Genomic DNA, 127,959 nt, shown 5'->3' with positions numbered 1-127,959 from the left:
GGGAAGCCCCAGCAGCTGCTCTCCCCACGGCAGGATGCCCATGGCAGCAGAGGCAAGTCTCTGACCTTGCCCACTGCAGTGGGACCCAGGACAGTGCTTTGGAGTTGTTCCCACTGAACTCAGGCTGCTGCTACAGCAGCAACATCACTTCACACATTTGATAACAAAGAGTTGGAATGGCACACAGGACTTGCCCCAAGAGCTACAAATAAAAGGCGGGGTGGTTAGAAGAGTTTGCTCCTTTTTAATACAAGCAGGCCTGGATTTAAGCAGGGACACTGGGCTAATCATACGGGGGACTGCTTTATAAGCCTTGTCTCTAGCAATTCCCACCAGTCTGCAAGATTTTGTCAGTAGAAAGGGGTAGATAAGATTTTACAGCACATCCATGAGCAAGTCTGGGCCAGAACTCAAAGCACAAGACAAATACTCCCAAATTTGCCCCTCATGGGGAAAGGAAGCAGAAAAGCAGATGAAACAAGTGCCATTGCAGCTAAATTGCCTGCATTTATCTTCTGGTCCAACCTTTCTGTACAAAATCTCCTCAATTCAAACACACAGCTTAAGATCAAGGAATAAAAGTGTTTCGAGAGCATTTCAAGCCTGATTCCTCTTACTTGCACGGAAAGGTAGATGCTAAATTCCTTAAAAACACAAATGCAGGTCTGTTTGGGACTGCATCCTTCAAAACAAGGAATGGAGGTTTAGAAGCACAGAACTGTTTCCATTGGGAAAGACCTTTAAGCTCACAGAGTTCCCCCAATAACCTGAGCCCGCTAACACTGCCAAGGCCACCACTAAAGCATATCCCAGGACGGGATGCCATTGGCCTTCTTGGCCACCTGGGCACACGCTGGCTCACGTTCAGCCACTGCCAAGCAGCACCCTCAGGTCCTTCTCTGCTGGGCAGCTTTCCAGCCACTCTGCCCCCGGCCTGTAGCCTTCCATGGGGTTGTTGTGTCCCAAGTGCAGGACGGGACACTTCACCTTGTTGAACCTCATACCACTGACCTCAGCCCATGATCCAGCCTGGCCAGATGTCTCTGTAGAGACTGCCTACCCTCCAGCAGATCAACACTCCCACCCAGCTTGGCGTCGTCTGCAAACTGGCTGAGATGCCCTTGATCCTCTCCTCCAGATCATTGATAAAGATATGAAACACGACTGGCCCCAGTGCTGAGCCCTGGGGAACACCACTTGTGACCAGCCACCAACTGCATTTAATTCCATTTCATTCCACCACTCCCTGGGCCCGCCCCTCCGGACAGTCTTCACCCAGGGAAGGAAGAGTGCATGAAGTACTTCAGGCTTTTCCTCAGGCTTTGTTCTATGTTTCCCCCCACATCCAGTAAAAGGCAGAGATTCTCCTCAGCCCTCCTTTTGTTGCTGTTGTATTTACAGCAATAGTTCTACTCTCTTTTGCAAGTTTCTAGGAAGAAATTCTTTCCTGTGAGGCTGCTGAGGCACTGGGAACAAGTTACCCAGAGAAGCTGTGGATGCCCCAAGCCTGGAAGCGTTCAAGGCCAGGTCAGATGGGGCCCTGAGCAACCCGGTATAGTGGAAGGTGTCCCTGCCCACAGCCAGAGCTTTGGAAGTAGAGAATCTTTCAGGTCCTTTCCAATCTAAATCATTCTGTGATTCTACGATTTCCCTGCAGGAGTCAGATTAAACTTGGGCGTTGTTTCCGGTTTCTCTCCCCACTTGCAGGTGGCCATCAAGCGAGTGTCCCGCGATCGCATCCCGGAGTGGGCGCGGCTGGTGAGTGAAAGCCGGCGGGGCGTGGCGGGGGCTAGGGCGAGGCCCGGGAGGGTGGGAGCCGGGACGCTGCGAGGGGAGCGAGCGTGGAGTGAGCGGGGGCCGCGGAGCGTCCCGGGCCGGGCAATGGCGAGCGGCGGTGGGGCCGGGCCGGGGTGCCGAAGGCTCGGTGCAGCATCGGCCCCGCTGACGGCATCGCGGTCCCCCCCGCAGCACAGCGGCGCCCTTGTGCCCCTGGAGCTGGCGCTGCTCTGGATGGTGTCGCGCCCTGGCTTCCGCGGCGTGGTGCGGCTCCTGGACTGGTTCGAGCTGCCCGACGGCTTCGCGCTGGTCATGGAGCGTCCGGAGCGCTGTCAGGACCTCTGGTACTTCCTGGAGGAGCGGGCGTTCCTGACGGAGCCCGTGGCGCGGGGGCTCTTCCGCCAGGTGCTGGAGGCCGTGCGGCACTGCACCAGCCGCGGCGTCCTGCACCGCCACATCAAGGCCGAGAACGTCCTTGTCGACCTGGCCACCGGCGAGGCAAAGCTCATCGACTTCGTGTGCGGCACGGTCCTCCAGGACACCTTCTACACCCGAATGTCAGGTGAGCCCAAAGGCGGGGCCCAGCCGGGCAGCAGAGATTCCCCCCTTTGCTGGCAGAGGGGGAAGAGGGAGGGAGCGAGGGGAAATCCTTCTGCAGCCGGCTGCAGCCAAGTTGCTTTCCGGCGGGGCAGGGGCTGCCTGTTGTGGAACGGGAGCTGGCTGGGAGGGAGCAGCACTCATCAGGGCCTGATGAGCTGCGCCCGTATCCCGTAGGCACGCTGGAGTACAGCCCGCCGGAGTGGATCCTCTTTGGCTGCTACCATGGCCAGCCAGCCACCATCTGGTGGTGCTCTATGAGCTGGTCTGTGGGCACCTTCCTTTCAACACGGATGAGGACATCATCCGGGGCCAGCTCTTCTTCCCGCCCCGGGTGTCTCAAGGTGGGGATGCGCCTTCAGGGCACGGGGGCGGGGAGGGAAGGACGGGGTTGGCAGAGGGCAGGTGGGCAGGCGTCCTGCTCTTGCAGCTAGGGAGGAGGTTGATCTCCTGGGGTTAGCTGGAGGAGGTGGCACGTGTGCCTCTGGGCTGCTCTCGTCCGAAAGGGAGGATCGACGGGAAGGTTGGGGTGCAGCTTCCGAGCGCTCCTAGTGTGGCCTGGGCACCGTGGAATCTGGGAGAGCAGGGGCAGGAGCCTTGTCCCGCTGAGCAGCGGTTTCCGGTTTCTCTCCCCAGAGTGCCAGCACCTCATCCGGTGGTGTTTATCCATGGACCCCGTGCACAGGCCGTCCTTGGAAGACCTGTTTGAGCATTCTTGGCTGCAGGACCGTCACCTGGACCAGGAGACAGCAGAGGTCCATCCCTCTGCACAGGAGGATCCAGGAGCCCAGCAAGCACCAGCTGCACGCACCTCAGAGCGCTCGGGGCAGAGCGTTTCCCTGCGGCTGTGGCACGGAGGAGAGAGCGCAGCCAAGGAGATGCTTCCGCTGGTCCTCAGCGACTTCAGAGGAAGCGGCTCAGTGCTCCCCATCCTATTGGAGAAGTCGTGGCAGTGCGGTGAAGTTGCCACAGACTGGAAAAGGGGAAACATCCCCCTGCAGCTCAATGGCATCGTGATGTCCCCGCAAGCCGAGGCACCGCCGGGGTGTTCTTCTGGAGCACGACCTGGAGCCGGACAAAACCATCCTCGAGCTGGCCGCTGGCGGGGCAAAGCCGGTTGGCTTTGGTTGCGGCCCCTTCCTGGAGGACACGCTCTGCGCCCCGACGAAATCAAGATGAGTCCACAGCCGGCGGAGGGGTGGGGGGATGCTCGTGGTTCCAGGCGTGGCAGGGCTCGGCCGGGCCAGGCGCCGGAGCTTCCCTGCTTGGTGGCGCTGGGGAATATTAATTTTTCCGCCGGCCGCCAAGTTGCTTTTTGGCGGGACAGGGGACGGATGCTGTGCAGGGGGAGCCAGCGCCTGGCCTTGCTGACAGCTTCTGCCACCCAGCCTGGCCCAGGCTGGGGCGGGGGGAGCCAGCCTGGCAAAAGCATCCATCCGTAGGGATGGGGGGCAGCAGAGGGGGGCGGGTTCCGAAGGCGTGCCCCAGCTGGTCTGCTTTGCAGGCCCTTGAGGAAGGGGAGGGCTTACGTGTGGGAAAGGTGGGGTTTTTCCCCAGCCGTGGAGAGCCTTAATGCTTGCATGGAGCGCTCAGACGCTCCCCAGGCCCGCGATACGGTGATAACCTTTGACACTTTTTCTTGCTTCCAGGTCTTGTTTTGAATTGACTTTCATGCAATCGTTCTTTGCTTTTTCCAGGAAGATTGCACCGGGTGCCCGGACCGCATGGGGAAGCACTGGCACCCTCTGTGGAGTGCGTCCGGTGCCGGCGCTACCCCGGGGGGCCGCGGTCTGCGGGGCCATCGCCTTCAAGATGGACGAGGACCTCGTGCGGGATCGGCTCCTCTCCTGGCAGCAGGTCTCCAGAGGTGGGTACCCGGCGTCACAGCAACGGGTGGCAGAAGGGCTTCCGGCAGACGGCAGCAGGCACACGAGCATCCCGCTCTTGCAGCTGCTGAGGAGACTGCTCTGCCGTGTTTCAGTGGAGGAGGTGGAACATGGCCTGCCATGCTGCTCTCCTCTAGAAACGGAGAATTGGCACAGCCAGCAGCCTGGCCCGGGCACAGGCCCTGCGGGGACAGGGGGGACAGGAGCCCTGTCCGACTGACCGCGGCTTTCCGGTTTCTCTCCCCAGGGTGCCAGCACCTCAGGCACGGAAGCAGCACCGCTTGGCCTGCGAATCTGGGAGGGCTGGAGGGCGGCAGGTGTTAATTTGCTGTCAAAAATAAATCTTGTTCTTGTCGTTGTCATCGGAGTTTTTCTTTCATCCTTTTCCAAGCTTTTGGCCCCTTCCTCCAGGGTAATTTTTTGGGTCCTTCCTCAGCCACTTGGTGGCCTTTGGCAGGGGGGGTTAAGCAACGTGAAAATTTCAACAACAGCTCCTGTTGCCAACGGTAGCAGCCCCTTCGAGAAGCCGGAGCTGCCAGCCAGGCCCGCGTGTGCCTTGGAAAGGGGAGCGGTTTGCAGGGACGCAGTGGTCGCCCCGCTGCAAAAGCTGGGAGGAAATCAGAAGCGGCAAAATGCCATTTCGGCTCAACCCCCACCCAGATTCATGATCCTTCCCCCTTCCCAGCAATTGATCAAACCACCCAGGGAAAACAGCTCAATGTCCTCCCAGAGCCCATTTTGACAAGGAAGTTCACAGCTTAGATCAGAACATCCTAAAGGTGCAGCTACTCATAGGGATTTGTATTTTCAAGGATTAACAGTCCTGTATGAGCTGGGTTCAGACCAGAGCAATCCAGGTCATTTTCTCTCTTCAATGAACTTTTCCTTTTACAGAAGGATGAGAAATGTGAGTACAAGCAGGCCTCCAAGTAAAAAACTAAATTAAAAGTAAGTGACTACTATCCCCTGTCCTGGAAAAGCACTGCTTCTCCCTACCTCCCCTCTTTTCCTACCATACCTACTCTTCACCTGACTCTCTATTTTCAAATATGGTATCTCTGTTCCCATGATAACCCAATTCTAATTGCTTTAGCCTTCTTAATATTAGAATAATGAAAAATCCTAAATTACATACAAGCCAAAAAAGACCCAAACATTTTACACCCCTTTGGATTACTAGAGGCCGTTGCAAGTGGAATCACACTGTTCAGTACCGAGCCTATTTGGAAGGTGAATCCAAGCTAGAGTAATAGAGCAGGCATCAGCATCCCAATCTGCTGTGCAGACCTGTCTCATTCGTTAAGGATATGTGCCTGAACATAAAAGAATCAGCATGGTAAGGTGAACAGAGAGGTGTAACATGCAAAGTGAATCTCCTCCCCAGCCTTACTTCTAGGAGCAGTCATTACAAATTTTGAGCAACCACTGAATCATGGCTTGAACAAGAATAGGAATTAACACCCTCACTATCATTCCACTCATCTCCAAATCTGCAAATCCCACCACCCACAAGCCACTGAAGCCATAATCAAATACTTCCCTAGTACAAGCAGCTGCCTTGGTATTTGTGGTCTTTTGAAGCAGAACTAATGTGACATCAGAAAATTAAACCACCCAACATCCTGCCCCTACTGACAACAGCAATTGCAGTGTAACTAGTCCCAGTCCCTTTCCATTTCCGATTCACAGAATTACTTAATTCCTAATCATTGCTATCAACAATAATTAAATTTACTGCCACCCATCACCATTATCTTCCTAAATCACTCTACTCAAAATTATTAATCACCATAATCCTTGCCTCAGCACCCATAGGAGACTGAATTGGACTAAATCAAATATAGATTTGAAAAACCTTAAGCATTCTCGCTTAGGTTGAATAGCCTAATAATTATTATGGCTATATTAGCCAAACGCGCCCTGCTAACTTTCTACTTATACTTCCTTATAACTGCCACAGTAGTCCTCACTCTCAACTCAAACGAAGTTCAGAAACTACTGATGATAATGGCCTAAAGAACAAAAACACCCACATGGTCAATAAAATCTCAGGATCAGTCTTAGGCTTCCTAGCAGGACTTCCCTGCTACCAAGCGTCCTGTCTAAATGATTTACTATTGTGTCTTGGGGTGACTTTATGATGTGTATCCCATATCGCTGCACTATGCCCAGAAATTAATTTTTGTGCCTTTTTATGCCTTTAAACTGAGCCTGAGAGGGGGAAGGAAAAACTGAGCAAAACTTTTTCAAAGCAGTTTGCAGCTTGTTCAAGGTCACACAGAGATAGCGACTTTTTTTCCAGCTGTGGCAGGGGAGGGAGGAGGCACCCGGCTTGCGGCTGCCCGGTCAGCTTTTGGCCAGTTGTTCAGTTTCTTTTTCTCCAGAGAGAGACTGAGAGCTGAACATTTTTTCCTTCCCTGGAATTTCAGATTTTCTCCCTTTTCTACTGGACTGCTTCAATTATCAGAGCACATCGGGAGGACTTTCCACCAAGCACAGAGGGCCTGGCCCTGGGCCAAGTCCCAGCTCGGAGGAGACCAAAGGGAGGACTCTTAACACTTTGCCAGGTTTTTTCTCCACAGCGAGAGATTTTTATTAGCATTATTTTCCTTTTCCTGTGTGTTTGTTAAATAAATAGCTTTAATCTCTTTCACTTTCCTTTGAGGAAAATTTAATTTTTCCCAAACCTGGTGGGGGAAAGGTGGTTGTGCCTTCTCTCAGGGGATATATTTCTAAATTTGGCCAAACCAGTACATATTGAAAAACTTACTAAACACAAAATAACCACAACAGATGCAGTCATTGTCATACTCTCACTACTAGGATTCTTCTGGTACCTTCTCCTCACATACTATCCACCAAATACACTTCCACCACGCAAAAGAAAAGCCCTAACCATAGTCCTGTGCCTATCACTAACCAAAACCCTGCCCAACAAAAATCATAAACCTAAATGATCTATGCCTAGAAACCTAACAAACAATTACCCCTAGCAATTGAAACTGCAACCCAGTCAATAGAGTTAAGCCTAAACATGACTCTAGCATTAACTGTATCTCTATCCCTAAAAATATTTAACCCCTCACCTTAAATTTAAGCCCAACACTTGCCCTAACCCTAAATCTAACCAAAATGACCGTAAATCTGATATTAATGTTATCACCTAATGCTAACCCTATGAGAGAAACCCTAACCCTAAACTCAAAGCTAACTCTAAATTTATCCCTCATGACTGTAACCCTAACCTTAAACTCAAGCCTAACCATAATACAAACCCTTCACCTAAAACCCTAACACTGACCATAACCCTAACTCTCTCTTTAACACTATTTGCTATACCTAAACCTAAACCTAATGAGTCTTAAGCAAAACCACACACAAAGAGACTACAAAGGGAAGGAGAGGATTTACAGAAAGTGCCTCACCAGTATCCTTGGGCCCATGGTCCCTGATGTTTGCAGTATCCTGGGACTAAGGACTGCAGAGCCTACTGGGTCTCATCAGCGTGGGGTTGGACATCTGCTGGGTGTTTTGGTGCCTGGGATTATGTAAAAAAGTGCTTTGAGCAGGGATCCCTGAAGGATGACTTTGGTGGCTGGTTAAAATCTTGCCAATCCTTCTTTTGAGTTTCTTCAGGCAGAAGAACACGCTGTTGATTATGTCTTTTGATCCTGGGTTCCTGACCTGCAGGGCAAAACCCACTAATAAGTGAGCAACAGGCTCTCAGCTAGAAATTACCTTGTGGTGTAGATTGTTTGCTCTAAATGGTAAGGCACTAGTAATCTTCTTGTTGGGAATGCCTCCAGTGGATAGAGGGAAATGTTAATGCATTCCAGTTGTTATTAAACTTGTCCTTTTCAAAGCTGGTAGTGTGGGAAGATGGGTAAGTTTGGTGTGTGCCTCAAGGGGATTTGATTTTCAGTGATAACAGGAAATTAATTAAATTCTATGATGTTAATTGTTATATAAGACTGTGTCTTACTCCTTCTTTCACTTATGTTCCTGACACGGCAACCTAGTTTAGTGCAAAAATTCATCCTTCCTCCGGTCACCACGTCTCCAAAGGGTGGCATTTGGAGAGGAAATCTTCCATTCAGAGACTAGGGTCTCACCACAGGCTGCTTCTGGAATCACTGTGCTGCTTTTCAATCCCAAATTGATGGAATTTGGTTTTCCCTTCCTCCTGGAGCAATCCACAACTTTCTGAATTAATTCTTTATACCTTCTTGATGAACTATCAGTTTTATAGTTTTAGCAGAGGAGTTGGCAATTTGGTGCAGTCAATGCGCATTTCCATCTCTTTCCCAAGGACTGAGGTGAGGCTGACTGGCCTCTTGTTTCCTGGATTGTCCTTCTTGACAATGGATACATTATCTGCCTTTTTCCAGTCACTGGGAGCATCCTCTTGATTGACATGATCCTTTAAGAATGATGAGAAGTGGCCTTGTGGCACCTGCCAGAACTTTCTTTGCTCTCAGATACACCCCATATGGTACAGAGTCACAGAATGGGTATTGTTGGAAGGGACCACAGTGGGTCACCTGGTCCAACCTCCCTGCTCAAGGAGGGTTGTCCCAGAGCACACGGTACAGGAATGACAACGGAAGAAGCCCTTCTTCTTATCCTTGACTCCTTGGCCAGTGTCAGGTAGGTAGTTTGATTGGGACAGTTCAAACTGTCCTGTCAAACCCTAACACAGGTGTCCTACGAGCTCAGGGAGGACAGAAACCTCCCACAGAGCAGAAGAGCAAGGTTTGATCCTGACTTTCGGTACCAACACTCCATGGGAGCAGAGACTCACAATCCTTCTGACTCTTTGGGTTCCAGGAGACAGTGAATAAAGAACTGCAGGCATGAGTCTCCACATAAGCAGCTTGGGCATCTAGGATGTCCCCAACAACCTGGGAAATCCAGGTTGCTCCTGCAAGGACTGGTCCCACTGGGGAAGAAGACCAGGGTGTCCAAGCACCCCCATCACATCTCTCCCCCAAGTGGCCCTGAGGAGAGGGCCCAGAGAGCTGTCACAGGGAGCCCATTGCCACATATGAGGAGCAGGGTTGGGATTTCCACTATGACAGACTCTGCAGGACTAGGAGCTATGGGCTGCAGGAAAGTGGAAAAATCAGTCCTCTCTTGTGCTCTGTCCTGGAAGTTGTTCCCTGTCCAGCAACCCATAAGAACCCCACATCCCTCCCAGATGGCCTAAGAGCCCTGAATCTCCACAACAATCCCACAAACATCCAAATCACCCCTCAAACCCTGATAGCAGTCCTCCATATGCCTTTTGCTGGACACCAGACATTACCACTTCCATCAACATGCAGGCATCCTGTCTTGCACCTGGTCCCACAAACACAAGCCCCACCACTCCATATGGCCTGGTCCCCCACCCTCTTTCCCATCCCTCCCCATACCTCTCACTGTTCCTTGAACTGCCCAGGAAGGAAAAGCCACTTTCCAGGGCAGATTGTGTGGTCTGGGTGAGGATTCCAAACCCACACTAATTTCACAAATAACTTCTGGGATAAGCACATCCAGGTCACATCCTCCTCACTTGAGGAGATCCTGCTCTCCCCTCCACTCCCATGTTCCCTGCAGACAACAAGAAGGCTTGTGCTAGAAGAAAACAGTTTATTTTTTTAAACAGAACTTTTTTTCAACCCTTGTTCCTCAGGGTTTTCCTTTTTTGCAAAGATACAGTATTATCTGAACAACTTCTGCATATATATATATATATATATAAAATATATGTGTGTGCATGTATTTATAAACTTAAACAATCCTGCAAACCTGTGTCACTCATAGCAGCCCTTCCTGCTTCATACCAGAGAAGAAAACTCCAACAAAGGGCAAAAATGCAGCCCCTCTCAACCAGAGGAACTGAACCACATCCAGCTGTGGCTGGAGAGAATCCTACCAGCTCCAGCTGGGAGGCTTTAACTTGAGTGTAAATGCATCTCTTTACAGCATTTCTGGACACTGGACACTGCTAGACAGTGCCATGCTGGGACACGTGTCACCCTCCCCTGTGCCCAGCCCTTGGGGAGAGCACACCAAGGACAAGGAGCAGCTCTTTAACAGGCAGCAACCCTCACTCTGCAGGTGGGCTGTGACTTTCTAACTCAATGAAATACCTATGGGCAGAACTGGAGACATGGGAAAAAGGCAAGGAGACATCGTTCTGACAGAGGTGGCCACAGTAACACAGACCAGCTGCCCAGAGCAATGTTCCTGCATATTCAAGAGTCATTGAGCAAGAAACCTCCCAGAGGAAATGCTTTGTTCTGAGAGGTCCTCCTGCCTTTGAGGAAAAACATTAACACAAACTGGTTGAGACAAAGCAGAGGCAAAGGTCCAGGCTGGCAGGCTGGGTGACAGAACACTTCTAGTCATAGCTATCATCATCATCAAAGTAAGAATCACAATCAGACTCATTATCAATCATAAAGTTGTCTTCATCAAGGTCATCATCGTCATCATAGTCTTCCTGCCACTGTGGATCATACTCCTCATCTTCAACCTCTTTGCCACCTTCATCTGTGTTGGGGGAGTCACACAGGATGGTATATTTTTGCCTGTTGAGAAGGAGAGCATAAGAGCAGAGCCTCTGCTGTGAGCATCAGCTGCCACCCAGCCCCACAACACCCTACTGTCACTGTCTCAGCATCCCCACCCAAAGAAACTCAGGAGAGTCCAGGGAGAGCAACTTCCATAACTGAGTCTGCCAGTGATGGAGCTTTCTTGATCACAGCTGCATACAAGCAGAGGTTTTGCTGGTTTCCCTACACCCCTATGTCACTTAAATTGCTACCACAAACCACAAAACAGGATGCAAGTAATCGGTGTCTGTCATTCACTCTTTTGATGTCAATGAGCAAAGGAGCAAACTCTGCTCACCTGCTTTTTGTCTGTACTCACTCAGCTTCCCCTGTACCCTGCTAAGCAAACTCACCCTGTACATGCAAGGGCTGAAGCAGGCACATTTGCGAGTTTCAACCTTCTCTGAACAGCATCTCCTGAAGTCTGGAGCCCAACATGGAAATCCTATTAGCAGGAAAGAACAGCCAAATGAGAGAAAAACAATATGTGATTTGGAGTGTATTTTGCCCTGCAAACCCTTACCCTGCACACACGCAATCCTGAGTCCATCCCCATAGCTGATCAAGCCCGTTAGTTTGCCCACAATCAAATTAGACCAGAGCAAGACAAGCCACAGACAGGCATGTGGCCTTCACCTGTGTGGAGTGCCAGAGAATTGCAAAGAGACGCTCCTTGATCTGCCGCACCAACTCCAAACCCGCACGGAAGTGCTCTGCTTTCAGGAGCCGAAGAGAAGTGGCCAAGTCCTGGTACTGCAGCAGGGTTTCCTCTGCAATTCAAGGCCAACAAAGTCATGCTGCATCCCACACTCTCGAGCAGAGACCAAGCCCTTGGCTCTGATTAGGAAGCCAGCCATAGCTACTTAGATCTCCTGTGCACATACATCCCTCTTTCAGAACAGAACATGTTGCTCTTTACTGCATCAAACTCCACTGGCAGCCAAACTGCTCCAGTGGACTTCCTCAGAAATGACATCAAGAAGGCAAAAAAGGACCGGGAGAAGTGGGAGGCCAGCTGGGTGATGGTATATATGCTACTGCCCCACTACAGAGCTGCTGCTCTTTGAATACAGCTGGAAATGCTAGTCACTGCTTCAAAGATGCTGTAGGACTTACCCAGAAGGATCTGCAGAGCGTTAGTGAGCAGCTCTAGGCTCTCAGTCTGCTGTTCCACAATATCCATGCTCTCAGTGTCCTGGTTATAGTAGCTGTACACACAGGAGTAGGCCAGCACCTGGAAAAGTACAGATCTTGTTCTTAAGCACCCTCCTTCTGCTTCAGAGTGGGCAAGAAGGGAGCAGCACCAAACCCTCCCAGACGTCATTATTGTCAGTGGCCTCTGGTCTGTGGCCATAGCCCAGTGACCCATTATGCCAAGTGACAGCAGTGCCAGGCTAACTAGAGCCACTGGCAGGACTGGAAATTAATGTGCAATTATTTTATACTGAAGTCTAAAATAACTGATTGTTCCCACCTGCAAACCATCACAAGAACACAGACTGTAAATGCATGACAAGTGTGACTGACCAGCAGGCAAAGGACCAGCACACAGGACCTAGGCAATGCTGGGCAGCCCAGGCTGAACAAAAGCAGCAGTGAGCTGAGAGGATGGAGCCCAAAGGGAAGCAGGCATGGTGCTATACAGCACCAAGAGCCCACAACAAAGACATTTCAACAAGTGGAAAACTCCAGTTATGAATGAATGACCCCTAAAGCCATGTAGGCACCCAGCAGGAAATGAGATCACTGTTTCCATTCAAAGAAATGGGCCAGAAAATTCAGGAGCAGCAGCAGCAACAAGCAACAGTGATATGTACCCCAGAAAACACATGGGCTACTACACTGAGAAGACAAAATAGGGTCAGGCACCCTTGTCCCACATGCCTCTCTCAAAATCAAGCCTACCTGCAAAACCAAGGTGTACAGGTAAAGTCAGTACTGCAAAGAAAATTCCCACCTCCTGCAAAGACAATTCCCACCTCCTGCCTATGTTTCAGGACAGAGCAGGCATTGCAGGCCGAAGGTGTCACAGGTTTACTGCACATACCCAGTGGCTGCACTACAAACCCTTTCTAATGTGGCTACCAGGACATGCAGCAGGTAACTCCATGCTTCCAAAATATCCATGGTTCATGAAACGAAGTTAAGAAAAGAAAATCGTAACATGAGCATCATGAGGAACTTCTTAACTGTAACACAGCATCAGGAGAGCTTTCAAAAGGTAAGTACCTTCACTGGGGCATTTCTAATAGGAATGGACCAAACCCAGTGAATGAAAACCCGAAATATAGACTTTGTGTTGATTCCATAGTGTCAACTTGAGCTAAGCTCCAAATCCTATGACCTGACTGTAAGGAATACTGCAAACAGCTCAACTCAGACTGAAAGCAGGGAAGGGCAGACATAAGCTCTTCCCCTGTCCTGATGCTATCCCTCCCCTCAAGCTTTCTGTCTCCCCTTGTTTCGGGAAGAGTAAGGTTGGTGTCTTCTCACTTTAAGAAAGACATGAAACACACCAACAGAATGAAGTCTAAACCTCAGCAAGACTATTATACAGCCTTACCTTCCGTGCCTGTTCTAGCACTTTGCAGGCATCAAAAACAAAGGTCAAGTTCCTAATTTTTGGCATCTCTCTGATGGAAGAAATGCTGTTCCTCAGACTTACAGCAAATTCCTGCAATAGCCAAAGGAGAAGAAACAAAAAGTTCGTGTCAGTGTCAAGCTCCACAGGACTGAAAAAACAGCAACTTCCACACAAATAATTGCTAAGCATTCTGAAGTGCCATCCCAGGAGATGCAGGCAGCAGCCGACCATTTAATGCATCCAACTATGACTTCTCTACTGTGCCATCACTTCAAAAGTTTACAGCATCTCAGCTCTGAGCAGAGCTCAGCCTTCAGTCACCATTGCTTCCAACTGCTGCATCACTCTGAGCCCCTGAACACCACAGGTCAGGTGCTTGGTTTCCACAACAGACTTGATAGAAGAAAGCAGACACGGACTACTCCTTAATGTCAGAGCCAGGGGAAAATGATCAGGCATGCCCACCTGGATGTGAAGCCTGCTTCTCAGTAGAGAAGATACTGACACAACAGAAACTGCTCTGCTCACCTGGGCTGAGGCAGCATCTGCAAAGGAAGGAGGAGGCCTTACCCTTGCGTGGTGATGGAAGGTGCACCTCTCGTTGTAATCCTGGAAACGCTTCTCCTGCCAAGCTGCTTTACTCACCTGAAAGGAAAGGTATAGGAACCTGCAGCATTTTCCCTTAAGTACCAGGGCTATCTGGAAGTGCCAGTATTACTGGCAAATGCACAAAGTCCAGAGTAAAGGGCCCAAGTGGAGCTCCTTACCATCTCTGAGAGGCTGTAGGGACCTCTGAACACAAGCATGAACCAAGGAGATAGAGCAAACCACTCACCATAGCAGAACAGTTGTAATAATCCTTGTGATTTGGCCTCCAAGGCTTGAGGCAGCGCCAGCAGAAGCCATGATTACACTTTGCACATGTCATGCTGCAGAAGGACAACGGGAATAACTCAGTCCTAACAGCCACTTGCAGACAGTTCCTTCCAGGGCTGCCCTACACCACAGCCAGGGATGTGCCACCCAGTCACAAACACAGTAGTGAACAAAAACGTATACTCACTGCAGGCATCCCTCGTTTTTCTCTATCTGAGCCTGGCAGTTTGGGCAGTGCTTTGAAATGAGCTTAGCCAGATGTTTGCTTTGGGCTTCACTTGTCATTCCCTCATAGTATCCATCATCATCTACCCACCGAGACATGTGGCTGCAGCTGGCAGGATAATGGGCCTGAAAGAGGGAGAGAGACAGGCAGTCAGCCACACAAAAGCACAAGGGTGTGTGCCAAACCTAAGACAGTACAGCCTGTGACCCAGCTCAGCCTCACCTCTGGGAAGCTGCAGTTGAAGCAGGATATCCAGGAGCACTTGGAACAGGCTGCTCCATAACCAAGTCCATCCTTAAGGAGGATCTGATCACAGCCCTGAGGGTTGGTGCACCAAGTCAGGTTGGAGCAACACTCAACATAGCGTCTGAGGAGGGCTTTTTCATACTGTAATGAGAAGCCAGGAAGGAGATTTAAGCCAGAGAAGCTGCATGGTTAGGCCTTACAAACAGGGTCTGGTGCACAGGGCTATGCATCTCATCAAACAACTGCTCACAACAAAACAGCACACAGTTAGTTTACCCTTTCATTCCCTTCATGTAAATTTTTCTATCCTCCCCACATCAAATCTGGAAGCTGTTCAATTTCACAAATTGCTGAGGTTGCAAGGCATTTCTGGAAATAAAAACTGGTCCAACCTCTCCAGCTTAAAGCAGGACTGCTCAGGACCATGTCCAGTTGGGTTTTGAATATACCCAAGCACAGAGACTACAAACCTCTCTGCCCAAACTGGCCCCATATCTCATTGCCTTTACTATTGAAAAAAAAAAAAAAACAATGCCAACAACCAGTTTTCTTATGTTTAAATAGAATTCCAGGATTTGATCTTCATACAATAATCTAGTTATTTTGAGCTCAGGGTTGGACCAGAGACCTCCACAGATTATTGCAACCCAAAATATTCTATGACTGTATGCGTGACTCTGCATGAGACATTAACACTCATGCAGAGTCACACCATACCACTTACTGATCAAAAGGAAAACATAACATTTCAGTGAGAGTATCAGGGCAACTTGTTAAAATTAGCTGTTATTTATGTCCACCTGCAATACTTATTTCCTTTTATAAAACAGTCACAGCAAGAGGCTATTAAATCCTGCTTTCAGACAGGTGTGACTATGGGAATTGCAAAGGCAGTAAGGACTAATTGTACAGATATATGCACTAATTCTCCAAACACTTCCTATAAAAAACAGGACAAAAAATACACCTGTCAAACAACAGAGCAGTGAAAAAGAGACTGTTCTGCCCAGCAATTAACAAAGAGTCTGTCATGTGACATCTACAGCTCTGCCATTGGGTGGGGAGGGCACTCAGCCCTACGAACTGAAAGAACAGAAAAAAAGCAGTTTCTGCTTTAGAACAAGCAGCTACTGCTGTCCCCTGATGACCCAGGACTAAGGTAAGCAGAGCTCAGAAAGCTTGGTTTAGAGATGTCTGCAGACTCACACAGACTTGGAGTGAAGATTACGTCTGATGTGGTTAATTCCTGCCATCCCCACAAAAACCTGAACTGCTCAAAGCCAGAGACTGATGGAAGAGAAAGGACATAGGGTCACTGATGCAGCAGTAAAATGAAATTGCTCATGTTTTCATTTGGCCTAGATTTTAATATTATTATTATTATTATTATTATTAAATTGCTTCCAGCACATCACTAGAGAATACTTGTCATGAGCTGCTACCATGGCTCTCATCTAGTCCTGTACTAATGATGTCCCTGAAATGTTTGCTGGAGATGTACTTAGAGGAAATATCACTTTGCTCTTTGTTGATGTTATACTTTCCTGAAGAGCTGGTATTGACCATAATCAGAGAACACAGACGAAATCTGGTTGGCCTCCACTATCATGCTGCCAGTCTTAGTAACAGGAAGGGAAAAAGCAGCAACAAAATTATCTGATAGTGCTGACCAAAATGAAAGAGAGCTTGGACACCCAGCAAGCACCCCCCCTGCTTCACCTTGGCTATGATCTCCTCGGAGGACACGATGGAGTAGATGAAGGCTGTGGTGGGCTGAGCACGGCACTCGGATATGGGACAGGTGCAATTGACAACCATGTTCTGCTCAATGCGAGTCATGAGATACTCCCTCCAACAGGGCTGTCAGGACACAAGAGGAGAGATCAGACCTAAAGAGGGCCGTGGGACCCTGGAAGCCCTTCCCACCCAGCAGAGGGTGCACAAAACCCCACAAATCATGGGTAAGTATCCAAAAGCACAAAAGTGGGAACAGACAAATCAGGGGGTGAAGGATCACAACAAAAAAGTGAGCTGAGAAAAGAGAATGTATAAGCTCTAAAATTCCCCTGATAACACCTTCAGATAAAGAACAGCTGTTCCAAGTAGACAGCAACAATTCCCTGCCAAGTAGCAGGAACCAAAGACCCCAGGACCTTCACCTTGCAGCAGTAGTGCATGCAGCAAAGGGTTGGTGGCTTCTCAGTGGGACACAGCTGGTTCACACAGACTGGGCAGTGGGTTCCAGGGCTTGGGGGAGGCTGGACATCCTGCACTTGCAGCCCTGAGGAGATGAGCAGGGCCTCACGGTTCTCCACATAGCACTGGATCAGGAAATCCACATTCCACCTACAGTGCATGAGGAGGTGCTGAGCAACATCATCCGGTATGCTCAGAGTATCCTGGACTTGCTGTACTGTCTGGTTCATGAGCAGCTTGGCCTCCTCTGGACTGAGCGTGTGCCCCATTGGCACCTGCAGCATTGCCATGAGATATTCTTCCGCCCTGTCTGTGCCAGGATTCAGCCTAACATGGAGAAATGTGTTGTGTTCACACAGGGTGGAGATGCATACCCCTCCACACCTGGTGACATGCACCCCTACCAATGCAGGCTGTCTCTGTTGTCCTCCTCCAGAGATGTCTGTGCTGGCCTGCACTGGAAAGTCATCTGTGCTTGGCCACCAAGAGGTGCTGTGGATTCAGCAGAGATGTATTCCAAGACATGAGGCCTCCCCTCCTGGCGCCGGAGATAGCCCTGGTTCAACAGGTGCAGGATGCAGGACAGCACGTCCACGCTGTGGCAGCAGAAGCTCAGGAACTGCACCCCCGGCCCCAGCTCGCCCTTCTGGCAGGCATCGATCACCTACGGCAGCAAGGGAGCCCCACTGCAGTGGCTGCAGCCCCCACGCAGCCCCTGGGCCCCCTCTGCTCCACCCCGTACCCTGAACACCAGGTTGTCGATGTGCAGCTGCTTCTCCACCTTGAGGATGCGGGTGATGAGGCAGCACAGGACGTTCCTCTTCCTCTCCAGGGCGCTCACCTCAGCCCTCTCTGTCCGCAGGTACCTCTGCTGGGGCAGCAGCCTCAGCTGGCGGCCGGAGGCCTGGGCCAAGGCTGCCTGGTTCAGCCGCAGGGCACCTGGAGCCAGCACCCAAGCCAGGCTCAGCCAAGCCTCGGGCTGGGCCCTGAAGGAGCCCCGGGACACACGTGTGGCTGTGGGACCCAAGCTGGGCCTCCTGCTGCTGCCTGCACCGCTGGCCACCCCAGCCCTGTCCCCCACGTGTGGCCCCAAGCCCCAGCCACGCACACAGCCCCTGGCCCCGCCCCAAGCCCACACACAGACCCGAGACCCAACCACCCACGCTGACCCACATGGGCCCCGTGCATGGCCCCGAGCCCCACCCCACGCATCACCCCCAGCCCCACACCGGCCTCAGGCCCCGGCCTGGCACACAGACCCGTGCCCCCGGCAGCAACACACGGACCCAGCCCCCTCGCTGGCCCTACGAACTCCTGCACCCCTAAGCCCAGCACCCCCTCGGGGTTCAGACCAGCCCCTCCCCCGGGTGCCCCAGCCCCGCACTCACCCCCCGGAGCGCAGCTCCCCTCCAGGACGCCCTGGCCGTGGGTCAGCGGGGTCAGCGCGTGGTGCACCAGGTCAGCAGGGAGCCCCGTAGCCTGCAGCAGGGCCTCCACAGCCACCTCCTGCAGCACGGGGTGGGAGGGCAATGGCCAAGAGCCACTGGCCACAGGCCTGGCCTAACCATGGGGTCCTGTGCCCCCAACACTGCTGGAGACCCCAGCAGAAGGGAAGGGAGGACACGGCCCTGCCATGCTCCGGCCTCCACTGCCTCCCTCGCCCCACGGTGGCCCCAGCTCCTACCTGGGCGCTGTTGAAGCACAGCAGGATGTACATCTGCAGCGTGGACACGTGCAGAACGCAGTCTCCAAACTGCAGCTCGGCGTGGCCCAGCCACGTCCACTGCAGCCGACGGGGCTTTGTGCACTCCCAGCCCAGCTGGCTCTGGCCTGCCAGGGACAGTGTCAGCGCCAGGGACCAGCCCTGCCAGCCACTCAGCCCACCCCAGCACGCCACCACTCGTGGCTGAGCTGCCCTGGAGGGTCTGGGCACTCTCCTGGCCGCAGCACTCACTCTGCCGGCAGAAGTCAGCAAACTCAGCCAGGGGGAGCTCAGCACCGCCGGGAAAAACCTCCCAGGGTTCTCCATGTAGCAGAGCGGGGACACAGGCCAGCAGCGCGGGGACAGGGCCAGCACCTTCACCTCCGGCACATCTGCCACCGAGGCCGTTCCCAGCACCTGGGCACGGGGGCACAAGGGCGGCTCGGGTCAGGATCCAGGATTCTCTGGCAGCCTCCGGCCTCCCCACGCCACCATCCCTCTCACCTCGTCCAGGCCTGTGTCCAGCTCCAGCAGCCGCTTATCCTGCTCCTGCAGCTGGAAGAGGCAGAATTGCCGCTGGAGCTCCTCCGACTCGGCCAAGTTGCTCAGCATGTCTTGGGGAAAGCGGCTGGGGAAGCACAGCCCGATCTGCTCCACGATGCCTCCTTCCAGCCACGACGGCCCTTGCGTCAGGAGCCGGTCCCCCAGGTAGTGCCTGCCACGGCCACCAGCTTCTGTCAGGGCTGGGCCCGAGCCCTGTGGCCATCAGCCGCCCGCCAGGAGACAGCCACAGCTCCAAGCCCGGCCTCACCCCACAGCACACGGGCCTGGCAGCACGCTCGGCTCCCCTCCCTGTCCCCAGCAGGGAATGTGCCTCCGCACACCGGCAGCACCCACGGGCCCTCCACGCTCCATGACCCCGTAAAAGCAAAGCGGGAGCGCCACTGCCGCGCCAGGCCGGGCTCCCCCAGCACACCAGGCCACGCTGCACCAGGCCCCTGGTTCCGGGGAGACACGGCAGCCTCACCTGTAGAAGTGCTCAAAGGTGTGGGCAAGCTCCAGGCCGCTGAAGACGACAAAGGGCTCCAGGAACTGCTGCAGCCGCTCCAGAGGCCCCGTGCTGCCCGCGGCCCTGCGCAGCTCCTGGATCTGCACGTCAAGGTAGCGGGCAAACTGCTCGCTCACCTGCGAGGGACAGGGCTGGCTGCAGACAGGGCTCACCAGGTGCCCACAGGGCCGGGCTGGGGCAATGTCCCTGAGGGGAGCAGCTGGGACACTCTGGCGCTCCCGGGCAGGGCCCCAGGGTGCCCAGGCACCAGCCCAGGGCAGGACTGTGCCGAGGCCGGGCCCATGCTGGGACGAGCACCACGCACCTGAGCTGGCCACCATCCAGGGTGCCAGGGCAGGGCTCTGTGGCTCGGGGGAACAGGACACCACCCACCCCGAGCTCGCCCCAGCGCCACGGGTCAGGGCAGCTCCCCAGCTGTGCCCAGGGCCAAGGCAGCGGGGCCGCGCTCCCTCAACTCACGTGCAGGGCAGTCAGGAAGGAGAGCTGCAGCAAAGCCCCTGCAAAGCCCTGGCCCAGGGCCAGCACGAAGGCGGCCTGCTGCCCAAAGAGCTCCTCCGTGGCCCCGCGCAGGCGCTGGTACAGCCGGCAGTAGCGCTCCGCAAGGTCCGGCGCCTGCCCCGCCGCCTCCAGGAACCGCTGCACCTGTGGGAGCAGCGCCAGGGCTGAGCCCGCAGCAGGACGTGCCCCTCGCACTGTCCCCAGCCCTGCCCTGCCCTGCCAACACCAACTGCCTGGGTCCCAGCCAGGGCCAGCTCGGGGCTCTGGTGCTGCTGTGGGGCTGCCAAGGCGGGAGCGCGGCTCCGAGGCTGGGCAGGGGCTGTGGGGGCACAAGGGAGGCACAGCAGCAGCCCAGCAGGACAGAAAGCCCAACGCTGGACCTGTCTCCTGGCCCGCAGCATCAGCCTGGGCACAGGGCCTGGCTGACACCCGAGCCACGCCAGGGCGGCAAGCGCAGCACGGCTGTCCCCACATCGCTCCAGGCTCTGGAGGCCAGCTACAGCCCTGTGCCCTCCCCACGCTCCCAGGGCACTTCCAGACCCCACTCCCTGCTCCAACCACCCAGGGCAGGTCCCACGCCCCCCCAGTCAGCCCTCCAAGCTCTACCTGCTGCTGCACCACGCCACGCCAGCACTGCGAGATTCCCCACAGACCTCTCGGCTTCTCCACCACTGCCTTTGCAGTCCTGGCCAGCACCTCCTTGTTCTTCCCCTCCTTCCCACCTGCCAAGGGTCAACCTCAGGCTCAGCGTGGCTCCGTGGGCAGGCCCCGCACACTGACCGGCCACGGCAGGGCTGAGGGAACGCTGGGGAGGCGCGGCCACTGCTGGGGCGTGACCGCAAGCCTTCCCTGGCTCAGGAGCCTCCTGTGCCACAGGACGCTGCCCAGAGGAGCCTCACAGCCACAGCCTGGCGCTCCGGAGCACCGCCTGCCCAGCTCCGCGGAGGGCAGCCCCTGGCTCACCAGCTGCTCTGCTCTCCTCTGGCTCGGCGCCGCCGGGGTCCACGTGCACCAGGAGCTGGGTCAGGCGCCGCACGCAGGAGCCAAAGGTAGCCCTGCGCCCCGTGGCACGGCGGGGCAGCTCCACGCTCTCCAGGTACTCGCTCAGCAGCCAGCCCAGAGGACTGACACCATCAGGGCCTGTGGGGCCAACCAGACTCAGAGCCAGGCGCCTCTGCCTGGCGCACGGCACGGATGGGTCCCGGAGAGCGCAGGGTACCTGGGCTGGTGATGCTCTGCACCAAGGGGTTCACCAGGGCCTCCCAGAACGTCCTGCCCAGTGCCCGGGCTGCCTCATCGTCAGGAAGGAAGCGGCTGGCAAAGCCCTGCTCGTGCTGCAGCGCCCCGTTCAGTCTGCAACAGCGACCGGGCGGCACACGGTGCCGGGGCTGGAGAACTCCCACGGGAAAGCAGAGCACACTCGTGGCTCCCTGCTCTGCCCCTTGCCAAGGCACGACAGCTCGGTGGCCCCGCTCGCCCCCAGCAGCCAGGGAGGGCCCCTCGCTGTCTCTGGGACCTGCCCCAATGGCCCTCGGGGCCCTCACAGCCGCTGCCAAACGGGGCTGCGCAGTGCCTGTGGCCACGAGATCCTGCTGTGCCCGGCCGACCTCTGCCACATCAGGATGTGCCGGCCCCTGTGGGGGACCAGCATCCCCTCTGGGGGGTTAGCCCAGCTTAAACCCAGGGGACCCCCAAGGCGGCCCTGGCCCTCCAGAACCACTGGTGGCCAGGAAGGAGCAAGGGCCCCTCCCGTCCAGGTGGCACACCCAGCTGCTCCTTTCCTAGCCCCGCTGTCCCCTCACAGGCTGCCTGCCACGTCCCCCGGGGCCCTGGGACACCAGGGACGCGATGGCACAGCCAGGACACAACTCACCTGCCAAAGAGCTGCAGCAGCCGCCCCCGGTCTCGGCAGATCTCCTGGCTCCAGGCATGAGCCCGAGCAGTGCAGGAGAGGAACGTCCGCCGGCACAGCTGCTCCTTGAAGATGGGCCACAAAGTGGGCTTGGGACCCAGCACCTCGATGCCACGCACACGTGTGTCAATGCCACCCTGCGGGAGAGCGGGACCCTCAGCTCCTCGGACGTGGCCCCGACACCCCACGCTGCCCGCTCCCGGGCCCAGCCCCTGCTCCCCTACCTGCTGGCACCGCTTCACCCGGATCTGGATGATGGGCCAGAAGCGGGTCATGTTCTCCAGCAGGATCACTCTGCTGTCCGAGGGCAGGATGGTCACCTGCAGGGAGGCACTGAGCCCTCAGCACGACCGCCAGCCTGCAAGCGGCTCCCGCAGCGCAGCTCCTGCCATTCCCACCTCCCCGAGGGCACCAGGGCCACACCTCCACGGGGCACAGCAAGGACCGGCCCGCCTCTCCCACGGCGACTCACCGCATTGAGCTCCGTCCTGATGGTGGCAGGGCTGTCCCCGCCCAGCACCACGACCCGCGATGGCATGTAGCTGGAGTCCTCGCTGGCCACCAGCATGCTCAGCTCCCTGCAGCACAGCAAACACGGGGCTGTCCCCACCTCCCTGCCCTGGCCCCTGACAGCACCATGCCCTGCCGGCCATGTCCCGCTGCCCCCAGCACGGGGCCACTGTGGCAGGGCTGGCACAGATCCACAAAGCCCTCCCGGCCCAGCCCCACCTGATCACCACCCCACACTGCATGTGCACAGTGATGAAGTGGGAGCCGGTGCTGCCGTTCGACTCCCAGTAGGTCCTGGGGTTCCTGTCCGTGAGTTTGCTGGCCTGGTGCGAGTTGGAAGAGACCTGCACCTTCTCCCAACACTTGTCCTCCTTCACCTCCATGCTGGAGCCTGTGGGCAGAGCACATGCAGCTTCCAGCCACCAAGCCAGCTCCTGGGGCCAGCTCCCACTGCCCGCACTCACCTCGGCACAGGTTGTGCAGGAAGACGTCGAAGAAGGGGATGCTGATGGGCTGGTGGCTCCGGCGGTGCTCCTCAATCTGTCCCAGGACCAGCTGTGGGATGGCAAAAGGCTCTTACCAGGGGCCCCAGGTCCTCCTCCCCTCACCCCACGCAGGGCTGCGGCAGGCAGAGAGCACAAGGCCGTCCCTCAGTGCCGGGGACAGCCTGAGGGCCCCCAGACCCAGAGCCCCAGCACGGCCGTGCCTCCCCAGGCCCACCTGGATGCAGCCCGCCAAGATGCTGCTCGTCAGCTTCTTGTAGAGGCTGGCGAACTTCTCACACTCCGTCACCAGCTCGAGCAGGGCCGGCGCCAGCGACGGGACCGTGCTGTGCTTTTCCAGGGCTTTGCTCAGAGCCTCGTGGGTGCCCACGTGGCACATCACCACCACGCAGTCCTTGCTGGCGCTGCCCAGGCGGTGCAGGAAGCCAACAACCTCCTGCAGCACCTGCTGAGATGCAGCCGTGAGCAGCCGGGGCACCGCTGGCAACTCCCTGGGCCCTCCCAGCAGCCGGAGCTGCAGCTCCATTCCCCTCATCCCAACCCCACCAGCGCTCGCCAGAGCCTGGCCAGGCACGGCCAGACTGGGCATTTGGCCACCAGGACACGGACACGGCCAGGACAGCCGCTCCCACCTCTCCCAGTGCCTCGGACACAAGGCCAGGCTGCCACCAGGACATGGACACGGCCAGGACAGCCGCTCCCAGCTCTCCCAGCACAGCCACCCCTGCCTGCCGGCAGTCCCGGGGCCCCCTCACCTCCCAGCTGCTGCTGTGGGTGCTCAGGCAGGACACACAGGGCTCCACACACTCATGCCAGGGCAGCACATCCTCCTGATAACTGTCCAGGAACTTGTTCAGGATCCTGAGTGACACAGGGGGCCTGCTCAGGCCGGGGCACAGGGACAGCAATGCTCCACGCAGCCCTGCTTCCCTGCCCCACCCGGAAGGCATCTCTCAAGGACTGGCAACCAAGGCTGCCCTGGCACCTTGCGCACCCCACCAGCACCCAGGCACGTCCTCCGCTGCCCCTGCGTGTCCCCGCCCCCGCACACGCTGCTCTGTCCTCACACGGCCCTGCGCCCCAGGACAGCCCAATCAGCACCTGCCTACGTGCTGGGGTGAGCCCGCCGCCAGGGAAGAACACCCCCACCACCACCCACAAACATGCACTGCGTCTTCCCAACACGACCACCAGCACTCACACACCTGCTGTGGGGGTCCCAGAGCCCCCCCAACTCCCCTGCACCCACCTGAGGATGCTCAGGCTCACAGCCTTCTCTGTCCCCAGCAGCTCCAAGCTGCGCAGCAACAGCCTGAAGCAGCTGTGGTCCTGCAGCAGCTGAGCCACCTGGCCAGCGGGAGCAGGGCCTTCGCTGCAGAGCTGCCGCTCCAGGGCCACCACCACCTCCTTGGACAAGACGCCGTCCTCCAGGCCACCCAGGAGCATCTGCACGCCCTTCGGGTCCAACGGGACCTCTCTGCCTGCCGTGACAAGGACACGTGAGCCCAGCCCGGGCGCTCGCTCCAGCGGCAGCAGCCCCTCAGGGCGCTCTGCCCTGCCAGGCCAGGCGGTACCTGCTGCCTGCGGGCCCAGGGGCAGCCGGTGCTCGGCCAGGCGATTGATGGCGCTGAGGGCCAGCACGGCCTGCGGGCAGCCGCCGCTCTGCCCGTCCCTCCAGCAGCTCTGCAGCACCTCCAGGAGACCGCAGCTCGCCAGCTGCTCCGCCAGGCCCCGGTGCCCATCCATCAGCATGTTCACCACCAGCAGGCCGTTCTGCACCCCTGAGGAGCCCCTGCAGGGACACAGCCGTGCCACTCTCCTCCCCCAGCCACACAGCCTCCCCTGCACCCGCAAGCCACCTGCCCGCCCTGCCCGTCCTTCCCCCTGCACATTCCCCCCAACCTCAGCCGCTCTCCACACTCCGCCCCTACCCCGGCACCCTCTGCATGGTGCTCAGGGCAGCAGGGATGGCGCTCAGCAGGCTGGCAGAGCCCTCGCTGGAGGCAGAGCCGATGCTGGCAAAGATCTCCCGCATCATCTGTGCGTCGCCGTGGTTCCAGGGCAAGGGCTTCCCACCGGCACCTCCCGGCTCAGCGTCCGCAGCTCCCACCAGCACCTTCAGGGCCTGCGAGGACAACAGCAGGGCAGCGGCACCTCCAGCACGGCCGGGGCGGCCCTGCCCGCCCCCCGGCACCCCCGGCACTCACCGCCAGGCCGGCCTGCCTGCACCAGGCCGGAGCAGCCGTGCTGCTGCATGCAGGCCAGCACGGCCCGCACGCCGCCCTCCGTGGCAAAGGGCACGCGCCGCTCGTACCGGGCCAGCAGCACGGCCAGCAGCCGCAGCGTCACCGCCACCAGCGCCTTCTCTGCCGCCTCCGTGCTCAGCAGCTCCACGGCCACCCGCACCAGCTTCTCCCTGCGTGCGACACCACACCTCAGCCGGGGCTCCTGCCACTGCCAGCGCCTCGGGCCCTGCCAGCCACCTCCTTCCTGCCCGCGCTGCGGCTGGGACGGCCCCGCCGATGAGCCTGCCTGCGACAAAGGGTCACAAAATCCACCTCTCCTCTTGCGCCTACCCGCCCGCACACTGCCACTGCCACCTCCCGCACTCCCAGCTCAGCACTGGCCCCCACCCTGCCCACAGGGCCCTCCCCAGGCAGCACGAGGGCTGTGCAGCACCCCAGGGCTCACCCAGCGCTCCCGATGGTGCCCAGCCCGCCCTGGGCTGTGCCGACTTGCTGCTCCGACTTGGACTCCTCCTCCAGCATCTTCAGGATGTGCTTGAGCCCAGCTAAGCGCAACCCCACCGCCGAGCTGCGGCTCTGGATCACGTCCACCACGGCTGCAACGCTGGCCAGCGAGCCGCTCTCGCTCACCCCCTCGGAGCTGCCCAGCACTGCCCGGAGGGACGGAGGCGTCAGGGCAGCAGCGACGCTCCAGCAGCTCCCGGGGTGCCACGCGCCCGCAGACCCAGCACCCGCAGGCCCCCCCACTTCAGGCAACCGCTGGCTGCACGGCCCCCCATGCCCTGCCCAGAGCCTTCCCCCGTGGAGGCAGCAGTGCCGCTTCCAGCACCGCGCCTGTGCCCCAGCGCCTAGCAGGACATTACCCTGGCTCTGCTCCTCCGTCACCTCTGGCAAGAACAGCCCTTCCCTCTCAAAGAGCTCGCTGAACAGCTGGGAATCCGACTTCACTGCCACGCTGCGCGCCTGGGGCGGCCCTACGGCTGCAGAAAGCTCTTCCTCCGCCGCCTTGGCCATCGTGCCTTTGGGGCCGGTGCTCCTGCAGCCGTCGCCCTCGGAGCACACTGCGCTGCTCCCTCCACCATCCTGCTCTGCCCCCCTGCCGAGGAAGTGTCTGCCGTAGACACGGGAGCCGCGCAGGTCACGCAGAGAGCTGCCCTGGCACCGCTTCTCCAGGACCTGCAGCACCTTCTGGGCCAGCTCCGCAGGCACCGACAGCTGCATCAGGGCTTCTTCATCCACCTCCGACAGCCACACCGATGGATGGGGACAAGTTAACCTCGGGCTCGCCACAGACCCCGCGCCCCTTGGGGCGGCCACTGCCGGGACGGACAGAAAGGCTGCACCGACAGAGGTGCCCAGGGCCGCTCCCCGCTGCCACCCTCCCCGCCTGTCCCCAGCCCAACTCCCACCAGCCCGCACCTCCCACCCGTGCTCAACACCCAACTGCAACCGGCAGAATGACCCCACGGCCTCGCCTCGCTGCCCAAACCTCGCTGCACAGTCACTCTTCCACTCAGGGGACGCTGTGTGTCCTCTCATCTCCACTCACTGCTCTGCTGGGCCAAGCTCCCCATGCTTTCACCATCCCAGCTCACCCTCCCATTTCTGTCCCTTTCAGGCTGTCCCTGCACAGCTCACACTTGCCATCTCCTCTGGGCCTGCTCCCTTCCCTAATGTTCCCCTTGCTCCTCCCTCCCATTTCCCCGATGCAGCTACTGGCCCCTACCTGCTCTCCCTGGTGCTGCTGGATGAGACAGGTGATCTCTTTCTGCTCCTGTGCCTCCAGCTTCCTCACAAAGAACAGCAGCTCCCACCACTCGGCACGGCTCAGTGCCTCTGCAGCCTTAGGCAGCCGCTGCCCCAGGTAAGGCAGGGAGTACAGCCCCCCCAAGGGCTTGCACAGGAATGGCTGTGGAACTGCAGGAGAGCAGAGGAGGGACAGTGTCAGCTCGGACAATTCCCCCATCCTCTGCTGCACACTCCACATTTCAATTCAATTTCTATGTGGAATATGATGCCAAGAAAGAGTTATACACAGAAGTGAAACAGAGCTCCTGCTTCTCCCAAAATCAGAAAGACCAAGAAAAGGAGAAGTCTAAGTAAGTTTGACACTGCACAGTGACATGAAGTATTTAACTACAAGAGGTAGAAGCCATTAAAGCCATCATTTCAACTGGCAATATGTTCAAAGTGTGCAATTAGCTACTGATCTCATCTACATTCTCTCTTGCAGCAGGTGAATCCAAACCACTCTCCACAAAAGATATCCTAGAAGATCACAACTGTGATAAAAGAGTTACTTTAATCGGTTTCCCTGGCCAGAATCACATCAGATGCTGAACAAGAAAGGGGTATCTGCAGTCTGGATTCTCCCTTTTATTTTCTCCCAGTACAAGGGCAATGTTAAAGGATTCTAGGAGATCCTGCAGATGTCTCATGAAAACAGTGCTTTAATACTTTAACACCTTGTTAAAAGCTTAACAGTATGAAGTTAAACAAATTGTTGCTACATTAATGCTTTTAAAAATCCTCATCACTTACTTAAGGAGATTTGCATGCCCCTAAACAGCTTCATCTCAGAGAAATTCTGTTTTGGCAGCTTGTTCAGTTAATTCAAACACACAGTTCTGACAATTGCAGTTTATATCAAATTTTATGCCTTTTATATCATTACTTTTATTATACATCTTGACAGAAGTCTAGGGTTCAGAAACACTCCATTCAATCACAAGCCATGCAATTACTTAACTAGCTTTACATGGTCACACAAACTAATAGTGCTTTCTAAACCCAGCCTGCTGCTTGGTATGTGCTTGGCCATATAAAGGTCACCGCTCCTATCCCACAGGATAATCAGAAAGAAAGAGATGATACACACACACAGCAGAATCTCACCTGTGTCTAGATTAAAGCTCTTTCTCACATTGTATTCCTCTTCCTGAGCAGCAGGATCTTCCCATTGGTCCCCAAAGCCAATAATCTCCAATATGTGCCAACGCATCCAGTAAATCCGACCCGTTGACTGCCATAAAACCTGCAGGTGAAACAGATCCAGATGATCACATTTGCTCACTTGTTCCATCTTCTTGCTACATTTGCCCTCCCATTTCCCAAATGCCTGGAGACAGCAAGCACTGTTCAAGTAGAAGACCACACAATTTGTGTACAGATTTCAGCACACACATTGTCTAGTTTTGAGGCATACCATCTTTACTAACTTCTTGCCCTGGTGGTTTTTAAAAAACCACCAACTTTGCCTGCAACCACTACAGATCTCCAGTTAATCACACCTGTTCCAAAAGTGCCAAGCTGCAGGTGCCTTGGGAAAAGCAAAGGAAGAACATAACCAACACTACCTCAAGGCAGATGAGCTGTATATAAAGTATTTCAAGGCACTTTTATAACCTTGGTCATGCATCAACCCTCTCAAACAGGTTTTGGGCTCTTGACAAGCATGTTTCAAAAGCAGCAATTGCTTCTTCTGCTTTGTCCAAGTTGCCTCTCAAAAATCAAAAGGATTTTTTTACGGTTTCCCACACCACAGTGTTACATTTAACCTTCTGAGCAGAAGGAAAACCCAGCAACAGCAAGTACAACATGTCAGTAACTTTAAAAAACAGCAGAAAAACGTATGGTTTGCCTGCTTCACTGAGCCCTTTTGGGCTCACACCAGTGCTGCCATGAAGCCATCGTGCTGGACAGCTAAAGAGATGAGATGCTGACAGACTTTGGAATGCATTATATGGAAGGAAGTTGAGTTAAACTACACACAACACAATAGTCTTCAGGGTATCTCCGACCTAAAATAGTTATGTACCAAATGCCATCTCAAAGGATTCATGGAAAGATATGGCTACAGGACCAGACACAACAGTGGAACTCTTTCTTTGGAAAGGCAAGGAAAGCAACAGAAATCAGAGCAACAAAGGAAAGATGAGCAGAGGTAAGAGACAGACTCATGATGGACTGGCCCAATTACCATTCAGATCTGGTTTTGTCAATTGTGTGAGCCTTACAAATAACTTACTGAAAACAAGCCTGGATGGAGCAACTGCAAATTCATTCAACGTAATCAAACAGAAAAACAGACAAGAGAGGGAACCCAAGGGACCAACAGGACAAAGGGAATGGAAGCTAACAGTGCACTTCAGCTCAACATTGAAGCAAAAACCTTTTGAATTTTATGTCACTGGCAACAGGAGAAAAATATGAAAGGATCTTGGTGCTCTTTCCAATTGCCCAGTTCATTAACAGTAAAAGCAAGTACAAGTTTACAAAAAATAGAAATCACAATTTTAGAAAAACACAAATATTAGAAACAAAGAAGCATATGGACAAAGAGAGAATCAGTAGGAAATACATTTCCTTTGCAATTTATCTTTATGGAGTGGGTAATAAAAGAGGTTTATAAACCACTTAAAAATAAGATGCAAAGCAGTTATTCAACTGAGGGGGGATGGGCTGAAATGAAACATCACCTATGCATGGCCCAGAACTAGAAAAACCTTTTAACTGAGGTACATGGAAGACAGGGAGGTGATTCCAGAAAAGCAGGGGCAAGTCTTGCCAGGCCAACCTAGTGGCCATCTACGATGGAGTGACTACATCAGTAGCCAAAGGAAGAGCTATGGCTGTCACCTTTCTGGACTTCTGTAAGGCCTTTGACACCACTGCTCTGCTGGGCCCACAACATCCTTCTCTTCAAACTGGAGAGACACAGATTCGATAGATGGACTATTTAGTTGACAGGGAATTGGCTGAATGGTCATATCCAGAGGTCAACAGCTCAGTGTCCAGCTGGAGATCAGTGACAAGTGGTGTCCCTCAGAGGTCTGTATGGGGACCAATACCATTTGATATCTTCATCAATGACAACAGTGAGATCAACTGCACTCTCAGCAGATTTGCTGACAACACCAAGCTGAGCAGTGTGGTTGACATGTCTGAGGGACGACGGGATGGCATGCAGAGGGACCTGGATGAACTCGGGAAGTGGGAACCTCATGAGGTTCAACAAGGCCAAGTGCAAGGTCCTGCACCTGGGTTGTGGCAAACCCCAGTACCAATCCAGGCTGGAAAACAAAGGGATTGAAAGCAGCCCTATGGAGGACTTAGCAGAACTGGTGGATGAAAAGCTGGACATGACCTGGCAATGGGCACTCAGAGACCAAAGAGCCAACCGTATCCCGGGCTGCATCAGAAGCAGTGGGGCCAGCAGGTGAAGGGAGGTGATTCTGCCCCTCTACCCTGCTCTGGTGAGACCCCACCTGGAGAACTGCATCCATCTCTGAAGACTTCAGTACAAGGCATGGATGGACCTGTTGGAGCAGATCCAAAGGAAGGCCACAAAAACAGTAAGAGGGATGGAACACCTCTCCTATGAGGAAGCGCTGAGAGAGTTGGGGTTGTTCAACCTGGAGAAGAGAAGGCTCCAGGGAAACCTTACAGTGACCTTTCAATACTTCGAAGGGGCTTGTAAGAAAGATGGGAACAGACTTTTCAGTAAAGCCTGTTTTAGAGGCTAAGCAATCTCAGCAGCACAACCCATAGAAAACCAGACTAGCAACCCACCCCTCCAGCTCTGAAAGGTGCGTTTTTGCCTAGGACAGATGTAGACGGTGATACACATTATGGCATGCCTGTCATCCAACTTGCTGCACATAAAGACATCATTAGGAATTCATCAGTCACCCTGGTCACTCCCACTGCCATTCCAGCCAGAACAAGTCTCCCTATGACCTACCTGCACTGTGTGCATGCTATTCGTGCTCTGGAGAAACTCGCCTTCCTCCCCAGCTCTAACATCACCACAGTCCTCCAGCAAGCGCACCCGCATGCCACGCACCAGGTTTGCCTGCAAGTACTCCACATAGTCACTGCTGTCTGCGAAGTCTGATGCGGTCAGGAAGGTGCGGCCTTGCTTTGTGTGGGGACCATGATTTGAAGACAACACAGGCTTTTGGACAGCAGTGCTGGCTGGAGTCTTGTGCTGGAAGATGGAGCGGGCAGGGCGAGGCTGCAGCTCCCGTTGGGCCAGCGGCTCTGCCCTGTGGCTGTGGCTCCAGCCCATCACGTGCACCAGCTCCGAGATGAGGTTTGCCATGGCCATGCTGAACTCAAACTCCTGCTTCACACGGCTCCTCTCCTCAGAGACAGGGCTGGGCACAGCACAGCCCTGCTGCTCCTCTCCCTGCTCCACGCCACCGCTCAGCTTGTCCAGGAGAGAAGTCACACACAGGTAGCGCTTCACCAGGACAAACAGCTGCTTCCCAGGGATCTGCAACAAGCACAGCTGTCACACTCAGCCTGCAGAGCACCTCCAGCCCCCAGCTCCCTCTGAGCCACCAGCTCATTCCCAGGCAGGCTCCCCTGAGAGCTCCGGACCAGCTGGCAGCAGCAGAGACCTCTCAGCCCACCCTCCCCTCCCTGCTCACGGACAGGGTTCTCCAGGTGCCTCTGCACCGCCCCCAGCCTCACCCCAGGCCCAGGTCCTGCCCCGGCTCTCCCAACAGCCAGTCCTGCTCACCTGCCCACCTCCAACTACCCTCTTGTCCCAGACAAGGGCGCCAGCCCTGGCCCCCACTCCCACCCCTCCTGGCCCCTCGTGCCCCGCAGGCCAGGGCTGGTGGCGGGGTCTGTCCCCACCTGCGGGAGGTGAATCCCCTCGAAGGACATGCAGTGCTCTGCAGAGGACGTGATCTCAGCAAACAGCTCCAGCAAGGTGCAGCGACTGTCAAAGTCCATGTGCTGCTCAATGCCATCCTGCCGGCTCAGGGACAGCAGGACATAGGCCCGGCTCCCTGCAACAACAACAAAAACTCTTCAGGCCCCTTAAAGACAACCCTCACCCCACCCTCCCTGCGAGAGGCCAGAGCCACAGGGTAGGAACAGCTTGCCGCTCAGTGTCACCTGATCCATGTTCTGCCCCTTCATCTGGACTGGCAACACTTTGCTCCACAGTGTGTTTTTTCTACCCCTAACGCTGCAAGATTCTCACAAAGCAGCAACCCCAAATAACTGACTCCAGAACAGGGTCCCAGGGAAGAAAAGAAGTCAAGTTTTAACCTGAATCAGCCCTTCATCTGCCCCACTTCAGAGCTGCATGAACTCAGGCACTAGGACAGGGAAAGCCAGATCTCCTGTGGGATACACCACAACCAGCAACCTTCCAGGTGTATCTAAGCCTAATCAGGCACTTCCAAGCCATGGCAGCTCCCCTTAAATGAGGACTAGCCTCTATCCAGGGCCTGAGGAAAGGCTCCCTGCCATGAATAGGCCAGAGACTTTCCAGCTGACAGCATGCAGCAGAGTCACCCCAACACTCTGCCAGTCTCCTTGGCCTAAGTCCTCCAAACAGTTAATCAACATCCCAGCTCAGAAACCTGGCAGGGGAAAGAGTTTCTAACTCCCAGAGCAGTCCAGACAACTGCAACCAAGGAAGCTTGCAAGATCCAGACTGATTCTTCCCCTTCTGCCAGCAAACCCCGAGACATGCTGCTTCCCAGGCATCTCACCCCTCCCAAAGGCCTGGCACCCCTCAGCTGCCCAGCAACACCTCCTCAGAGGCACCGAGCAGGAGCAGCCCCCACCTGCATCATGTGAAGCCAGAGCCCGCAGCATCTGGCCAGCGCTGCGGCGGATCCGCTTCTCCTTGTGGCCCAGCATCGCCATCAGCAGCTCCAGGGCTCCCGTCTCCCTGAAGGCGCCTGCCAGAGAGCCGATGCTGGCGTAGGCGCCCAGCACGTGCACCGTGCTCAGGATGGAGCACTCGGGCGTCCCGGCCTCGGCCACCTGGCGCCCAGCTCGCTGCACCAGGCTCCTGACATCGGCCTTCATCTCCAGCAGCGAGGCTTCGTCCAGCGGCACATCCGCGGCCAACGGCCCGGGCGCCTTCTCCTCTCTCGGCCGCGGCCCTTCCGGCCTCCTCCGGCCCAGCAGCGCCGGGCAGCTGGCACAGACCTCTTCTGCAGACATCCACATGGAGATGTGCTCTGCCTTGCTCTCTGCAGAGGAGGCACTGCTGCCTCCCGCTGCTTTCTCTGCCGAGCTAACGACGCTCCACTGCACCAGGTATTCCGGGCGGCCGTTGTGGCCTCGCCGCTGCCGGAGCAGCTCCTCTGGGTAGGCCTGCAGTTTGGGCCCCAGCTGCACAAGCAGGGTGCCACTGTGCTTCTCATTCACCATGGCAGCAGATGGGTCTGCAGAGATAGAGGGGAAGCACGGTCAAGCTTTTATTTCTGAGCTGCGTGCTGGGGAAAGCGTGATCCAGCACTGACAGTAGAAGTGGTTGAGGCACAGCTTTTGATCCTGAGATCCTACAGCCAGGATAAAGCTCTGAAGGAAAATCCACTTTGCAGAGGCTACCATTCTCCTCCCAAGACAATAAGACAGTTTTTCATATACAAAACCTGTTCCCAGCATAACTTGCACACACAGAAGGAGGTTCTCCTCAAAAAAACCAAATCTAACAAAAAACACCAAGGTGAAATGAGCCCTCTTACAGCAAATAATGACAGGAGTCTGGAGTCCTGTTCTCAACCCTGCCACTGCCCATATCACCCTCACAAGCTGCTGCTTTTGCGCTTCTGTCTTTCCTCTTGCTATTTACCATTTGTAGTTGTTTAGACTGTGAGTTTGCCTAGAGCTCACGGTGCTCTCACTGTGCTTGGGGACCTTCACCTCACCAGGCCCTGAAGAAAATAATGAGCAATTTCTCAAATCTAGTTCATACACATCAAATCAGGTCACTACCTGAAAGTCTCTCAGTATTTCCTCCTTGGCCTCTTCTCAGAATTCTTTGCCTTTACAATGCTTTGTCAATGGGCAGATTCCACAGAATTAAAAGAGTGCTACTCTCTGTTACCTGATTGTTCTGCATCTTGGGACTACAAAGAAGACACAGTGCTTCTCTGCTTTCATCCATGCAAAGAGGAGCATGGAAATAGTTTGCTGTCCAAGACTGAGTGCCAGCAATCAGCAAGCCAGCTGCAGACAAAAACACTGACTGAGTTCACAAAGGATTCCAGATCAGGCTGATAGGAAGGATCTCAGAGGAGCTCAGTCAGGTGGCAGTGGGAAATGCTCCTACCACTTGCACACACTGGCAAGAGAAGCAGTGAAGCAAGATGCTGTTCAGCTGGTGGTAACACGAGTCATTGTCATAAAAGGAGTGAAGATACCACAGAAACAGTTAATCCGTGGTTAACCAAAGACGATCCTAACCATCAAACACTATGACAAGCACATTAAAAATATTTTCCAGGTGCAGAGAGAAGCAGCCTGAACCCCCAAGAAATTCATACCTACCTTCAACTGTGCTGCCTTCCTTGCAATTTGCAGCAAGCCAGATGGGAATCTTGTTGCACTCTCTGTAATAAAAAGACTAAGTTATTCTCCTGCGCTTTGTAACACCACAAGCCAAAGAATTGTTTTCCTTAAATGAGCTTGTACAGTGCACACACACAGAGGATAGCTCGCACCGACGTGCCTCAGTCCCGGCGCCGCGGAACACATGGGCTTTCCTCCGGGCCCTCCCGGACACCCCGGCGAGCCGCGCGCCAGTGCCGGGCCCTTCGCTCACCGCTGTCCCGCTGCCCCGCCGCCCCCGGAGCCACGGCGAGCGGGGAAGGGCTCGGCAGGGCCCAGCCCTGGTGCGCGGGGAGCCAACTCACCCCCGACGCAGAAAGAAAGAAGCGGCCCTTCGGGCGCCGGTCCGACCCTGCCCACGGCCCCGGAGCGGCCCCAGGCGGAGGCGCGGAGCGACCCCGGCGCCACCGGGAAGCACCGGAAGCAGCACGCCGCTTCCGTGTCCGCTACGGCAAGCGGCGAGGGACGCGGGAGTGGCGGGAGCTGCGCGTTCCGCGCCCGCGTTCTGCCGTGTCCCCGCCCGCGTTCTGCCGTGTCCCCGCCGTGTCCCCGCCGTCCCTCAGAATCCCAGGATAGGTCAGGTTGGAAGAGACCACCGTGGGTCATCTGGTCCAACCTCCCTGCTCAAGCAGAGTCATCCCAGAGCACATGGCCCAGGATTGCATCCAGATGGTTCTTGAACATCTCCAGTGAGGGAGGCTCTACAGCCTCTCTGGGCAATCTGTCCCAGTGCTCGGGCACTGCTCAGTGGAGGAACGTCTTCCTCATGGTCAGGTGGAACTTTCTGTGCCTCAGTTCCTGCCCGCTGCCTCTTGTCCCATTGCCCGGCACCGCCGAGCAGAGCCTGGTCCATCCTCTGAGCCCTCCCTGCAGACACTGACACACACGGATGAGGTTCCCTCTCAGTGTCTCTTCTCCAGCCTGAACAGGCCCAGCTCCCTCAGCCTTTCCTCAGAAGGGAGGGGCTCCAGTCCCTTCATCGTTTGCCACCCTCTGCTGGACCCTCTCCAGGAGCTCCTTGTCTCTCTTGTCCTGAGGAGCCCAGAACTGGACACAGCACTCCAGATGTGCCTCACCAGGGCTGGGTAGAGGGGCAGGATCACCTCCCTGACCAGCTGGCAATGCTCTTCCTAATGCAGCCCAGGATACCATTGGGAATGTGCCACAAGGACACTGCTGGCTGCCCCACACGGGTCCCTCAGGACATCTCACGGCTCCCAAAGAGGCTTCAGGCCTGAGCTGGCACCAGAGCGCAGGGGCCTGTCTGCGGCCATGGGTCACAAAGCTGCCGATCCCCCACAGCGGCTGCACACCAGGAACGGTGGTGAGCAGTGGAAAACCATGAAAGGTTGGAATATCTTCTGATTCCCCTGGCTAATATTAGAAACGAGAACAAATGGAGGCTGTGAGCTGAAGAGTGCATCTGCTAGAGCGAGCTGCTTTTTGGTAACGTGGTAATGTTGTGCTGTGTGTTGGTACCATTTCTCTGGTGATTAATTGTCTTCATCAAGGGCTGTAGCAGGATGGGTGGCAGGAAGGCTAAAAGCATGTCATGTCAGCGCTAATATTATTACTGCAAATGCACCATTAATCAAGAATTACAGTGCAGCAATGTCAGGCCCATGGCCCTGGGGTGGTTCCAGCCCTGCACCCACCCTCCATCCACCCAATTGGCTTCAGTGACAGCTGTGCTGGCTCCCAGCAGTTTTGGGGCTCTGAGACTGCCCTGTTCTCAGTGTTGCTGGAGAACCAGTTGAAGCCAGATGCACACAAGTTTGGCCTATTTCCAGTTCCTTTCCAGCTTTGGTGTCACACTGATCTGAAATGCCCACACCATAAAATCTAAATTCTTATCCTTTGCCCATACTTCCTTTCCTTGAGGTGCAGGTTTCTATCAGTCTGATAACATTTACTTATTTTAAATTATAAACAAACATTAAAATCATCAGCTAACTGGATGAGACTTTGCTTTCTTATTTGATCCTGGAGCAACTTGTATGTGCCCAACCTAATTTCTACCCTCAGTACTAATACAACGGATTAGATAATTTCCATGTTTTACAATAGCAATCAGCAGTTAATCCAAACAACATAATTGCAATTAATTATAGGCTGGATGAAACAGTGCAGTGCTGCATCAGTTTGTGGAGACCATCCTCTAAACCTGTGGCACCAATGGTAGACTGTAAATGTTTATATTTCCGAGCTTGATTTCTCCATTAGTACGTGTAAATTTCTGTTGATGCTATTGATGCTCTCTTTCCAGAATCCCATTGCTCTTGGAATCTCTGTGTTCTCAATTAATAGGTCATTTTCCTTCCCCATTCACTACCAAGACTTCTTTTTTGTGACGAGGTTTTCTGTGGTGTTCACGTGGCCTGCTTCTGTCTTTGCTCTGATCGTCGCAACACTGTGCTTGGTAGGTCCATTTATCCTAAAAATAAAGATTGTATCTGTGGTATCTTGCTCCATGGTGACACAGAGCCCCCAGTGCTCAAGTGACATGGGATTGTTTGTGCTGGAAGGGGGTTTGTGGTGCTGAACCACAAGCTACACCTGTGTAGGCATGGGGCTGGTTGTGGTGTAAAAGTGAAGCACCTCACTTCCTAATGAGGAGTCATTTCAGGTGTGTTTTGCTCCTAAGCACTTTCTGTACAATCTTTTCCCTTCCTGAGGTATTTTCTCCAAACTGCACACTTTTATCAGTACTAAGCTTTTATCAGTGCTAGCATCTGCTCCAGGACCTGATGCTATCGAGTGGCCAGCAGTTGCATTTTTTGCTAGCATACTCTGGCCCCAGCAGCCCTTTTGTGATTGTAATGAGCCCCTCTGCCTTCAGTTTTACTCACACCTTTAGACACTTTACTGAGCCTCCATGTGCCCTTGATCTGGCTTCTAGGCCTCTGCCTGACTTTAAGTAATGTCTCTCCAGATATTTTGAATATCACCGTATCTTCTCACAGCAATTTTCTGCACAGAATTTAACTGTCTCCCTATTGTTCCTCCCTACTGACACCCATGAATTAGAACAATTCTTTTTCAAAATTCCCCGTTCCTCCTCATTCCTGGTTTTCACTTCTCTTCTGACACCCTGCCCTGCTCTCACCAGGGACATCGTTCCAGAGCTTTCAGGAAGGACAGCCCTCACAGCCCTGCTGTCAGGCACTGGCCCTCTCTGGCCCACACATTAGCTGGGACTCCAGAGGATAAGTCCAGGTGGTCAGGAATAACCTGTGCAGGAGGCAGTAGGGATGGAGACTTTTGCAAAGAGCCCCTCTTTGCCATGTCATGCTCAGACAGCTCCCCATCCTCCTCAGTACACAAGCAGGTGCAGAAATCTGCCCCTGATCCCCATTTGTTGGCCCTAAGGTGTGCGTCATCGCCTCCCACAAAGCATGGTCAAGATCCCAAATCTGTGCACAAAATGATAACATTTATTGAAAGAGTAAATTTTTTTTTAATACAAAAGAAAGCTCTGTACATAGTACTGTGATTACTTCCACATCCTTCCAGAAACACAACCCTGGAAACTGGAGGGAAAAAAAAAATAATCCCACACACACTTATGCGTACACACACACACACACACGCGCACACACACCCCTCAAACCAGTAAAATGAACTAAAAATGTCACCACACAATAAATGCCATTTCATCCCTGATACACAAGTGTTCTTACAAGTCTGCACTTAAATAAAATACACCATTAGCGTTTAACCAGCAGTTGCCTTTGGGGAGCCAGGGAGGGGACGCAGTCAGACACCCTGTAGCAGCAGGGGCTCTCCTGCCATTCTGGCCCAACAGCTCTGCTCCACAGTGCCAGCAGAAGCAAAGCAGAGCAAAGCCAGGCCACACAGCTGTGCTGGGGCAAAGGACAACACAAACTCTGACCCCCACGCTTCTCCCTGGATGAACTCCTAAGTACCTACATTGTTTTGGAAGCATCACTGAGCAGTTTTCCTACACCAAGCCACGGGACACGGCTCAGCACTCCCACATGCTCTGAGCTGCAGGGTTTGCATCACTCTTAGAGCAAGAATTCTATGGGGGGGCAGCATGCAATGTCACCCTCACCAGATGGGCCACCACACTCCCCACAAGCCCTTCCCAGGCTGCTAACAGATCAAGGGCTGAAAGACCCTTCTGGGAATTCTTTGCGCTGGGAGCTTGGAGGGGACCTGTCCGCATCTGTGTGCTGCAGAACAGCTGTAGAAGGGGAACTGCAGCCCAGATCGTCAGCCAGGAGTTCAGGAGATGCTGCCTGCACAGCAAGCAGGGAGAACAGGGATTAGCCACTGCTGGTCACTCACCACAGGGAGGAGTGGGGATGCCCATATCCCTTAGGCAGTCACAGGCAGCACTGCTCTGTGCCAAGAGCAGTGACACAACAGCTGTAGGTCCCTGGACCAGAAGGGAACAGGGTGGTGGTAAGAAAACCCAGCCCACCTCTGGCTCCTGGGCACACTGCAAACTCCCTGCTTCTGAGAAATGGGTTTCCCACTTCCAGAGACGAGCCACTGCTTCACTTGCCTTCTGCCCATTAAGCCCAAAATCATGGGTATGAAGTCCTCATTACAGATAAGTAGGAAACAAGCATCCCACTCGGTTCAGCTTGATCCCTGGCACATGCTGGTGGATGGAGAGTGCAGCTTAAACGCTAATGCTGAGGGAACATGTCCAAGGTTATAATACAAACTCAAAAGCAAGGCCCCTTTCCTGCCTCCATGCCCGCCCACCCACCCCTCTCCCATCCCCCTGGTACAAACCCCATTAAAACTGTACAGGAGCCAAACTTTTATTCCTTAAAGAATTACATAAATACTGAGTTTAACACTTAGAAAAATAAAGTAATTTTCTTTTTTTTCTTTTTTTTTTTTTCTCCAAGGCTTCTTTTGTCTTTAACTTAAAAAAAAAAAAAAAAAAAGTTACAGTAGCTGCTTCTTCCCCTAAGGATTCAGCAGCTTCTCTCACTTGCTCACTCTCCCTCCAGGGACAGGGCTAGGTAGCAGAGCCATTCACAGCAACTCCCATGCAGGACCAAGCATGCCCCAGCCCTTCTCCCCCAGCCTAGCTGAGCCTGAGCCTGTACAGGCATCACAGCTGCTCCCCCACAGCCCAGGATGGCCTGCAGGTCACCCTGGTGCTCAGAGGAAGAGCCTGCCACCTGCCCAGCAGCTCAGTGCCCCATGGGCTCTTCCCTTTGACATTTGAGTTGTTTCTCCACCTTGCATCAGACACAGAAATTTAGAAAGCGCTGGCTGGAGCTGCAGGGGGATGTAGGAAAGACCCAGCCACGTTCCCCTGGGTGTATGGAGTCCAGAAGCAGTGCGAGGGCTGAGAGTGTGGGGCTGAGCAGAGCACAGGGCCCCTGAGGAGCTCTCCAGGGCACCTTTGTGTTCCTGGGCATCTACCGACCACCTCATCCGTGCAAGGGCAGCCGCCGGGGCAGGGCCAGTCAGGCTGAAAATCTGCCAGGCAGCCCAGCGAGGAGGCACTGAGGGTGGAGGGCTCACTGTAGTGCATACGAGGAGGACAGGGCCACGTGCCACCGGCTGTGCCCAGCCCCCCGGGGAGAGGGCATGCAGGCCCAGAGATGCACATGCAAGCTGGCCCCTCTCTCCTGTCCGGAGCCCAGGGTGAGTTGCTGCGGCCAGGACCTGTCACCCCCACAAAGGCACATTGCTGAGGCCAGCAGCACAGCCACAACCCACTCTGCTCCAAGCTGCACCTGCACGATGGCTCCGGGTCTAAGCTGAGCCCCACGCAGAGTAAATACTCATGGGCAAGGTGACTCAGAGCACCCAGAAGGAGCCAGAGCCTCCAGCTGGGAATGGCCTGCAATATTTATTTACAGTGCAGAGCAATCCTCCCCTCAAGAGACAAGTTTCTTTGGCTGGCGTGAGACAAGCACAGCTATTGCAGCATCCAAATGCCCCAAGCCCTGCATGGCCCCAGCACGGCTCCACCCCGGGTGGGTCCTGCAGCCCCACGCGCATGCCTGTGTGTGTGGGGGTGGGTGAGTGCGTGTGTGTGTGTGCATGTGTGGATGAAGGAAACGTGAAAAGGCAACAATAAATAACTGGTGCAGTCTGTACGAGAAGGAGTTGCTGCCAGCCCCGACACTGGCACGACAAGCCAGAAACAGAAGGCCGGCAGCAGAGGCCTCTCAGTCACTCTTGGCGCTGTGTGAGGTGTCCAAGTTGACCACCTGCAGCTCCGTCAGGCTGCTGCCACTGCTGCTCTGCTGCCCGATGACAGCCATCTAGAGAGAGAAGGGAGGAGGAACCACTGGGGGACAGCACGCCCTGAGACCCTGTGTGCCAGCAGCCTGGGGGGCACTGTCCTTCCCGGGCACCTGTCCAAGGAGGACAAGACTCCCTCACCCAAGACCGCTTTCCCAGACCTGAGGATTGATCCTACCCAGACAGGTCTGCCCAGACACCCAAAGGATGTGCAGGCAGAAGAAGAGCAAGAACAACCCCTGAACACCTACAAGTACTACTCCGTGCCTACCTGGTGAAGCTGGACAGCTGAGACTGGGATCTGAACCGTGCCTGATGGGGCCGTCAGGAACACCTGGGGGACGCCACCTGCCACAGAGAGAAGCACAAATGACACTGTCCCTTAAGCAGTGCTCCCCCATGGATCCTTTCTCTGAGCTCCATGGAGCTACTTAAGGACAAGCTGCCTATTTGCACACATGGAGACATTCCAGAAGAAAGCCACATGCACTAGTTTTCCAAGTGCTGGGAGAAGCCAGCACAAGGCCTCAATCCAAGTCGTGTCCATGTGGCTTCATGCTACTTTGCCCCCTCATGCAAGCACATATCCTCTCCAGAGCCTCCTGGCTCCCTCTGCTGCCTGCCCCACATGCCGCCCATCCCAGAAACCCTCAGCCATTTTACCCATCAACAGCTCATACAATCCTTTGCACAAGAGAATGGCAAGACCTAAAAACACACATTGAGCACCGCCCTTGCCAGGCCTTTGTGGAGCCACTAGGACTGCTGCAAAGAAAACCCTTTGCAATTAACATACAGCATAAATACACGTGGGATGAGAAAAACCTGGGTGTCAGTGCACTCTCAGGGAGCAGTGACCTGGACAGCTGCCTTACCCTGATCCTGGACCTGGCCGTGGGACACCTGCATCGCTGAGGGTGCCTGTGGGAAAGCGTTGAGCACCGCGAGCCCGCCGTCGGCGAGGCCGGAGGTGGGCGCGTACATCACCGCGTGCGGGCTGGGGTACATCATGTGGCCGCCCACGGTGGTTGGCACAGACGACGTCATGATGGTCGCTGGGAGGGTCACTGCCACCAGGACAGACGACACGTGAGCACACAAATGGAACCTGCCACGCTCACCTGCCTGCTCAGCACCTCTACCCCAGCCATGCTGTGCTGAAGCACGGTGCATGGAGATACTCATCTTTGTCTCCCAAGCTCTTGGGCAAAAGCCGCAGAGATCAAGCAGGAGAGCTCAAACCTCTCCTTTCATGAGTATGAAGGGACAGGGAAACACAGGAGCCAAACATCCCAGGACTAAATTCAACTTGTATCTTGCTTCCGTGAGGAGCCCTTAACACAGCTGTTGAACTAGATTCAGCCTGCATCCAGGTATCTGAACTCAGATTTTGCTGACAAAGAGATGTCTTCTGCATAGACAGTAAAAGTCTCAAGCAGATGTGAGCCAATGCCTTGTGCTAGAGGCAATGTTGGCTCACTAAGAAACCCCCTGAGAACTCAGCAACCAGTTCCCAGCTCCATGCTGCAAGTGAGAGCAGATAGTGTATCTGGAGAGGCTCTGAAATCCCTCAGAAGGTGCCCTAGGCCCAGCAGCATCTACTGAGATACAGTGTAGCACAGGAGCTGGCAACAGGGATGAATACACCCGGGGAAGCTGTCAGAAAGGCTTGGATAAGTCAGCCTGAAGAAGGAAGCTGGGCAGGGAGCAGGCATGAGGCCTCCTGGTGCGGGTGGTTTTCAGCAGTGGTTAGGAAGGCAGACAGAAGGTGGTTACCAATACCTGTTCCGCTGGAAGAGGTCTGGGTAAGGTCAGTGCTGCTGTCACTAGAGGGAGACGTTTGCTGCGGTGCCTGGTGCACCTGGATTGCCTGGACTGGAACCTGCTGAGCCATGGTACCACCTGGGGAGAGAGAGGAGCCCATGAGCCTGTGGCTCCACAGGGATACAGGAGCTCTGGGCCACTTGAAAGCCCCCCAGTTCTTCTCTGGCTGCACACGGCTCCACAGCACCACTCTGTGCTGCACTGGGGGAGGCTACCCAAAAGCAGTTCATGGCAGAAACCAGAGACCAAAACCTGCTCCTTCCTGGCACATGGGCCAAGAAGGGCTTAACTGGCCTACAAAGCTCCAAGAGTGAAGAAAAGGCCACAACAGCTTTTGCCCAACTCCCAGCCATGGTTCAGGAACATTCGGGACCTTCCTTGTCATTCCTGACTCCACCAAAACACAGAATAGATGTTGGGAGGAGAGGGCCCAGCCTTCTCTCCCCAGGGCTTAGCCAGCCCTGCAAGCATCACCTTACTGCACTGAGTGGAACCACAAGAGCCCAAATGCCCACACCAGCTGGGCTCTGCTGCCTTCACACTCTGGAGCCCAGCTCCATCCTCCACAGGGCACTCAGGGTGCAGCTCTCACCCCACCTGTGACCTTAAGGACAGTAAAGTGCCCTACACAGGGATTAGAGAGCACCTGGTCTCAAGGTGTGCATCCCAGAGCTGCAGGGGCCACACAGCCTCTGTCCCAGACCACTCCCTGCAAAGTACTTCAGATCCAGAAACAGAGCTTGGCACAGAAAGCTCTCCTAAGGCTGAAGTCCTGCCTCCAGAGGGAAGAGCCAGAGAGCTCTTCCAGAAGGGATGCCAGAGAGCAAGAATCACTGGTCAACTTGCTCAGACTGGGCATTTCCCCACACATCACACCCCAGAGACACACATCAGTTATTCTCCTAGCTCCGCCAGATCACAAGGGAAATCCAGTGCCCTTGAATGGAAGCCTGATGTCTTCCAGGGCCCCCAGGAGCCTTAAGCATTCCAAGAAAGCACAGAAGTTATCAGAGTAATGGACTTGGGCACAAACAGGCAGGACACAAGAAATACTGTGTCACTCAGATGATGGATGCAAAGGAGAGCCTAGCTCTACTCTGAAACTCCATCCAGGAACATGTCCAGCCCCAGAACAAACACCTGGAGATCCTTAACTCAGAACAAGAAGAAATTCCTACAAAGGACAATGCACACAAGGCAGCACAGCAGCACCACTCCTCTATTCTGGGTCTCCCCTAACCTATCCTCTGCACCATAGTTCGGTGGCTGACTGCAGACACAAACACAGAAGCAAGGGCAGCTGCTCAGAGCCAAAAGCCAGCACTCAATAAACAACCACTGGGCACCTGAGCCCCTGTGCTATCCCTCCACCACTTCCAGCAGCACAGTTCAGCCTCAGCACAGCTGCACTAAGGACCTGTCTCCTCTCCATTTGTTAGCCACAGGCCAAGCCCTGGGGCATGAGACTGAAAATCCGCTGCTTCTCTTGGTCTGCATCCCCCAGGATGCTGCTCCTGCCTATGTCAAGCATCTTCTGCCCTGTCTTCCCATCTCTCCCCAGCAGCCACAGCCAGGGTTCCCTGTGCTCTGCCTCCTCTGTGCTCCCACCTCAGGGGTCAGCTCTGTGGCCAGGCCCAGGACCCCCACAGACACCTCCATCCCCCCATCTCTAGCAAGTGGAGGAGAAGCGAGTGCTGACCTGTCAGCGACACAATCTGCCCTCCAGCTCTGGCAGGGAAGTGGAAGACTGTCTGCTGTGCCTGCTGCAGCTGTCCAGCTGTACCCATGACCACCTGGCCCTGCTGGCTGGAAAGAGCCAGGGAGTGCGGCTGTAACTGAGTGAGAGGAATGGTAGGGGTCCCCGGAGAAAGGGAAGCACCTGCCGAGAGGAGGGAGAAAGAAAGGCTTTGTCACCACCAGCTCTTTTCACTCCCTCCAGGCTTTCTGGTGCTGCCCTGGGGTTCCAGCTCAGCTCCCTGCCACCTCCCAGCAGCAGGGCCAGCTGGTAGCACTCTAAAGAACCAGTCACTACATGACCCTTCTCCAGCCACTGGCCTGGCTGGGTTTGAGCACAGAATCACAGCCAGGCTCACCTTACAGCAGCAACCACTCTGCTTCCCTTCTGCCACTAGGTCCCCTCTCCCCTGGAGAGAACAGCAACAGACTCCAGGTGCAAAGATGGACGGATGCAGTCCTCAGTCCCTAAAGGCACTGACCTGACATGAGGGTGAAGCCAGTGGGTATCGGCATGAGGCCCCCAGACGTCACTGCACTGGCTCCAGTAGTCTTCAGCACTGTCCCGTTGGCACTGGTGACGGCATTGGGGCTGATGCTGGCAGACACTGGCGCCAGGTAATTAGTGATGGGGAATGACGGGCCACTGCTGACCTGCATGGAGGTCGAGGTGGTCGGGGCTGTCTGGATGGACGTTGTTCCCGGCAGGTTGGTGACGGTGAACGCGGGTTTCAGGGCATCCTGCAAAAGGAAAGATTGTGACAGCTTGGACCAGCCCATGAGACATCTGCCCATGAGACCAAACCAGGCTCCGTAGGCTGCATCCCCTTGCCAAACCATACCCCCCACAGCCTGCTGCCAGCACATGGAGCAGAGCCAGGGGAGCAGAGAAGAGTTGCTTGTACAAACATGAGGAGAGCTGGAGAGAGCTCAGCATAAACTTTGGATGCAGGCCCAGGGCCACACAGGTCCCCTGAGAGCCTTCCCCACAACACACCAGGGGACAAAGCAACCCTTCCCCTCCCCAGGAGTCCCCAAAATGTCTAAGAGGAGAATAGCCTCTTTTTGGCACACACTAGGCAAAAGCAGCCCTTGCAGGGACAAACATAAAGGCATGCAGTCTCCTGTCAGGAACACACACCACTTCCCTTAAGGCAGGAAACACACTACCAAGAACAAGCTGAGAGCTGGGTCTTAAAGGCAGCTGTACACTGGAAGTGACAGGGGAGAGGTGACTAAAGGCAAACCTGGACACCAGGGAGGCCCAAACCCAGCCCTGATGGCAGCTTTGGCAGGTCCTGGGGAACACCTCCACACTTCTCCTGGAACGGAGGCCAGGAGAACCTGACTGTAGGAAGCACCTATTTGCCAATCCACTGCCAGGAGATGGGCATGAGGCAAATGCTTCCAAAGGACCCCATGTGTTCACTACAGCCAGCACAGTCCTGCAAGGAGCGTCAGAGCTCCGTGCCTGTCCAAGGACAGCATTGCCAAGAGGAGCTGAGCACCAGGAAAAGGGCTCTGTGCTGGGTCAACACTAGCCTGAGAGACTGGCATCCCAGATCTGGGAACAAGGGAGGAATGTGTGTGCCAGGCTGCAGTAACATGCTAGTTTCCACAGCCACAAAGCATGTGGCTGGATGTGCCTTGGATCTGCAGGAACCAACCAAGCCCAGCATGATTTCTGCTGCCTCTGGCAGTCACACTTCACCTAATGTGCCTCCATCCCCAAAATCCCCTTTGGAATACCCAGGGTGCCCATGACTCCTCTCCTGCCCTGCTCATCTGGCCAAGAACGCACTGAGAATGCGCTGCTTCACAGGAGCCCATGTCACAGACCACAGGTGACCTGCTGTCCCCATGCCCTGACACAGCTGCCAGCATGCCTGGGAAGAGTTAAGGCTGCCACACTCCCACCCCTCCCACTGCAGCTGGTGGGCCCAGCTCTCCCACGTGCTAAGCCTTGTTCCCAGCTTGTCAAGCTGCCAGGAGCAAGGAATTCACAGCTCAACGAACAGCTAAAAAAGGGAAGGCAGCCCATTTTGGACAGGGGGATCCAATCCCAGGCACTCAGTCGTGCCCCAGGGCCCAGGGAGGGAGGAGAGCAACACCCCTCTGCCTTGGCACCGAAGCCCCTGAAGTCCAAATTAGAAGAGGCACGTGATAACAGAGCAAAGCCCAGCAGAGGCACTTTCCATTAGCTCAACCACAAACTCCTGCCATCCCACATGGGACATGGGAGGCTGTGGGTGCCCTCCCCACGTGGGTGACAGGGCAGAGCTCTCCCCAGCCCACTAGTGAGCCAGAGCAGAGTTGGGCAGGACAGGTGCTGTTCCCAGTTGGAAAAGCCAGGGTTCCTCATCCCCAGCTACAGCCCTAAAGCAGCATACCCGTGAGATACAGCCCAAAGCAGCCAGGGCACTTAGCACCCAGTCATACTCCATACTCCCAGGCCTAGAGAAAGCATCCTAGAAAGTTCCTAGAAGCACAAGGACAAACCTCAGTATAAAGCAAAGGTGCTTGGGAAAGATGCTGTGACAACAAACTTGAATCATGCACATCCCATCTCTGCCCTCCCTATTCTGACACAGGCGAGACTCGGATTCCTCCCATCTTTATTGTGTTTCTCTTGGGCTGCAGCAACAGCTCCCAATACAGAAAGAGAGCTGGGAGAAACTTGAGATTGGACACCCACTGCCATCTCCTCATGACTGTCTGATATGCCTCAGCAATGCCCTGGGCACCCTGCAAAGCCCAGACTACATGCATAAGGCAAGTCATGGGTCACTTCAGCAGACATTACCTAAGGGGCCATGGACAAACCCTGAGGCAGACAGCAGCCCTGAAAGCCCTTCCCTTCCTGATCCAGCTGCATATCCATTCCCCACCACAGCTCAGTGCAAACCTCAGTGTGCAGAGCAGTGTCTGTGGAAGGAGTGTGCAGCAGGTGTCTGCCCAGACCCAGACCACTGCTTTGCAGCATGAGCCACAGGGCACAGACCAGGCCAGCTGATGCCCATCCTGGACCACAGTAGGGTCTTGGGGACAGAAATGATCCCACTCCACAGCTTTTAGGGACTGCCTGACGTGATGCTGTTCAGCACGGTCCCCTAGACAGAATTAATTACGCAGGTGTAGCATGACAACAGGCCTTGGAGGTATATAGGAATCCCAATCTGGTCTCCAACACCTGGCCTGCATTCCAGATGTGGCAGAAAGTCCCACATTCTCCCACTCCAGAAAGATGACCAGATCAGGGCTACTCCCATGCTCTCACCCCAATCCAGAGCCCCTGAGCTCCCTCCAAAATATCCTTTCCCACACAAGCACATGCAGGTGACTGCACACAGGCAGTGTCATTTGGGGCCTGCAAAAGATGAGAGAGGTATCATCATGTCCCAATCCCAGCACCACGGCAGGGAGTTTGGGTCCAGCACAGCAGGAGGATTTCAGAGCTGCTGCTGGTGTAGCACGGAGGAATAACCAGCAGGGTGCTGACTGCAGGTGACAGCCTGGCCGCACTGTCTTCCCACTCCACTGCAGCACTGGACACAAGCAGGCTTTGTCCATACAGAGATCTGGGAAGCAGAGTTCACACAGGAAGGCCAGGGAATCTTTTGGAGCATCCCATATGGCTGGACCTGATAGTCCAGGCACTGAATCTCCTGATAGTGAGGCACCTGAAACCCAGCCCTGTGCACCACCCACTCCTCAGAAGACTTCTTGGTCTATTTGAATTGAGCTGGTCTCTGCTCGAGCACCAACCAGGCTTCCAGGCCTGCAGAAGGCACAACAGGACAGCCCCTGTCCCCAGCCCCAGGGCTTGCCATGACAAGAACTCTCAGCTGGCCAGGGGTGGATTTAGTCAGAATGTCAAGAAGGAGACAGGGCCATAGGGCTCCTCCAGCCTCATGTCAAATGCTGGCTGTGGCCACAAGGCACCCCACACTAAGCACTAGCACTGGGATGGAGCTTTCAAGGTTGCATCAGATAGTGAGAAAAGAGAAGTTGTGTTAAGAAGGCCTCTGCAGATCAACTGCATCCCGAGGGCACAGTTCCCTTGGGGCCAACTAGCAGTACTTCCGGGAAGAGTACAAAGGGATATGATGTGGACAAGTCTCATACCAGGGACAGGTAATTTGTCTCATTACAAAATGCCCACAGGACTTGCCTTTTCATCCAGGAGAAGCCCAGGAGGCACAAGTCCTTACAAACACAGGCTGCACAAAGGAGAGACTGCTGCTGTTAGAAGGCTTCTTTGCCTACTGCATAGGGCTAGCACAGCTCACACTAGCAACCAGTGGCACCTAGGGAAGACATGCCAGACTGGGACAGCCAGGACTGGTGCTGGGGTCCCATCAGCAGGAACCATTCCTGGGGACTCTCCTGGGCTCCAGCACAGGGACTCCAACCACACGTTGGCCCACCACAGCTCCTCTGCCTGCAGGGATCTCTGGGGCTGCTGATGTTTCTCAGGGCTCAGCAGCAATAAGCTTTTGCTCGGTGCAGCACTGCACAGATGTGGGGAAGTGGACATTGAAGAACAGAGTGTACCCAGCAGCACCGTGACCAGAGCTATTGTACTATTACAGCACAAAAACAGGCAGCTGAATACCCCTGCAACTCCAGACATGCTGGACACATCTCAGGGCTGTACTCACTACCTTTGCAGTTACAGCACAGAGATCTCCAGGTTCTGTCTGCCTAATGTCTAGAGGCTCCTGCATGGCAAGGATGTTGTTGTGGCTTGAGCACAGACAGTTGGAGAGCTCCTATGACAAGGCCAGTGGAAGAACACTTTTGTAGCAAGCCCGGTACCCACAACACAAGCACAGGTAGAGCAGGGCCGCTCTAATTCCCAGCACCCAGCGGAACTGCGCACAGGCCTGGGAAGCTGTGGCAGAGCCCCAAATTCAGTATGTCATCCCAGCCTTGCACCACAAACCTCCCTGCCTCCCATCTCCAAGCACCTGTGGATCTGAGCACCAGCCTGCAAAGGAAGCGGCAGGGATATGGGACACAGCTTTGAGGAACAGCGCCAGGGAGTGCAGTGACAAGACGGGGCGCTTCCATCAGAAAAGCTGGCTCTGCCCAACTCTGCACCCACAGCCAGGCCACCCTGGGCAAAAGGCCACAAGTAACACGGGCAGGCAAGGGCCAGCGTCTGCAGGGACAACAGGCAGGGAGCAGAAGTGGTCTGTCCAGCCAAATGTTTCCATTCCCCATGTCCTCCCTGCCCCCTTCCAAAACAGCACCAAAGCAAGAGACAGCTGCAGCTTATAAGGAATGTGAGGGGCCCTGCCAGGGACTCTGGCGAGGGAAACCAGGCCTTATAAGGCCATGGAGGCAGAATCAAATTTTTATCAATGAGTGTGAGAGCATGGAGACGCCTGGGGAGAGATAACAGTGCTGAAAGCTGGCCAGGGGGGTGGGCTGGGCCAGTGGGAAGCCACGCTGCAAGGGCCAGGACCAGGATACCTGCCACCCGCTTCCCTCCCCCTTTCAATCACCGCTACCATCAGCCAAGGAGCCAGCCAGACCTGAGATGACATGACACAAGCTCACTGCAGTCGCAGCAAAAGGGGACTCATGCTCAAGCTCCCCACGCTGCTATTTAAAGAGGGCTGGGGATGATCAGGGCTCCCAGCACAGCCCACACCTCCCTGGGTGCCCAGGAACATTACCTTGGTCTCCCCGCTGCTGTCTGATTCAGACACCTGGTAGGTGAGGTCTGTCTCCTCAAAACCAGTGGCACTCATGCGCTGGTCAGTGGTGGGGTCCGAGCGTGGGGGCGAGTCTGGGGAATTGAGGCATGTTTGGATCAACGCCTTCCCCGTCTCACTGGTGATCATGGGCTGCAGCTTCCGTGTGGCAAACGTGTACACATGGCCTGTCTCGCTGGCCACCAACAGCAGGACTTGAGTGCCAGTCAGCGTGGAGAGCTCATAGGCCTGCCAGCAGGACAAGGGAAGAACAGGGAGTCACAGGTGACAGGGACAACACACACTGCAGGACAAGCATCCCTGCATGTCCCCACGCTCCCAGAATGGCTTTCCTTCTTTTCACACCAGCTTCAGCTCCCTCTCACCCCAGAGGAGCGGTGGCCTCTAAAACCAACCCAAGACTAGCTCCCTCCCTACAGGTTGAACTGTCCCATGGTGTGTTCCCATCCCCTTTAGCACTCCCTTAGGGGATGTGCCTGCCAAGAGGCCAGGGGTAGAGTGGTCCCCTCAGCACAGTAGTCTGGGAACACGGGATTATCTCCATTCTGGAAATCCCACTGGCTTCTCCAGACATGTCTGGATGCCTCCCTCACCTCACCTCTCAGTGATGTTACTTGGCACATGTCTCTACTACCTCATTCCCCTCACCAACACCCCTTCCAGGCTCCGACCCAGATTTCCCTCTCAGGCTCCAGAGTTCTGAGCACAGCTGCACCCAAGCACCCCTGCAGCAAGGCCACCATGCCCCAGGTTAAGAATACCTGTGGACCAGGAAGTGACTCTTCATATGCCATCACTGCACACTCAGTAGTCTCACACAAACTCCTACAGACAGGATGGCCTCATTCTATGTCCCGTGGTCCCGTACATCCAGGATGTGCCCAGCAGCACCCCACACCCATTCCCACCTTCCTAGGGTGCACGATGCCGAGCTGAGCTGGGATGCAGCACTACCCAGTTGTTCAGAAGATGCTATGAGCAGCACCAGGGATGCAGATCAGCCAGCAGCATCCATAATCCCCCAAATTTCTAATCCGTCTTTGCACACCAGGAAACACGGATTGCACTCTGAACCGGCCGAGACGTGGCGTTGGTCGCTCCCGTGGCCGAAGCAGACAGTCCTACCAGGCCCTTGATAGGGCAGGGCAGTCCAGCTGTGCCACCCAACACTCGGTGTTTTTGTGGCGGCTCACAGCGAGGGGCCCGAGGGCGCCGGTCAGCTCCGGCCAGGGGCTGAACGCCGCACCGGGACGGGCCTCCCCGGGCACATCACACGCCTGGGGACCGCCAAGCACACCGACCTCCCCCGGCCCCGGGGGCTCCCGCTCCCGGCCGCCCAGCTCCCTGCCCGCAGCTCCGCCGGGGGCTCCCGCGCAGCCCCCCGGAAGGGGTTGGTGCCGGGGCCGCCCCCCCGGTCCCGCCCGCGGGACGGGGAAGGCGCCGCCGTTTCCGGACACGGCCCGCCGGCCTGCTCCGCGCTCGGACCGGTCTGGGACTCCCACGGACAGGTGGGTACCGGCCGACATCCCCGCCCGGGCCAGGCCGCCCCCCCGCACCGGCCGGAGTCGCGGGGCCGCACCTTCTTCATGATGCCGGTCTTCCTCTTGCTAAAGGTGGTGTAGCGCCGCAGCTTGTTGTCGATGAACTCCATCTTGATCTTCACCCGGCCCCGCGTCTTCTTCCCGGGCTTGGCGCCGCTCACGGCCCCGCCGCCCCCGCCGCCGCTGTAGGCGGCCGCCGCCGCCGCTCCCGCCGCGGGCCCCGCCGCCGCCGCCGCCGCCGCCGCCTCGGCCAGGCCACGCTTCACGCCGCGCCGCTCGCCGCCCAGCTCCTCCTCCTCGGCCGACTCCGAGTCGCCCTCGCTGCCGCTGTACAGCGCCTCCCGCTCCAGGCGGCCCCCGGGCGCCCCCGCCGCCGCCCCGCCGCCGTTCGCCCCACGCGGCACCGGCGACCGGCCCAGCCCCGAGCCGCGGGCCAGCGCGGCGGCGGCGCCGTTCCCGGCCCCGGCCTGGCTCGGCAACATTGCGGCGGCGAGCGCGGGTCGGGTCGGGCCGGGTCAGGCCGGCCCCGCCATGTCCCCGCCGCGCTCCGCGCTCACGGCCCCGCTCCGCCGCCGCCCCCGCCGCGCCGCGCCGCCCCCATATAAAGCGATACAATGTTGCCTTTTATGGCGAAGGCGCTCCTTATATGGGGCGAGACGGCGCCCCGTCGGGAGGCGCCACCCCATTGGCTGGGGGCTGCCGAGCGCCGGCGTCCATTGGCCGCCAGTTGGCGTTTGATTTGCATGCGCTCGCGTCACTCCCGGGTTGAAACACGCAGGGCGGCTCTTAAAGGGACAGCGCGGCCGGCGCGGGGCTCGGGGCGCTCGGCCCGGGGAGGCACCGGGGGCGGCGAATGAGTGCTGGGGCACCCCCGTTGCCAGCCCTGCCTCGGCCTCCCTTCCCACCGCCAGCTCCAGGCACGCGGGTCCTCGTAGGGGACACACCACGTGGCTCCAAGACTCCCTGCCTCGCCATCCTCGGGGTCGAGCCAGGAGGGGCTCCGCGCCACCCCGCCTGGCTCCCAGCGCTGCCACCAGCTGTTGCTCCAGGCAACTTTGCACCCCGGCTGTTGTCACAGCCTGCAAGGGACAACGTGCCGTCCATTTGTCTCTGGCGGCTGCAGAGGCACCCAGAGGGTCTGGGGGGCCACGTGGGTGCTCGGGGGTGTGCAGGGCACGGAACTGAGCAGGTACGTCCACAAAACACATTGCTGAAGCACAGGCTGCTCTCTACCCAGAAGGAAAAGAGTTCCCATTTAATAGGAACCACCCCTCACCACAGGAGGAGAGGAGGTGGTTCTGTACCACGGCCATCCCTGGGTGGGACACAGCACTTGTACAGGTGGGAAGGGGCTGGTCAGACCCCGGCTCATGGCCACGATGGCTCTGCACATCAGATGGCTCCAAGCACTTGGCACAGGTCACATCACCTGTGCAGGTGTGACCCAGCACCTCCACGGCAGAGGGACAGCCCACACAACTGTGTGTAAGGCATACTGCACTTGGGTCAGCAAAGGTGCAGGAGGGACAGCACAGCCCCAAGCTCAAAGCTGTGAGGACAGAGAATCCTTAGTTGAGAAAAGGGCTCTCCTGCACCCTGTCCTACAAACAGGAGCTGCAACCCAGGGCAAGACCTCACCTCTGGCAGCAGCAGTCCTGCCACAGCCCCATTTTGTGTCCTGGGCACCCCATGGAGGGCTCTGCCGCTTGCACAAACCCTTTCCATATCTGCCTCATCACTCAGAGGACACGCACGCTCACCACCAGCCCTCACAGCTGTCCCCCACAGCCCAGCGCCAACCTCCTACAGAGCAAGGGAGTAACTGCAAACCCGAACACCCCTCTCAGTGCCACCACTGCCTCCCCCTCCTCCCGCCAGCCATGCTCCTCCAGTGAGCACACATGCCATTTATAGCTCCCAGCAGGGCTGCTGGAACTCACATGCCTCCCATCACATGCCCTGGCCACCCTCCCTTCAAGCTGAGCACAAACTACACCTGGCACAGGTGAGACTGAGGCCTTGCCTTGTCCTGCCAGGCTGGGAAAGGGTCAGCAAGACCCTCTGCATGGCTGGAGGCACTGGTTAGGCTGGGAACAATGAGCACATGGATATGATAGCCAGAGCCAGGCTGGTCTGCTTGCTTAGCACAAGTGTGCAATCACTGCAGGTACCAGGATTTGGCTTTCTCTTGCCCACGGGACAGCTACACACTCCTTTCCTCCTTCTCTTCCCTGGGCTTTCCAATTGCAAGGCCTTTTGCTTCCCAAGCTACAAGAACATCCACACAGGCAAGAGGTGAGACCTGGCTTGTTCTGGACTAGCTCATCCCTTCTCCTGCAGTCCTTTCCTTCCCAAGCCTTATCCTGGGGATGCTTTCCGAGACGCTTGTACTGCCTGTGCTCCGAATGGGACCAGAGCTCCAGCCTGCCCCAGCTTCCTGGGATGCCAATCTCTCACCAAGGCAGTCAGACCCATGCTGGAGAGCCAAGCCCTGTCCCCAAGCCTTCATCACCCACAGGACACAAGTTACCAGCAGGCCCTCCCTTAACCAAACCAGCAGCCACTGACAACTGAAAGCAGCTTAAAAGCAAGTTTTCAGCCTTCAGGGATATTCTCATTTACAACCTCTGTGTCATAAAATTCCAATTTCTAGCCTTGTTCTTACACGGCTTTAGGGCGCAGCACTTGACACTACACCCTAAAAGCCTCTTACGCGATTACCCCCAAAGTTCCCTCCAGACAAGCTGCCTGACAGCTCCACTGCAGTGTGGACCCTGCTCCCAGCATCGCCCCAGCCCTCCACATCCCCTTTTCAATCCTCCTCTAGGCCATTGCAACAAGAGCTTCTTCATCCTCTTCCAGCTCTTCATCCATATTGGAGCTGGCTGCTGGGGTTGCGATGGTTTCCATCCTGCTCCTGATCTTCCTACTACTGATACCCCAGCTGCTCAACACAGTTAGCTGCTCTTTTTTTAACAGCCAGATCTCGTCTATGAGCAGTAACAACTAGAACAGAGGTACTGTTGCACATATAAAACTAGGTTATTGCCTTTCTTAATGTGCTTTTTTTTGGTCAACAGGCAGCTGCAGGAATGGGGCTGCTCCCTGAGGGGTGAGCCCACATCCTCATAAACACACAGTACCTGAGCAGAGCAGAGACAGGTGTTGGTATCAGGGACCATCCACACAGCAAACCATGGACTAAATCCAGCATCCACTTCGTCGTGAGATAGTCGTGAGCGAAAATCGTGACTGGATAATAAGGCTACAATATATGCCTAGAAGACAGGGCTAGAGGCAAGGCCAGAACACAAACACCTACAGTTTTGCTTAAAACAAACCTGAAAGCACATGCTTGAGCTTAAATGCAGCTCAAGAGCGTGGGGAAGTCCCAGGTGAGGCTGCTTAGGACAATTAAGGCCCATTAGTTTCCACGCAAGTGCCTGACACAGCTGCAGAAGAGCCACAGGGCAGCAGAGGGAATCAGAGCCCTTCCTCAAGCTGCACAGATCTGTGCAGTCATCGACCACGAGTGCTCAAGGATGCAGCGGTGCAGGGGGAATTTGGGTAACTTAAGGGCAAGAGAAAACATCAAGGACTGCTGGAAATGCCCCATGTGGAGGTCTTTATGCTTTAGGGTGTTCTATTTGGGACTAACACACATCCGCTTGCTGTTCTCTTAAGACTGTTCAGTAAATGTTCCATTTTGGCCACAGCTGGTGGCTCACTAGGTGGACCTGTGCTCTGATGGAGCCATGCTGTTCTCTCTGGCCCTGGATACCACAGTGTCTTCTGTAAGGTGTTCTTTCACTTTGGGCTGAGGCACTTGGATCCCAGCTCTGTCAACTGCCCAAGTGCTCTCATTCTCCTGTAGGGGCTCCGATTCCCTGCTCTGCTCCACCACATTTAGCTAGGACTGTATTTGCTCAGCTTGCTGTTTCCAATTACTTTGGCCAACATCTGTCCCATCCCCAATGATACAGAAATTTTTCATGACATCACTCCCAAAAATACACAATCCCAACCCTTGTCATTCTGTACTCCTTGGGTCTGGAGTTTGTCCTAGCTTCGGTGATTTTCCATTTGGGTGCTTCCCTGTAGTCACCAGGTCTTGACTGCATGGCAAGCAAGCAGTGGAGCCTCCAGGATGTGCTGGGATAAAGCAGAGCACCCAATCCTGATGCTGCTCACAGAACCAGCTCACTGCAGCCATGCTATACACGAGATGCCTGCATGCACGGAGCTGGCAGAACAAGGATGTTACTCCCGAAATCCTTGGCATCTCCAATCTTTAGCCATGGCATCACTGAGATTCTGCTTGACCAGGCCACCACAAGCGGCTTGGCTGCAGGAATCAGCCCACAGAGTACAGCGTTCCTGCCTGAAAGGAAGGACAGCAGACAGGAAAGTCCACAGGAATGGAATGGATGGGAGAAGTGGAACAAAAGGACATCAAGCAACAGCAAATGTAAGGGACAGGTCACTTGCAAGTTGGAGAGCAACTTGTTGTGGCAGCAGTGCCACAACACTCACATACTTCAGAAGGGTTGCACACACACTGGGAGGGACTGGGGGAGCAACAAGAGAGACACGGGGCTGCAAGAGGGAGAAGGAAAGGCCCATCCTGGTACCTCTGCCCCTAACAGGTCTTCCCAGCATACACAGTGCCACCAGCCCCAGGCTGTGGCCAGGCCCTCTGGTCATGGAAGCAGCCAGGGATCAGGGTGGCAGGCACCTGCTGCCAAGCCCACTACGCCAAGGAGCACCAGGTCTAGTGAACTAGACCTGGCTGTCCCCCTCTAGAGAGGGGCCCAACACCCAGCCACTGCCACAGCTTAGCTTGCCAAGAGGCCTTGGCTTGGGGAAGGGTCCATAGCTCCCAGCTGCAAGACACAAGTGTTGGAAAAGGGACAAATACCTTCAGTAACTGCCAGCAAACTTGCTGGCACCCAGTTCCCAAGCCTGGACCAAATCTGAGCTCAGAGCCAGCTAGCATATTTCAAGAAATGAGCACTTTTCCCCCTCCAGCATCTCCGTAACCTCTCTGGGTAGGAGAGGAGGGAAGGGGATCCTGGACATTTCTGGTCCATCCCTGATTAAAGCAGAGCCAACTACACTGGGTAGTTCAGGACTTGTCTGGCCCAGGACTAAGTATCTCTGATGATGATGGAGATGCCACAGCTTCCCTGAAACTCAGACCTTTATTACCCATGAGGGGAAACATTCCCCCTAATACCCAGTATGAATGTCCCTTGTGCAGCTTATGCCCACTGCCTCCAGCTCAGCCCCAGCAGGCCTCCTGGAAAAGCTCAGATCAGTCTATATAACCCCCCAGCACACAGCTGTGCAGCCAAGTGAAACTGCTGGGCTGCAGCTTGGCCAAACCCGCTCTGGCTCCAAGGGACAAGCCCATGCTGGCTTGGCTCATGTTCCTGCTGTGAGGTTGGGGTTTCACGTACATCAGGTGCACACCTTTCCTCTCCCAAGACTGCCAGGACCCTGCCCTTGTTCTGGGCCACTGGCACAGAGGAGAGGGCTGCAGGCCACATGTGACAGCAGGATATCCCCCAGTGTCCCCATCCAGACCTGGCCCTGCCAGCTCCTCCATCCTGCAAGAAGCAGCAGCTGAAATCTCCTGTACGAAACCACGACCCAGTGCGGGCTGCAAAGCTGCCCCAGGCCACAGAGGTGGGTGCACAAACCCAATTAGTACCTGAAGTGGGGGGAGCCCATCAGCACATCCAGGAGTGGTTGTTTGCTTGGAGTCTGAAAGGGACATTTTCTCTTGAGACAAGTCCCTCCTGGAGAGCAACCCATGACTGCCCAGAGAGACAGCAAGTGCTGAGGCAAAGTACTCCCTCAGGGCACACGAGGCTGGGAACAGCATCTCAGATTCACCTGAGAAGGGGGCAAAGGGGTTAAACACAGCAGAGAGATGCCTGAGGAACCAGCCCCAAACCCTTCCCAGGAGCCATGTGGAGGAAAACCACTATGTGACAGCAGTGTTTTACAAAGACAAAAAAACCAAAAAAAAAGGCGCCTTCTTTATTGAGAGCAGCACATAAAAACCCAACAAAACCCAACCCTTCTTGGCTGCAGTACCCTCCACTCAAGCAAACAAACTAACCCACTCTAGGCTGCATTCCAGTAACAGAAATACTATGGTAGGGAAGAGTCAGCGCTCTGGAAGAGGGAGACAGGGGGCTCTGCCCAGAGTCGTAAGTACAAAAAAAGGCACAGGGTAATTGGGAAAGGTAGTGAGTTCCTTCATATGCCAGGCACTTTGTGCTCCTGTTGGCTGGCCTCTCCCCATGGGGAAGGGGAAGGCAGGCATGCCTAGCACAGACGGACGGAGAGAGAGCCGGGCCAGGCCGGCAGAGGTGGATGTGGCGAGCAGGGATGCCCAAGCTCTCGCCGTGGGAGGGGGAGCTGCGCTCCATCCACACCAGCAGCCTAAGGGCACTGGGCTGAGCAGGCAGGGGGCAGGAGGCAGCAAGGGCTGTCTTTTGGGACCCACGGGGGAGGGGGTGGGGCTGGGGTACACTGGCTTGTGCTTTGAGTCCAGCAGCTGCTGATGCTGAGCTGCTCGCTGGCGCATCGGGGTCGGGCTCAGCAAGGGGCTGCGGGAGTGCCAGGGGCTCCCCAGGCACATACAGACCCCTGTCCACGCCACCACATCCTTCACCAGCAAGGGCTGGGGGCTCAGGCTTTGCTGTCAGCTGGGCTGTCCCCAAGGGTGGTGGCGAGCTCACTGAAGGAAGGCCGGTCCTTAGGGCTGGGGGCCCAGCAGCGCTGCATCAGCTTGGCCAGGCGGGAAGGGCAGCCCTCGGGGTGCGGGAGCTTCGTCTTTCCTGACTGCAGACCTGGCATGAAAGAAAAGTCCAAAGGGCCATTGGGAAGGGGTGTGATCTTCTCTGGGGGGTGCAAGGAGGGCAGCAGTTCTCCATGCAAGCTGGGACATCGTCCCCAGCCAGACCAGCACTGTCACACAGCCTGTCTGGCCCCCTTTACCAACAAAAAGCAAGTAGGCTACAATTGCAAGGACAGCACGAGGTACTCCACATACCTGCTAGGACCTCATCATCTGCCAGTGGAGTGTAGGGCATCTCCCCATGTGTGAAGACCTCCCACATGAGCACCCCAAAGGACCACACATCTGACTTAGTGGAGAACTCATCTTCCAGCACAGCCTCAGGTGGCATCCAGCGCAGTGGGATCCAGGCCTGGCGGAAATGGTAGTACTCGCTGCGGGCAGGACAGGCAGGCAATGAGACTGGTGCCATTTCATCCCCTCCCATTCCCATGTCAGGCCCCCTGACCTGTTGTACACGTCCTTGCTGAGGCTCAGGGATGAGACCTTGACCTGCCGCTGGGCACTGACCAGGCAGTTCCTGGCTGCCAAGTCCCGGTGCACGAACCTGCCGTTGGAGAGGTGCTCCATGCCCAGGGCCACCTGTGTGCAGAGAGACACCTGACCCCAGAGAGATGTCAGCACTGGCTGCCCTCCTTAGGGTCGCCCAGCCCCACAGCACTTCCAAAGCTGCACGGTCACCTTATGTTTGGTAGTGAGTGGCTGTGGCTTCAGAGACTCATCTTTGCTCTTGGAGATTCTCAGAAACTGCTTCAGGTCCCCCTGGGAGACAGACAGCAACTCAGACTCAGCACCTCTACATACTGACTGACAAGTCTCATTGGTCCCTGCAGTGCCTGGATGTGGCAGACCCATAGATCGTCATCTCCTTGTCCATGGTTCCTGCCTGTCCTCCTGGTCCCTGCCTTGTAGGGCAAGTCAGTACCTTGTTTCTGGGCCTCAACTGACTAAGATTAGGGCAAGCAAACCTGAAATCTCCAGGTTTTTCATGCCCCAAATTGATTTCTCTCCTACAAACTCCAGACTCCCCATAGCCCTTAGCATTCACAGTCACTCTGCAGCACAGAGTCCCACAACTTAGGTTATGTAGCTGAGTCCAGGACATAAACCAGAAATCAGGAGGATACAGAGGACAAAGCCACTTCCAGGTCTTCCAGGAGACTCCCATTCCCCTTGAGACTCCTCCAGAGGTTGGGAACAGCAGTAAGCTCAGCCTGGTCTCCCTACACCTTGACTGCCCTGCACTGCCAGCCTGTTGTCACACTTGCAGGCCCCACACCCACTGCTGCCATATCCCTGCTTTACTGCAGGTGCTGCTGGCAGGGCCCTTACCAGGTCCACGTACTCCAGGACCATGTAGTGTGGCTCTGCCTCACGGCACAGCCCCAGCAGCCGCACCACGTTGGCATGGTTCAGCTTCCCAAACATCTCTGCCTCCCGCCGGAAGTCCAGCTGCAGCTGCTCATCCCTCGTCTGCAGGCTCTTCACCAGCACCAGAGCTTCACCCTCACCATCCTCTGCACCTTTGGCCTTGGCCAGGAACACTTCACCGAACTCCCCCCTGCCTGGAAGCATAGAGAAGCAGGCGGGAAGGCGCCATGCATTAGGACAGCAGGTGTGCTTGGCAGGCCAGGGGCTGCAGGGCCCTCTGTACCCAGCACATCCCCTTTTCTGGCTAGGACAGGCTGGGGTTTCAGCCACAGGTTTCCTGCTGGAGTGGGGTCAAGGCCAGGGTGGCCCAGCATACCCAGAGTTGTGATTGTCTGCAGGTTGGAACGTGGGAAGTGCATCTTGTCGGCAGCGCTGTGGCGCTTGCTGGCCCCGGAGCTGCTGCCCAGGTTGGTCAAGGCCACTTCTTCCTGAATCTCTGCTGTCATCTGCCCATTTTGCAGCAAAGCACCGCCTGCAAGGGAAGCACAAATAGCTTCAGCATCCTGCCAGGCCACACAGTGAAAGTTATCCTGAGGCTCAGCCCCTTCTGGGGCTCTGACACTCCAAGCACTCCAGCTTGATGTCCAGCCCCAGGCAGCAGAGTGGCCTGGCCTCAGTTTTTGCCCCATCTCTGGCAGCTCTGCAGCCACCCTTGAAATCAGATGCTAAGCAATGGCTTTGGTCCCAGAGTCAGCCAGCCCCATCTGGCCTTGTCCATCCCAGGCCACTCAGTCATCCCTGAGCAGTGGCTACATTCAAACTATCATTGACACAACTCCACAGGACGGCAGCAGGAGATGGGATGGGTGAGGCAGAGATGGAGCAGATGGACACTGCTCGCTATAACCACAATCTCTTGATGCCCAAGAGCCTCTCAAGTCTATCTGGCATCAGCTGCTGCAGTCTGATGTCCCTCGTCCTTACTCCCTTCCCAGCAAGCCAGCAATGCTGATGTCCTTGGAAATGTTGAACCTGTAAGACCAGACCAGCCTGGATTTTAACTGGCTAGGTTAAAGCAGTGCTAGGAAGCACTGTCCTTGCAATCAACCCCAGCAAGCTTTCTGCACAGGAACTTCACTAGCAATTTCCCTTGCACAAACACAAGCCACACAACAGGACAAAACATGATTGCCTTGAGAAAGTACAAAAGCCTGCATTTTACAGGCAGCTTGTAGGGAAACGACTGCATAGATGGCAAACCTTGATTCTGAAGGCATTTATTGCTTGGATCAGACCTGGTTACTAGGAAGCAGTACCTTCCATAAGATGAAGGCAGGAGTTGGAATTTAAAGCAGGGCACAACCCTGAGCGAGGGTCGCTCCCACACCTGCAGCATCACTCTGTACTACTGTGCACACTCCATTTCAGCTGCTCCTGCTACAACCACTAGGCAAACAGCCACACAAAAGGAAACCATAAAATTAAGACTTAACCCAGCAGGATTCCCACTGCCTGTAGTTTCCATCACAGGTTGTTGTATTGCAGTGTGTGTGCATGCCTGCTTACAGTGCACCTGTGCAAGACAGGTACCAGCACATCCTCAGCAGGTCTGGCCACCGTGACAGGGACCATGGCTTTGTCACAGGTAGGACTGGAGCTGGGAACACTGAGATATGCTGACTTCAGAGCCACAGCCACTGATAGCTGTCTACTCTCACACGGTGGAGTAAGATTTGCAAAGACAAAAGCGAAAAAACACCACTTATCCTATAAATCAAAGCTGGATGCTCCTTACCCTCTCCTTGCTTTTACACTCATTATCAGCAGGACTGTCTGACCCTGTGCTGTCTGTGCTCATGACTAATCGTGTCTCAAGACTACAAGCTTGAAGCCAAGAGGATAACACAAGACGACCACTGCAACCGTGCCAAAAAAATCCTGAAGGCTGCAGAGTGAGTGTGCTGCCACTGAGAGACAGCACCAGCAGGCAGCAACAAGAGACACTTTTGAGAACAGACATTCCCATGTTTCACAGAGCTTGGACAAGTCAGTTGATAACAAAAAAAGGACAGGAAGCTTCATTATGTATCCAGCTGCAGCAAAGGGGAACCAAGTGTAAAGAAGCTGCCTGCTTTGCCCACCTGCCTGCAACACCTGAGCATCTCCTGGAGAAACAGACACAGCCATGCTGCCCTAGAGACATCAGCACAGAAATCAGTCCCCATAGCCATGAACCTCCCCAAATGCTGTATCTGTATTCACCAAAAAAAAAAGGAGCACAGTCAGACAGGGATACTGAGGGCAAGCTCTCATTATAGAGGATGTGGCACACCAATGACGTGACCTTGGAAGGTAACTGGATGGTTAGGAGTGCACTGATCTATAGGAAATCCGTAGGAAAGATCCACTGCAGGTCCATGGGGAGGTCAAATCTGTCTGGACTCTGAGGACACTGGAAAAGTCAGCTGGGCCAGGCAGCACTTGTAGGTACTGAGGTAGGTGCTGAAATACTTTGAGTCACCCAGCTAACGAGGAACCACATCAAAAAGAGGCAGAGAGTCAGATCTTTGAAGACTGTGGTGAATGGAACGACTCCACCAGAGCTGATAGCAAACACAAACCACTTCTCCAGAGAGACTACGGAAGTACCAAAAAGGAGTGTAGATATCTGGCAAGCTGGGTCTGCCTGCAAGAGTGAGGATGCACCTGGCAGCTAAACTGGTTCCAAATGAAGGGAATAAGAAGAGGCAAACTCTAGCAGAAGAGAAATGTAATAAAGACAGGCCAAGATAAAAATCTGAGACCACCTCAAAAAAGATCAAAAGAAATCCTTTCCCAGGAAGAGGATGCTGGCCAGAGCCTGCTGGTACAGGTGAGCTACCTGTGACTTGTCCACAGAAAGAGCTCACAGTGGTGACAGATGCAGAGCACAAAGCTGCAGAGATGCTCCTGCAAACCCTGCTCCTAGGAGGTTCCTCACAGCCAGACTTGTCTTCTGGAAGTTTGGCTCTGTTCAAAGTGCCAATGCAAAGAGAAAACCAGGAGGCAAACCCAGCAGTTATGTTTTGCCAGGCCCTCAAAGCAACTTGCACATGATCAGGACATGGCTGTGTGCTGGAGAACTGGAAGGGGGAACACCTGCATTTATGGGGAGTATGTAGGGGGAGATCCAGGGAATTAGGGACAGCAAACTCAACTGCACCCCACCACTTACAAGTCCCCAGTGGAAATAACAGAGTGAGTTCAGGGAAACATCTTCCCTCCAGCACCAGGAGCTGCTGAACTGTGAATTGAAGAGGCCAGCAGAGTACTACTATTTCACTGCATTGCAATAGGGATCCTTCCCTCCCCCAGGAAGGGATCCCACATGTGATCCCACATGCAGGTACTGGCTGCAGGAGTGATACATAACTCAGCAGACAGAGATGGCCTCAGTGTGAGGCTGGGGTTCAGGTTTCACACTAACTTGCCTATTTCTCACCTGGCAGCAGGTCTCTGCCACCAGCCAAAAACAGGAGCGAGAGACCATGGGTTAGGAGCTGTCCCCATGCCCTGGGAGCTCCCTGTCCCTCAGCCCCTCCAGCACAGGGACAGGGGGCCAGCAGTGAAGCCCCCACTGTCAGGCGTACCGGCCTCACCGTTCAGACACTCCATTTCAGGCTCCTCGCCCTCTGGGTGCTTCTTCAGCCTCTTGGCTTTTCTCCGCTTCTTGCAGTAGAACATCAGCCCCAGCACGATAATAATGTAGGCAACAGCTGCCCCCACTGAGAGCCCAATGGTCTGGATCATCTTGTAGGGTGTGTGGCTGCCAGGTCCCTCATCCTCTTCTGCTGCTGGCTTGTCTGCGGGGCAGAGAGCATCCAACAACATGGGGGTGCAGAGGGATTTCCCAAATCCTGCTCAGGAATGTGCTGGAGGGATGTGAAAAGCCCCAACCCCCTACCCACTGCTGTGGCCACCTCCTCACCCAGCCACAGCATGCTGGGCACATCCCACAGCACACTGTGCTGCATTCCAGTGGGGATGCTGCTTTGACTACCTGGCAGGCATGGCCAGCACCAGAAGCAGGACCTAGAATTGCCAGGGATTCCAGGAGATCATGTCCCGACACTGGGCACCTTCCTTACCAACAACATACAGGAAGGCTTCACGGTGCTTGATGTTGCAGCTGTTGCCAGCGATGCAAGTGTATTTTCCAGAGTCCTCGGTGGTGACGTCGTAGATCACCAAGGAGCCATTGGGCATGATCTGAATCCTGCCAACCACACACACAGAGCTCTTTGCAAACACCAGAGCACAGAGGCAGGCTTGGGGCACCTGCAGCCCCACCTCCCCAGGATGCCTCAGCCCCATATCCCCACTGCCACCAGCTTCCATCTCCCCAGGATGCTTCAGCCCCATATCCCCACTGCCACCAGCTTCCATCTCCCCAGGATGCCTCAGCCCCATATCCCCACTGCCACCAGCTTCCATCTCAGGCTGTGCAAAGCTTAAAAACACATGACTGCAGCTCAATCACAGCTTGGCAGGCTGTAGCAGAAATAGAAAAGCTGGGGCTAGGGGAGTCCAGGTCCTGGCACGTGGAGTCAATTATGTGCCCATCAAGCTGGGAACCCAGGACTGCACCACTGACACCCTTGTACTGGGCAGGCTTGGGAATGTCCAGCTGTGCCACACGTCAGCTTGGAATGGAGGCTGTTTACCTGGGCAGGAGCTTGCCGGGATCCAAAATCTTGTCCTTCCCTTTCCACTGGATGTGCGGTACGGGATCCCCCTCTGCCTGGCACTGGAACATGGCCGTGTGGCCCTGGTACACCGTCGTGGGCTCTGGCTCTAGCTTGAAGGTGACGTAAACTGAAGGCAGAGAGGCCAACACAGACGCTGTCAGCTCCTGGGAATGGTGCTAAGCTCCCACAAGGGAGCACAGCCAGCACTGGCACAGTGGCACGTGCCCTCTCAGGCTGTATACAAAGCACTGACAAACTGGACACTCAAGTGCCATGGGACACAGCTCGGGGCCAGGCCAGACATTGCTTTCTCTGCAGGGGCACGCCAGGTGCCACCCAGGCAAACCCAGCACAGCAGGAAACACCCTCACCTGCTACCACGAGCTGCACGGTGGCACGGATCTCGCCCTGCGGCCTGTTGGAGGCGATGCACGTGTAGTTCCCCGAGTCGCTCCTGCTCACCTTGTGGAAGGACAGGATGCCAGCATTGTGGCTCACGTGGGATGGCAGGCTGCTCCCATCTGCGGGGCACAAGAGGACGGATGCAGCCGTCGTGCAGTGCCACACTGCTGCTTCACCCATGCTGGAGGTGGGACAATGCAGAGTCCCTAGTGCCCCAGGTAAGGAGCAGGCGTATCACAACCAAATCCCCCTGACCTGTCTTGGTCCACTGGATGGTGGGTTTTTCCCGGCCCGTGGCTGAGCAGGACACTGTGACCTCCTTATCAAACTCCATGCACTGCAGCGGCTGAGGCGGTGGGGTGAACTTCAGCTTCTCTGCAGCAGACAGAGGTGATGTTTAGGCTCCCCCTCAGCCACAGGAGACCCTGGAGCTGGAGGTATCACCCCTGCACCCACAAGAGCAGAGCGTGAGGCACTGTCAGCATACCCAGCACGTGCACCCGCGCGTATCCCTCGATGCTGCCTGCCGGGGTGCTGCTCACACACTTGTACATGGTCCCATCGTACACCTCCACGTTGTTGATGCGCAGCGTCCCGTTCTCCGAGATCTCAAACCGCGAGTCCTGCCCGGAGCGGGGGAAGGAGCAGGGCAGAAATGACACTGTCAGCAGCCCTGGGATTAGCCCTCACTTGTGGCACTGCTGACACTCCACATGCCACGCCACGCTTCAGATAAACGCATCCCTGCTGAGACCCACATGAAGAACTGAGAGAGGCTGCAGGGACCTTTCTCCTGCCACTGCCCCAAAAGCACAGGGCTGATTGCCACTCAAGTGGGAAGAGACAGCTAACTGTGCACCCACACATCAGTAGGACGGAGCTAATGCCAGGAATGTGGCTAAAGTGGGGGTGACAGGGATGCTGGGCCTAGGAACAAGGTGAGAAACAGCAGCAGCAGAGCAGGTGCCCAGCAGAAGTGCCCATGAGGGGCAGGGATTTGCCTTGTTGCCTCACCTCAGAAATGGAGACGCCGTTGCGGTACCAGGTGACAGTGGGTTTCAGGGAGGCCTTGCTGAGGCAGTGCAGGTATCCTGGCTTGCTCTCCTCCAGCTGGCTGTCCTTGGGCATCTCCACCCATTTGGGTACCGCTGGGCATGAAGGCAAGGGGTTACAAAGGGCCACTCACCACCCCTCTGGCCAGCAGCAGTGCAGAACACGCAGGTAGTGTGCAGCCAGCCATGAGAGGCACCTCTCTGTATCAGTGAGGTGATGAGCAATGCTGCCCAGCTCACCCCAACCCCCTATCCAGCCCCTCTTCTGCTCCCACCCTTTTCAGAAAGTTTCCTACTAGCCACAGTGATGCTCAGCTCCTGTTTCTTCTCTCCAGCCTTGTTGGCAGCATGGCACGTGTAGATCCCTGCATCCATCTCGGTGATACTGGTGAAAATGAGCTGCTCTGCCTCTTGGTACACCCGGCCAGCAGTGGGAACTCGTTCCTGGTTTCTCTCCCACCAGACTTGGGGTGTGGGTATGCCCTGCGGGGCAGTGCAGAACACGCGATGCCCCTGGTTTGCTGTCAACACCTTCGGGGAGAAGGGTGCCATGTCTTCGATCTCTGAGAGAAGCAAGAGACAACAGGGCTCAAAGAGGGCAGGAACGTGTATAGCCAACCCACCAGCACCATCATTCACATGGGAGGCACCATTTAAAGGAGAGAGCACACAAACTCTGTTTGCTCCCCTCATCCAGGCAGCAAGGATGAATCATTTCATGTACTGACCCACTGCTGTATCATCACAGAGCTCCAGAGTGACACTGGAACTCTGGGACCCACCGCCCACCCTGTCACCAGCCCCAGGACCTCACCTGCCAGCCGCAGAGTTGCCTTCAGCACCAGAGTTTTCCCCCTCTGCCCACGGCCAACGCACTTATAGACACCGGTGCTGCGAGCCCTCACCTGGGTGATCAGCAGGGAGCCATTGGCAAACACGGTGGTCCTGGGCACGTGGGGAGAGGAAGGGCTCAGTGGGCATCTCTGCAGGACATGGGCCAGAGCCACAGCGCTGAAATGTCCTGCATGAGCCCGCGAAACCACGAGGGTGCCAAGCCACAGCTTCCCAGCACACATAAACAAGGAGATGGTTGGGACACATTCTTCATGGAGGAAATGAGCTCATACAAGTCTTACTCTTGGTGAAGAGCTGGCTCCCACCAAAAAATGCATCACCAAGCATGAGCCAGTTCTGAGAGCACATGGAGCCAGGAGAAGGGGCAGGGGACACAAGGTGGCGCCCGGGGGCTGCCAGGCCGAGGGCAGCTGGCACCCAGATGGCACTGCCTGCCTTCCAGAGTCTGGCGGAGACACATCCTGGCTGCGGGATCACTGTCCCTGCTCTTCAGACTGCCCATGCTTAGGCTCTCTGGGGCTCAGAAACACTCCTGGCTCTGGGGATCACCATGCACTTTTACATGGAAGAGCAAGAGAGCCACAGGCCCAGTGACTGCTGTGCAGATGTTGGGGGCTGGGATGTGTTCCCCAGTCTGGGAATCACCGCGTGCTGGCATCGGGTACTGGGACACATCCCTGACTGTGAATTGCCCCAAGTGGGTGTCAGGAGCTTGAGCTTCCCTGGCTCCATAGAATCACCACATCTGGGGCTGAGAGACATCCCTAACTGTGGGGCCATCACGCATGGGCATCTAGAACTGACAGCCCCACAGACTCATGTGAGGACAAACTCATCCCTGAGTCCTGTTCAGATAAATGCCATGCACACGGACCAAGTCCCTGCTAAACCTAACCCAGCCAAGCTGAGAAACCGATCCCCATGGCCACTCTGATGTTGCATGCTTGCCCTCATGTACAGACAGGGTTTGACCTCTCTCTTCTGGAACACAGTGCCCCTCTCCTCCCAGCCCTGCCCACATCACTGGGGTCCCTATTACTTGGATCTGTTGGTGATGGGGTTGTCTTCAAAGAGCCATTCCTGTGTAGGAGGAGGCACAGCTGCAAACTGGCAGTTGAACATGGCCTCTTCATTCTTGGTCACGATGAGGTCCTGTGGGGCAATCACTGCCTGAGGAAAGCTCTCATCTGCAATGGCAGAGATCACAGGAGGGTGAGAGAGGAACTTGCTCCCAGCAAGGCCCTGGTTCCTAGCAAACAGATCAAAGCTGTCACTGGACTGCAAATTCCCTTGTTCAGTTCCAAATACCCCTCTAATGTCAACAATTCCTGCCCTCCTTGGGTCTTGCCTCCAAAGGCCAACAGGGCATCTACCCACACGGCACCGATATTAGCAAAACCAGAAGCACCTACAGCATCCAGGGTGCACCATTATAAGAGAAGACAGCATAAATCTGCTCCAGAAGGACACAGGGGCAAATTAACACCTGCAGACAGGGCTGGGTTCCAACCTGGCCAGGATTTGTCAGGTCTGAGTCTGGCCAGAGGCTCTGCACAGAGGAAAGTCCCACTAGCCTGCAGTTCCCCTGCAGCCTGGCTCCTGTCCTGCAGCAGAGAGGAGGCTGTGAGCAGGGCAGTGGAACAGCTGGGACACGACTCACCGATGACATTGAGTGTGAAGTTGTTCTGGCTGCAGACGAAGCCGACGGCACTGCGGGCACAGCAGTAGTAGAGCCCGTTGTCATCGGGGCTGGCGCTCTGCAGGGTCAGTGTCCGCTCCTTGTTGCTGACAGAGTAGGTGCTGCGGCCCTCCGGGAGGGGGCTGCCATCCCGAAACCACTGCCACGTGGGACTGCAAGACAGGGGCAAGCAGGTGACCGGCGGCACGGCACCGTCAGGGCTGCCCCGAGAGCTGGTGTGCGGAGGAGACAGCCCAGAGATGGCCCATTTCCCTGGCTCTCCGTCCCCGCTGCTGGCCCCGACACAGACACGAAGCCATGAGACATGCAGCCAAGTGGACGGGACACGACTGGGAAGCGACGGAGAGTGACTGCAGCACACCAAGCAGCTCAGCAACTGGACTGTGACAGCCCATCCTTACTGTGCTCCTCGCTACGCGGCTCTGGGGAAGCCGTTTGCCTTCTCCCACGGTGCTCAGCCACAGGCTCAATCCTGCCTTTCGCCTTCCCTGACTCTACTGAATTCTTGCAGGAGAGAGGAGGGGAGGTGGGGCAGGAGGAGAAAGAAAAAGGTGGCGGGGGAGAGGGAGAGGGATAGAGAGAGAGAGAAAGACCACACAGCCAAGGTGCAGGGGCCCCTGGCAGGGTCCACTCCTCAGGAGGCAACCCTTACCGTGGGTGGCCATCGATGTGACACCGCAGCACCACTGTGGAGGAGGGCTGGATCTCAGCTACGTTGGCCGGCTGCTTCAGAACCACACTGCCTGTCTCAATCCCTGTGGGACCAAAGAATACCAACACAGCTGGCTCTCCAAACCTACAGAGCCCACGTGGTGGTTACTGGACTCCCCGATAACCAGAGGAGGCAGCAAGGGCACAAGCATGCTTAGAGACACATATGCCCTCAAGCCAGCGTGGAGTAAAGACACCCACACTGCAGAGATCCCACTTTGCCCTGTGCAGCTGTTCTCTGAGGGATAAGGTGAGTTCTGAAAGGACCTGCAGTGCCCAGGACACACTTGCTGCAGTAATGCAGCATAAACGGGAAAAGCAGCAGGAGACAGCATCTCTGACAGCCTTGGGGACACCAGAAGACACAAGAGGTCTACAGGGCATGATGGACATGGTAGATGGAGAGGGATCCTACTTGAGCAGTCCAAGCTGTCCGATCCCTGTCTGACCCACACAAGCATTGGCAGACAGCCTGGAAAAACTGTTTCCAGCCTCAGGCCCTCCCAAGAGGGTGCTTTTCCCTGTGCACAGTGGGCAGCACCAGGCTGCAGCGTGTGCCTGGCTGCCTTCACCCCATGCTCACACTTGATGTTGAAAGACGCGTTGGCCGTGCGCGCCTCCTCCCCGGTGAGCACGTTCCTCGCCAGGCACTGGAAGACCCCGGCATCCCGGTGCCGATCCACGGCAGCAAACTGGAGGTTGCTGCCTTCCTTGAAGCGCTGCTCCGTGTCCTGAACAGGAAGCCCATTCTGCAGCCACTCGAACTCCACGTCCGCCGGCTCCTTCACCTCACAGCGGAGGATGGCGCTGCGGCCGTGCAGGGCATCCTGGGAGTACGGCTCTTTCGTGAAAAGGATGCTTGCCTGAGTCCCCACGGCTGCAGGACAGAAAAGGGAGGGCATGTTTAGAGCAAGGGAAGGAGAACAGATCAGGTAAGCACATGTCGTTCTCAAGGGTCTCCAGACACTCCGAGCCATGTCAGGAGAAACATATCCCAAATCACATCTGTCAAAACTAATTCAGAGTTTTAACAGATCTATGCTGGGATGCCAGCACAGCTGCTTTAAGCCTGTCCACAGCAATCACTGGAACAGGGATGCCTGAGCTTGCCACAGCCAAGAGAGCCCTCTGCTCCCTGGGGCCAGGGACATTAAGAGGGAGCTCCCCTGACCCACTACTGAGTGTCACACTTCCAGCCTGAACAGAGAGGTGTCTTGCAGTGTATGAGCCAGGAAGTCAGTCACCAAAATCCTGGAGAGCAAGCAGCTTCCTGGGCAGTTCAGATGTTTCTTTGAGGTCTTCTTGTCCTGTTTTTTGGGATGCGTCCTAACTTCTGGCCTTGCATCAAGATTGCCCCTGATCAGAAATACCCATAGGCTGTTTCTAGGTTTTCCTCAAAGTCCCTCTCCTTGAGACTATGTCTCTGCCTCACCTCCCCATCCCCAGAAATTACCCAGAGAAACACTGGTGTGGAACAGGGATTGTCTGTGTGAATAAACACAGCACAAGAGGATGCAACAGGGACACCACAAACTTGTGTGGTGACTCAGCCCACTCACAAGTAGAAGCGGAAATGACAAATTGCAATAGCTGTCCTCAGGGTCTGGTAGTGGCCTGAGGGGCTGGAAGGATCGCTCTACAGCGATGGAAACCCCAAAGAGCCCTGCTTGACACACTAAGGCCCACCCAAGAGCTGGGGGTCCTGGGGACAGAGCAGCCAGTGCTTCCCTAGGCAGTGCCTGGCATGGCTGCTGAGGGACCGCGCTCGCACATTCCCAAATCTGGCTGCCGCCTGCCCACAGCCAGCCGTGCAGGCGCTCTGCTCCGGTTACCAGCTGCAAAAGCAAGGGGAGCAGACAAAGAGCAATTCAGCACATGACGATGGCTCTTGGACTCTGTTCCCAGCACCATGCTCTGCAGGGAGAGGAGCCAAGTCAGCCAGATTTCGAGCATCTTAGAGTGAAGATGAACAAGAACGTGGTCAAAACCAGCGTGTTCTCATCACTGCAAGAGAAACAGCCTCAGAAAGTGGCCGCCTGGACAAGTTACATGAACAGGATCCAAGCCCAGCTGAAGGAAAGGCAACTCCTCTTTGGACACTCAGCCACATCCTCCTTTGCATAAAAGCCTGGTGAAGGGATACAGTTTGACAACACATCTCAGTCAGTCAGAGCTAGGGGTAAGAAAGCCTTTTCCAAAAGAGATGTTTTGAAGACCACCAAATTCCAGAAAGCCACAAGAGCCCTTCCCATGCTGGAAAGCCTTTGGAGCTTGCTACAAAGTGCAGGGGCCAAGCAAAGCTGCTCACGGGCACCCTGGTGTCAGCCACACACTTCCAGCAGGGCTGGTCCGAGCTCCCCCACTCACAGCAACAGCACAGCACAGACACAGGTACTCATACAGGATGAGGCTCCAACCCCCCAGCTCCAAACACATCGAGGAGCAGGGGCACCTCGGCCTGTATCTGCTAAAAACCTTTCCCCATAGTCCAGCCAGAGAGAGCAACAAAGTCCTCCCACTGGGAAAACCACAGAAGCCTCTTCCCAAAGACACTAGGACACACCAAACTGTAGTCCAGAGCCCAGAGGTCTTTTCTGCCTGCAGCCCTTGCAAGGTGTGACTGTGGGTACAATTCTAATTTTCAGTCATCCCCAAAAAGCCATTGGGAAGGAGGCAGCAAGGAGTTGTGAGGTCACAGAACAGCAGTGCACAACAACATTCCGCAGGGTCTAGGATGTGGACATCGCTGCAGCCTGGCTTTCCACCTTCAGCATCCCATCAAGCCATTGACTTTGGTGTGCAGGCAACATCCCCTAACGACTGCCCTCAGCCAGGTGAAGTCCCACAGCTCTTGGGTTGACATCACTTGTCAACTGCACCCACAGAACTTAAGGTCACCAGGAGTAGCCACAGACTGACCCCCTGTGGCCTGGGTGACAGAGCTGCTGACCGTGACCAAAGTCCCATTTTCCTGGGTCCCATCAACATGCTGTGCTCCAAGGGTCAGCACGTCCAGTGAAGTTTCCATGGCCAGTTCCATCCCCTAAAGGTAGGGACTATCCATCAGTCTGTGACAGCTGTCTCATGAACATGAGATGAACACATGCCTCAAGGTGATACAACGTGCAGGAATATGAGTCACATCAGATCTGTCTCACTGAGAGCACTCAGCAAGGCAGCAACCACCCAGCCTCACTCAAATACAGCCATGTGCTCAACAGCCTAAAAGCTCCAGAGCATCAGGAGCTGAGCTCATGCCAGAACAGGCTGCTGGGTCAGACAGGCAGGAGGAAAGGGGAACAGAACAGTCAAATCCACTCAGGTTTGAACCTACAGGAGCCAGGTCTGTTATTTTCTCCAGACATGCCTCAGGACACCAGCCATATGTCCATCAAACCATACCTGTATGGTACAAAGCACGTGCAAGGTAGCAGGGTGCATAAAGAAAACTCATGAAGTAGATGGATTTGTTCTGCTCTTGGGAGCTTCAGCCTACTGGTCATGCTCGTGCTGGAGTTTGTGATGAGGCAACTCTCTCCGAAGGTGTAGACCATTAGGGTATTAAGATATTGTATTTTCAATTACATGTGCTTCTAGCGTTAAATCATCGGCATTACCAATACAGCACCAAAGAGCAGCAGAGCTGCTGTCACCCCGTCGCTCACAGCACAACTGCACTTTACTCAGCACTGACCATCTGACAGCTCTAGCTGCCTCATCACATGCATCCTGCTGCTTCACCATCCTCCATGTTCAGGCAGGAGGACATGGCTCTGTGGACAGAGGACATGATGAAGGCTTGGCACAAGTCCCACATGGGAAGCAGGGATTTTACCAAGTGTCAGGAAACACTGGGATCCAGCTCCCTGGTGAAACAGGAGGAACTATTTATGTTGTTTTCCATGCTAGGGAAATGGACACAACCATTTCAAATCAGAACATCTCATGAGAACAGGTGTCAAGGCAAACTGGGATAAATAAACGTTAAAGTGCAGCAAGAGCCATAAACTTGTGTTTTGTTCTGACAGTAGCATCCAAGGTGCCACTGGTGAATTGGCTACACATACTGGAAACCATTGTCCCAACCATGTATCAGGTTTGGGCTGCAAGGAAAGACCAGTAGCAGCTAGATGTGGTCTAGATAGTTTTGGGATGGAAGACATCAGAAGCCCAGAGCTGGACACAGCTTTTCACAGTACTTCAACCCAGAGCAGCAGAGCCCAGCATTCGGAGGCGGGAACTGCTGCACTTGCTGCTTACAGCTGTACTACCCTGGCCCAGGAAAGGGCTGCAGTCAGCAGGGTCCATGCATCCCCCCTCCACCTCCTGGGCTTTTGGGACAAAGGCTCAAGAAAGCTGTCTAAGGAGAGGGCTACTGTGTGGGATGCCACTATGCTGGAGTTTGGGTAAAACCTGTATAAAGCCAACAATCTCCACCTGTGCTGAATAAAGAAGGAAAATGACTCTGTTTGTTCCACTCAGCAGCTGGAGGACTTCCCAGCTCTCCTGTGTGGCAGAGCCATGGCCATGTGTGGCTCAGCCACTGGAGGCTGCCCCAGAGGAGAGAGCAAAGGCAACCCCAGCTCAGACTGGACACCTTCCCACAGCATGCTTCTGCTGTGGTTTCATGAGCTCATCTGGGCTGGGACACACGGCTGGGACACACTGCTGGGAGCTGCTGAACAAAGCAAAATGACTCTTTTTCCCTTAGTGAGAGTCACCCCAAAAACCATCCAGCAACACCACATCAGCCTTAGCAAGACTGAGTCAGTGCAGAGCTCTCCCCCAGCAACACAGCTGGTCCTGCAAAGCCAATGCCAGCACGGAGCAGTCCCAAATGTGCGTGCTGGCCAACACCCGGCCTCTGCATATGCATGTGACACAGGCCACCCCGGGGCTGGGAGTAAAAGAAACCCTCCACACATGTTTCTGGCCTGAAACCGTCTCAACTGTGGCTACAGAAAGCTTTTCAGGAAAGCTTCAGCCAGACTGGACAAACATGTTAGAAATGCAGCACACTTGAAAACACCCAGTGGTATGCTACCCAAAGGATGCTTAATTGAAATGCAAAATCCCCCTGTTGAGGTAATAGATAAAGGTTAAGTGAATTGTGTAGGGAAGTCGAACTGGTACCTACAGGTCCTCAGGGTATCATTCCCACACGCCACAAAGCAAATCATCTGCAGGGAGGGGACATGCACTTGTAGGGTGCACAAGGATGGGGAGAAGAGCAGGCTCAGATCCCATCCTGGCTCTGAGATCATTCCTACGGCAAAGATCTGAGTGCAGGAACACAGCATCCTTCAGGCAGCGATACCCCCTGCTCAAAACTCATTTCATATATTTAAGGAAGCAAATAGCAGCTATCCAGGAAAACCAGTGACACCATCTGCATTACCAGTCCTAGTTTCTAACAAGTGTATCTCAATTCCCTTTTTTGTCTTGGGATATCCACAGGATTCAGCCATTGCCGGACTCCAGCCTGAGCACATGCAGAACATTTCAGGGTGACAAAATTGACAAAGCCACATCCAGGGCAGACTTGTGAGCAACCCTATGAAGTCAGCCACTGTTGTCTGGAGCTCTGCAGACTAAGTTTTCAATCCTATGGGATCGCCAGGAAGCAAAGGACTCCACACCTCTGGTAAAGGAGACCCAGCCCCATGGTAGCCAAGCCCCTCGAAGGCTGCCACAGCATTAATACAGTGATGTGGCAGCAGACTCAGCACGGGCTGGGAATGTCTTTGGGACCACTCTCCAGAGCTAAAAGAGTGAAATACATCAGTGTTGCTCCTTTCATCAGCCAGAGCTGTAAGAAAATGCACCAAAAGAGTAATAAGGATCTGGGGGAGCCATGGCAGAGCTGGGGGCTAGCACAGGGAAACTGGGGCTGGAATTTTGGGGGGATCTCACATCTTTTTCCCACCTGAGAAGCACCAGGTTTGGTATACCCTAAACAGAGAGACATTGTAGGGCTCTGGGGGAAGGAGTTGGCAGCAAACTGCCCAGCCCTGTGTCTCAATGCTCACCCTCTGAGGCTGGACACTGTCCCCCCATTCTGTGCCATGGACATATCTGGGCAACAGGCTCCAACCTCATGGACTGCAGACCTTCATGGGGTGCTGGGCTTTTGGTGAAAGCCAGAAAGTGTATGGGGTGTCAGGACTCACCCTTGGGAGACCAGCCCTCTCTAAGGCTATATTTAGGGCTGCAGCCATCAAGGGGGTCTGTGCTCCTGGCACAGCCTGGACACACCTGGCAGTGAAGGTACCCCACCTTCGGCACCATACAAGAGGCCTGAGAGCACCAGGGATGCTGCCTGGTGAGTCCCTGCCATGGCACCAAGCCCAAACCTCCATGGTCATCTTCCAGGCTGCAAGGACATGGGGCAACATTACAAGCCAGGCCTCGACCCAAGCTGGGTTTTCCATTCATTTTTTAATGTCTCAGTGCCAGTCCCACAGGCTCATCTGGGGACACTCCAGTAGCCCAAGGCCATCTGGGTACTGCAGAGCAACTGGGCAAGCTGGGGAGACCAGGCAGCACATCTCCTGCCCTGCCTGACAGGCCAGGCTGCCTACATCTTGAAACAATCCAAAAATCATGGTCTCCTTGCCTAACGACATTGCCTGGGAATGCAGCCTCAACCACAAAGCCTTCAGCTGCTGCACAGCCTCAGATTCCTGCTGAGTCCACAGTCACCTCTCTCACCTACAGCCCTGCTGGGGGAGCAACAGGCAAGGCAGCTGGAAGCACAATGCAATGCTCTACATCCCCAGCCCTGTGGGAGATCCATGCTCCCATCAACCCCAAACTGCCCACATCCAGGCATGCCCAGTGCACAGCTCCTGGGCACCAGCTCCTCCAAACTAAAAGAGCTCTGGTCAAAAGACAGAAAGGGAAAAGGAAAGGATCTATTTCACTTCGTACCCAAGAGTTTACCAACCTCTAAGACACCACAGGATATGAGTAATCCCAAAACTGCTTGCAACCAAACGAGGAACTAAAAGCATGGGAATGGGATTTGGGAGAGGGCTTTGTGCAAGTATAAGGTTTCCTGGTTTGGAAAGCAAGCCCAGCATTGCGGTGCTTCTGCAGCTTCTAGCCCAGCCCCACTCTCCAGCCAGGCCCCAGGAGCGTTATTCTGCAGACTTGCTTCCAGGAGCACTTCAGCAAAATCCACCCTGGGTCAGCTCAGCCAGATGTGCAAGGCAATTCCTTTAATGCTCTGCACCTGGAACAGCAGTTTAGAGGATCTGCAATTCATCTCCAGTGCCCAGGACAGCAAAGCCCAGAGCACCCAAATGGCATCCATCCTTTCTCCCCAAAAGGGAACCATCCTCTTCCTCTTCTCCCCTGCCAGCAGGAGGCCTCAGCCCTGCCTCAGCTATGGAGGGGGACACCTGGCTTACAGGAAACAAACAAAACTAAGACCCAGAAGTACCAGGATGCAATGGGAGCAGCCAGCTGCAAAAACTGGCCCAGCCAGCTGTTCTGGCAGAGGACATGGCTGGCCAGCATCTGTCTGGCCTCTGAAAGCAGAGTGGACGTCACATTCTCCCATGTCAGAGCAAGGAGCTCACAGCTGTCCCAGCTCCACTGTGGAGCCAGCTCTTCCTGGGGCTGTACAACAAGCGTGCAAGTCTCAGACCTGAGGTGGGAGCTGAATGTATTTGCACCACCAGCTCAGCACCTAATGAGACAGAGAGCTTGGTAACACACTGCTAAACATTTGTTCCCTGTCCATCTTCATTAATAGTTAGCAAAGATGCCATGTTCCCTGGGAAGGCACTGCTGCAGGACACAGGTGGGAAGCCTGCTCCCCCTGGCTCCCCAAACCTGCAGGGCCCTTTGCAGCACCTGTGGAGCACAGCAGTTCCCTAAGGGAAGGTCCTGGGCACCTTGCAGCAATCACACACAATGCACTTTCCTGCAGAATGGAGTCCAGGGATACAGCTGGGAGAGAGAAGGGTGACCTGGCCAGAGATACCCTAGACCCCACCACTAACCTGAGGTGAACAGCAGGAGTAGCCTCAATCTATCCCCAGCCTGCAGCACTTCAGACTCAGACTGAAAGACCAGGTTTAAGAGACCTTTTCACCACTTTTTAACTCAGCTACCAACTCTGGATATGTCAGCTAGTTAACAAACCTCAGCAAAGCAAGGTGGCAGCGACAGCTTTTAGACCCCTTGGAATCCATTCCCAACACATCACCACCCCACCATATCCACACTGTGACCTTTATGCTTCTGCCCCTGCCATTGCTCAGACCACCAAAGAAACAAAGCCTCTGCAAAGGCTATTGCTCTTTGATGAGAAACCACTAAGGAAAAGGAGGATTTGGGTGAGCTAATGCACTCACTCGTATTGCAGTGCCACAGCTCTGTAAACCTGTAACAAGGCAAGGCAGACACAGGCAGAACATTGCTTTGAAGCTGCCACTGCATCCCTCAGCAGCATCTTTAGCTGCTGCTAACCCCAAGCAAAACCAACAAACCAGAACCACAGCTTGGAGGATGACTTGGCTCCCTGCAAGCCCAGGGGCAGAGCTAAGGGCCACAAGAAAGACAGCCCCTGCAGGAAAAGAGCAGAAGAGACAGAAGCTCACACTCAGGTCCTATGTCCCAAACACAGGACTGATTTATCACTGTGTTCTCTGAGAAAGACACAGCAGAAGTGTGCTGTCAAAGGCAACCATAGGCACATTTTCAGAAAAGACCATGACCTGTGCTCCATCCCAAGGCCACAAAAGGCACAGCAAGGATGGTGTTATGGCCTCTCACATGTTTCAGTAACACGCTCCCAGAAAGCGTTATCGAACAGGTCTTGTCTTTAGGAGCAACTTAAACACCATTGTCTGCAGGCAGCAATTCCTTCAGTTGCCAAGTCCTCGGGAATGACTCCAGTGCTTAGGCTTTGCTTTGAGCCACTCTTGGATCAAAGAGCAGCAAACTCTGCGTTCAAGCCCTGGCTTGCTTCCAAAGGCTGGGCAATGAAATCACTGAGCTAGAGCATCCTGAGCTTGCTGGTCCAGAGGACTCGCTGAGCCCTCTGTCAGAACAAGGCTCCACTGCCTGCAGGCAGGTTTAACTCCTCATGTGCTGGGTGTGCACTGCTCACTGGCAGCTCAGCCCATGCAGACTTGGCAGCACTTCCTGCAAGGGAGCAACACTGAAGTGCTGCTAATGCTCAGGACTGCAACTCTCCCCTGACAGCCTTTTCTTCCTGCTGCAGCCAGGCACAGCTTGCACAGCCCCTCTGTCCACATGATACCTGGGACCCAATGGGCTTCATCTATCTCTCCTGTTCTCTCTCATCCCCATCCACAATTGTCATCCTAAGCTATTAGCAGCACTTTGCTTGCCTGCAGTTCCTGGGCTCCTTCCAACCCAGCCTTCACTGCAAACAGCTACATCTCTAGAGCAGCAAGCCAGCCCCCTCCAGACCAGGAGAGCCACAAAGAGCAGCACGAAGTAAAACCACTCACCTGGCCTCCTGTCCTGTCCTCTCTGCCACCACTGGACCAGCCAAGCACTTTGTACCCCTTGATCCCATCTTCTGCTCCCCATCCACCGCAGCCCACAGGACGCAGACTGCCACAGAGCAAGCAGTGCACGGCGGCATCTGCTCTTTGTCCCTGCGAGGCTCTCAGTGAGCACAGGGCCCCATACAGACCTCCCATTCATGTCTCGAGCAAACCATGTGTTTCCTGGCACAGTTCATTATGAACATGCTCATATAAAAGCAGATTTTTGGCATGCCAGAACCGGGAGCAACACATGGGTCAGCTTTTCCTCCCCTCCTTGCGCCAGCTGAAGCCATAGAAGCAAGCAAGGAAAATCATGAATCCTCAGTAACATGAGCTACCCCCTGCCTCCTGGGCTGGCCCCTACAGCCACAGAAAGCAGCTGCTGGGAGCATGCCTGCTCCACACACAGCCTCTTCCACTGCTTAGCAGATACCGCCGGAACGGCAGCCAAGTCAAACACCCAGAAATATTTGCATCCCCAAATTATTTCCAGCCAGCATGTTCCTCCATGCAAGAGGTTCCAGTCGAGAAAGCCTCTCAGATGGGCAGAGCTGCAATAAACCACCAGTCCAGATGGAAATGGTTTGATTCACGCAAGGAGCTCTGAACACCGCGAGCAGCCCAACATCTGGAAAGTCTTTGGGCACTCATCATATAAGGTTTTCAAAACAACATCTTTTCCCGTTCCAGTTAAAGCAAAAACAAAAACTCACTCTGCACCCAGGAAAGCAATTGTGGGCACAAAGCAGCATTTCCAAGAAATGCTCTGCTAGAGTGGCTTTGGCTTCCTGAGCCAGGAGGAACTGGACCAGCACCTAGGAGCTCCTGGTCATACTGGGGTGGATCAAGATGATTGGGAACTTGGGAAAATATCATCTCTTTGCCCCTGTGGCTGTATCACATGCCTGGATCCACCAGTGAGAGTGTGAGTTTGCTCAGGTGACCACTGAACCTCTGCCTTTTGTGGCAGTTCACTCCAGATTTGCAAGAGACATGATACCTGCACACCACCACTGAGCTCTCTCCAGGTGCCCCACAGCACCTCTCTCCACTGCTTTCTGCGTGGAGCACAACCAAGGAAATACCGAGAAGCCAATTCTGCCCTTCAAACCAAGCTTAAGAATGGGAAAAAACAAAGTAAAAAAGGAAAAGGGGAAAAAGCGGCAACCACTTAGCACAATTCCCATTACTGTTCAGAGGCTGCAAGCTGTGGGGTATCCCTGCCCTTCCAGGCCCAGGATCCCATACTTGGGAATGGCCAAGCCCAGTTTCTGAGCAATTATCACAAGAAACCAGAAGAAAGCCACAGGGGTTTGAACACTGTGAATCAATTGCTTGAGCAGAGGCTAAGGCAGTGCTGGCAGTGCCGTGCTGGGGTACAGCTGGGCCTGGGAAGAGCTCACTGCCACACACAGCAGGGCAGCCTCTGCTGCACACAGCTCCATCCCGAGGCAGGCAGGTACTGCTCACACATCTGCTGCAGGAGAAAAGGCCATTAGAACTGACAAAAAGGCTCAGCACAAGGACAGGGAGCCCAGGAAACCAGCTGCAGACTCTTGACAGCTGCCAGCACGTCAGGATAGCCAGGCTATCCCATCACTGACCACACTCGCTCGCCCGGTTCAAACTAGCTGGAGGCTTCCCTGCCTCTGTTCCTCATGCTGCCCATCCTACTCGCCCAGCCCAGACCCTGCAAATCCCAGTCCCCTCCCCAGCCACACATCCCAAAGGCTTGCTCCTCCCAAGACCATCCCAAGCTCAGTTTCCTAACTCTGCCAAAGGAGCTCCCTGCCTTCACTTTTACACCAGCAGTGAGCAGAGACCCTGCCCTCCTGTGTGCCCAAAGCCAGGCAGCAGCCAAACCAAAGCAGCAGAATGTGATGATACCCTCTGCAGGCAGGGGCAGCTGGGTGGGAAGTGAGGTAAGAACAGCAAACAGGGGTGCTGCTCTGCAGCCACAGAGCAATGGGAGTATTTTGGGAGGTTCCTGCTCATTCCCCAGCCAAGCAGGGCTGCTGTTAACCAACACCCCACTGCAGGCTGACCTGATCTGGTGGGGCAGACACCGCGTTGCTCAGTTTGTCCCCGAGGCTGTGGGACTTGCTAGTGGTCTTTATGGAGAATTTGTCTGGGCTGAACTGCAAGATGAGTTTTGCCCCACAGTTTCTCCCAACATCTCAGCACCTCGTTCAAACAGGAAAAAGCTGGAGCAGGAGAGGGAACTCCCCAAGGTAGCCAAGCTCCTTGACTCCCTGAAACTGCTGGGGCTGCTGAACCAGAACAACTGGCCTTGGAGCTGCAGGAGTTGCCTGTCTGCCTTGGGAGCACATTGACAGTGCTCCAAGCCATGCTCTGCTGTGCCCGTGCTCCTGGCACCCGCTGCAAGAGGGCACGTGGGCATCTCTGGAGGACACTGCACCAGGGAAAGGATGCTATTCTTTTGGGTCACTGTGTGGTCCCAGGCCCCTAAGAGAAGCCCAGATCCCCTTTCTGAGCAGCCAGCCCGGAGAACCAGCCCAAGCCATGAGTGCAGTGCTGCAGTCATGGAGCCGAGAGAGGAAGAGGGCAGAGTTAGCAGCCAGATCACCGCTTCTCCTGCCCAAATGCTCAGGGCACAGCTGCGTGCTGGCAGCACCACTTGGCCCCTGGCCTGTGGAGAAGGAAGCTTGCTTTGGCTGAGCAAGTGGGCCCATACCTGCCTGCTGGACACCACAGGCAGCGGTGGCCATGGAACTCCCAGGACAACATCTTTGTAGCAGATAAACAGAGACAGAGGAACAAGTGAGACAGGAGGCCTCAAGCCCAGCACAGGAGATGGGAATCCTGCTGGCTCAATGAAACCATCTTTAATGAGGCATCAGCCAAAGGCTCCTGAGCAGACATTGCCAGCTGCACTGCCAAGCTCCAGTGAGAAACACAAATGGTTCAAGGGCGACTCAGCACCACTGACAGACTTGCTGCACGCACCAGTCTTGCCAGCCAACTCCCAGGCTTGCTCTGAGCCCTTGAGCAATTCCCTGCTTTCCTCATAAACACCTGATGTTTGCTGCTGACAGGAGACACAGTGATCTGAAGGCAAAGCTCTCTGGCCAGCACAGCAGAGGTACTGCGCTTTTCTCCCACTAAAGGAAACACAGTAGACAGATGCCAAGTGGAACCAGGCTGAGACACATGCTTCCCATGCAGTGGCCTTGAGGGATGATGCTTCCCCCACAATTTAAGCATGGGCCATGTGAGAATGCAAAGGCCTTTACTAAGCAAAACTCCTCTGGTGGCAGAGGACAGCCCAGGCGGTGTTGAGCAGGCAGGCAGGTCCTGCCAGCAGGGAAGAGCTGTGACAGAGCTGGCTCAGTGCTCCTTGCCCCGGGGCTGGAGCAAGGCCCAGTGGCAGCAAGGCTGCATTGCTGCACCCACAGGGTCTGTGCGGCTCAGAGATCATCCCATGGCAGCTGGGGCCAGCACGTCCAGGTATCACACCAGTACTTGCCAACCCATCTTCACCTCCTTGTGCTCAGGCTGAGGGCCAAAGTCTGATGTTGTTCCTGCCATCCCAAGCCCAGCCAAGAGGGATTCCCCCATAACAGCACTGTGTGTGTGGATGGAGCTGCTGGCCAGGGCTCCACGTTTTTCCTGTTGCAGCCGAAACACCGTTCCAGATGACAGGAAAAAACAGAAGAAGCTCCATAAAACTGTCTGGCACTTCCCTTCAGCAAATAGGAGCCCCAGCCAGCCGCTCCAGAGAATGGAAGCTCAGGCCGTAAAGACAAAAGGGCGTGGGGGTGGGGGTGGGAAGAGGCCAGGGCAAGGGAAGCAGTGCGAGGAGGAGCAGTGTGCACACGAGGCCTGCAAGCAAAGCCCGCTGCTTCAGCAATGCGCCATCGAAGACAAAGCTGCTGCTCAGAGCCAGCTCCTCTCCGTGCAGCGAGGTCACCAAGGCTGCACTGGCCATGGGGCACTCCTGCCAGCAAGCCCTTCTTGCCCTCCCAGGAGCGTTTGTTGGAAAATGAAGCCTATTTGCCATTGAAAGTGCTTGAGTGAGCTGCTTCTCTGCATGCTGCCACCAAACCCACTGGAAGGAAGAAAACCTCCCCAGAACCACCCAAACCTGTGCTTCCCTTTGGATATGCTTGGTCTGGACATCTTGCAAATCATGCTTGCTCAGGGGGCCAAGTGTGAGGGTTACAACCTTACCCAAGATATGGCTCACCCACAAACTCCACAAACACCCCGAGAGCAACAGAGCAGGGCCAGCAGCTGTAGGGGTAATGAGGGGACAGAAGCTGCAGTCAAAAATTCACATCTACACTACTGCAAATACCCGCTCCGTTTTGCTGACAGCTGTATGTTTACACCATCTCTATGGACTTCAAGCCCACCCATAAGCAACTTGCTGGTCCCAAAGAGGTCTCTGAGAGCTGGGGACAAAGGGACAGCTGCACTTCTGAGCCTTGCGTGCAGGGAAACAGACAGGGAGCTTATTTATATCCCAAGCTCTGCTCTAGGATAAATATTTTAAATCTCTCTCCAGGTCATGTCAGTATATTTACAGCTAAGTTTCCCTTAGTTATATGCCTGTAGAGACTCAGATGGATTTGCCATGAAGATCCAGCTGGCCAAGCTCTCCAGACAGCTTACAGCTCATGGGAGAAATGGTTCATCCAGTGCCACGGTCCTGAAAACGACATCCGTGCTCTGGCAACTGCTGCAGGCATTCAGTTGTGCACTCCTTCCTGCTGCTGCCTCTGTATAGCCCACCCACAAGCATGCACCCAGCCACTCCGCCTTCCCAGGAACAAGGAGAAGTCATGGAGACTGGGAAATGCCACAACACAACACTAGATCGGGGGCAATCCTACTGCTGGGCTCCCCACAGAGCACAGCTGCATTGTGGGTCTCACTCGAGGTGAGTCTCTGGAGCATCCTGCTTCACCACTTGGTTTACTGAAGGTTTAACCTGCTTGCTCCCCTCCCACAGGAAGGAAAGAAGCTCCCAGGAGAGGCACTCACTTCTCCTAGCAGCCACCACAGTGGTGCAAACTAAAAATTGCTGCAAAAAAGCACTGAGGAAATAGGCCTCACTCCATCAGCTGCATCAGTGCCCCTTCTATTTATACGGGCTCTGGACTCCTGGGTTTTGACCTCTGGCTGCCTCTGAAGCTTGAGGAGGATGGACTGGTTGCCCTGCTGGGTTCTTGGGATTTCTGTGCCAACCCTCCTGAGCGTTTCAGGAACACTCGTTCATGAACACTGCCTGCTGTGCACTGTACATCCATTTTCCATCTGTGTGGCACTGGCTTCTTTTTGGTTACAAAGCACCATCCCCATATCTGTCTCCAGCTATGTCCTACAGGTCTGCAGATTTCTCCTAGATCCTCCTCTTTTAATTGCTAGAAAGCTGAAGATCAGCCCCATTTCACAATCATCATTTACGACTGTGCAGGGAAGCGCTGTTGTCCAGGACCTACCTCCTGGAAGAAACATCACCAGGGAGGCTGGGCCTGCAGTATCACCTCTGAAAGCAAAGAGGGCACAGAAAAGAACAGTTCCTTGTTTATCTTCATTAAAGCCATTTATGAATCTATATTAAAAGCCACAAAAATAGGAGAACAGATGGAGAAGCTAATATTTTCTTCTGCTCATGCAATATTAATTAAGAGGTAGCTTCTCTATGAGACTTTCCTACATTACCTCAGCTAAAAATGGAAAAAAGTCACTGAGTGGGAAGAAGATGCAGCAGGGCACTTTCTGGAATATTTTACAAATCGATAACTAGGCGGAATGTTTGCTACAGATAAATCTAATGCTAAGCCCCAGCATCAAATTAAAGAAAAGCTCGACTATAACAGACTCACTGAGACAGAAATTCATACTAACCAGATCTCCTTGAAAAGTAAGTGTTTTTCCCCATTGCAGCAGAAAAGCTGATTTCCAATGTATCTGGAAATGTATCTGTTGTTACTGGACAGCCACAAAGCCACCAGTGCAGAGAGTACCTGGACGTCCTAAGCAACCAAATGCCAAGGAAGCACACAAACAGTGGCAACAGACACTCAACATCCAGGTCCTGGAGAGCAAGAAGCTGTGCTGAGATACCTGCAGCTGCCTGGCTGCTCAGTGTGGCCACTCAGCAACCCAGGTATAATGGACTGCTTCATCAAACCCACGGCAGGCCTTTGTCTGCAGGAATGCATCTCCAGCCAATGACAGGCAGGGCCAAATCCCAGCAAGGCCACAGAAACAAAACATGATGGTGAAGGATGCCCAGTATGACAGTCTTTGTTATTTCCTTGCCAAAATGTTAACCATTCAGATTAATGCTTTCTGCTTCAGGCCACATGGCTTTGAGACTATCCTTTAGCTGAGCAGAAGAATCCTTATGCAGAAAGCCTCATGATTTCCAAGAACCACCTGAACATCTCAGCAGCCCAGCCCCAGCTCTGCTCTGATTTCTCACCACCTGCTGTGAACTGGAGGCCTGGCTCAAGGAGACAAAGGCAAGCTCATGATGGCAGAAGGAAGCCATAGCCACACCTGGGAAAGCAGCAGTGCCCAGAGGCAGGCACTGGAGAGAAACCAAGCAACAGCAAAGTCTGAGAAGGGGGTGTGTGGCATGCTGTGGCAGGTCTAGCTACAGAAGAGGAATCAGGAAGAGGTGGAGATAGGAGGCACAGCTGGAAAAGGAACAGCTGTATTTGAGCCAGAAAAAGGCAGCAAGACACAGGCAGGACTGGAGCAGGAGGGTCAGTGCTGGTGAGGGCCAGCAAGTAGCTCCTCCACTTACACATCTGAAGGCTGCAAGTACACACACAACATGCAGGGAGAGCCATCAAGAGTTAACAGAGGAAAAGAAAAAATCAGATGTGTTGCCTTTGTCGCTCAGCTCTTGCTTGGAATATGGTGGATAAAGAACTGCTCCAACCTAGCTGGAGGAAAGAATGATCACACAACAAGATCTCACTGCTACAGAAGAAGTCTCAGCCCAGGAACTGGCCACTCCCATAGCACCTGCCAGGTGCTCAGATGTGTGCCAGGCTCATGGTGTTTACAGCAAGCAGTATGGATGGATAGGAACAAAGAACATCAGGTAACTCATGAGAAGCTTTGGGTTTTTTTTGGTCCAAGACAATTTGCACAATTCTTTCAACTGCTGAAGGAGACTTTTGGTGTTGGTCCCACTGCAAAGGCAACTGCATGACTTGACCTCAGCAGCATAAGCCCATCTACGTTCCCATGAATGGTTAAGGAAAACCAGATGCACTGCCCTTTGTGGCACCCTACAAGACTGTCTGGCTTTATTCTCTCTGGTCTTGTCCTTGCTGGGAAAGACAAAATTAATGATCTTTTCTCCCATGAAAGCTTCCCAGCGACCCAGGCACTGCCAGTGACTTCAACAGAGCCAGCAGCATGGAGCAGCTCCGTGCCACAGGAGTGATGGGCTGCCCCAGCAGAGCCAGGACACACACCAAAGCACGCTGCAGTGGAGAGCAATAAAGGCACTTGCAAGCCGCAGCTTGTCCTGCCCTTAACCATTTGGACAGCCACTGTATGGTTGGAATCAAAGGAAGCCTTTGTGCTCCCAAAGAAGCCAATGAGCAACTGCAAGGAGGAGAGCATTTATAGCTGGTCTTAAGCAATACCGTGACTATCTTGTGCCAGCATCACTCACAGAAAGCTGCCCAGAGGCACACGAGCCTCCCCTCTGCAGCCAGAATGGGACGTGGCCTCCACATGCCATGGCTCTGGGGACAGCCCTGTCTGGCTTTCTTCTGGGGTGACAGAGGGCAGAGCCAACCTGCCAGTCTGCCCAAATCAACAGCAGCAAGGGTGCAGTCTTGGCTGCTCTTCAGGGTGGCCTGAACTGCATCAAAGTGTAAAATCCTGCTGCTGGGACAAACCTCATTTCACAACAGCATCACAGGAGAGGAAAAGTTATAAAGCCTGTCATCTTAGAGCTGCAAACATCCATCATTAGCACCGAGGTCTGAGTGCACAGCGCTCTCAGATACTGCCGTCTTAGAGGACAAAAGTCACCTAGGAACTGAACACAGGTCAACCAGGGGCTGAAATACAAAGAAACTTGTAATCCTCACTCACTTAAACCCCAGCCCCTTTCTGCACCAGGTCCCAGCACAGACAGCAACCCTACATCATTGCTTTCTCCCAGCATGCAACATCTTGTTTTCCAGAGAGGGAAGGTTCATGCCCTGAAATCAAATGTGTCACACCACCCTCCAGACAGGAATCTGCTTGTATCAGTTTTCCTCATTCATCATCCTGCACAATACGACCATCAATCCAAGACATCCCAGCCTCACAGAGGTGCAGACCACCTGACAGCCGTGGATTCAATTCATGCACACTCAGGGGCCCTGTGCACACTCCAGTTCACAGATGCCAAAATTCCTGCCCGCTCCATTCGAGTCAGAGCCTAATTTGATAGGGAGAAGACAGGCCATTGGTATCCCACTGGCAAGCACCACCTCACAGGAGGAATCATCAGGTAAAACCAGCCATGCCCCCTCTCCTGACACATAACCTATGTGCACCCCCTGTGCAGGGAGACAGGAGTTCACGAGTGTTCCTCACTGTTCCATCCTGAATTCTGCAGTTGGACCTGGAAGGTTTTCATTCTGCTCTCTGGGGCACCTGAACACCTCGGCATTCATTCATTCATTCACTACCAGCAGAAATGTTTTAATTACAGCATGGGCCTTGCCTGGATGGCACTTAAAATTTTTAAGGATTAGAATGCATTTTCAAGAGAAGCCCTTGCAGAACAATTTCAGGAGGTTAAAATCAGAGAATAGAGGATGGATTTTTGAAAGCTGATCAAATAAAAGGAGCAGCCCCAGGCTGTAACAATCTGCAAAGGGTATCAAAATAGCACCCACCCATCAACTTTCCCAAACTGCTAAGACAAGCAAGCTTGGGAAAAGTCAGGGCTGGGCAGGCACACTAAAACTCCTCATCCCAGGCACACAGACCAGGCTTTCAGAAACTTGCAAACCACTCTGAAGTCCCCCACTTGCCTCTCTCTTTGCCGATCAGACAGTGTGTATTAGTTATCTCTCAAAGCAGAGGTAAGCAGTCTATTCTGTGACCAGACAGAGACTACTTCCCCGAAAAAGGTAAGGCTTAAGTTAAGACTAGGAGCACTGTACAGGTCAGCCTTTTAAGCTCAGGAAAAACATTTCTGTATGAAGTTTAAAAAAGAGCTGGCAGGAATGAGAAATGGAGCCGAAGCAGCAGTCAATGAAAAGCACATGCACTGCAGACCTGGCTGCCAACACAAATTGATGCTTTGAAACAAAGACCACTTGTGTTTTGGCTTGAAGATCTTCCACAGCTACTCAGCAAGAGCTGCACAGATTAAAAGGAGACACAGGTAAACACAGAACAGTGCTTACTGTGAAGTATTTCCCTGGAACAAAGGAATGACCAGAAATTGAGTCCTTGCTTTGACTGGGTGGCATGGGCTCATCCTCACTGTGTTGCAACGTGCCAGAGAAGGCAGAGGCAATAGGAAGCGCTGGACAAACCCATTCAACCTCTATTCAAGCAGCACCTGGATCCACAGCCTGGACCTGGAGAGCTGCAGCTGCTTAAAACACTGAATATGCCTCCAACCTCAAGAGCCCACAGGAGTTTCACTCCAACCAGCCTTCGCCCTTCTCCTTCACCTGTTTCCAGAAGAGACCCCAAACAACTGTTCTTCCAGTGCTTCATTCCCCGAGACTACACACACCTGTGTGCCTCCTGCAAAGCAAGACCCTGGTCTAGTTCCCAAACCAACTTACACCCATACAAAGACACGCCTTGCAAGCCTCTTTTCCTTCCTACTGCCTGCACAGTGATATATGCAGAAGGCACAGGAAGAGTAAAACAGGAGATGGTCTTCTCCACAAAGATGATCCTTCCTTCAGTCTGGTCCTTTTTTAGGCACACCAGCTGTCCACTCTAAACCAAATGGCAAAAACAACAGCTCCCACTGCATTGCAAAGGTGGATTTGCTGGTCCTATGTGACTTCAGAGGTGACCTGACACTGCTCCTTCCCATAACACCCAACAACAGCGCAGGAAAGCAGCCACTGTGATAGGCAAGGCAAAGGAGAGAGCTGGTAGCCAACACAACCAGCAGAGAAGATCCTGACAGCGTCTGGTAGGACGAAGGAGGTAGAAGTGCAGGACTCTGAACAGGCCACATCCTCCAGAATCAAAAATCCATTTGCTTGCTTCCATATGCTGTGGTTCAACAGTGTTGGCATCAGGAAGCGAGCAAAAAAGTTCCTGAAAAACCCAAGTGCCCCTCACCTTACTTGCAACTCCCTCTGAACAACCTCCCTAAAAACCACAGCCCAACATTTCTGGGCTGCTGAAAGCTCACAAGGACATCAGGAACAAGACATGAATCATGTGCAGAGCCTCCAAACCATGACAAAGCCCAGGGAATGGCCGCTGCTCTAGCAGCGGCCACATGAAAAGCCTGAAAACCTGCAGCATCCCCCCCACTTCCTCGTCAGGTCTGCGTCAGAGAACAAATCCTTCTGTGTCCAGCAGCACGACTACTTCTTTCAGGCAAGGCAGCACTCAAGGTATGCTACGGGCACAGCACAGCCCTTTAACCCCTCGTGCAATACAACATCTGCTCTTCCAACAGACTAAAAGCATTTACAAGTAGCTCTTGGATGCCACCTCCCAATATCCTCCAGGCAAGGAGCAAGGCATGGAATCAGGCCACCCACCTTGACACCTCTGCCATGCTGAAACACACACTGAGCCCAGGAAACAACAGGTTACCAACTGTCAAATTATCATTTCTCCATCTCTCTTCCCAAAGACGCAGTTGATCTCTTACAAAGGTAAAAGACACCACAGTTGCCCTTCTCACACCTTGGAAATGCTCAGCCTTCTCCAGCAGGTACTGCCATGCCAAAGGTGGGGCTGCCTCTTTCCCTTACACAGCAAAATCCACTGTGCTGGTTCACAGCCTCTGCAAACCCCACCAAACCCAAAGCTAACACCTTGTGCAACTTAAACCTCATCAAGAAGAATGTTCCTGTGCATCTGCCAAGCATCTTGTTCGTCTCGCTGCCCTCCAGGCCTCCAAAGAGCTGCCTGTCCCAGCCCATGAGACCAATGCTCATGTTAGGAGAATGAGAACTCTTCCTTGGGGTCTGGACAAACAATTACATGTCCTCCAATCTCAAGGGAATTTCCCTCCAAACACCACAGCAGCAACTGCCTTCACAAAGAGCATGTTTGTACCCGAGTCTGTCCACTTCTAAATAAGCATTTGTTCCAAGTTCCCAAATATCGAAAGCAGTGGAAACACCCACTGCTAATGTGAAATATTTTGCATTCCAGGCCTGAGAGGTATGCTTGAAAATGTTCAGAGAGGAAAGAGTGTTTATTCACTGGGAAGAGGTGTACTAAGTCCTGCTATTTACTTTAGTCCACGTGTGCTTGCTGGAATACAGCTTTGATCTTTGCAACTTAAATAGCAGATGAATTGAAATGAAGGCAAGAAAAACATTAGTGTAAAAATCCTCCAGTAAATACCTGTAACCAGGCCTCACAGCCTTCAGATCTTTTTGAAGTGCCTTATCACTTACAGCCAAACTGGCCCCTGTGTTCTTGTCCATTGCCCCAAGGCCAGGCTCTTCTCTTCCTCCCCCTTTCTTACCTTCTCCCCTCCATTCCCCTTGGGCTCCATGGCCTTTAGAGAAAGTGCATCCTGCCTTCCCACGACACACATGCCAGTCTGCTTGGATGCAGCACGGACCAGCTTTTGGCCAAACAAGGCGAGACCAACCCATCTGAGCAATTAGGAGATGTGAGCCGCCATCCACTCAGAGATTCAGCAGACTGGGAGGAAGTGCTCCTATCAGCAAGAACATTCATCACCCAGCATGCAACTAAATGCAGGTGCTTGTTGCAGTTTAAACATCTGCCCATCTGCCTTTAGAAGATGGCCTCACTCCAGGTCAATTAAGAGCTCAGAGCACATCTTTAAGGGATCTTTAAACGCGACAACGCCCTGATCAGTGCCAGTTCCCAGCGGTTCAGGACCCCACTGTGCAGACAAAGAAGCGCCCATGGCCACAACTATGGAGTTGCCATGCCTTTGAAGCTCCTGCCACATCGAGGTTCCAGCCTGCCCAGAGCACTGTCTGAACACAGCCAAGTCCCAAGGGGGATCAGATCATTCCTGTTTTCAGAAATTTTCTTCTTTAAGACCAGGCTTGCTAGCAAGTACAAGAAAAGCACTGCCATACAGAAACACACAGCTCAACACAGGACATGGAGGCATTTCCAGAATAAAATAGACCTTTTGGGTTTTTGGGGTTTTTTTTTTTTTGCTTTAAAGGAAAGTTGACTCAGCAAATATTTCCTCTGCTAGCATTTCAACCACATGTTCCAGCAGAAGTCAGCGCACATCTGGCATGCTGCAGTGCCACTTCCAGAAAGATCACAGCTTCGCTGAACAATGGAAGTGGAGGAAGAGGGACCAGGCACCGAGCACTTCTGGAACACATACATGGCAAAGGACCTGTGAGCCATGGATACTCCACACCTCCCAGGTCTTTCTCCAGTGCTCTTTCCAAACAGCATCCACAGGCAAAGAGAAACAATGCCCTGCAGCCCACAAAACTTACCACTAGCCCATAAAACCTAGACATCAAACTGCACATTTTGGCTACATTGATGGCACCCGAAATTTTTTACAGTGTCTGTGAGCAGGACAGCTGCATGTTCCCCCCAATGCTGTACGATGTGGTCCTGCTCAGCAGGAGAAATAAGGAGGAATATATGTGATTGGAGCAGCACAGAAACTCCAGCAACTATAGAGTGGCAGAAAAGGCGACAGACAGCCCTCACAGGCAGGTCTGCACATCCCAGGTGCCAGTGGTGGCCTGCTGGCACGTTAGTGAATGCTGTGGCAAGTCCAAAGGGCCCTATGCCTTCAAACCAGAGTCCAAGCTAAGCATGCACTCCCCCTCCAGAAACGGCCTTCCCAGAAGGCTGCCAAGGCGAGCGGCAATCACGGCGCTAATCAGCTAAGTAAGTGCTGCTTTTCGTGCTTATCAGCTGTAAATTGGACAATACTTGCCGCCTGGCAGCAGGGCTCAGCCACGGCTCCAGATATGGACGGGCAGCAGCGCTATAGATATCTTTCCCTCAGAGGCAGTATTCTACCCAGGTGCTAAACTAAGATTGCTCTTGATTTTACAGCAGAAACTGCAAAGCAAACTTGGCAACTGTGCACGGTGAGACACAAGGGACTGCAAACAGCTACTGGCAAAATATAGGACCCTCCCTCTCTGCAAGGTTCCTAAGTGAAGAAACGAGGTGATGTGGCATAGGGCAGCCGTGGGACCCTTCAAAGCCAGGCTGGAAGACAGCTCACAGCTCCTGCGGCTCTCATGCACAGCCAAGACCTTGGGCTCCTCAGACAAGGAAAATGGTGCTAGGTCGGTAGGGAGAAACACCACGGAGCAGAGCGAGGGAAGGACACTGCAGCTGGACACTAAAAAGCAGCAGCCAGGAAAATCAAGGGGCCGCAGAGCTCGGAGCGGGCAGGGAGGGTGGCACGGGGGGCGGGGCACAGGGCTCGTCCAGATGCGCTCAGCAAGGGACAAAAAAAAACCCCCTCAGCGGCCGGTGGTCAATATCCACGAGTGCGAACGCGTGCCCACTGTTTTTTCTCCGGGTTCTGATCTGACCAGAATTCATAGGAAAACCACCCGCTGCTCCGCGCAGCCTTCCCGGTGTCAACCCTGCCCACGGAACCGGAGGGGCGCGGGTCGGAGCCAAGCCCCGTTCAAGGGATGTCCGGGAGCCCTCCCCGGAGCGCGCTGCTCCGGGGGCGCCTGTTCGCCGTCTCTCAGACAGCCAATGTCTGGCGTATTTGCATCCCTGTGGATTTCGGCACGACGCTCCCCCTTCGGAGCGGGCGGGCGGGCAGGGCGAGCCGGCGCACGCCGAGGAAGGAGAGCCGGGCGAGGCGCCCCGGCGGCTCCCGCAGCACAGCGGGGCTGCGCGGGGCGGGGGCGCGGCCGCCCCCGGGGGCACCAGATGGGGCCTCACACAGCCCCCGCTCCGCGCCCGAGTCCGGCGGCACGAGCGGGCCCCATCGCCGCCGGGCTCACGGGAACCCAGGGGGGCGCGGACCACCGGAGGCTCGGCCCCGGACACGGCCGCACCACCTTCACCCCCGGGGCCGGCCGTGGACCCCCACCCGCCGGCCCCAGTGCGGCCCAGCCACGGACGGGAGGGGAGGCGCGAAGCTCCGCCGGCAGGACCCACATGCCCGGGGCGGGGGAGGCTGGGGTGGCTGTCCCGGCCCGCACTCACCCAGCACCAGCAGTGCCCGCACCGCCGCCATCCTCCGCACCGCCGCCATCCTCCGCGCCGGTCAGCGCGCCCGCCGGACCCCAGCCATGCCGCCGCCGCCGCCCCGCCCGCCGCCGCCGGGAGGGGTTCCGGAGGAGGGGCGGCCACCGGAAACCGGGCGGGGTCGGGAGGAGTGGGGTCCCCCGGGCAGCGCCCGGCTCGGCCCCCCGTGCCTCCGCCGCCGCGCTCGATGCTCACGGCTCGCTGGCGCCATCCCCCGCAGAGCCCCGCCGGCACGGGGGGCGGGGAGGGTCGCGCCGGGAGCCCCTGCGTACCCCTTCTGCTCCCGCCAGCGCCTCCGGGGTGCCCCGAGCAGCGAGGAGGCGACGGAGCTCCCCTCCCGCCCAGGAGCTCCTTGTAGCCGGGCTGTTTGTTAAACTGATGGCAGAAGCTCCCGCTCTGTACCGCTGTGAGAATCCCTGTGAAGGCACCGGGGCAGCGAGGAGCCAGGAGCTTCGCACCCTGCTACGGGCAGAGGGCTGGACACAACAGTCCCAATGCACAGCACGCTGTCTGCTCCTTTGCTGCTCCTCTGCAGGACACAAGACACAGCAGTAAGAGCTGGTCTGGCCATCTGCATGGCCCAGACTGGAGCCTCTCTGCCCGACCCAATGCCTCTGGTGGAACCTGCTGCAGCCCTGCACCACCGGCTCTGGCAGTTGTCACTCTGAACACCAGCTTTCCAGCCGGTTTGTTGAGCCTCCAAAATACTGGTTTTGGTACTGTGTGAAAGACTCGCCATCAGACATGGCCCTGAGCATGGCATACAGCATGAGGAAACCACAGAGGATGCTGGAGCCTTTACTCAGCAAAACCTGTGGCACAGGATTGGAGTGTGCTTGCTGCCCTGCGTGGCGGTGCCAGCCTGGTGCTGCACCAGAAGCCCCCACCATTGCCACCTCCTGGGAGACCACAGAGCTGTTTCCCCAGGGCACGTGGCTGTGGAACTTTGCCAGTAACCACAGACCAGTCCCCTCTCATAGGAAAGCCACCACCTCCTGCCACCAAAAGCTGTTCTGGTTTTGGTTGGGGACCAAGCAGCCTCAGAGGAAGTGGTAGCCTATTCAACACCCTCTAGACAGGAAGTTTTATTTCCACCTGCAAGCTTAGGGTAAGCAAAACAGCTGATGTATAGCAAGAGAAAGGATCTCTGTCCCCCACACACTAGCAGACTATGCTATCCTACCGATTCTGAGCCACCTGATCCCAGCTTCAGGGAATTGCTTCTTTCCTGAGGAGAGAAAGTGAGCTAAGCACTGCTGATCCAGGTATAATGACTTCTCTGAGGAGCACTTGCCACATCAGCCCTCAGTGCTGCAGGCTGCCTCTCCTAGGTCCATATTGCCTTTAGTGCCCCACGAACAAGAACTGTATCACAAGATAGCCAGGAAACTTCTGTCAGCCCTTGCTGTGCTTACCCAGACTCTGCCTCAAGTTCCCTTGCAGAGAAGGGTGTATCGTGCTCAGCCCCACTCTCCCCACAGCCACAGGCTGGGCATCCAGGCTCCCCACAGCCAGAGGGCAAGCCAGCCTGGAGAGGACAGTGAGCAGCATCTGACTGGAGAAAGGAGTGGCAAGCAGCCACCTGTGCTGCTGGGCAGTGAGACCAGAGAGCTGGCCAGGCCTTCCTGCCATTCCTACCCCCCAGCTGCAGTGTAGGGCCAAAGGGCCTGAGCTGGAGTTTTGAGCAACAGCAGCAGGTGGCAAGGCATACAGCACGAGGAAACTCAGTGGGAACTGGGTCAGAAGCAGTCAAGTCTCTCCACATGTTAAGCATGTCCCTGCAGGAGGGCACGAGTTCCTGCAGCCAACCAGCATGACATGCAGTTGCATTTGAATTCTCACCCCCAAAGATCAGGTGTCCACGTGGAGTACAGCCACAGTATCCACCTTCTGCACCAGGGAAAAATTAGGCAGATCCCATCCAACAGAAAACCACCTTACCTGCAGGGGAGTGTGCCCACAGTTCTTGGAGCAGAAATGGAAGCAGCCTATGCAGTAACGCAGAGGCTGTGCTTAGCTGAACAGGAAGCTGTAACCTGGGCTGATTAGAGCCCTTCTAATTAGCCACAGCTTTGCAGCCTGGAGCATCTCCAGGAAGGAGACAGCAAGGCTCTTCCCAAGCCAACCCGGGCCCCCCGCCCCACCCCCACCATCAGTGTTCTGTAGCTGCAGTGGTTTGAGCTGGGTTTATTTACTGCTGGCACTGCCAGCTTCCCCCAGGAAAGCATGACAGTATTCATGGATGTGAAACTCACTGATCAATGCACAACACAACATGCAGTGGTGTCGCCGCTGCTGCTCTCTGGACCTGCCCCTCTCAGCTCCAGCATCTCTGCAAAAGAGCACCCAGAACGGATGGACAAAGGCTGCCAGCGCCCCAGTCCTGGCTGAGCAATGGTGAGTGACAGACAGGGAGGCACCCAACAGTCCAAAGAGAACCACCCTAGCAGGAAACATTCAGGATTCAAGCCCTTTTCCCCTTTGAACCCAACTGTCTCTGTAGCAGCATTTCAGTGGCTCTGTTCAGGACAGGCAGCCATTCTCACAGGAAGCAGGCCAGAGGCCACACAGAGCCCCACATCTTGTACACAGTCATTTGCCTTCTAGACACCATCACCTTGTGATGCTGTCCACCACCAGCCCACCAGCCTCCCTGGCACAGCTCTGCAAGCCCAGTGCAGGTCAGGCCAGCACACTGCACAAGCCCACACGGTTACTGCCTTAATGAGCCCCCACCACGTGCTTCCCATCAAGAGCTTGCTCTAGAGATTGTCCGTGGTACCAGCTCCAGCCTCAGCTGTGGGGGCAGGTGAAGTGCAGACTAGGCAGGATTTCCCCTGGCAGGACCCTTGCAGGGCAGGCTGGAAACCCACCCTGCAGTCTCTTGGTCTCTCATTGTGTGGGTGAGCAGCGGGTTGGGAAGTGCTCCGTCTCCTTTGGGTCAGAACTGCCATCTACACCGGGTCCAGTCGCGCGCTGGCTTGCGGTGACAGAGGGGACTCACTCTGCCCGGCAGATGAACCAGATCTCATTGCGGCGCTGAGGGATGCTGGGGTTTTCGTAAGAAGCCACGATGTACGTTTCCTGCAGCACCGAGTCTGTGGAGCCCAAGAGCTCCCAGAAGTGACTGATCTCCCGCAGAATTGTCTCCTCAGTGGTCATCCCATAGAAAACCCTGCAGCAAAGGGAGCAGCATAACCAACAGAGCCAGCACATTCCGACAGCCAGAGCTCCCATCCCTCTGCCCAAGGAACCACAGCAGCCATGCAGGGAGTTTATACATCTCTGCTGAGCTGAGAAAACATCTCTGGTGCTGGGGTCACCTGGTTATAACCCGGAGCGGTGCCCTCTCAGTGATGTGGATTTCGGGGTCCATGGGAACAGGGGGGTTTTGCTGGAACTCTCCTGGGAGATAATAGGCAGTTAGGACCTCACGTTCCAGCTTGGTCCCCTCCTTGGTCAGATGGATTTCGTTGAGCACTGGGATTGTCATGCCCAGATGGCAACCTGGAAAGAGGTAGGCAGGCAGTGAGACAGGTGTGTTAGCAGCAGCAGCAGCCCTCCTCCCCACTCCAGATGGACAGTGGCAAAGCCCTCCCTCTGTGCAGCCTGCCAGCCCCTCCAGCCCCTGCCTGCACACACCTACAGAGTTCTCCTTGCAGATGTAGCGCATGAGCTTCATGAAGCTCATGGAGATGCTCTGCTCATACAGGGGCTCCCCCATGGTGACACAGGCCCACTTCCCAGCTGGGTACCGCCGCTCCTCGTAGGCCACTTCGTCGCACTGAAACAGGCCACAGACAAGCCAAGTCAGAGTCAAGCACACTGACAACCCTGCAGCAGCTGGGTGGGAAACCAACACTGACAGGCAAGAAGCAGGGAGACACGAGCCTGCCAAAAGGAGAGCCCCTGCTAGGCAGTGGTTGGCAGAGCAGGACAAGGAAGGTGAGGGGAGCTGGCATCACACACACCTCACACAAGGATACTTATGAGCACTGGGCAAAAGTCAGCAGAAGTCAGCAAAAAGAGAGGCACAGACAAGGGACAAGGTGCAAGGGGGTCTGGAGGCTCCTGGCATGCCCGAGGAATGCAGCACATCCTCAGCAAGGGGCAGAGGACTTTCAGTTCCTCTTAGGTCTCTGTCCAGCCTACTCACAAGGATGTTCCTGATTCCAGGCACCCAAAGGCCTCCAGTAAGGTTGATGTTGTTCTCAGGTGCAGTGCCTTTTCCCTGGAACACTGCGTGCACAGAGGATAACAGAAACATTCCTGCCCAGTAGAAGGGAAAATGTGGGAGAAGAGCTCTAGCACCCAGAAGAGTTGTGAAGACTGGATTAAAACTCCTTAGATCCTTCTCCCAAACCAAGTAGTGACAGGAGGAAGAAGAGACATGAACCCAGCTGTGGAATTTTGTGGGATGGGTCAAAATCTCTACTTCCAACACAGAATGTCCAGTATTTTGGACAAACCTGACACAGAACGGGGGCAAGGGAAGTGGGGAAATTGCATCTGGGTATGTTCATAGCTCAGCTCATGGCACGTTTGTGACCACAGGTAACATATAAACACAGGCTGGGAAGTTTTAACCAGCACCTATCTTGCCGCTCTCAGCTCGTTCTTCACTCAGATCAAATTGCTCATGAGACAACCTTGTTCCAAAGAGCTCAGGGCATCTTCCCAAACTTCTCTCTTCCACAGCTGTGCTGGCAGTGATGGAGACAGGAAGCTGTGACAAGACTCAACGCTGGGTGCAGCCTCGTTGTGTCTCCACCCAAATCAGGTGTCTACCTTGAAAGCCAAACCAAAGGCAGAAGGAAGGCACCAGGCCCACTTGTGTGCATCAGTGGGATGCCAGTAAGAAGAGTGCCCCAAAACACTAGGCATTCACACTCTAGCTGGGGCCATGTCTGTCATTGTCCCACCAAGCAAAGCAGAGCAGAGCAAGAGCATTTTCCAAGCAAGGAAACCACCAGCCCCTCTACTCTGTTTGCAACTCTCATCTGCCATACCACCTGCAATAAACCAGTCAGCCCAGGAAGTCTGGTTGTGCCAGCCTGATCCTCATACTAAGCACCACCACTCTGGGTGACACTTGGCCAAGAGAAATATGGAAGGTGCTTCACAGAGACGCAGTGGCAACAGATCCCTGCAATGTGAGCTGGGGAACTGAACCCTGACTGAGCTGGGGGCTGAGTGCTGACAGTGCTGTAGGTGGCATAATAATTCACTTGTCTCCAAGAGGATGAGGGCTTATAGCCTCAGGAGAAGCAACCAAATACTAGTGATCTGCCTGAACCTGGCAACGTGTCCCTAAGAGCCCCAGCTCCAAAGTTCCCTCAGCACTGATGTCAGGCAGCGGCTCTTCTCACTCGCACTCCAAGAATCCTCCTCAGGCACAGACAGGATGCCAACGAAAACAAAAGATTGTCAGTTTCCACAAAGTCTTGGGGCTCCATTCCTGCCTGGGACTGACACAGGTGGAGAAAAGGCCAGATTAAGTCCCTGGGACCCAGAACAAGGAAAGAGGGAGTGTGGTGAAGCCCCAGTTCAGAGCTGCGCAACCCACATGCTCAGACATGTTTTACAGGGAGTGTTGGACCTCAGCCGAGAAGAAATTGGCTAACCACTTCTCATATAGAGGACAATTGACAGATGTCTTCTTGGTAGAAAGCCCAACTAGGCCTGCAGAGACATAAGAACCAGTCTGGCAAGCAGTTATTTCTCAAAGCACAGAAGCACCCTTACGTGCAAGAGATGAGAGTAAGTGTGCAACGTAGCCAGCACGAAGGGAATATATTCAGGCAGAAGACACCATGTTTGGGTTGGAGGTTGTGGCAAATAACAACACATCTGACAGCCAGGGTCACAGGCCCTGTGTTCCCCACAGACACATCTTTATCTTGCGCCAGCTGAAATCTCCTGCTCAACCAGCCAACATAACCAGCACAAACGCAAAGCCAGCAGGACTTCGAGCTATGCAACAAGGTGTTTGGAGAACGGCAGCGAGCAGGCTCTGAACTGAAAGTTCACTTTCTTAAGATGTGCCCACCCCAGCAAGAGAATAGGCCGGTAAAGGAGGCAGCTGGAAGTCAGAAGACCAGAGTAAGCAGCACGACTTGTCCACTTTTAAAATAAAGCCCGGGAAGCTGAGCACTGCCACTAGTCTACACAGGAGGAGGTGCAGGAGCGGCAGAATACTGCACCGATCCAGAGGTGCCATGCCGGCTGCGGCGCTGCAGGAACCCCGGCGAGACTGGTGTGCGCACGCCGACACGAGGCACCTTCCCTGCCGGGGAGAGGCTCTTCCTACTCGCCGGGCTGGCGGCAGCACCCGAGGCAGCCTCACCACGGGCGGGCAGCAGGCGAGAAGCCGGGAGTGCGGAGAGGGTCAGGCCTCACCTTCCCGTGCTGCGAGAGGGAGACGTACGGCACGGGCTCGCGAGCCTGGCTGTGCCGGGCCATCTGGGCGATCGGGCCTGCCATGTCTGCAAGGCAAAGCACACGAGAGACGAGGCTCGCCCCGGCCGCAGCGCAGAAGGAGTCCGGGTCCGTGCCGTCAGCCCCGGCAGGCCCGGCGCTCACCTCGGGGCAGGCTCACTCGGTGCGTGCTGGCCACGGCCTCCCAGTGGGCGAACAGCCGTCCCTGCTCCTCCTGGTCGTCCTCGCTGTCGCTGCCGTCCCCGGCGGCGGCCGCGGACTCGTCGCCCAGCCGCTCCAGGTCCTCCAGCGTGATCCGCGCCATCGCGTCCGCCGGGAACGGGACGGGGACCGCCCCGGGGCGGCCCAGCGCGGCGGAGAGCGCCCCCTGGCGCCCTGGCGGACCGCGCGGAGCGTGCCGCCGCTGTCCCCCGGCAGGCGGCGCCCTCCCTCGGCCCCCCCCGCCCCATTCCCCTCAGGCCGAGCCGCGGTCGCTTCTAGGGTCGGTTTTATTTAATAAAATAAAGTACAGCGATCATCCGGCGGGGGACCGGCGTCCCGGGAGCATGGGGCACTCCCGCCGCTGCCCCGGCCCGGGGACGACCCTCCTCCCCGGGCTGGCAATTCTACCTGGCGAGCGTGTGTGACTGGTACCGAGCATGCCGGCCACCAGAGCTGCGGGCCCCGGTGAGCAGCAGAGGAGCATGCGGGCGGGCTGCGGTGCCCGAACTAGCTAGGGACCCCCGGGGGAGGCCGGGCTGGGCAGGCGGACGGTGGCACGAGAACCGGTGACGGGGAGAACGGAGTAGGTGGTGTGGGGAGGTGCCGGGCGCTGCCCCGTGCAGCGCGAAGCCAGGGTGCCCAGCAGCAGAGCCGCCAGCTCAGTTGGAGGAGAGCAGGGAGCTGTGGGAGGACAGGTCCATGCTGCTGGCGCTCAAGCCTCTGCTCTCCGCACGGAGGCCTTGGGTGCCCTGGAAAAAATACAGTGCCCATGAGGTACCTGCAATCGACCCCCGTGCCCCAAAGCTGCTACCCCAACTCCTGCACCCCTTGCCTTGCAAGCCAGGACAGCCCTGGGGCTGCTGTCACACACAGTAGTTGCTGCCTTTACTCCCAATCTGTGTGAGCTTTGCAGGGAGGGAGGTGGGTACTTGGAAGCAACACCTTTAGATTTGGAGCTCTGACCTCAGATGAGGGGCTACAAGCTCAGGGGTTCTCAGCACTGCACCCGGGACCTACTATTATGCCCCTCACCCCCTGCACCGCTGGCCACACAGCCCCCAGCCTCACATGCATTCCTGTACCAGCCCCACCACTCACAATGTGCTTACCTCAAATGAAGCATCGCTAGACTTGTGCAGGTAATTTAAGGATGCAGCTCGTTTCATGCTACAAGAAAGCAGAGGAGAGCAGATGTGATCATGCTGCAGTCAGACCCAGACACACAAGGTGGCAGGGCCCCCACCTGCCCTGTACGCAGCCTGACCCTCACACGTACCTGGTGTTCCTGGGCTCCAGAGGACCATTGCCCTGCAGTTTCTTGACCAACATCTCACTGCTCCTCCGTATCACATCCCGGATTTTTCCCAGGGAGCTGCTGCGCTGGAGAGTGCCACTGCCATCCTGGACACAGAGACACAAGCCAGGGTGATGGCTGAGTGGCGCTGATCGGGCTCTGGCATGCTGCTGATGAGTGGCTGGAACTGGCTCCAAACATCCTCTTGCCCACTTGCACTGAGGATTTAGCCCTGGCCCAAAGCAGGCTTACTGCTCGCTACGTGGCTTCCCCTCACCCGGTTCTCTACAGGACGTGATGGCCATACAGTCAGGGCCCCCTGCCACTATTGTCTGGCTCATCCAAACTGATACTCCCTCCTGCCCTGTGCAAGCTCAACACCCACACAGGCTGCTGACTTGCCCCAGGCCACCAGCACAAATGGCACTGGCACTCACACAGTCCTGCTCGAACACGACACAGCTCCATCACCTAGAACAGCTCAGGCGGCAACTGCCAAGGAGGTCCCAGTGGCCAGGAAGACAACAAGCCCTGATGGGAGTCCCAAGATTAGGGATACTTTTGTCAGGTCAGGACATGCGGCTGGGACTTTCTCCTCAGTTGCTGCTGGCCAGAGATCATCCTCATCCTCCCCCTCCCCCTGCCCTTCTTCACCACACCATCACTGTTCCTCCTCTCTGTCCAGCACTCATACCGATGCACACCCTGGTCCTGCAGGCTCACTCACACCACACACCACCATTTCACAATGCACACACAGCCTTGTCCCACCTCTAACACCCCCAAGACAATTAGCTTTGAGCCTTTGGAGCAACTCAGGCAGCTCCAGCCTGAAATCTTGTTCTCCAGCCTGTTTCCTCCCACATGCCTCCAAAAGCCCCCAGTACTCAGCGAGGCGCTCTCAGCCCTTGACAGGCTCTAGCCCACCTCCTGCACTTAGCTCCACATGCATGCAAGGCACAGGATGCCAGCATGACACCACACCATGCCACTGTGTCAGCATGGCACTAAGCTCTTCCCCTGTGGCTTGGCCTGCTTGTTACATAAGGTTGTGACACCACTGCTGATGTGGAATTACTTTTGCTCTGATGGCCTGATAACAGCAGTCTTCCCTGCTCCTGCTTCGAATGGCCCTTGGAACATTGGGGCAGAAGAAATCAAGGTAAAGTGATGGCAAAAGCCCTTTACTCCTCAGGAAGATGGGAGGGAGCCCCTTTGAAGCGCTCCTAATGACCAAAATGCCTTGTGGCTCAGGCTAGCACCAGCAATTACTGTCCAAGCATTGTCCAAGCAGCTCTGCAGGTGGGCATGGTCTGTGCCTTAGGCCAGTCACCCCCTTGTGCTGACCACTACAGACTGTGGCCCTGGGCAAGGCTTTTCCAGTGGTCCTCTGCTCTGATTACCCAAAGTTGATCCACCCCTAGACTGCTCTCTAACAGCTGACCAGGACTTTTCCTACCAGCAAACCTTTCTCCTGGTATTCATCTCATCCCTTCTTGGATAAAACAAGTACATTGAACCTCTTCACTTTCTCATTGGGATGAGAGTTTTCCAAGTTGAGAGCCATGTGTTGCTGCTGCAAAGGGACCCACTCACCAGAAATGCAGAGAGCACCCAAAGCAGCAAAGTAAACAATTCGATTCCTGCACGAGGCATTCCGGGCAGGTTTTGGATGAGCTGAACATCAGTGCGTAGCATTAGCAAAGGTGGGGAGGTGTCTTTTGCGTCCCCGCCAAGTCACCACTCTCCCTGCAGGGTACTGCTATGCCAGGCACTATTGCTTTTCCCAGGGCACACAAGCCAGGGGTGGAAGAGGGAACACAGCTGGGACAGGGGAGCAGGACCATGGTACAAGGGCAGCAGGATCAGGCCAGGAAGTATGCTCTTGTATCAGGGCTGGAGGATGGAGCCACATTTTCCCAGCTGCAGTGATGCAGACTGACTGCAGACCAACACCAGAACCAAATGCTGCTGCATGCTGGGTTAAAAATAGCCTCTCTTCTCCCCCCACTCCCTTTTCTGACAGGTTATTTTTAACTCAGAACATTTATGGGTTTGGTTTGCCGCAGAGCCCCCACCCCATTGCACCCACCAGGATGAGAGCATTCAAAAAAAAAAAAGCAGCTCCACCACTGAGCTCCTCTCCCCTGCATGCTCCCACCCTGCCTAATGCATGGAGGCAGAGGACTTGGGCAGGATTTGGCAGTGTGTGGAGCTCAGCACTGAGGGACACAATGGGGTATTTCTTTGGATAAATAGAAATGCCTGTTGGGGAAGGTCCAAGCTCAGATGCCCCAGGGCAGCCCTGCCACACATGGTTACTGAGCTGAGGTTAGCAGCAACTCCAGTTTGGGGGACAGGGAAAAAAGCACAGTGGAGCTGGGTCTTGCATCTCCAATGCTCAACCTGGGAGGGGTGCCCTGGGGGCAGCACCTGCCCCTGTACACACACAGACAGACACCAAGCACCCCCACACCTGCTCCAGCAGCATTTGCACCCACCACCCTGGGGCTGACCGACGCTGGCCTACAGAGCATGGAAAGAAGCACAGGGCAGCGATTTGGGTCAGTCTACCTTTAATTAGAGGTATGGTTGTTACAGCACCAGGTCCAGGACATGGCAAAGCACAGGGGCAGGTGGCCCTGAGGTCCAAACACACCCTGCACTGGGAACTCACCACTCTCCAGAAGCATGGAGCAGCACTGGGACAGAGATGCAGGGAAGGTACAGCCCTGGAGCATTCAGCCCTGGGCTCCATGCCCCACGGTCCTTTCAGTAAGCACAAGCTCCCAGGGGAGCAGCATGCATATACCCCAAGGCCTCTGCACCACCACAGGAAAGCCAGGCCCAGACAGACAGAAGCACATTTACTATCACAACCTGCCAGATGACTAGCATGAAAGTAAGGATCTAGCTAAATAAATAAGGAGGAGTCCTGTGCTGGCCCCTGGGCTCTATCCTGCTGCCTGCAGCCCCCCCAGCTTTCTTCCCAGACAGGAGGACTGGGAGGTTCACTTCCTACCGGAGGTGGGGTGAGGGTGTACACCCAAGGGTGTGAGACCCAAGACAGTGGAGTCTGGCCCTCGGACACATTCCGTATCCCAGTAACGACTAACAGCACCAGACCCTGTGAAGGCCTGAAGCCATCAGAGGCGCTGAGCCACCTCCACACCTCCTCAGGGTCAGCACTGTGATCCTGTCAGTAACAGGGTTACAGATCTCCCACCCACTTGGCTAGGGACAGCCAGACTGCAGTCAGCCCCAAGGACCTGTGAGCAATCCAACCCCTTCCCCGGAAGCAACCTCCCTCCAGCCATCCCATCTGCTCCCACGTGCTCAGAGCACCTCCAGCCCTAGCTCTTTGCTTCTTCACGTCCGTCTTTGCACCTTCTTTTTCTCTCAACCACTCTGCTCCAGTCCAGTCCCTTCCCCATCTCAGCCACTTCTAATAGTCTGGGGTCTGGACCTTGCAAAAAAGTTCTCTTTTCTTCCTACCCCTCCTCTGCTTTCAAGGAACAGCAAACAACTTCGCCCCTACTTCTCCCACCAGCCACACCTAAGAGCCCTGTAGCAATGGGGGGGCTGATTCACCCCTTAATGCCAGATGAGGAGCCTGGCTATAGCATCCAGTCAGGAGGTTGCTGCCAAACATGCTTGTGATGGCCAGTCCCTGTTCCTGTACACAGTCCTTGGCTGTTGCCCCCTCACCTCACCATGGGTATACAGTAGCTCTATGGGCTGCCCTACACTCCCGTGTCTCTGCAGAGAGACCCACACAATGCTCCTGGGTTACACAGCTCAGCAGGGAGGAGGGCAGCAAGATGGGGACTGCCCTGTGCTGCAGGGAGAGCCCATCTCACTGGGGACCAGCACAGGTTTGCTACAAGGCACTAATATCAGCTAAGCCTACAGCGAAGAAAGCAACTGGGCACATGACAGCCCTGCCTAGGCCAGGCCTCCCTGTCCCATAACAGCCCTCCATCTTCGTGCCTTTGTAGAGATGGAGGGAACAAGCTAGGAGGGCTGAGGATGTCTAGTGACAATGGAGCCGGCAAGCCTGGAGTGAAGACAATCCCCCACAGGCCTGGGCCCCAGGGATGTGCAAGGGCAGGCCAGGGGTGGGGGCATGCAAGGGGACAGTGGCCCGTCACCCTGGCCTGGGGGAGCTGGCAGCTCCTCGCAGATTCTTCCTGCTCTTGCTGGCCACGGGACTGGAGCTGGGCCATGTGGCCAGGCACTCCTCTGCAGGCGTCACGGTGCCCTCGCGCGCCAGGAGGGTTGGGGGACTGGCGTGGAGTTCTTGCCGAGGAAGGAGGGATGGTGTGGAGGAAAAGTCGGAAGATACAACACAAACATCCAGGTGACTGCGGTGGAGGGGAAAGAGGGAGTCTCGGGAGGCATTTAAGCCTAGTGCACAGAGAGGAGAAAGACACAATTTACAAGGCTGTGAGGTTGCAGGTCACCTAGGGAGCAGGTGGGACAAGGCCCAGGCTGCATGCAGAGACCACAGGCCACATCTGGGCAGGGAGAGAGTCCTGTGAGGCTGAAACTGCAGCCTCACTTCTTTGCTAGTGGGCTTAGTGGGCTGGCAGGAACAGCTTAGCTCAGGGAGGAACAGCCTGGGTCTCCTGCTCCAAGGGCTCCCTGCTCCTGGGCCTTGGGTACCTGCCAAGGCCTCTGCACCACGGAGCTGATGCCATGCCCCTCTTCTCACATCCCAATTACCTGGGCAGCAAGCAGCTGCTCCAGGCCCTGGGGTGCTCCAGAGCTGCCTATGGGCACAGGGCACCCTGGGGGCTCCCACAGCCCTGCCTGCAGCAGAGGACAGCTAAGGGAGGGCAGCAGAGGCTGCTTTAAGGCAGCACATCAGAGGTCTCTGGACCAACACAGAAAACAACACGCCATGACAGACAGGAGCAGCGGGAGCTGCCTCAGCCTTCTTTTGCAGGGAGCTTCAGTACAGTGCAGGGCTGCTGGCTCAGAGAGAAGACTGGCTATGTGTGCAGCAGGCTGGAAAAGGAGTCATGTGGCAGCAGCTGTGTCCCCCAGGGTGCTGGGCTAGCCCTCAAATCCTCTATTTACAGCTGTCTGGAGCAGGGAAGCTCTGCTAAGACCCCTGGGGAAGGGTCATATGAGCAGGGACTATGCCCCTTGTCTGGGACTGGCTGTGGGAGAGGGTGGCACTGCCTACTTGCCTTAGGATGATCAGCTCAGAAAGTATCAGGAAGGTCTCCGAGACCATCACCAATGCAAAGAGATCACCCAACACCAAGCACAGTCAGGAGGAGCTGCAGAGACACCAGCCAGCACAGGGACCAGGTGATTCTAATCCAAACCTGCAGCCCTCCCTCTGTGCTTGTCTAGCCCCCTTACTAATGGTGAGTGCAGGGGCCCAGAGTTGGTGCCTTGCCAGAGCTAAGACCCTCTTTGGTCCTAATGCCAAGACCTGGGGCAAAGGACAGCCTTGCATCTGGCAAAGCTGCTGGGTCCACTTGGAGGTCTGTTCTCCAGATCCCCTTCAGCCACCTCCTGTGTACAATCCACAATCAAGAGAGCCAGCAGGCTTCAGGCTTTGGGTGCTGAAGGGCTGTCATGGCAACAGGGAAGGAAAAAGAGGAAGGGAGGGAGCTCATGCAGGTGGGGATAGAGCAGAGCCAGGTGGGGAAGGGTTAGTGACAGCAAATGTGAGGGGGCAGCAAAGGACTCTGTGTGCTCAGTGTCTTGCCTGTGCCAGGCTGCAACAACCCCAGCTACTCTATGCTCTCAGTCAGAGTTTGCAGAAGGAATGTAGCATTAACAGCTCTAGCAGCCCTTGAGCCAAGCACCCACCAGCACCATGCTCACTTGTTGCCTCTTCTCCATCCTCCTGCTTGCAGGAGACAAAAGGCACCTGTTCCAGACCTGGATCACCACCTTTCTCCAAACTCAGAGCTAGTGACCAAAGTCACCCTCAGCCTCAGAGCAAGCCTAGACAGGTTCAGGTTGCCCTGCCTGGGCCTCAGCTAACACCATTCTACTGCCTTCACTGGTTAGCCCAGCTTGCCAAAAAGACCTGCCTTTTATCACCTCTGCTTGGCCAGAGCCTGCCGAGGGCATGAGACCAGGAGAGGGGGACAGCAAAGATGCTGACTACAGACTATTCCTGTGCCCTGCAGTCAGTCAGTCAGTCACAGACACACCAGGCATATCACACACACACACAACCCTCCCCAGGCTCAGCATTGTCAGTGGCACAGTGCAGGACAGCCAGCCAAATGGCTCTCACAGGCTGGGGGAGTCTGAGATGGGGCTGATGCTCTCAGCCAGGGCCTCCAGAGGGGAGCAGCAGGGAGAGATGTTAATATGGTTACAAGCCTAAGATTAAGGGCAGACCAGGACCAGCTCATGCTGTGCACTGCCAGGGCCTGGCAGCTCCCCCGGAAGCAGGAACCCTCAGCTGGGAATATCTGTTCTGTACACCAGAAGCCAGACCCAGACACGCACCTTTGTGGGCTGGCTGGCTCATGCCAAGAAGGGGGAAGGAAATGTGCAGGGAATGAATGGAGGCAGACAAGGATGCCACGACAGGCCACGCAGGGACAGCCCTCAGCCAGGCTGTCCCTTTCCTCTGGCAGCCGGCTGAGGCCATTCTTGATGGTGTCTTGTACTTACCCCGCTCCATTCCACGCCCATACTCACTTCCTCGCTACCGTCTGTGGCATTCTCGTACTTGACGCTGCCTCCCAGGCTCCGACGTCTCTCTGTGCCATCCCCCTCCTTCAGGATCTCCACCACCTTTGTCTGGTTGATCGGGTCAATGCCCTGCAAGCAGGAAAGGATAAGGAAGAACCGTGTTTTGTCTGTGTTCCTTCCCTCTAGAGATCCACTGGACCATCACTGTGCTTGGTTCCTGTTCCCTCTCTTGGCCACTGCCCCACCATAGCCAAAACTGCCCAGCACAACCAGGATGGAGCCAAATGCCATCCTGCACTTAGTAGTCTCTGTATGAACTCCCAGCTCAATGAGTCCCCACAAGGGCATAACCAACCCTGTGGAACAAGGGCATGGTACCCCTGACAGCTTTTTTCCACCACATTTTGAAGTGTGGAGGATTTGGCTGTCCTTCAGTCTTTCTGCTAGGTGCTTATAGCTCCTGCTTTATTATTTGAGGATTGAGAGGAGTTTAAGGCAAGAGATACTCTAAGAAATTCTAGGTCTGCCTCTGGAGAAAAAAGTTCCCAGTAAGTGTAGGTCTCCCCAGCAGCTGACAAAGCCCAGTAACCTGCCTTAACCCAGCTGCAGTATTTCTGCACTCAGTGAGCCATGCCTTCCCCACACATCCACACATGGACATCTGCTCCATCCATGCACACATGCACCACCCTACACACCTACACACGTGTGCACCTCTGCACAAATGCAACCCCAACCACCAAGGCCCTCTGCTGTCATGGGAATGTAAACCAAGAACATCAGAGAGGTCCAGGAGAGTCCCTCACCACACCCCAACCAAAGGCAGTGCCATAACCCACCACCCCAAGCCCTGCAGTGCCCCCCACACCAGGGAAGGTCCCTCTGGGGTTACCTGTCGCCGGGAGCGAACTGCGCACTCCTCCAAGGTCTCGGCTGCCTCCAGCTTGCCCTGGCGCCGGTATAGCGCACCCAGGTTCCTCAGAGTGGTGTTCACAGTTGGGCTGAGGTAACAGAGGGAAGGTGAGCAGGAGCCTTGGGGTCACCGCTCCGGAGTCCACAGCTGCCCACAAACCAGCTCTTACCTGCTAACCTTACAGGCCTTGTACCAGCCACCATACTCAGCATAGGGAGTGCTGTCTCTGTGCTTGCTCTGCAGGGTGAGGAGAGATGAGAGCTTAGTCCCATACCTACTGCCCTTCTCTGGGCTGTGCTCTCCCACTGGATGCCAGGGTCAGACCCCAGGCTGCACCCCTGCACCAGCCCAACCATTGGAAACACAATATGCAAATGCAGTGATGAAGCCCAGCAGGTTCCTGGTAGGCAACATATTTGGGCCGCAAGCAAAAGTGATATCCTAGTTCCAGGAAGAAGCATAATCCCACCTCCTTACCCCCTTCCACAGTACCAAAGGCAGCAGGAACAACACAGCCCACTCTCATGGCATAATGAAGGGCATGACACCCCAACCAACATGCAAAAGGGAGACAAAACTCCACAGGTATGCCAGTCACCACGGGCACTAAATCCCTCAGCCAGGACTAGCAAAGGAATCAGCCAGCTGCATCCCAGCCTTTGGCCTACAAGGTCAGGCTTGCCCCACAGCAGCTTAGCCCAGTTAGCTGTCCCCTCCCCACCCCAAAGTCCCCTTTGCACCCCAAAGCTAGCTGGCTGGCCCTGTCCCAGTCAGCTGCAAACAGGCTGCTGGCCAGAGCAACAGCACAGCAGGCAGAGCTTGATGCTCAAGGAGGACGATCTGGACAACCCACACTGCAGGGCAGTAGCTGCTAGCCCAGGGTCCGTGGGTCTGTGGCATCAAGCAGGTGCAGGGAGCCGCTGCTTCACAGCATGAGCTCCCCTCTAGCCCAGAAGAAACTGTCTCCATGGGGACCATTTTTCTTACTCAGTCCCACAGCACTTCTCCGCTCTTTATCCCACATGCCTGAGTCTCCCTGTGCCACAGGCACATGTGGTTTTCTTCACACTAGAGCCTACACAGCCTGGGCAGGCACCAGGGACAGGGAAGTTCAGGACTCAATACACCTCTGAAGCTTGTGTAGAGGCAGCCCTAAAGGGTTTCTGAACCTGATAGGAAAGGTGTCAAATCCTCTGGGGCAGATAAAACCTTGAACGCCAGGGCTGCCAGCTGTGCCCAAGGCCCTGCCCAAGGCCAGCATGAGCTGGCCTCTCTCTGCTGTCAGGAAAGAGGGGCAAGGGAAAAAAGCAGTGAAGCTCTCTCTACTTTAACAGAGGATAAGGAAACAGCACAAGGCAGAGTACATCAGCCTCAGCTCGTGGGCCAGCAGTACAAGCAGGTTTGTGACTACTGCTGCCTGGACAGGAATGCCAACCCTGCTTTGCTGTGGGGCACAGGCACAGCTGCCTTGGGGACGGGAGCCCCAGAGTCAGGGAAAGAGGCTTAGCCCTTGCCTAAGACGCACATGTAAAGTGAATCTTACTCCAGCTGTGGGCCCCTGAGCATGCTCTCTTGCCCCATGGCAGAGTTTGCATTATCTGGAGCACAGCTCCCTACTACAGCTATCTACATTTGACCCCTAAATCCTCCAAAGATATGATCAGAAGAGTCTCAATCCCAGAGGGGGCAAGGGGAGCCTGGTCTCTACTCCAACTTGGATTTCTCCAGGATGGTGCTGCAGCAAGTGCAGATTCTTTACAGCAGAGCCTTCCCAGTACAGCAGCCAGAACAGTGTAAAGCTGAGCAGTGCTCTGCACTGGGAGCCACACAGAGCAGCTCAATGGGAAGGCACAGGATGCCGGTGGGAAGCACGTGCCAGTGCCCTGCTTTCAGGGCTGACAGGATGGGACTCATCAGTCCCTAAGTCAAGCCTGCCAGACTGCTGCCTGAACTCTAGGGTTGGGGCCTGCTCTGAGGGCAAAAGAAAAGGAGAGTCCCACTGCAGGTAGAGGACTAGATCAGAACCCTTCATTCTGCTGCTTCAACCAGTTGCCAAAAAGCAGATGGGGCCTCAGACGTGGCAAAAGCAAAGACACAACTCTGCTGCATTTATTGACTGCCCACAGAGCAGGGCCTGCGCTACAGGAGCAGCAGTAGCTTTGCCTTTCAGCCTAGCCCAAGGCAAGCACAGTCCATTTCTATCCTCTTTCAGAGGCCAGCTAGGGCCTGCCCCGTGCAGACATCTTTTTCAGACATGGCTCCATTTCCTAAGAGAGGTGACAGCAGCAGTTTCTTCTTGACCTCCATTTTTCCCTAGACAGCCTTAGAGCTGCTTCAGAAGCCACTTATGCTCTGGGTACTGGCAGCTCTTCGGAACGGAGTTCCAAGGCCTTGCAGCACAACCCTCTGCCATCTGCCATCTTCCATCATCTGCATGCCCAAGAGGGATCAATCACTAAACCAGAGAGAGCATGCAGCCATGGCCGAGAGACTGAACAGCCCTGCTCGAGGAAAAACACCCTGCTCTATGAAGGGCCTTCCCTCCCTGCTGCCCCAGGGAGCAGCAGTGCTGTATCCCTGCTTTCCAGACACCTCCGGGACTTGGGAGCTCTTCAGACTGCAGCTTCTCCAGGAAGGAGGAGATAAGAGATAGGCTGTGATAAGAGAAGATCAAACCCCCTGGGATCAGACTCACCTTGCTCATCTCCTCTCTCTCCTCTGCATGCATCCAGATTGGCTTGTGCTCATCTGTGTGGGGAAGAATGCAAAACAGGTCCATTCACCACCCCACGCTGTTGTTTGCCTCCTGTACAGCTCAGTACCCTGTCCCCAGAGCTAGCACCTCATCAGAGGGAGGTGACAACACTTCCAGATCCTCCCCCCTGCTCCCTCACCCCAAGTCCCAAGAAAGGCAACCAACACTGCAAGGGCAGGACAGGGGAAGGAAAGAACAAGTCCTCCCAGTGGAAGCACATGTGCCAGGTGCACAGGAGAAACTTCAGCCTATGCCTGGGAATGATTGTGCCATTTACTATTCCCAACCCTATAAAGACTGGGTTGAGACTTCTGAGAGGAGAGGGAACAGCGTAAGACACTGGAATGGCAGCATCTCAAGGGCTGCCCAAAGCAGGGGCCCTGCAAGGCATCCCATCCCTCAGTCTGGGCAACACCAGAACCAGATAAATCTAGGCTGAGAGACAGGAAACCCCTCCCCAGCCCCAAGGGCTTCTGCTGTACAAACCATCCACAGAGCCAAACTCCTTCACATGAGCACGGGTAAGGATATCCTTATACAGCACCTCTGCATCTTTGTATTTGCCTTGCTTCAGGTAACAGGAAGCCTGCAACCAAAACAAAACAGCTCCAGTCCCACTAGGAAACAGATTAACTCTGCCCACATCTTGCTGCTATGGCTCTGTGTCTAAGCCATAATGCAATGCTCACCTCTCCCACAGCACCCCTCCCCAACACTGCACAGCCTCTCCCCAGGGCCTCACCAGGTTGTTCTTGGTCTTGGCCACATTGGGGTCATCAGGACCCAGGCAGCTCTCGTAGATCTCCAGGGCCCGGCAGTAATAGTACTCCACCTCATCATACTTGCCCTGGTTCTGGCACAACAGGGCTAGATTGTTCAGCTGCTTGGCCACATCAGGATGGTCTTTGCCTAGAACCTGGGTGAACAAAAGAAGAGAAGGCACAAAGACTGCAGCGGACTCCTGGAGTTAGGCATGTGCTGGGGGGACTACAGTGTCTACTGTGTCAGATAAAAGCCAAGGACTGGAGAGGCAAAGAGGAGAAATTCCAGCTTCCCCCTCCTGGCAGGCCTCTCTAGGGCTGCAAACACTGGAGAGACAGGAAAGACGGTGGCAGAATCAGCAGCTGAAGAGACTAGATAGGCCCTGGATTTCCCATGTGCACTGAGGTAATGGGAGAAAGCCCACAGGGAGAGCTGAGAGGAGAAAGTGTGGAAGACTCTACCTTCTCACGGATCTCCAGGGCTCGCTTACACAGTGGCTCTGCTTCTTTGTACTTCCCTCTCTTGCCATAGAGAACAGCCAAATTGTTCAAAGTCGCTGCCACCTACAGAGACAGAAGTTTCTGCATGAAACAAAGCAAATTCCAGCAGGACCAAACAAGGGGTGCAAGCAGCAGTAACAGTGACTGTCCCATTTCCTCCATGCCTGCAGTACTGCTGCTTCTCAAGAGAAGGAGGTCCAGAGACAGGAGACAGATCCTGCCCTGCCTATATCACAGGATCCAAGAGAAGCCAACTCCTTACAGGCCATACTGAACCAGCCAGCAGGAAACACTGGAGCAGTAAAACTGCTGGAACACTGCCCCAGCAGCACCCAAAAGTGAAGAAGTGACTGGAAGAGGAGGGAGACACTCACCGCTGGGTGGTCTTTGCCTAGAGTCTTCTCACGGATGGAAAGAGCATCATTCAAGAGGTGTGCTGCTTCTTTGTATTTATTCTGATCCCTGCAGGGCAAAGTCAAGCAGTTATTTGGGATTTGGACACCAGAGCCCACAGCAGACAGAACTATGGATAGTCCTCCTTCCACACAGATCCAGCCCTCACAGACCTTTCATTTCTCCATTCCTCCCTGCTTTACTCAGTCCCTAGTTATATCTGGGAGTTTGGCAAACCAAATACCCCATCTAGGCCAAAACTTTTCTGAAAGGCAAACCACTGGCAGCTGGGGGAGCCCCAGGATGTGCTGTAAAGGGAAGCCAGAGGTGCAGAAACCTGTCCTGGCCCAGTCCTGCCCTCCCCACCATGCTCACCTGTACACTAGTGCTAGAATGTTGAGCATGGTAGCCACATCAGGATGATCATGGCCTGATGTCTTCTCTAGGTCCTCGAGTGCCTGCTTGCAGAGCGGCACAGCCACCTCATAGCGTCCCTGCGAGGCGTACTGGATGACAAGGTTGTGGAGGGTGCGCAAGCGTGCGGGAATCTCATAACCTCCCTGCTGGGCAGCTGCCACGGCACTGCTGTGCTGGTGGGGCACTGTGGGCACAGAAATAAACATGGCACAGTTGGCCCAGCAGGCTTGAACAGAGACAGCAGCACCCATACATGAGCAAACACTTACATCCAGGACCATGCTCCTCCTCCTCATTTGGGAATAGGTCATCCAGAGAGTCCTTGGTGGAGTCACCCTCCTTCTCCTCCTGAGAGGATGAGAATCACAAATACTGTTGGTTCTCAGCAGAGACAGCAGCAGCAGCCTGGGCTGAGTCAGTTGCCAAACTCTCAGCTCTTCTTCAGCCCACCAACACACTCAATTTCTCCTGCTGTCTCTGCCACCATCTCCCCGCACAGAACAAAATCCAGAGACTCTGCCCCATGCAGGCCCCCTTTATTACAGGCATTGCTGTGCATGGTAGCTGGGAAGGGGCAAAATCCAGGACAATGTTATCACACCCAGGCAGTTCTCCCAATCCAACCTCCCGGACCCACAAAAGCAGCTGCTCAAAAGGACTGGGGCATACCGAAGGCGAGACATCCTCATCATACTTCTTCAGCTGGTTCATGAACTCAAGGTGTTTCTTCTCCTCCTCCAGCTGAGCCACGGTCTGTTCACTACGCTGCAGCTTCTGCTGGGTGTTGGCAAGCTCATCACGCAGCCACTGGTTCTCCTGGCACAGTCTCCGCACCTGAGCACGCAGCTTCTGCTTCTCTGACTCCACGGCATTCAGATGGTTGGACAAGGCCATCATCACCTTGTTAAGAGTCTCAGTCAGTAACAACCACACTCTTGTCTCTCCCTCACATGCATGCTGAGGGTCCCATGCTAGCCACCTACACTTAGCCCCTTCCCATTCCTGCAGCTTATGGGAAATGGCCACATGCCCACCCTTCCGCTGCCAATCCCAGATAACACCTAGGGGATCACCGACCACTCTCACCTGAGCTTCTCCAAGCCCCAGTTCTATCATCTCCACTGACTTGCGGAGCAGGTTGGATTTCTCATGCACGAGATTGGCTTCTTCATCCTTCTTCAGGCACTTGATGGTCTCCAGCAAGCTGTGCAGGATGGAGTTGTGTTCATTCTTGAGTGCTTCCAGCCCTTGCATTACCAGCTTGGTGTTGGAAATTATCTCCTCTTGGCTCAGCTTGTCCAGTTTCTCCTCCCTTGGGTACACCATGGTGGACATAGTCCTACTCCTGCAGGCCTGCACAGAGACCAAGAGAAAACCTGAGTGCCCCAGGGCTATTTCAGAGAGTCACAACCAGACACAAGTATCACAACCTCCTTCAAGCAGTCAGAGACAGCATTTAACTGATTGCCTACTCTAAGCCCTTCTCCTTCATCTTCCCCTTTCCCTTTGGCAGCAGGCAGCTGTCAGGGCACGTGCCTCTGCTTTTGTGGCCGGGAGTGCTGGCAACCAGCGCAGGTGGCCCACGTGGACAGGAGACAAAAAGGCTACAACCAGTGCTGACCTCCAACACCCCCACACTCCCAGCAGGGGGAAGACTAATTTAGCTTCCATTTAAGAGCAGAGATTTGTGGTTGGCAGCTGGGGCTTCAATCTATACACCTTCTGCCCACAAACCACTGATGCAGAGAGGCTGTCAGAGTTCAACACCTGCAGAAGAAAGGGAACACAAAGTGGAGGGATGCCAGCTGAAAGCTTTCTGCTTCCTCAAAGGAAAATCTCCTGGAAGAGTGTCTCAGACAGGGAGGCATCAGTGGCATCACTGTGCCAAAATACTGCCTGACCAGAAGAGTACATCCTGAGGATTGCAGCCTCAGCACAGAACTGCCATTGTGGCACTAAGGGACATGCCACCAGCAGGACACACCACACCACTGCCTGACTGGGGAAGCTCACATACACCAACTGCTACAGTCACACTAAGATAATCCTTGTGGAGGTGCAACTTGAAACACCAACAACTTCTCCATCTTCATTCACCCTGCTGCCAGCCCAAGGACTCCTCTGGATGGCCTAAGGACTCCGTACTCCTTCCATGTCCGGTTCCCCCCAGACATACAATGGGAAAGTACTCAGCTACTGCCTTTGCACAGGGACACCACGTGCTACAACCCACAATGTCAGTGTGGCTGCAAGACCCCTGCATACAAAGTCCAGGAGCTAGAGAAACACAACAGGCCAGAGGTTGAGAGACACAAGAGGAAGGCAAGACCCCTTACAGCAAGACCCTGGCTGCTCCATGACTCAATCATCTAGCAGAGTCCCAGCCTCTTCCTCCAGCTGGGCCACCCCAGCAGCCTCCTCACACTACTCAACAGTAAAGCCACCTCCCCCCTTGTTATCAGGTCACCCCAAAACCAGCCCCCTGCTATGCCCTGCACAAGCAGCACCTGCCCAGCAGCACCTCCTTGCTTCCTGGAGCTGGCAGAGGCCTCTGCAACCTGAGTGCCCAGGGCCCTGCTGCCAGGAAGCTAGCAAGCTGCCCAGAATCTACACAGGAGGAGGTGAGGGAATTGCTGCCATCAGATCTGCCTTTGACCTCCTGCGGGACCCATCTCTGCATGGTTTGAGCTCTTAGTTCAGCAGCTGCCTTGTGCCTGGTTTACTGAGAGAACAGAAATACTGCCCCAGCTGCAGGAACAGAGAGAGCAGAGCTCCCCTTTCTGGCAGGGCTCCTCCTCACCTGTGCACTCTGCCCAAGGTGATCCCACAGCCCAGCTGCCAGGGAGCTACTGGGCAATGGGCCCCAAGCAATTGAGAGGCCCAGCTTCCTCCTCACTGCAGCACTTAGAGTGAAGATGACAAACAGCACTGGGACAGCTGCTTTAAGTACACACATCTCACTATTAAAGCCACTCATCTCCTCCTCTTTAGCCTCACTCTTCCTCCAGTCATTTTACAGGCCTGAACTCTCCTCTCAACCCTCCTTTGGTTTCTGTTCCAATGATGTACATCCATCCCTCAGGAAGGGGAGCAAACCCTCGACACACAGCAGAGACCTTACTGAACCCTCAGCAGGGCAGAAACACCTCATGTCTTTTGAAGACTGGGTTTCTGTTCACACTTCTGAACAAGAACTGAGTCATCCTCCCCCAAAGTCACAATGCTGACTTCACATTCACTTCATGATTGAGCATCAGCACCAATTCTGACTCACACTTCACTGTATCCTTCACTTTTGGGTATCTGTCATGCTCCACATGCAGTTAACCCTGCACATTGGGTATTTTATACCAAAATAGTCTCATCTGGACCATGACTTATGCCAGTTTGCTTCAGAGAAGACCATATGATAAGAATAGCATGAAAAACCTCATTAAGGGCAAGACAGAGGACATAGACTACTGTTTCAAAAGGAAAAATTTGTCTCGAGAGTTGGTTTCCACTCATATCCTATCTTCCAAACTCATTCTCCAGAAACTGGCAGCTAAACGTTCTGGTCAACAGTTCCCCTGTTATTCTTTTTCCCACCTTTTCCACACCTGGAGTGGGATGAAGTGCTAAAGCAATAAGGGAAGCCTTGCCTAAGGCAGACTTCTGCAGGTGAGCACAACTCAGGAAGAAACGTGCAACAACTCCCAGCCCTAGAGAAAAGAGGTTGGCAGCCCAAAGGGTGTTAGTGCTGCCTCATCTGGCCAAGCACTCTCATGCTCTGAAAGATGTCCAGACAACTTCCCAGGAAGGCTCAGCAGGCACTTACCTCTTCCACAGAACCCGAGGTAATAATAACTGCTAAAGGGTTAAATGGCCCCATCACTGGTTTCAACTTGTAAGGAAACATAGCCCCAGACTCACTTGCAAACAGGGAAACAGGCAAGTGGGAGTTCTCTGGCCCATAGGCAATGCTTGTGACACAAGAACACACCCAGGAACGGCCTCATACCCAACATACAAAAAACTAGAACTCTGCTCTAAAACTCACACAGCTGAGCTGTACAAGTCCCTGTGGGTACTGGGCCAGTTGTGAAGTGCTGACAGTTTTCATGGCAGCATCACTTATGTCCCTGCAGAGATCTTGCTGCCATCTTTAAAATGTGCAATACAAACATACTGGGAAGAGGAACATATCACAGGATAAAAAGCCACCAGAGCTCACACCTTGCTAGGTAACAGAATCAGACAGACAAGACCCAGATCCATAGAAAATCAGCCTCATTAATTCCACTGTACACAGAACTACTCCTCAACTGTGAAACTGCTGTGTTAAACCACCAGTACCTCTACTACAGCAACACTCCTTCTTCAGCCCCTCCAGCAGAAAACATTCACGCATTTCACAGTCCTCACAATCAGCTTGCTTTTTGAAACTGCAAAGATTTCAGACTGAGAAGGAAAAATAAATCAAAACATCCTGATCCACAGCATATAAGACTCATCCTACCTGCAACTACTTCCTCAGGTCCTTCAAGGAATACCAATAGAGGCTTTTCTTCTCTCACTGGCTGTGCAAACATCTGTAACCTTACATATACCAACATAATTGGCCTTTCTCCCCTAGGGTGACATCCTGGAAGCATAGCTCTGCTAGGTACCAACACGTTTCCACGTTCAACTGTGGACAGAGGATTGTCCAGGCTGGACAGAGGGTGCAAAACCTAAGAACAACACACAACTGCTCAACAAGAAAACAAACAGGAGACTGCAGAGAAGTCATTTGAATGCTGGTACCTCTTGTACAGCAAAGAAAAGCAACAAACCTTGGTAGGAGCTGACTTATCCTTCCAAAGCAGGAATTTTCCCCCAAACTGCCTTATTTTAGCTCTCCCCTGACAGGTCTACACTCGGTGCTCAGCTCTCCAGAGAGGAAACACTTGCTATGGCAGCAAACACCAAGGTCGGGCAGGCTGAGGCTGCTGTATAGGGACTCTTACCTACTCCTTTACATTCAGCAAGGTGCACTGAGTGTCCTTTATCCAGGCAGAAAACACTCAGAGGTTTTCTGCAGAGATGAAGGGACACATCATGGTTTGCCTTTTGCAGGGTGGGGCTCAGACTGGAACAGGAAGAAAGAATGCTTTTCCACCTAGCTCCTTGAGAGATGGAGAGGCTTGTACCCAGCTTATCCTGCTGCAGTGCTCATGGACCTGCAGGTGTCCCAGCCCAGGTCTCCACTCGCACGTTTCCGCTCTAGTTGGCACGTCCTCCCTATTTACAGTGAGCTGCTAGAATAGCCCAGCTTTCCGACAACACCCATCTCATCTCCCCTCTTCTGCTCCTGCTTGGAGGACAGGGAAGGAACATGCGTGCACTGAGCTTTGTGGCAGCTGCAGCAATCAGCTGGGAATCCATCAGCAACTACATCCTGCCAGGCAAAAACCTTCCTCCTGCATTCAAGTGCATAACCGCGAAATCACTAAGCATCAGCAATTTCAGCAGCTCATTCTTCTGCCTCTCAAACTGCTCCCATATGCGAGACCTTTAAGAGGAAAGAGCTGGAAGCTTCACTGCTTCTATCTTCAACCCACAACATGTACAAGGATGCCAGATTAAATGAGTCCAAATGAATCTTAAAGCTTAGGTTATGATGCCTAATGCTAGAACGCTATGGGGATGGGGGAGGAAAGGCACCGGGGAAATCAGGAGTCAACTACAGCAGGACAGAGATTTCAGGTCTACAAACAACTCAACAAATGCAGTTCACTGCCTCTCTGCATGTCCCTGGACCCATGTGAGACACAAGGTACCGTCCCAACTTGCACAAGACAATAACTGCAGCGTCCTTCAAACTGCAGATGGTCTGCCAGCACTTTCTGTAAAGAACTGAAACACATTTTCAGCAGCAAATTCTTCTGTAGGAGAAGGTGATCTAAGGATATAAGTGATGTAAGGTAGTTGAAGACAGTTGGGTTCTAGAAAAAAGCTTCCTGTGGAAAAGAGTAAGTCTGACCCACAGCAAGAACAAGTGACCACATTTGAGAGATCGATACCAATGGCAGCATCTAGAAATGGAAACACAGGGCTTTGTCTTGCTTCACCATAATTATCCCAGTCTCCTCCTGTGAGACATGCTTTTGCTACCTGGAGAAACAGCAAGGTTATACATTTGGGAAGCAAAATGACTTGATAAAAGCAGAAAGGGTTTTTTGTTTTGTTTGTTTGCTTTTCTTTGGACCTCTGCCAGCTCATTACTGTTGAACAACAAAGGGTCTCAGGAATGACTGGTTGACGTCCAATGAAGCTAGAAGTGACACTGCAAATAAGACAGTGAGTCTCCACTCCTAAGGGACACTGCAACAAAACCAACACCTAATACTCTGGATGCTGAAAAATAAAATAAAAGCAGTAAAAAGCAAACAGAGTGACAAAGTTGCAGCTATCAAAGAGGCTGTGTCATGAGCACAAATTTTCTTATTTTGATATTAGTGTCAGAAAGCAAACAGATTTAGGAGATTATAGTCAGCTGTGCAGAGCCTCTGAGGCTTCCACTGCACAGCCCGGACACATCGACACTGCCAGGAACACCTGCACACTGACACACCACCGCTAGAAGAGCCACTGCGCTCAGAGTTACCACCCCAGGCCACCTGGAGCAGAACCACAGAAAAGGGACAAACCGGTGCTGCTGAGCTCCACATCCAAGTTGGTATTTCCAGAGCTACTCTAATATGGGCAAAACAAGAAATGCTGAGGTTCATGTGAGGCCCAGAGCTGGAATGGTGCTCTGTGGTGCTTGTTACCATTGCCAGAAATACCTGTGCGCTCCCTTAGAGCCACGAAGAACACACAAAGAGGACATCAGGCAGGAGTCACCATCCTGGGACCTCATACCCAGCATATCCCTGAGCTGCAATTGTAAAGTCAAAAGACGTCACTCAAACTCTAATGTCTATTACATTCTCTGCCACCAGTTGTCTCAATAAGTTTCTACACCCTATTGCCAAAAAAGGGGACACCTAGAGTCCCATCTCCTGTCCAAAATTCCTTCCCAAAGTCAGCCTCCAGCCCAGACCTTTTTTGCACTGCAGACAGCCTAGAGAGTTAAACCAACACAGAGATGACTTCAAGTACTACAGAGGCATTGTTGTGTTATAACTTTCCCCTCAATAAGAGTCTGGCTTGAGTACTACTTGAAGAGTATTACTTGGAATGAATGCTTTGAGGTCTTTGGTCCATTCCCTCACTCAAAGCAGGTATCTGATCAGGTATCTGTGTCTAGCTAAAGGACCATCTCCCAAAACGGAGATCCCACAAACTCTTCAGACCCCTGGACCATGACTTAGCCATCCTCTTGTGGGAGGAAAAAAAGAATGATAAGAAAAAAAAGTCTTCATCTGAATTCCTAGATAAAGTCAATGCGTTTGCCTTTAGTGAACACCTCCTCAGGACAAAAGGAGCGAGGCACCACAGCACCAGAAAATGACCCGAGGCCCAGAGAAAGGGAATGCAGTGCCTGCTTCCTTCCAGCAGGGTCCCGCAGGGACAGTCCCTCTGTCCCAAACCAATCCACCTGCAGCAACACAGCATGCAGTGAAGGCAAGAAGTTGTCTCACTCATTCTCCTATGCCCCAAAACCAGGACTCTCCTTGGCATCCAGGCACCTCCTCAAATGGCTTTGAAGGCGGTCTCCAAGCCCAGAAAGACTTTGCCCAACCAGTTTCCCCAATCTTCAGAGTCGTGTATAACACAGTACAAGCTGACTGCGCTGTTGATGTGCCTTGATCCCTGTCCAGGGGATAGGGAGGGCTGTCCAGGGATCAAGGCCAGGATTGCTTCTTTCAGCAGCTGACACATGCCAGCTCTAGCTGACTGTGAAGCTCTGGGGTTTTTTTCTAGATACTGGAAGGCTTGTGTTGGGAATGTCTGTCCTAACCAGCAGGCTGCAAGAGGCCCAGGGGACAAGGACTAAGGAACTAGATTTGCAGCTCAAGCAGAAGCTCTCTCCCACAAGGAGACCGGAGCTGAAGGGAAAGAGCGTGAAGGGAGCCTCCTAACACTCCTCTCTGTCCCAGAAGCTTTAGCTCCCTACCACCTACAATCTCTAATAAAACACATGACATCACATACCCTTCCCTGAAACCCAGGGCAAGGTGGTGATAAGGTGACTTTACAAGGACTTGGCCACAGTGACTCATGTTCAAACCATTACAGAAAGAACACTGGAGCTTCCCATACCCCTCCCACCTTCCAGCCCACAGCTGGAAACAGACAAGACAAAAGGTACTGGTGTTTGTTCTGATTGACCAGAGCAAGCAACTCCTGTATTATCAAAGCATGATCCATTTCCAATATGGATTTGTACTCCGAGGAAGACAGTGCAGGTAATCTGGTTGGCTTTGCATCAGATCATTCACTCCTTTCAAGACCAGAAAGGTCTCAGTCCACTCGTTACTACCACAGAATACAGACATTGGAAGCAACAAGGGGTAAAAAAAACCCCAACAAAACAGCCAACAACAGCAAAACCAACCAAACAAATAGCACCGATTTTTGCCATTAGCAGAAAACCATTTTGTTCTGATTGTACATCATATTGTTTACAACCCCAGCTGGCTGGGAAAACCTGCACCTTCCAGCAGGCCATTGGAATGAGAACAGCAGTCATCACCACTCCCACCAGCAAGCTTATGCTGGCACCTCGAGATCAGCTGATAAGACCTTGTTTTTAAACTTGTTCATGTCTGCAGCAGCTCACTAAATCCATTCTGCATCTGCTGCGCCTGGGACTACAGCAAAACACCATTAAAACATGTTTCCAGGCTAGTGGAGACAAGAGCTAAGCAGCTGGAATGGAGCCAGGGCAAGCATCCCTTCCCAGCTTCAGAATCTGATTGGGAGTCTTGCACTATAAAAAACAGAGTGAGAGCCATTACCTTGCCCTGACAGCATGAAGCAGTATTAAAGCAGGCAGAGTAATTCCCAGGAGCCAGTGCCTTTGCAGGCATCTGTCTAATGTGAGGGCTATGCACTGGATGTGCCTGAGCAGTATGGGAGATAAGCAAGATGCAGATGGGACCAGCAGGAGCTCTGGAGCCATTCTGTGTGCCCTGATGGGCTCTGGTGTGCCCACACTCCCTCTGTGGTGTACCTGGGGCACCCCCAAAGAGCAGCTGACTGCAGGCTGCAAGACTGCGCTACTATTTCCAGAAGCAAACAGGTTTTGTAAACCACAGCAAGGCAGGCAAAGTCACAGGGACAAACCTCTACCTGCGTAACAAGCAAAGGATCTGGTTTATCTCTGGCTCCCCTGTCTGGCTAGAGCTCTTTGAGGAGCTCCATGGCTCTTTCCCAGGAAATGAAGCATTTATCCAGCAACTCTGCCAAGGTCAGAATCTTGCCACGTGTCCTTTGTGCCCCAAGAGCCATTTTGGTATTTGGGGTTAATGTTGTTGTTTCAACCTGGACATTCCTCCAAAACAGCAGATGAGAGAACACATGCTTCCTGCTCCTTCTGCCAATTACAGCAAAGCACAGCCATGTTTATTTACCCTGTGTCTGAGCTGGCCAGATCTTTGACCTGATGTGTGCTGAACACCACCCTCTTTCCCCACAAGCACAGGCAGGGGTGGGTGTTTTCCACATCTCCAAGGTGGCAGAGAGGAGACCAAGGGCACTAGAGGAGACCCGAGCATCGAACTGCAGCAGAATGCCAGATACCAGCTAGGCAAGACGCAGGGAAGCCTGCGGCTTCTGGTAATGTGCTGCTGCCTCCCAACCATTGTGCAGATTTCTCCCGGCTGCCTGGCCAGAGCATTCTACCGCAACACCATCCCCCAGCTCTTCTTCAGACACCTCCTCCCAGGCGCATCGTCTCCTTCACAGAAGCTTACCAGCGATTCCCCCAGCCCACCACCTTCGGTAGGGTGCACCTCCACTTCGGAACAGCTCAGGAAGCCGTTAATTAATGGAAAGAGGGTTTGGGGCGAAACAAGGCTCTTTGAGAGCCAGTGCTGTATGACCTGCCTCCGTCATCGTTTCTCCGGCTTTGTCTGGCAGCAGGAGGCACGCCCGCTGCGTATCCTTGAAACAAACAAGCCAGAAAGATCCCTTCACCCCTCAGAACCACCACAGACAAATTCTGTGCCCACCTGGCTAAGTGAAAGCTTCACAAGGAAAGAAAAGTTTTCATCAGCTCTGCCCGAAACTGCGCATCAAAGCGGTCCTTTGTTCCAGGATGGCTGGGCACCCTGCCCGCCTCAGTCACCGGATGGGAATGTCCCCCGCCCCACGCCGCAGAGCAGCGGTACCTGGCTGCCTGCAGCGGCTTGTCCAGCGCCGGTGCTCGCGGAGGCGGCGGAGGAGCGGCGGCCGCGGCGCTGCGCGGCTCCGTCTGCCGCGCTGCCCTGGGAGCGAGCGGCGGCGCAGGCACCCGGCGCTCGGCAGCCAACCACACTGCGGCAGGGGGAGGGGAGGGATGCGGACAGGCTCCGGGAACAGGACGGTCAGACGCTCTCCCGGGAGCGCAGAAAGCGCCACGCACGCCAAGCTCACAGCTCCCTCCTCAGGGATCCACGCGAGCGCCCAGGAGCGGGGCCGAGCCCCCGCGGTGCCGCCAAATGCTGCCCAGGGAGCACTGGCCACCATCGGGCTCCTGCTCAGCCCGCCAAAGCCCTGTTCCATCCCACCCTCCATCCTGTGGTGGAAGGTTTTACATCCTGTTTGGTACTACCCTCGCCTGTGTCCCCACTGCTGACCCCATCCCAGCCCCTAAAGCCAAGCTGGTGTAGCTGCAGAGAACCCTCCAGCTGCGTGGTTGCTATCGCTGCGCCTACAGCAATGGCCAGATACAGGAGATCTGGCAAGGCTGGAGCCCTGTGTGTCCGCACTGTGCAGTGCGGGGCTGGGCCGGGCACCGCTGGGAAGCATTTGTTCAGTCTCTGGCTGCTCTGCTCAGAGAGAAGACAATGACACAGGATCCAGCCTGGATTGTTGCTACGGCCATCCTATCCCCGGTAATACACAACTGGCATGGTGCTCCCCTACAATGTCCCCAGCTACCTACATCTCCCTGAACCTGAAGCAGTACTGCACTGGTGTTCCTGTCCCTCCCCACAGGTTCCCCCAGGTGTCCCAGGAGGAACAGCCCAGCCATGTTGACATGCAGGTTCTCTCTTGCTTCATCCCACAACACATATTTGCTTCCTAAAGCACCTTGCTGTCCTCCGTTCCCCAGTTCTGGAGAGCAAACCTGGCTGGCTGTGGGGTACATACAGCTATGGCACGGTTACATGTCACATAAGTTACATAGCAGGACTGCAAACATACATTATTTGTGTTACAGTGAAAGCCATTCCTGGCAACGAAGACACAGACTAATTACAGAGCAGTGAATCCCGCAGTCTGTGCCCACGGTACCCTGGAAACAGCCACGGCCGGGACTTCGGGCTGACCCACGGTTGCCATATACACATTCCGCTCCTCCCTCGAGGACTCCCGGCCTCCGCCGGCCGTCCCTGCGTGGCAGTCGGCCCTGCCCGCGGGGAGGCCAGGAGTACCGAGCCTGCGTACCCGGAGCTTCCCGAGCAGAGCGGGCACCAGCAGGGCTCCCCCGGGGCTGGAGGGGGCTGATCTCGCAGGGCGCGCCTCGCCGGCTCCAAAGTCCGCAGAGCCGGCGGCACCCTTAGCGCCGACCCCCGCCGACCCGCAGCGTTACCGCGGCCCGCCGAACCCGGGCACGGCGGGCACGGCCCCAACGCTGCCCTCGCCCCCGCTCGTTCCGCTGCCCCGGCGGCCAGGGCGCCCTGCCACGGTCCCCGAGCCCCGCCAGCCCCAGCCCCACTCCAGGGATCTCCCCAGCTCCCCGCGGGGGTCCCACCTCCCCGCGGCCGGCGGGGGAGCGTCGCCCCGGGAAGGCCGCCCCCGCTCTGGCCTGCGCCGCCGGGCTCTGCGTGTCCTCCCGCCACCAGGGCCGCCAAGAGGAGCGACCGAGCCCCCGTAACTCCGCCCGTCCAACCTGCTCGGCGCGACACCTCGATGGCCGTCCCGGTCGCTGTCCCGGTCCCGGCGGGGGCGGGGCGAGACCCGCGGCAGGCACCACCCGCCCTCTCAGCGGCGCAGCCCCTTTAAATCCAAGATGGCCGCCGCCTCCGCCGCACCGGCGGGCGCGCGCCACCTGCCGGCGGCCCCAGCCCAGGCCCCGTGCGGCGGCCCCGCCCCTTCCCGCGGCCATGGCGGCGCTGGGGCTCTGCCGCGCCTTCGGGGCGCTCCTGCTGTCGGCGGGCTCCCGCCGGGCCCGGCTCCCGGCGCTGCCGCCCGGCCCCCAGCCCTGGCTGCCGGGGCCGATGTCGGCGCCTGCCGCCTGCCGCGGGCTGGGCGGCTCGGCGCCGCGCTGTACCACCGACCCGCTGTGGAAGTGCCGGGCCAAGTACACCGTGCGGCCCGTGGGCATGAAGAAGACGGGCGGCCGCGACCACACAGGTGGGTGGGCGGGAGGGTGGGCGGGCTGCCGGGGCCGGCTGGACGCGGGGGGTCCCACCTGCAGCCGCTCCCGTGTCCGGCAGGCCGCATCCGCGTGCGGGGGATCGGTGGGGGACACAAGCGGCGGTACCGCATGATCGACTTCCAGCGCCTGCGCTACGAGGAGGGGGCCCCGCCGGAGCCCTTCACCGAGAAGGTCGTCAACGTCCGATACGACCCTTGCAGGCGAGTGCGGGCTGCGGGCTCAGCCCCGGGCCCGGGCAGTCGCGCCAGCCATGGCCCCCTGCTCACCCGCCGCGCGTTCTCCGTGCAGGTCGGCTGACATCGCCCTGGTGGCCGGCGGCAACCGCAAGCGCTGGATCATTGCCACGGAGAACATGCAGCCGGGGGACAGCATCACGAACTCGCCTCACATTGGCAGGATGGCAGGTGCACGCCAGGGTCAGGGGCAGCTGTGCCGGTCTTGCCAAGGGCTCGTCGGCTGCTCCTTGCCCAACTTGTCAGCTTCTGTCTTCCAGTGTCAGCCAAGGAAGGGGACGCATACCCGCTGGGGGCTCTTCCTGTCGGAACGCTGATCTGCAACCTGGAGAGCCACCCTGGGAAGGGAGCACAGTACATCCGGGCAGCTGGTGTGTCCCCACACAGGGAACCCACTGTTTGTAGGGGTTTGGCTGAGCACAGATGGAGAGGAGGGCAGGGGGGCACTGCTCTGGGTGGCCAGTGGCAGGGAACTTTCTCCCCATGTTAGAGTGCAGCACATCCCTGCACAGAAGCAGGGGCAGCTCTGCCCTGTTGATTCCTCAAGGTCCTGTCTTCAGAAAGAAGTGCTGCATTTACTACAACAGTGGGGGGCTTTGGGGAGTTACCAGCATGGGGATGTGCTTGCCACAGGGTGGGATACTTCGTCCTGCTGCTCAAGGCAGCTGCCTCCTCTCTTGCCTGCTGCAGGTACTTGTGGGGTGCTGCTGAGGAAAGTGAATGGGACAGCCATCGTGCAGCTGCCCTCCAAAAGGCATATGCAGGTAAAGGAACTCCACTGTTCCTGGCTCGACTCCCTGGGCACGCAACTGTGTGTCCCCAGGGAGGGCTGCAGCTCTTCTCTGTCCCCTAGGTGCTGGAGACCTGTGTGGCCACGGTGGGCCGCGTGTCCAACGTGGATCACAACAAGCGGGTGATCGGGAAGGCGGGCCGGAACCGCTGGCTGGGCAAGCGCCCACACACGGGCTTGTGGCACCGCAAGGGTGGCTGGGCCGGGCGCAAGATCAAGCCTCTCCCACCCATGAAGAGCTACGTCAACCTGCCACAGGTGAAAGCAGTGGAGTGATGCCCGGAGCCAATAAAGCGTTTTTCATGCCACTGCTGTCACATTACTGATGCTTTTTATGCAAGGACCTTGGGGTACTTTCCTCACTTTCCCACAAGTCAAGTTCAGCTGTGTTCGGTCCCTGAACACAGTTCAGGGGTGGGGTTGCCAGGAGAGATGACTGTGGGGCTGTGGACTGCCTTGGCTTGAGTTTGACGTTGGTGGGTGACTTGGTGTGGTCAATTTGCACAATCGTGTCAAACCTAGCTGTAGGACACCCGGGCTCTTCTCTCACCCTCGACTTGTGGAGCAGTGAAGGCAAGCAGACGGGAAGGGGGCTTCCAGCCAAGCTGACTGGGAAGCTGGGA

General features: G+C 55.1%; 7 protein-coding genes across 20 annotated transcripts in view; 2 read left to right on the top strand and 5 right to left on the bottom strand.

Moving 5' to 3' along the window:
• The window catches only part of LOC120411795 (CBL-interacting protein kinase 17-like), a 5,810-nt gene extending 1,184 nt beyond the window's left edge, over positions 1 to 4,626 (top strand). The window contains 6 exon segments of the mRNA XM_039570029.1: positions 1,658 to 1,758; positions 1,969 to 2,338; positions 2,551 to 2,619; positions 2,622 to 2,717; positions 3,010 to 4,240; positions 4,507 to 4,626. Of these exon segments, the coding sequence (XP_039425963.1) occupies positions 1,658 to 1,758; positions 1,969 to 2,338; positions 2,551 to 2,619; positions 2,622 to 2,717; positions 3,010 to 3,815 (1,442 nt within the window). The 3' untranslated portion in view covers positions 3,816 to 4,240; positions 4,507 to 4,626.
• Positions 4,627 to 9,873: 5,247 nt separating this feature from the next.
• On the bottom strand, positions 9,874 to 35,221 carry CUL9 (cullin 9). Its single transcript, XM_039569011.1, is given in 44 exon segments — positions 9,874 to 10,834; positions 11,212 to 11,303; positions 11,495 to 11,628; positions 11,975 to 12,092; positions 13,422 to 13,532; positions 14,013 to 14,087; positions 14,278 to 14,371; positions 14,506 to 14,669; positions 14,767 to 14,931; positions 16,510 to 16,650; positions 16,950 to 17,313; positions 17,391 to 17,650; positions 17,729 to 17,925; positions 18,375 to 18,492; positions 18,671 to 18,816; positions 18,941 to 18,976; positions 18,979 to 19,105; positions 19,193 to 19,403; positions 19,716 to 19,873; positions 20,217 to 20,399; positions 20,862 to 20,977; positions 21,219 to 21,395; positions 21,475 to 21,608; positions 22,129 to 22,304; positions 22,392 to 22,487; positions 22,640 to 22,745; positions 22,897 to 23,068; positions 23,142 to 23,232; positions 23,398 to 23,625; positions 23,936 to 24,041; positions 24,430 to 24,661; positions 24,755 to 24,972; positions 25,112 to 25,305; positions 25,388 to 25,402; positions 25,404 to 25,596; positions 25,872 to 26,076; positions 26,290 to 26,665; positions 27,153 to 27,343; positions 28,322 to 28,460; positions 31,170 to 31,703; positions 32,072 to 32,226; positions 33,016 to 33,624; positions 34,733 to 34,794; positions 35,098 to 35,221. Coding segments are annotated over 42 exon segments (7,533 nt in total). The 5' UTR covers positions 33,611 to 33,624; positions 34,733 to 34,794; positions 35,098 to 35,221; the 3' UTR covers positions 9,874 to 10,644.
• A 1,611-nt stretch (positions 35,222 to 36,832) lies between these two features.
• Positions 36,833 to 52,424, bottom strand: SRF (serum response factor). 5 transcript variants are annotated; one of them, XM_039569309.1, is made up of 8 exons: positions 51,896 to 52,418; positions 50,278 to 50,544; positions 45,076 to 45,334; positions 44,559 to 44,738; positions 42,818 to 42,937; positions 41,911 to 42,102; positions 41,307 to 41,383; positions 36,833 to 37,226 (listed from the first exon to the last, which is right to left on the bottom strand). In XM_039569309.1, exons 1-8 carry the CDS (start codon positions 52,337 to 52,339, stop codon positions 37,101 to 37,103), a joined length of 1,665 nt encoding a protein of 554 aa, XP_039425243.1. In that variant the 5' UTR covers positions 52,340 to 52,418; the 3' UTR covers positions 36,833 to 37,100. The 5 variants fall into 5 exon arrangements, with proteins under 5 accessions (XP_039425243.1, XP_039425247.1, XP_039425245.1 ...); XM_039569310.1 differs by lacking the exon at positions 36,833 to 37,226 and adding an exon at positions 38,205 to 41,055 and having other exon boundaries at positions 51,896 to 52,413; XM_039569313.1 differs by lacking the exon at positions 41,911 to 42,102 and having other exon boundaries at positions 51,896 to 52,424.
• A 5,456-nt stretch (positions 52,425 to 57,880) lies between these two features.
• PTK7 (protein tyrosine kinase 7 (inactive)) lies at positions 57,881 to 93,507 on the bottom strand. Of its 3 annotated transcripts, none has more exons than XM_039569317.1 (20): positions 93,431 to 93,507; positions 70,129 to 70,422; positions 69,487 to 69,589; positions 68,796 to 68,986; positions 68,175 to 68,322; positions 67,095 to 67,225; positions 66,577 to 66,843; positions 66,243 to 66,376; positions 65,716 to 65,851; positions 65,484 to 65,603; positions 65,198 to 65,347; positions 64,803 to 64,953; positions 64,227 to 64,354; positions 63,729 to 63,941; positions 60,476 to 60,631; positions 60,061 to 60,293; positions 59,410 to 59,490; positions 59,177 to 59,328; positions 58,924 to 59,102; positions 57,881 to 58,720 (listed from the first exon to the last, which is right to left on the bottom strand). In XM_039569317.1, the coding sequence occupies exons 1-20, from the start codon at positions 93,477 to 93,479 to the stop codon at positions 58,560 to 58,562; spliced, it is 3,177 nt and encodes a 1,058-aa protein (XP_039425251.1). In that variant the 5' UTR covers positions 93,480 to 93,507; the 3' UTR covers positions 57,881 to 58,559. The 3 variants fall into 3 exon arrangements, with proteins under 3 accessions (XP_039425251.1, XP_019148383.1, XP_019148384.1); XM_019292838.2 differs by lacking the exon at positions 93,431 to 93,507 and adding an exon at positions 79,034 to 79,130; XM_019292839.2 differs by lacking the exon at positions 93,431 to 93,507 and adding an exon at positions 79,034 to 79,130 and having other exon boundaries at positions 63,738 to 63,941.
• A 2,136-nt stretch (positions 93,508 to 95,643) lies between these two features.
• LOC104696645 (heme-binding protein 1-like) lies at positions 95,644 to 100,270 on the bottom strand. 2 transcript variants are annotated; one of them, XM_039569737.1, is made up of 5 exons: positions 100,055 to 100,270; positions 99,872 to 99,957; positions 97,115 to 97,256; positions 96,796 to 96,979; positions 95,644 to 96,647 (listed from the first exon to the last, which is right to left on the bottom strand). In XM_039569737.1, the coding sequence occupies exons 1-5, from the start codon at positions 100,212 to 100,214 to the stop codon at positions 96,473 to 96,475; spliced, it is 747 nt and encodes a 248-aa protein (XP_039425671.1). In that variant the 5' UTR covers positions 100,215 to 100,270; the 3' UTR covers positions 95,644 to 96,472. The 2 variants fall into 2 exon arrangements, with proteins under 2 accessions (XP_039425671.1, XP_020440729.2); XM_020585140.2 differs by lacking the exon at positions 100,055 to 100,270 and having other exon boundaries at positions 99,522 to 100,048.
• Positions 100,271 to 100,380: 110 nt separating this feature from the next.
• On the bottom strand, positions 100,381 to 125,931 carry KLC4 (kinesin light chain 4). Of its 7 annotated transcripts, none has more exons than XM_039568675.1 (16): positions 125,825 to 125,931; positions 114,904 to 115,170; positions 114,487 to 114,717; positions 114,087 to 114,165; positions 113,776 to 114,001; positions 113,382 to 113,469; positions 112,969 to 113,070; positions 112,488 to 112,661; positions 112,232 to 112,331; positions 111,686 to 111,738; positions 109,160 to 109,227; positions 108,970 to 109,078; positions 108,057 to 108,206; positions 101,388 to 101,512; positions 101,221 to 101,278; positions 100,381 to 100,860 (listed from the first exon to the last, which is right to left on the bottom strand). In XM_039568675.1, exons 2-16 carry the CDS (start codon positions 115,150 to 115,152, stop codon positions 100,771 to 100,773), a joined length of 1,902 nt encoding a protein of 633 aa, XP_039424609.1. In that variant the 5' UTR covers positions 115,153 to 115,170; positions 125,825 to 125,931; the 3' UTR covers positions 100,381 to 100,770. The 7 variants fall into 7 exon arrangements, with proteins under 7 accessions (XP_039424609.1, XP_039424611.1, XP_039424610.1 ...); XM_039568677.1 differs by having other exon boundaries at positions 108,084 to 108,206; XM_039568676.1 differs by lacking the exon at positions 125,825 to 125,931 and adding an exon at positions 125,687 to 125,790.
• A 94-nt stretch (positions 125,932 to 126,025) lies between these two features.
• MRPL2 (mitochondrial ribosomal protein L2) lies at positions 126,026 to 127,644 on the top strand. The gene is made up of 6 exons (XM_039569049.1): positions 126,026 to 126,288; positions 126,372 to 126,513; positions 126,602 to 126,717; positions 126,807 to 126,917; positions 127,237 to 127,310; positions 127,400 to 127,644. The coding sequence occupies exons 1-6, from the start codon at positions 126,039 to 126,041 to the stop codon at positions 127,610 to 127,612; spliced, it is 906 nt and encodes a 301-aa protein (XP_039424983.1). The 5' UTR covers positions 126,026 to 126,038; the 3' UTR covers positions 127,613 to 127,644.
• Positions 127,645 to 127,959: the final 315 nt, after the last annotated feature.

This window comes from Corvus cornix, chromosome 3, assembly GCF_000738735.6.
Source record: "Corvus cornix cornix isolate S_Up_H32 chromosome 3, ASM73873v5, whole genome shotgun sequence".
NCBI classification, from domain to species: domain Eukaryota; kingdom Metazoa; phylum Chordata; class Aves; order Passeriformes; family Corvidae; genus Corvus; species Corvus cornix.
The sequence above is the reverse complement of the archived record's forward strand: the minus strand, read 5'-3'. Positions and strand labels throughout refer to the sequence as shown.

Excerpts from the sequence above, each read along its gene's own strand:
- MRPL2 (XM_039569049.1), top strand. The coding sequence starts at position 126,039 with ATGGCGGCGCTGGGGCTCTGCCGCGCCTTCGGGGCGCTCCTGCTGTCG. Across the intron at positions 126,718-126,806 it reads TCACATTGGCAGGATGGCAG|TGTCAGCCAAGGAAGGGGAC; the intron begins GTGCACGCCAGG and ends TCTGTCTTCCAG. Across the intron at positions 126,918-127,236 it reads ACAGTACATCCGGGCAGCTG|GTACTTGTGGGGTGCTGCTG; the intron begins GTGTGTCCCCAC and ends TGCCTGCTGCAG.
- SRF (XM_039569309.1), bottom strand. The coding sequence starts at position 52,339 with ATGTTGCCGAGCCAGGCCGGGGCCGGGAACGGCGCCGCCGCCGCGCTG. Across the intron at positions 45,335-50,277 it reads ACAGCAGCGGGGAGACCAAG|GATGCCCTGAAACCCGCGTT; the intron begins GTAATGTTCCTG and ends TTCCTTTTGCAG. Across the intron at positions 42,103-42,817 it reads GACCTCTTCCAGCGGAACAG|TGACCCTCCCAGCGACCATC; the intron begins GTATTGGTAACC and ends TCCTGGTGGCAG.
- PTK7 (XM_019292838.2), bottom strand. The coding sequence starts at position 79,115 with ATGGGGAGCAGAAGATGGGATCAAGGGGTACAAAGTGCTTGGCTGGTC. Across the intron at positions 70,423-79,033 it reads AGGACAGGACAGGAGGCCAG|CCGTGGGGACTCAGGCAAGC; the intron begins GTGAGTGGTTTT and ends TCTGTCCTGCAG. Across the intron at positions 60,632-63,728 it reads GTGTCTGAACGGTGAGGCCG|GCGGTGCTTTGCTGCAAAAT; the intron begins GTACGCCTGACA and ends CTTCCCTTGCAG.
- LOC104696645 (XM_039569737.1), bottom strand. The coding sequence starts at position 100,214 with ATGGCGCGGATCACGCTGGAGGACCTGGAGCGGCTGGGCGACGAGTCC. Across the intron at positions 96,980-97,114 it reads CTGCAAGGAGAACTCTGTAG|GTTGCCATCTGGGCATGACA; the intron begins GTGTGTGCAGGC and ends ACCTCTTTCCAG. Across the intron at positions 96,648-96,795 it reads CCGCTCCGGGTTATAACCAG|GGTTTTCTATGGGATGACCA; the intron begins GTGACCCCAGCA and ends CCTTTGCTGCAG.
- KLC4 (XM_039568675.1), bottom strand. The coding sequence starts at position 115,152 with ATGTCCACCATGGTGTACCCAAGGGAGGAGAAACTGGACAAGCTGAGC. Across the intron at positions 113,470-113,775 it reads ATTCTAGCACTAGTGTACAG|GGATCAGAATAAATACAAAG; the intron begins GTGAGCATGGTG and ends TTTGCCCTGCAG. Across the intron at positions 108,207-108,969 it reads CAGTTCGCTCCCGGCGACAG|GGCATTGACCCGATCAACCA; the intron begins GTAACCCCAGAG and ends TCCTGCTTGCAG.